General features: G+C 27.8%; 3 protein-coding genes across 9 annotated transcripts; 2 read left to right on the plus strand and 1 right to left on the minus strand.

Moving 5' to 3' along the window:
- The first annotated feature begins 11837 nt into the window (after nucleotides 1–11837).
- On the plus strand, nucleotides 11838–22582 carry LOC132930084 (uncharacterized). Its single transcript, XM_060995753.1, has 8 exons — nucleotides 11838–12094; nucleotides 12434–12520; nucleotides 12677–12790; nucleotides 19489–19570; nucleotides 19847–19972; nucleotides 21076–21185; nucleotides 21633–21733; nucleotides 21776–22582. The coding sequence occupies exons 1-8, from the start codon at nucleotides 11965–11967 to the stop codon at nucleotides 21860–21862; spliced, it is 837 nt and encodes a 278-aa protein (XP_060851736.1). The 5' UTR covers nucleotides 11838–11964; the 3' UTR covers nucleotides 21863–22582.
- A 5544-nt stretch (nucleotides 22583–28126) lies between these two features.
- On the plus strand, nucleotides 28127–117323 carry LOC132931033 (four and a half LIM domains protein 2). 7 transcript variants are annotated; one of them, XM_060997222.1, is made up of 10 exons: nucleotides 28127–28388; nucleotides 37954–38039; nucleotides 77740–77920; nucleotides 78048–78278; nucleotides 79012–79227; nucleotides 105391–105591; nucleotides 105687–105861; nucleotides 113344–113513; nucleotides 114548–114734; nucleotides 115379–117323. In XM_060997222.1, exons 1-10 carry the CDS (start codon nucleotides 28329–28331, stop codon nucleotides 115534–115536), a joined length of 1665 nt encoding a protein of 554 aa, XP_060853205.1. In that variant the 5' UTR covers nucleotides 28127–28328; the 3' UTR covers nucleotides 115537–117323. The 7 variants fall into 7 exon arrangements, with proteins under 7 accessions (XP_060853205.1, XP_060853206.1, XP_060853203.1 ...); XM_060997223.1 differs by lacking the exon at nucleotides 28127–28388 and adding an exon at nucleotides 30853–30879; XM_060997220.1 differs by lacking the exons at nucleotides 28127–28388; nucleotides 37954–38039 and adding exons at nucleotides 41908–42263; nucleotides 77064–77232.
- LOC132930524 (cuticle protein 19-like) lies at nucleotides 46140–49159 on the minus strand. Its single transcript, XM_060996449.1, has 3 exons — nucleotides 48962–49159; nucleotides 48190–48291; nucleotides 46140–46871 (listed from the first exon to the last, which is right to left on the minus strand). Exons 1-3 carry the CDS (start codon nucleotides 48974–48976, stop codon nucleotides 46626–46628), a joined length of 363 nt encoding a protein of 120 aa, XP_060852432.1. The 5' UTR covers nucleotides 48977–49159; the 3' UTR covers nucleotides 46140–46625.
- Nucleotides 117324–119518: the final 2195 nt, after the last annotated feature.

Consider the following 119518-nt stretch of genomic DNA (forward strand, 5'->3'; position numbering starts at 1 on the left):
TAACATATAAATTTATGTTTATTAATAGATTATGGATAGACAATTAAACAGTTTTAATCAGATATTATTAATTATTATAACAAAATATATATTATGTATTAATAATTATTTAAAATATAATCATTATAGTATATGCTATTTTGGCATATTTTGTATTATATTTTATGGTTATATTTTAAAATAACCAAGTTTAAAATTTAAAATTATATTATTCTTAAGAAATAGTGTTCGATATATTGTGAGATCGAATGGTTCAGAATCTAAATCGTTATTGCGAATACGAAAATAGAAACTCATTCTTATGATTTCTCTGTCGTGTACTGTATTTTATTGTATTGTAAATTAAATGTTCAAAACATCTCATACAAATTGAAAAAAAAAACATCTATACCTTAGGGATGAGAGTATATTCTTTCCTGCTTCCGAACATAATCTCCGTTGATAGTATATTATCTGTTCATATAACTATATCCATTATCCTTGCGTTCTTAATAAGATGTCAGATGATATCGGGAATATAAAGTTATAGTACCTATGTTACATCACTCTCATCATGACGTCGTGATTTGTGATTATGGTTTGTACAGAGCTGGATCTAAGCCATTTTAAAAAGCATTTTAAATTCAATTTTTATTGAAATAACTAAGATTTAACTAAAATATTTCATTCAAATACAACTCGTAGATACGGTTGAATGACGTAAAATGCATGTAAACGGCCAACAATAGGTCTTAGTGTCTTACTTCCATACTTTATTACTAACAATTATCTTTTTTGATATTTTTATATGTGTATATAAATATTATAAAACATGCTATTCCCGTGATCACGCAAACCTAATTTTGAAAATCTCACGATACTCCTATCCTACCAAATCAAAATTAGGTACATAAAGTAGAGGAATTATGACTATGTCTAATACAAAATTAAAAAGGTAGTACTACAGTAACAGTAAAAACACCACAAAATTACAGACACTTGTATATAACTTGTTCAAGTATAATAATAATCCGTGGACCCGCTACATACGTAATTAATTAATTAATTAAATAATTTATACAAGTGGTAGGTCAAGAGTAAAATATAGTCATATAGACAAAATTACTCGTATAAAATATGTATGAAAATACATATAATATTTGATAGGTAAAAAAAATAAGACAATCAACTAAATACTAAGCAACATTTAGAGTACATTAGTTTAATTTAGAGATACTATCAATAAATATATCAAAATAATAAACGTGTATCGAAATAATCTCGTTTAAAAATGTCCACAACTCGTTGAAAAATTAAAATATTGAAAAAATACGTATTCCTATAAAACACAGACAATTTGGTTACATTTAACTATTTAAATATGATTATAATGTTGATTTATTATAAAATTAATACTAACCAAACTAATTATAAATTACTGACTAAATTTGTTCTTGCACTGGTAAAATGAAGACAACAATGAACAACTGCAGATGTGACATTAAATATATAATAGGTATATTATTTATTATTATTTACTATGGACATTAATGTGTAATTTTACTAGTATTTAAATTATAATATAAATGCATAATAAATGATATTATATTATTATGCAGTAAAAATAAACACACGTACACACGTCTTGCTCATGTATAATTTGCTCATTATTGCAGATATGTATTCAAAATATAAGTACCTATTTGAAAATCATTATAAAACTAATAATAGATAATAATAAATAATAAAAATTTAATTTGAATGAAATTTTATGAAAAAAAAATAATAATAATATAGAACTAATAAATGAATGAATAAGACGTGCCCTAACATTTAAGAAAAATAAAACATATACCAACAAATATGTATTTTTAATTGTAACATGTGATAATATGAAATATTCAAGTATATGTAAATATATTAATTATTATTTAAAAAAAATAAATTATTAATTATTTATTTCAAAGCATGAAAATATTCTTATTTTAAATAATTGTGTGTAATATTCCTCTATTATCATCGATTTGGTTCTCCCGAATTTAATGGCGTATATTACAGTAATTGCTTTTTCAATTATTTTTACGATTATTATTCATTTTTACATAATTTAGTCTAAGAAAAAAATAATTTATGATTTTCTCTCGTGATTCAAAAATGTGTTTATGTATATATATATTTTTTTTGTATTTAATTTTCTTATCTCATCATTTTTTTTTTTATTCATGTATTCATTTATTTAATGTATACAAATCTAGTTAAGAAACTATAATTATTATTAAATTGTCGTTTTTAGTATTTGGTATAAACGTTTTTTGGCACTGATATAATTCACATTAATTAAGAAAATATTAGGGCATATATGAATTTTCTCAGAAACTTAGACAGTAGGCACAGGTGAACTTTTTCATATTTGAATTTCCTCCAAGTATTTTTGAGAGGTAATTATAGTACTCTTAAATATTATACTCAAATTGCCTCTCTAGATTATAAATTTATATATAAATAGTACGAAAACTATTGATTTCCTTAATGTTTTTCCCCACTTATCTTTATCCGGTACTGAGCTTATATATCATGATAGTACAGGCTTAATCCGTAACCAAACATGTAGACCATGTACATAGAAAATAAATAATAACTCACGAAGTCACGTATGTACTTGTAAAGACGAATGTCTATATTACCTATAATCAGTAATTATAGTAATCTCAAAATAATACCGTAGCGCAAGTCACAGAGGACAGGACATTGTTTATTATTTTATCGACAAATCACAGTATATATGTTGTTAATTGTTATTACCGCTCGTTTAATAGAATATATTCTTCGTTGTCTAATGCATGATCATTATTTTCTATATTTTCACGTCGTAATATAAATTCAAAGTTCCAATATGTCGTGCCAAAGCAAAACGATAGAACCAAAACACACACTTTGCATTCACTATTATTTCGGTCTAGATTTTTTTTTTTTAAATTGTATTTTATATATTGAGCATGTACGTAAAAATAATTACCTAAAAATAACAGATATTAATAAAATATATCACGATGCAGTACTATGAACTTCTCTGGTTTCACTCCGTAACAACTTTAACAATTTCTACAACCAAATGATAATATTTTACGTGCTATGAAAATGAACTAATTCCACGGCGTTAAACTGTCAAATTTCCACAATAATTATTAATGATTAATGATGATATGACAGCTACAGGTAGACTATATTGTTTTAATTGTTGCCTTATATATATATTAGGTTTAATAATATAAACAGTGCATTATGGTCATACAGGTAGTTATTACCATTGTACTGCTGCTGAAATATAAATAGACTTTATATGTGACTGTTGGATCCACATAAGAGCTTCAACTTTTCGATTTATTTTCACGCTCGTTGATACGAATAAAGAATGCCAATAATTCATCTCCAAAATAAAGTTACATCGAAAACAATGCAATTATTTATGTATAAAATATGTTTTATAATTTATAACATGTTTTTTATTTTGTATTTTTAATATGTTTTATTAAAGTTTGGTCCAAAATGTAATTCATTTTAACCTTTTGGTTTAATATTATTATTTATTATTTATCAGAAATTAACTTCAATGAAAAAAAAATATTGATTTGTAATTTTAATATAATATGAAAAATACTAAATAATATTAAATAAAAAGAGATTAAGGAGGCATAGATCATTCACTTAATTAGGTAATAAACATGTGACATTTTAATTATACAATTCATTGTATCGAGTTATTAACATTGCGTTCTACATATAAAAATACAATTTATGAGACATTGAAATTATTATAATATTATATTTTATATGTTGGTCACGGCGCCCGATATATGCAATTTTATTACAACTTATTTTGGAATTTTAAATATTAATTATTAATTTTATAGATTTTAGTGTTATAATAATAAATACTAAACTACCTGAATCTTACAAAAAAAAATGTGTTGTTAATTCCATGATAATATTATAATACCTAAATTGATAAATAATTATGAATAAATAATAAAGACAATTGTGACCATGTTTAATTTATTATAAAATTATAGCATGATACCATGTTAAAATGTAAATTCATTAAGAAGTTATATGTATACGTATACACACTTTTTAAATACTTTTAAAGGTAAATTGAATAATAGTCTTAGTATTATATTTATTAATTTTTTTCTTAGAATAAATATATTTTATGATTTTTTATGGACTAAAGATATTTATTTTTATACCATTGCCATTATATTGGAGCCGAAAGGTAAAATAATATTTTTTTTTTTATAAACGTTATAATATAAATAAATTAAACTAATAACCGTAAAATGTTATTTTTTGAAACAAATATTGTAATTTATGATCGATTTTTTTGTTTATTACAACATTACTAAGGTTATACTGTAATATAATGACATATATTTCACAGGGTTTGTTAAAATATTACACATTGACAAGGGTTGAAATGAAGAATATATATTTTATAATATGAAACCACAGCTATTTCCTGTAAACACTTTGAATCGATTGTAATATGTTTACGTCAAATTCGAAATTGGGATTAATAGTACGAAAACTCGGAAATGTAAGCTACACTCGAAAACTGATATTTTAAAATATATTATAGTATAAATATATGTACTGTTTAATTTTAATATACTACTTATACTCGTAAATCATAATACGTAATATACTACGTAATATTATATTTTGTACGATAAATGTTTGAGTCTAAACGACTAATACCTATAACTTATGCAAGTGTAATAAATAAATAATTTTAAAACGACAGCATAGTACACAAACTGAAGACATCAATTTTTAACTCTTTCATACTAACCATACTTTTATAATTTATTCTTTTTAATAATTATTAGACGTTCCCCGAATATAAAAAATGTATTATAAATTATACACGTCTTGTGACCAATTTAACATTAAGGAGTATCTAGAATTAAAAAAAAAAATATAAGTACAATTATTAAAAGTGTTTAATATGATTTCGTTGTTTTGTTCACTTATTTTAATGACACTTAATAAATATTTGAATTGCGTATTGCTTATTTTATTAATTAATTTATAATTAATAAATAAAATCGTTGTAGCAAAATTGTTTGTAGTAGTAGAGATTATCCACAGAGTCCTATTGAAGTGTATACATGATTAAAAAGTTATTAATTTAAAATAAACAATAAATACATTTTTATTTAATATGAAATACATTTAATTAATTGCCCCGTATAAATTATATTTAAAAATTGTCAACAATTTATACTATTCCCATCACTAACTTGCGATAATTATGATTAATTTAAATACCTTAATAAATTTAATTTATCTCTTGAACAGAATATACATTTTAGTTTTATTGGTAGTCATTACTTATTCTAATGATTATAGAAGCAAGCAATATTTTATACAGCTTTTTTGTTCCACTTATTCTAGTCAACTCTTTCTTTGCATAAATACTTAATAGTTGTTGTTGTAATGGAAGCATTTACATTTTACATCATTACGTCTTATCATAAATTAAAATTATTATTTGTGTAAGGATCACCAAAACTTTGAGGCTATTTTAAAGAGTAAGCAAATGTATTTTTAAAATTACAAATATACCTCAATTTAAAATATAATCAATAATTTATATAATTAATTAGTATGAATATTTGATTAAATAATAAAAAAAAAATTATGTACCTATTCTAAAAAGTTGTTGTATCCTCAGACATCAAAATGTATTAAATACCATTTTAATAAAAACACAAATTCATTATATCAAGTTCAATGATATATTTTTCAGATAACTATAAATTAAAACAAAAACTAACATTAAATACATACACAATAAAGTAGGACAGAATGTATATAATTTAATAATATGTGAATTATACCGTGTAAATATTATATTAATTCAATGTATAATTAATTAACGGTACATTTAAAAAGTTCTTATTTAAAATGGGAACATACTATAATTATGTTTGTTAATATGTTATATACATATTATATATATATATAATATATATATATATATGTGTATTACAAATAGATATTTATAATTTCAAAAACCAAAGACAAAGATGATAACCTGATTTTTCATTATTAATCAGTCAAGAATCAATAAAAAATTATTATATGATACATATAACTTATTTGAACAATTTATCATGTCTGTTATGGGTATAATGGACATATTCAATCTCATTAAAACGATGTCATAATGTCAATTAATCATAGTCATAAAAATATTTCATGATCTAATGGTAGCTGTTTGCGATTTACCGAACTCTATAACCATCGAAACTCTCTAATATCTCATACATAAAATTACGTTAGAAAACATAATGCTTCGTGATCTTATAGTGACCTTTTAGAAACCTTTTCCGTTAAAATCATTTTGTATATTAATACAAAATAATTATTAGAAATCAATCGTATCAAAAGTGTAGTGCCTAACACTTAAAAAAAAATATATATATATCTTTATTCTTTATGTACAAATACTTGGATTTTTAAACTGAATTTTAAGCTTGGATTTGATAAACGTATTTTGATATTTGTTTAAGTTGTATAATATACCTAGCATAAACTGACTGACAATATCCATAATGATTATTGTGCACTTAGTACCTTTACTGTTTGCATAATATTTACCTATATAATGTGTTTCTCGAACATGGAATTCATTAACTATGGTAGTTTTTATCTAAAAACAATTTTGGATGCTTTATGGAGAAAAATAAAAAAAATGTTATCATTCGTAGTTTTATTAACACATTTTAATGTTTGTAAAAAAATTATATCTTCAAAACTCTAGTATTTTCTTTGTATGAAAAAAAAAATCATAAATTATAATTTTAACCACGAATTTGTGCAATATTTTTGTCTATCGTATTCATACAAAATAATTTACCTACAGTCGTGGAATATATTACAAGGGAAAATCAATATTATTAGTCTGCGTTACATCTTACATATGACCTTGAAATATGTCTAACATGGTACACTTAAGGCTGATAAAGTGTCTATTTCTACCAATAAAACTTTATTTAATTTTTTATGTGCTCATAATATTACGTGTTAGAATATAACTTGGCCCCTGTATAAAGAAGGTGAGTAGTTTTGTAAATTAGGAAATTGTAAAATATATATTTATAAAAGAAAGTTTTAATAATGCCATTGATTATAAATACTAGTATTTATAATCAATGATAATACGAAAGTAATTTAAATGTTTTTTGTAAGTGTGCACTAATTAAAAAAAAGAAAAATATTCAAAATTTGTAATCTTATACCATTGTTTTATCCACCCAATAAATTGTAATCACATTATTTATTTTTATAAGCTTCGATTATAAAACTATTACAGTTTAACAATATTACGTCAAAAAATTAAATTATAAATTTGGCAATTACACGTTATTACATAATTAAAAAGTTGATTTTTTTAGTAAGTAAATAATATAGGTATCTAATATTTGTATGTCTATGCGGTTATTTTTTGGACGGTGATATTAATGGATTTGACTGGTGAGATAATTCTAAAATTAAATTTTAAGTAATGGGCTTTTGTTAAATAGTCGACAGCTTCAATATTTAGGACCGCACGCCAAAGAGCACTATTATTATTTTGTTTAAAAACCCAGTATTGTTTATCGTGTTACATTTGAGTTGATTTGGTAGCCTCATTATATTAACCTATTTAGCCCGATCAATGACTTTTAATACAAAGTTTTTTTATAAGCATCTAAAATTTTAAAAGTATTATAATGTGTTGTTGGTATAACTTTTTATATTTTTTTTAAATTTAAATATTATTCTAAAAGTTACTAAAAAAAAAAATGTGATTTAATTTTTTCCAAAAATAAAATGATATTCTATATTCTATCTTATAAAAATACTTAAAAATGGAAAAAATCTATCGTTAAAATTTAATTTATTACTAATATATGAAGTTAAAATTTAAAAATCTGCTCAATTGATACTCTCTCTGTTCTGAATTAAATTTACTTTTTATTTTTTACTCCATTATATAAAACACTGTCATTATGATGCGTGGAGCAATACAATTGATCATTAGGGTTGTGATGTTTAACTTTAAAATTATATTTAAAAAATGCCCAAAGAAATCAATGTATGGCTTTAAAATGATAAAAAATGACATTCAAAAATGTGTTAAGAATTGTATCATTAAATATTCATTCAAGATAACCATACATTTTTATACTCTTAATAGAAACTATACACGTTTTTATTGAGCGAGCGCGTGAATTGTGATACCAACAATAATACCTATCTAGTAAGTGCTATTGCTACTACAGTACTACGGAGTTATATCTGTAAAAACATCTCTATCTAACACGATTATAATAATAATTTAGTATAGTATACTGTACAGTATTATTGTGTGTGAGCCTTTACTTGGCAATTATAATAATAAAAAATATTCTTTGAAATGTAAATTCCAATACAGTTTACCTAAAATGTTTAAATATAGGTATAAAACATTTATTAGGACCTATAATAATTATAAAAACTTAAAAATAAAAAATATGTTGTTAATATAAAAATAAATGCATTTAAAGTTTAGACTACAAAAATATGCAAAATAAAATATAACAACTTATTCTAGATCATACCAAATGGATTTATAGTTCATTCTGCAATGTGTGCGACTAAAAAAAATATAATATAATATATTTATATATATAACTCATAAACCCACAGTGAACATAATATAGATTAAAATATAATTCTAAGAATATGAAATTTTATATCAATGAAAATGATTCGGTAGAATCCGATTGAGCACAGTCGAACGAATGCAACATTGTAAATTTTTGTGAATACTGAATATTGGTAGAATATTTTTTTTTTAGAACAACAAACACATTTGATAGTTTTTATAGACCTTACAATTCACAATAGTCAACATTAGACAATTATCACTCACGTACACATTTGATAATTCGATTTTTACAAGAAACTCGCAGGCTGAAACAATAACAAAAATTCAATCTAACCAAAGCTAACAGTTATAAAAATAAGATTTTTATTGTTAGGCGAAAAATTAATTTAACCATGATAGCTTACGTCGAATACAAAATTAATAAATATTCTAGTGATTTACTTAAATATTTATTAAAAATGGGAAATACGTATTTAGGGATAACACTTTAAAATGTGTAGTTTATTCATAATATATACAATTTACATAATACATATATTTGTTGTATGACATTAACAAATAATTCTATATAATTTTCAAGGACAAAAACGACAATATTAAATAAAATAATATATGAAAATCTAGAAACACGTATTTAGTACCCAAGTAAAATAATATATTGACACACGTCACACATTTATTTTATAAATTATAAAAACGACAATGTTGTACGTATTTCTGTACTAAATCGTATTGAATTTTGATATTTTTTGGATTCCTATTGTTTGATTGTATCAGTGGGCAACTGATTCGGGTCGTTAAAAAGGTTAACTGTGTTCAATCAAGTTGACACCAAATGATTATATACATATATCTATGTAAATTTAAAATTATATATGTTATTAATTTAAAATAAACTGAGCGGGTAGGTAGTTTCAAACAAAAATGTTTTTAAGATTTAGGGTAAATGATGAATGATTATAAAGAATAATTAATTCTACAAAGATTGATCGCCGAACGGAACTTAGACATTCATTATTATTATATACAGTATTAATAAATTTTTCATTAATAAAAAAATGCTATTACGTCGTATCCTTCGTCGGAAATAACTATGGCACAGTTCCTATAATATTTACAACATGAATACACTTTTTAATTTCTCGTCACTACTTTTATAATATTTATTTACGTAGTACAATACTATATATACTATTATGATAAATAAACGGAAGAACGTGGGTTAATAATAATTAAAATTCAAAACACAGTCCATCAAACAAAAAACGTTCATTAATATCTATTGTGATTTAATGTGATGTCGTTTATCGGCAATTAATATAATATAAGTTTACTTATACATTTATTATTAACGTTCTATCGACGTAAAATGCCAAGTACCTAATAATAATAATTTAAAGTGGTAATAATATAATAATATACGCATTATGCACATCTTTCGTGATTGGACTACAACAATTTATGGCTTAATGATATATTAGTAATATAATATTATTATGACACATACAACGCAATAGTATAATTTATTGTACACGATGAAATTGTTTTAACATTGAATCGATTTAAATTTTATGAAATAAACGCGTAACTTTAGTTTTCAATTATTTTCGTAGACATGATGAGTACAGCATGTGATGCAATGATTCATCTCTCTATAACTCCCTATTTTATTTATTTTAAAATAATTATAATGATGATTGTTAATTTTTATTTATTTTTTTATTTTTCACAAGTAAAACACAATCTATACAAATTAATGCACAATAAGCATTTAAGATAAAAGTCTATACATAACATGAATTACTTGAATAAGAAACCACTTATTGGTGACACTTAGCATGGTGAATATTTAAATTGTTGAGAGATATTTTTAATTTAAATGGTCACGACACCATTTCCTTTTGAGTCTGCGTTGTGGATTTTCTGGAAGTGTGAAGATATGTAACACTTTTATTAGTGGGTTGGGGTGATTTTCTAGTTTAGCAAAAAACCGTTTATAGAATAATTCCGCTTCAGCTATAACAGGTTGGATACCTAAATCTTGGTGGAGGGATAAATTAGAGACATAGAAAGGAGCATTATTGATATTTCTTAAAGTAATATTCTGGAAGACTTGAATTTTGTTTAAGTTTAATGTTTTTGCCGATCCCCAGAATTGTAACCAATATGTCCATATAGGTTTTAAAAGAGTTTTATAAATTAGTAATTTAGTTTGTAAGCTAGTAAATTTGTTTTTGGATAATAACATTTTTAGTGATCTGGATCGAGCGTTAAGGTCAATCTTTTAGTTTTTGTATGTTGGCACCAGGTTAATTTTTGGTCAAGAATTAAACCTAGATATTTAACAGCATTGAGGGGTGGGATAGGTATGTTTTTTTTAGAGACATTTGGACAGTAACCGTGTCTAAGGGTAAAAGTTGTATGAGCTGATTTACGCGCCATTTTTTATACCATTCCGATTGTAAATTTAAATGAGACTGTAAGTTGGCAGAGGCTATAATTGGGTCATTGTGAACTGAAAGAATTACTTTGACTGTTAATTTAAAAATGAATTCTTATAAGTTATACAATCGAAATTTTTACACTTAAAAAAAAATATTATATGTATATTATTCTTGAAAATTTGAAATGAATTATTTTGCCAGTACTTATTATATATGTATTGTACGGGAACCTATACTTCTAAGTCCTCCTGACTGTGGACAAAAATAAATTGTGTTGTTCCGCTCGGTGGCGGAAGACTATAAATTTCGCAAAGGGTGGTAATGGTTGAAGAGCTGATGATGGTGGTTGTTGTGGAGAGGAATGGCTAGGATTCGGTGAAGGAGAATATGTGGGTGGTATGAAATCGCAGTACCCCACGCGCGCGCGACAGGTGGCGGCCCGGGCGTTTTCTCGTGGGTGGATGAGTGTGAGGGGCCACCGGGACGCACACTCGGAAATATCGATCGGGCGGAAAACACCTACTCCCCATATCCTCGACGCCTGAAAAAAACTGCTCCTCTTCATCGTCCGCAATGTCCGTGGAAGCCGCGGATACCGTCGCCACCACCGTCTAGGAACGCGCCGCCACCACCGACGCCGCCAGCAGTAGCGTGTAGTAGTGTGTGTGTGTGTGTGTGTGTGTGTGTGTGTGTGTGTGTGTGTGTGTGTGTGTGTGTGTGTGTGTGTTTGTGTTGTCATCGCGCCGCCGAAACCACCGACAGAACGCGACTGTCTACACACCGAGAAGTAAGCACACTGCGTTATTGCACTGCAAACAAGCACGGTCGAACTTACGTCACGTCATGAAGTTGTTTACTTCGTTCGTGTTGTCGATCGCGGTGGCGGTTGCCGTCACGCATATGGCGTACGGGTCACCCGCCCCCGGTAAAGCGGACGCGGCCAAGATCCAAAAAAACATGGCCAAAAATAAAGGTGAGTTTTGACGACCACCAGCTGAACCGTCCCACACCCTCTCGCCCAGACCCAAACACGCACGCGACCACTTATGCGATTTTCATGTTGCGTGTTTTACCTGTAGTAAAATCGTAGGAGCCTTGTTGAGTTTCCGTTCCATATTATTATCTTATACCAACACATAATTAAATTATTTTTTTTGACATTTCAAAACCATAATAAATGTCAACCATCCAGTTCCCTTTTAAACAATTCCTAAACGTGTCACTACACGACGTGCGTACACAATGTGTATATTTTATGTGTGTGTGTTGGCGATAATAAACGAGCACACGCATTTGTTTTTGTTGTGTATAGCCAAGAAGACACAGGAAGTACTCCAGTTCGGTAACCAACAGAACAGGCAGGCGGACAACAGAAACTACGCCAGAGCCGAAAAGAGACGTGAGTCGAAACAAACAATAATATTACAATCATACGTATACCTACCCCAACAATCGTGCGTCCTACCGCCGGAAGTATCGATTGTTAACGTAGCTATGCAATATATAATATATATGTAAGTATATATGTATATGCATTGTTGCTTCCGTTTTACAGAGGCACCTGATGATCACCACGACCCAGAACCGGTGCCCGAAGTGAACAACGCCCTTGAACACTATCCCCAGGCAGCTAGACACGAAAAGATCGCCGACCTCTTTTACAACCCAGGTAATATACAATTCATTCATTTTTATTAATAATATTAATATTATTATAATCACCATCATTATCTCTGACGCAGTCGTTGATATTATATTAATATCGCATGTATCGTACACATAAAACGTAGTGCATCTAAAATATAACATCGCGTGTTTCAGTCGTAATAAATAGTACATTGTTGACCACTGACAGATGTAAAAACGAATAAAATATTTACTGTACTGGCCTTTCAAACGCAGATTAATCATAATATACTAGTGTTATTTCTTATAATAGTATTTAATATATTTTACTATAGTAAGTTGTTAAAATTATTTAAATCATCTATTGGTGTGAGAAAACTAGTTGAGTACAAATTTAATACTACGATATTGATGAAAATAGTAGAAAGCAGCAACACCTAAATATAATAAGATGGTGGCACAAACAAAACTAGTAAAATCATCAAATGTGTAGACAAATAAAATGGTTATTTGAAATACATCTATAGACTTAAATTTCCGTATACATATTATAATTTTCATTCAACAAAGTAAAACTTTTAATTATATTTTTACGAGTATATATTTATATTTACATAAAATAATAATAATATAAGCATATATTATTATACGTCATAATGCATACAAAGCGTATATTGATTTTTTTTATCAATTGGAGATGAATTTTCAATGAGAATTATTAACTATCATTTTTTTTCCATTTCAAATCGCATTAAATTTCATATTTTTTTACGTAAAAATAATTGAATTTTATTGTTATGCACTTCATTTACTTCTACAGTATTGCTTATCTACTACTAAAAAATTATTTTTTTTACATTAATTTTAATTAACAGGTGTAGGTATAGCCAAATAAGTCAGGTACTTGGTACAAAATATAGTATGTTAAAACTTAAAACCGTGTTTTATTAAATTAAAAACTATTCAGCTTTTAATTTAATATCTTCACAATATGAATAATTTAAGGAAACGGAAAATATTTTTCTTTGGATTTTATAATTTATCCTAGTAAAAATACAAAAATGTCCAATTATCACATTATTTTATGAAATTGTATGATCTTTCTTACGTAATAAATAAAAAATATGATAATTTATTATTTCGAATTTTATATTAGAAACTCGACATGTATTTTAAGGACAAAACAATTATGTTTAGCGAATAATTAAATTAAAAAACTAAATTGTATATTTATATTTTAGATGAATTTTTCATTAAATAATAAAAATAATAAGTGAATATTTAATTAATTTTTTTCAAGTATTTAATCACCACTTTGTAAAAGTGTTATAGTCATTCAAGCGTAAAAATTACACGGTAAATTAACTAAAGCCAATAATAATAATATTTTTCAGTTGTTTGTTGAGCATTACGAGCTATTTTATATAATCAAATTATAAAATGTATTTTTAAAAATATTAAAAATATAATCAATACTCAACCTTCTATTTATAATAGAGTCAAACAAAATATTCTTATAAGCATGTATACAAATTTAGCGCTGTCTAGGTTTGATGATGATTAAAAATTTCTAGATTTAATAAATAATATTGGTTAATAATTTTTATTCAAATAAAAAATAATTTGATACAATTTTACCACTAATATAGCTGCTGTGAAAATGCCAAATTAGACATTTTATAAGATTGTTAGTAAATCTTAATGACAAATAACGCATATTATATTAAAATGCCACGTAAACTAATGTGTCAAAATGTAATATCGATAAAGCACATTATTCATAAAATATGTTTATCGTAAACTTTAGTAGACCACAAGCTGAGCCAATGATGCTCATAAGGAAAACAGTTTTCATCACAATATTATATGCTATTTTTTTTAAACAAACTTTTTGACATTTTTATGACTATAATAAAAATGTTCAGATAATCGTGAATTCGTTGTTTACATCAGCAAACATAAATGAACAATACTTTTTATAAAATTATCGTTTAATTAAAATATATTGATTTAAAAAAGTGGAAATTTTATACTTATTTAATATTTAATAGTAAATTATAATGCATTTATTATTTTTTGAATTTTCTAAATTTCTATATTAAAGAGCTTACAACTCTAAATTGTTCGTATGCTAATATTATTAATTTATACTTAGTTGTACTAAACACGAATTTAATTAGTTTTTCTAGATAGTTCAAAAGTCATGTATTTAAAACTTAGTATAATAGGTCTCTAATTCATTATTTCGAAACTTTTTTGATTATAAGAAAAGTTATTCAAAAAAGCATTAAATATCATTGTAGGAATTGACCAATCCAATCTAGTTGATTAATATATGATTTTTATCACTTTTAAATTATTTTAGTACTTTTTTTTTGTAAAAAATAACCTATTGAATATATTTTAAAAGCATTTTAAAAAATATCGTGTATCATGGTTTTAACTTAGATTTATTCAAAATCGCTGAGTGGAGAATTTTGATTTAAGGAACAAAGGTCTTTAAATTCTGTTCACCTAATATGTTCTGTCATTAAAATGTACTGGTTAATTTGGTTACTCCGATGCAGGATAAACGGCGTTGTTAATACATTTTATCAACACCAAAACCTACTAAAACGAGTTTTTACAGATCTTTCATTTTTTTATTTCTTTAAATTTTTCCCCTAATATAAAGACCACGTACAGTTCTACTTCAGAGTTTTAACTATAAAATAATTATTTACTATAAAGTAGAACTTACGACTAATATATTAAACATTAATAATACGAAATTTACGTTTAATAATTTATATTTAGTTGTTAAAATATATTAGTTTCCAAATATATCAATACGTATGTCATAAGTTTAAGAGTTATAGAATAAAGTGATATTGTAGTCAGTTGACATGCGCACATAGCATAATCGATTCGAATGATGGGAAATAAAAAGATAAGGTCATCATAATATATTTGTTCAGCTGCAAACAAATAATTAAAAAAGTTTTTTTATATTTCAATGAAAATAATCTGCTCGAATTCAGTACCTAAATTCTATAAAGGGAACTTTATATTCAAAATGAAAAACAAACATTTGCGAAAACTTTTTTATAAACTATAATCTGTATTCATAATGATATTGTTGCTATTGTTTATCAATTATCATCGTATTTTATATTCTATATAGGTTTGTTTGATATTTTATTTTATTTTGAATATAAATCATAATTTTGATTGAATATTATAGAATTTAATTTGTTTATAAATAAATTTATATTTACAAAATATTGTGTATATATTTAAATCTTCCGATCGCAGTATTAAATTCTTTGATGAATAAATAAGTGTTTAATTTATTATGATTTGATTAATATAATATGGATATTCATATCTTTAATTATACGATTGTTATTTTATTCTATATTTAAACTCTACTAATAAATAGTTTACTAAATATTATTAAAATTAACTACCTGGTGAGTACGAAGTATAAAACAAACACATTTAAATTATAATCGTGTATTAAATAGCTAACAAGTCGTTTAATAAGAGATGAAAGTATTGAGTATGAAATGTTTCGTTGACATAACTTGAGAGTGGATACTATAATAATTACGCATATTGTAACCAGTAATAATTCAATTTATATTATAATACAGCATTGATTAAGCTTATGTTAAAATGTATTAAATGTTAATAATATTGCAATTAGGAATAATCCAATGTAAATGATCTATTTAATGTACCTTGGAATAAAAATCATTTAAAATCAGTTCAGTAATTTATAAATATTCAATTATCACTAATATTTTATATTTAAAAAAGATATCATATAGTTTTGACATAATATAATTCTTAACTGTTTAATCGTGTAACATATTATAAAAAAGAAATTTTCGACTAAAATGACTTATTTACATATAATTTTTCAGACGTGGAATTTAGACACTTATTATTATTATTATTTATCATAAGCCAATTAAACATAGTGATGTTATGAAATATAGTAAGTGATTAGCTGTAGGAATACGTTAAACCACACACTAATAATTTGGCATGTGAATAAGAAAATGATCCTTCAAATACAATAATTTACTGGTGTTTGTCATCAAATAAATGTCTTCTGTTTATTGTCGTTATATTCATATTTACACTCACTATACATTTTATTTAAATGATCTCAAAAGAATATTATATTTATAATATTTTATTTATTACAAGATGATAATAAATAATAAACTAACAAAGTTTTGGAATTATCTTAGGTAATTTTAGCTTAGCAGGTTCGTCGTATTAAAATTGCATACATAAGGCGCCGTGTTACAAAAAAAATATTATTGTCATTTTTGCTTTAGTCTAAAAATAAGTATCATATAGTATTATTATACCACTTAAAGAATATATGAAACATAATTGTTATGTTCTTAAGTTACTTTCTCAATAAACATAACAAATCACAATTAAAATAAATTTTATTACTGCCGTTTTTACTCGAGGACGTATATCCAAACAATCTTGATTCAAATATAAATTTATAGATATTTATGTTTGTCTTTAACGTGGCTTTATATATATAGAGCTTATTAGACACATCATATTATCGCAATCTGAAATTGCGACTGTATTATGATTATTGATTACCATGTCGTATAACTCCCTTGATGATATCGTATAAATTCAAAATATTTTAGTTGAACTTAAAGGTTTAAATTATAATGTTCGTATAAGCTTCGATTAAAGTTTTTATGTTTGAAAAAAATATTTAATTAATAATTAACTAAAACTACAACTTGACTTTCACCAATCGGCAAACACATTATGTTAATGATAAAAGTCACTTATTGGGGTATTAGTCTTCGAGTGTTAAAAACTGTGATACAATACAATTCAACAATATCGCGGTCATATTGTTACTAGTAAACATTTAATAAAAGTACTCATACAGCGCTTAACCTTATATTATAATTTAACCTATACACGCTCTTGCATGTTACGATATATGATGCAACGATGATGATTTAATAGTCTTGTGTTATGAATTTCATAGCTGTATATAAGGGAAGTGAACATTATAATAATTTTCCATTTTATAATTAAAATTCAAACAAAGATAATAAATTATTATTAATCCTACAAATTAACATCATATTATAATATGTTTACTATATTTGTTGTTTGGTTTAAATGTGAATATAGTATACACCCGATTATAATTCACACACAAATGAAACCAAATATCTATCACTTATTATCGCTCAATAAAAAATGCATAGCAAATAATATATAATATTCACTTAGAACTTAGAAGAAAATAAATATGAGACTAATTATCGCATTAAAAAAAATCATATAAGCGAAGATAAGTGAAGTTCATATTCAAAATTTTTTGTGTAAAACAAGTAGTGTTTGTAAATTTCATGAAATTTAAAATTGTGATATATTTCACGAAATATTTCAGTATTACAACTGAGCACTGGATAAACGTTGTTAAACTAATGACTAATAATAATTGATATTACAATTTGTGATAAATCAGTACCTAAATATTAAACTTGTATACGTACCATACTCTAAATTATAATAGTTATAATTTTATAATAATAAACCGTTTGTCCATGTGTATTTACTTGTTATAATTATAAACGTATACCTTTTTTTTTTTTTTTTATTAAAATATATATTTACAATTTGTATCATTTATACAATAAGCAAATGTGATAAGTAGCAAAGGCTAACATAATTTAAATATGACATTATTTACATGAGGAGGGAGACTATCCATTGACAGAACCCTTCAGAGCATGATTACTCAATTAATTCAGGAGATCTCTATACTATCGTATTTTGAGACGGCGTGGAGGGTTGTCGGGTAGCGTGTGTGACGATAGGTGTGAGATAAACGTATACCTAAATTACAACGTTTAGATTAGGATAATAAAGCATTGACCGTCAATAACAATATAATAAAAATATTATACTTATGTTTAATTCTTAAGAATAGTACCATCATACATGATACATTGTTTGTCAACGTCATCGACAATAAGTCATTTCCTAGAAAAAAAACCAAGTTTCGCTATAATACTATAAATAGTCGAAAATAAGACCCAATATAGTATAAATATATCAACCACGGTACTCATTTCAATGATTTTACCTAAAACTTTTAGGTTATATAATTAATAATTGATAAACAACCATCATTAATATTAATAGAAAAAATTTCAATGTTTCACGTTTTTATGAAATATTTCATAAGAAATATTTCATACTTCAAACACTAAAAACAAGTATAATGCATACACACTCATTGTGTAACCAATAAGTTTCCCCCTTCACAATATTAAGGTGTAATTCAAATAATTCAACTGATCTAATAATAAGTTACAACATAAAAGAAATGATTTCTGAGAAATAACTATATACATAAAGACTACATTTTTGGTTTGAGTAAAAGTAATGATTTGAATTCAATAAATGCCAATTTGAAAGGGTTCATTTCATCTGATATATTTTGTTTGGTTAATTTTTAATTAAAGTTATTCATTATTGTATAATTTGGAAGATATTATTCGAGTAAGTTTTCTATACGGTACACAATATATTAAATTTATATATTTTAATAATTTTATTATTTTTATGTTTTCTTGTTATTTCAATTCAAATACATAAATTAATGTTTTAAAATTTCAAAATATATTACATTTTAATGAAATGTACTATATAAAGCTTACTATATTTATGGGACAAATTGTATTGTTTAAGATTCCTATGGACTTCAATCGTTAGACGCTGATGACCGTTATAAAAGGAACGCTTACCATTTCGGCACCCCGGTTAAGAGAAGGTAAGAAGCAGAATATATAGCAATAGCTTAATAACACAGTTGAATTATGCATTGAACGTCGCCATCAAATATTTATGAGGCATTCAATATAACAGGAATGAGAGAGGATTCATGAAAATTGTATTAGACCCAATTGTTATACAACACATTATTTATACCAGAGAGTATAAGGATTTTCCTAAAAAACACGTACATTTTTTCAATTGAAATTTTTGATTTTATTAATGGTTTATAGTAATTTTGATGTAAGTACATATATAATATTTTGGTTAAAAGCGGTTCTAGAGCATACGGTTCATATTTGGACAGCGGACGTGCCAAACGCGACTTGCCTTTCGACCCTGAAGAATTGCTGGCGTTAATGTCCATCCTGGAAGCAAATAAGGCTCGAGACAAACCCAGGTATGTAATAAATAATTATTGATAACAATTTATTTAAATGTATTATCATGTGTATTTATTCGCATATGGTATGATTAATATTATTATTAATGAAAACGAATATAAATTTACAATATTATTTTAATTTTAATTTAATGTTATTTAAACTTAAACATTAACATTTCGATTGGATTTGAAAACAAAATACTTACTATAGTTTCAAGTTTTGCATGTATCTATTTTAATATTATTTTCATTAAGCATCATAGTTTTTTTCGTTATTGAAATTAATGTATTGTGTTTTTAAAAATTGTATAAAATTGATAAGCTGATGACACAATATATATATATATATAATAAATCATTATTTTGTTAATGTTAAATTAAACTTATCAGAATTTAACGTTTTAGTTCTGTACATCATAATCGTATAATTGTATTTTATCGATACAATATAAAGTATAGAACCTATATCTGTCGGTTTTATGAATTACCAAGGACAGACTCCGGGTGGTCATATTATTCAACTACAATAGAAAACTGAAACATTATTAAGGGACGTCCTTATTTGACAAAGTTACCCAGATATGTTTAAAAAGATTTACATTATAATAAATTATGTAGAAAATATAACACATTATATAGTTAACTGCACATGGTTATTGTGAATTGCGTGATACATACACTGCAAGTGTTTCATGGCCATATCCTGCAGAAATTCTCAATTTTTTTTTTCAACAACAATATATATTCCATAACGTTTTATGTTTACAGACCTTGTACAAGGCATCTATAGAACTCTACAGTGATATTATAAGTATAACAATGCCCAATAAAAGAATATAACGTGTTTTAATAATGAATAATAGAAAATTAAAATTAAATAAGTTACATTCTCCATTCTTTATAAATTACAAAAATGTTTATTAAAAAAAAAAGAAATTTATTTGTATGGAAGTCTATTAAACATTTTTAACAACATATATTATTATTTTTAAGCCAAAATCAGGGAACAAGATCGTGTAAATTATATTTTTTAATCGCTAAATATAATTTTTATAATATAACATTGGCTTATCAATAATAATCATCGATTTACTAATATATATAATGTATATTTTTAGACATGCCGTACCAAGTTATGTTCAAAATTATGGTCAAAATTATGGACACGAATCAATTCCATACGAAGAAAATGAAATACCAGAAGAAGATGACGAAGATGACATTCAAGGTGAGTGTGTTTAATCACTTAAAATATCACTACATTTTACAATGTTTTTATCCTGTAATGTAATGGACGTATTAAACGTTCGTTCAAAAAGTCATACATATTGTATAATTTGCACGTACTTTTACTTTCAATGCGTCATTACGATTTTCTCCTTAAATGGGATACCGAGGTTACACGTTACCAATGTTTTTGCTTGAATTATTATCAGCAACCATTAATTGTCCTATTTCTTTTTCTATAGATTAATATCTTGTCGCATAATTCGCCTGGTTCATTAATATTATCATAGTATGCATAATAATTTATTAATATAATAATAAAAATAATATGTTATTAATATTATAGTCCGTGTCATTTCTTAGGTTTCATACTACCCATTATTATAAATAATTTTCCATACTTACAACAATAATATTTTATACAATTTATTGTATTGTTATGCTATAGAAGTCTGGGAGGAGCGCCCTGTTGTACTTGCCCCGTCGCCGAAAGATTTCTACATAAATAACGAGTTTCAGCGCAAGCAGAGATCTCAACACGGATCCAAAGTATGATAAAAACAACAGAATAGAATCATCACATCTGTGTAGAATAATTATTTTCAGGGTCTAAACCACTATCAAGAGGAACCGCAGTACTATAGATTGTCAGATTTCTACCGCTATTACAACTACTAAACACAATAATATATATATATATATTATAACAATAATAATTATAATATACGAGTACGGCGATGCTGTTTCACTCATCTAGTGGCATTTATATACTTTACCATCATATTTAATTTATAATAAACTTAACGTTAATATAATATTATGTGTTGTACTACTGAATCTACGAAAATTAAGATATTATAATTATTATATTATACTATTTACCTATATTATATTCTATTTATTAAAATTAATATATTATATCAATGCATTAATATCAAGATATAATGATGCGGTTGTAAGTTATATAGAAAATGTTTAATTGTTTTGAATTTTAAATCTTTTAAAATTAAATTATACGATTTTAGAGTGTATTAGTATTAAATGTGCGCGTGTCACTATATATACATATTTGATATTATACAAATAATTATACATAAGACTTGAATTACGAACTGTGTCCACACATTTATACACATGATCCCTGCTTATGTGGTGGATAATCTCATTCAATGGATCCATATAATCGATTCTACTGAAATTATCAATTTCCTAGGAATTGTGTGTGCAAGGTGCATTACTTGAGATTCAACCACAGGTTGGCTGCAATAGCGTAATTAGGATTTGATTAAAGAAGAAATGGCAAAATAATATAACATGTGCATTTTAAAATTACATGCCACGAAAAAAAATGATAACTTGCTTGTATTATTATCTTTTAAAAATAAAAACTTAAAATAATTTGTCTCCTTATATCTTTTATACCTCTTTATAACCCCCTCCCTCCCTATTAATAATAATTAGCTTATCATATAATTAATTTGAATATAAATTTTTGTATTTCAATTAGAATTACTCTATAATTAACATTTTTAAGCATTTCATTTATTATTTAATTATATATGATGATACATAATTAAAACATAATTTAATAACATTATCAATCTATAATTATATATACTTAATAAAAATTACACTTTTTGTATAGTTTTAGCAACAAATGCTAATTCAAAATTACGTTTATGTACAACATAAAAAATAAACGATCATACACTCTCCTTCGTGATTGCTCTATCGTGTAATAAGATTAAATTTCCAGTGCAGGTTATAATATGTAAGAATTGAAAAACGAAAATAAAAATTAAGGATTTGCTGATTTTATTTTATTTATATAATTTTATTCAGATACAATATTATACATAAAAAAATAAAGTACTGAAATATTTACTTTTATTCTATGAAAGTACTATTTCTATGGCAGAAAAATAAAATAATAATACAAATATTCAGTTATGAGTGAAGTGGGGATTAGCAAACGGAGCCAGAAAGGAGTAGAGTCCTCTTGAATATAACATGTTTTTACTACTACTTGCAACGTTACTTTAATCTGAATAATAGACGTATACTATACTATGCTGTCTAACGAGTAAATGAACCGATTATGCAACATCATCCTACAATAATGAAATTTTCTTAATGGTTTGGTGTCCTGAAAAGATGCAAAGAAGAACCGATTTTCGTTGTCATTCGCAAAAATTTGCTAGTCTAGTTTTGAAAATTGTAAGACACTCCTTCCCTCATAAAAATCAAAAATAGATACACAGAGAGACCCAGCAACAGGTCTCATCAGCTCCCTAGATAATGAAAAAAACCTAAGTAAAAACCTAACCACTCAAAGGCTAAAATATATTATGGTTTTCTAAAATTGATTTTATAATCCACAGAACCACGGCCGGTAATGGTGATGATTAATGACCGTTGTGTTTAAATATACTCATAGATTCTTCTACTGCCTCCCGGCAATAACAACAACAACATTACTGCGCACAATGCGTCTCGATTTTTCAGCGGTAGTTATTTTATGTGGGTATTATATATGTATAGGATAATATTATACATTTAGCGAAATGAGTTAAATTTAGCATAGAGCATTTATATCAACTTACGACAACTGATGCATCGTTGCCGCCGTCGTCGTCATATGTATGTATATTGTACAATATATTATAGGGTGATTATTTTATTCTGAATTCGGTAATATATCAGGAAGCATAAAGAATTTTCAATTTAAAAATTGGATACTTATTATACAATAGACAAATTTTAAACATTAAATTCTTAAATATTTAGATATATATATATAAAAATATATATTTTTTTAAATATATTTTGAGATGATTATATTGCTTGGCTCACGGTAAAATAATCATTTTGTGTATAGTATATTATAATTATTATACATAAGCCAAGCGACTTGGTTGGTGTAAAAATAAACGTTTTTAATGCACCGTCACTAAAGCGATAAGCGACTAATGATTATAATTTTATAATACTGTATTATTAATACGTACAATATTATGTGCCGCTACTCGTACGAGTTATGCGAGGCTCGTCAGCGATTATTATCTTTCCGCTGTTGGATCACCAAGTGGCGTCTGTTGCCTACCATCGTATTTTGGAAACGTTTTTTGGACAGCATAGCGGTAATGAAGATGTTTGTTATGCCGTGATAAGATGTTTAGGCGACGCCACTGATGCATTAAAATATATCGTAGTAAATTTTTGAGTTTCGACGGTAATAAAATTAATATTATAATTATTATATCATTATGTTATCGCCTGCGATCAATCTCTCCGTAATTTTAGTAACGAGATTTTTTAACCCCACAACGATTAAGATCAGGACGATTAGGTGAATCCTGTCAATTATTGATCAATCATTTTTTCAGTCTTGATGTTGAGGATTATCGAGGTCATAACTTAATAACTTTAAAAATATATCGTTTAAATAATTTGTACAAAATATGTTTATTATAGTATAAGCATAGACGTCTAAAAAAATCTACTGCACCATGATAATAATAATATGACCTATGATTTTTTTGACCACCATATCTAAATCATGTATCTAATATAATAGTTAAATATTTGAAAATCAACAATATTAACATTTTATTTTGTATGTTGAATTTTTCATGTATAACATGGTTGTGGGAAGATACCCATTTAAAAAATATTAAGATATTAATAAAAGCCTATTATACCTGTAAGTTTGATAATAGGTAAATTGACTAATATTAAAGCTAACAGCATAAAATTGAATATTACATATTATAATATTAATAACTAATAAATATTATAATAATATAGAAATAATAATCCTATGACTTCTTTTCAAATTATGATTCACTTAGTTTATTTTGACAAAAATATCAACAATAACTTTAATTTAATACTATACTTTATTATTTTTTGGATTTACAATAAAAATAATAATTTTGAATGCAAATATTTCGTCATCATTATTATTTGAATATAATATACTAGGTAAATGTTTACTTATAAACTTATTTATTATAATTTTTTGTTATTGAACTGTTAATGTTTTTAAGTTATTATTATTTTTTTATTGTTGACATTATCGATGTTTGCGTGGAAAACCCATGACTTTGATAGACGACAATACACAACCATATTATTTCTGCTCATTGTTAAACAAACATAATAATATTTTTTCGACTTTCATTCGTCCAAAAAGCCCAGATGATAGGTTTACTAATATTATATATAGGTAAATGTATATTATTGATGATAAATACACATTTTCGCCAAAAATGTGAAACGCTCTGCTTTGTAATTTTACGTACAATTTTTTTCATTTTTATTTTGATTTTTCTCTCTTCAGATTCCTTCTAATTAATAAACCGTTATATACCCGGTCATATTGTTTAATAAGAGCTAATTAAATCTACATAAAAATATAAGTACATTTTGTAAATAAATCAAATTATTTCGTATATAAAATAAATTGTTTTCGTGTTTTAGTGTTTATAATAACATTTAAAAGTATAACATTTTGTGTAGTAAGAAATAACAATCTTGTTTTTGTATTAGTCATAAGTCTGACTCATAACAGTCATAACTTTTAGCGTACCTTTAACAGTATAACCTATATATTAATTTTATTTTATATTTTTAGGTTTATTACAGATGATTATTATTATTATTAGAATTATTTGGCATGCTATAGTTGGAAGTTTCAAATTTTAATTGTAAGAGCTAAGATGAACTGGAATAGTATAATATTTTGGCAGAAATATTGAACTTGCAACAAAATGTCCTCTCTTTATGTTGACTATACAAGAAATATAATTTCTTTATTTTGTCTGTTCTTTATACTCCCAAACAGTTTGAAGTTATAAATACTATTCTCAACTATTTTTGTTTTTGATAAAACATAGCATTTCTGTTTAATAACAGTATACCTACTAAGAATAGGAGTATACATATTAATTTCTAAATCAAATTTACAAAAAAGAATAATATGCACAATTATATAGAAAAACAACTAAAAACACAATATATTTTTAATTTTTTTTTTTAGTTCATAGCAAAAATACATTATAATATTCAATGTGCATTGCGTGAATCAGCGCGAGTGTAATGTTATACCTAATTAACGCGATTTTAATTGCCATAGAAAGAAGACGAAAAACAGTACACATCACGGGCGGTAGTTTTTAAATCGTTGAATACCAACTATATACGATGGTCGTGCGTTAGAAACACACCATGACGAAGGTCGGGAATATAATTATTAAAGGAACATTTTTTTTACTGTTGTGTCGAGAAAAAATGTAAAAAACAAAAAATATACTTTTGTCATTCGTCGCTGCTACTGTCGACTACGACGACGACAGCCGCATCGTAAATCACAATTAACTACTTGGCATAATAATATAATATGTTATTACTTATTACATATCATTATTATTGTTATTATTATTATTATTAAACGTGTGTTCAAGACGTTCAAGTTTTCGAATTTTATTTCCCTCTTTGGTAATTACTGCACAAGTTACGCCGAGGACATAACACCTGGACCATAGTCAGATGATAATATTATTAACACATTCATTTGATACCTATATAATAACCTAATAAAAATAATATGTGGAGTACTACTACAGGTGATATGTGTTATAGTGTTTTACTTATGCAATATCATATTAATTACTTTCAACTATTTACTATAATAACTCTGATGAACTAATATATTTTCGTTTTTCTGTTTTTTCATAATATTATGCTGCAGTATTAATAGTATAACTATAGTAAGTATATAATAATTAGTTCATTGATCGCTGTCTGTGTCCTTAGAACGTTTGTTTATTATAAATAAAAAAACTGTTTTATACTTTTATCATAGTTCGTTATATTTGTATGTAATGTTTTTTCGTAAACACAAGTTTTATTATTACTAAAATCAACAACATTAAAACGTCTGAAATAACTGTAAGCTATCGAGTTAGCTATTAATCACTAATCAGCAATATAATATGATTTCAAGGGCAATTTGAATTGTAAATGTATTATTTGCTGAATGATTGTATATTATTTTGTATCTACCAAAAATGTGTTTCATAATTTTCAATTTTTATGTTAAAATATTTTCCCGTATTTGCTTCTTATCATATTATATATTTTTAGTAATTTCTAATAAATGTTCAGTCATTTCATTGTCTTAAACGTTCTAATTTTTTTTTTTAAGTTCTGAATACCGGCATAAAATGTGTATATTATGGTCTGTTTAAAAATAAATTATGACTATTAACGTGAGGTTAGGTATAATATTATTATATATAATATATCTGTATTATGGCGGATAGTACACGGAATACGTGTTCGCTCGTATGATCAGTAAAAATATTGTATCATTCGTAAAAGTCAGATAATAAATACGCCGTACTAATGTGTAAAAATAAATAATTCTATGAAAAGAATGTCAATACAAAATTAAATTATTGTTAATTTACTATTATTGACTTCAGACATTATATATAATTATTTTAGTCGATTCCGCTAATAACGCGTTCATAGTTTTCTATCATTTATATTTTATGTATTCTTGTATAGTTATATAGTTTTTCAAGGTTTTAATTTTCAATTTTTTGACGATTTAGGAAAATTTTTAGCAATATTGTTCGTTATTTTGAGGTCACAAATACATTTTTTTTAAGACATTGTTATGTATATAATGTAAACTTTATTTTTATATTTTCAAATCCGCTCCCTAATGATAAGAATAAAAATATAGCGTGCGTCTAGTTTATTACTATTTAGTATTTACTATATCTAACTTTAGTATCACGGTGTAGTAGTTGCGGCTCGCAAACCAGACAAACCGGTGTAGTTACAGTGTGAGTGCAGTGTGCGTGCGTGCGCGCGCGATCGGCCGCGAAAGGTGCACACGGTGTGCGCGCGCGCGCGTCGAGTTCGGCCCGGCGCAAACAGTCGGCCGGTCGTCGTGGGACGGTGGTCGTCGCGTTGTGCAACCGGTTCGTGTCGTCGTCGCTCTTCGTTTTCTATCCATCATTTGTCGCCCGATTGTTATAAATATATACCATCGCCGTCGACGGACTTAACAGGTACCGTACTCGTCCATCCCGGGAGAAGTCTTTTCGGTCGAAACTTTTGTTCCTGCGATATGGACTACCACTACGACGTCATGAACTGCAGGACGCCCAAGGAACAGTTTGCCGAAGGGGTAAGTGTATCTTTAAAATGTATACACTGCCGACCGCGATGTACAACGTATATAGGATTAGCGGCTTACTGAAGCGATTAATTATTATTATAAATCTACCGCGGTAACTACGCTATACCGTAGTACGATAAACTCGACTAAAAATTGTATAGTTGATGACTCGATGTTCTCTATCTATTTATGTAGTAGTAAACACAGGTAGGTACTTATTATGATTGTTATTATCGTGACTACAGCGCACTTGTCTTGTCCTAGGTATTATAATTTTATTCTACTTATACTGTACACGCGATATTAATGAGAAGGGCCTTTCGAATTCAGGAATTCCCTACGCATATATTTTATAGATACTTACGACTATTATTATTATGTTACTAGCACAAACAATTTATAAAAGAAACTCGTTAAATAGATGTAGGTATATGGTCTATGGTCTATGGTATATGGTATATGGTCCTGCGATTTATTTTTGTTACGTTTAAGAACAAATAGTTTCTTTTTTAACGATCTTTCACGTGAGTCGACATTATTATATTGTACAATTTGTATAGTAGTTCTTCACGTCCGGTATTGAACTCTACTCGAGTGGTGGTCAGTGAACTGAACGACCGGTAACGCACGGAGTTCGTACGTATTATATATACATACATAACAATAATAATGTATAATCTGCTGGACACGCTGTCCGAATCACCGAACACATCGTCTCTCCTCGTCTTAATATACACCTTATAACAAAACCGACACGCATATGGTGCATCGTTGATACGTTTTGTCGGTTTCGCGGGCTCTTTCCTATGTATAATGTATATTTACGAAGGAAACCGTAAAATAAAATAGTAGTTTAACGACATCGTTAGATATATTATTATTGTTATTGTAATAGCGTTGCATCGGCGGTAAATGATTCGAGTGATGTAGTTATATTCATCACGACACCCGGCAATGGTCGGTAAGTGAAAAAAAAGTTTTTATCCATATAGTCTTAGCCGCTGTGGCGTGTTTACCCGCGTGATGTAAACACTTTCAGAGTTTCCGAGGATCCTCGTTCCCCCACACTGTCATATATATTTATACCTATATGTGGGGGTATAAATATGTACCTATATACGGCTATAACATAACCGTCGACCGAACGTGTTTATTATAATATTATTATAGTTATACAGCAGCCTGCGCACGTTAAAACGTGGTCCGTCCGTGTTGGGTGTAACGTGATGTTTTACAGCGCGTCTATAAAATAGTGCAGTCTTGGTCCACCGTGATTTCCTCATTTAACTAATATAGAAAAGCAATACGTATAACACGTTGAGTACATATGTATTCATGCGTCGAGGCTCATCTTCAATTATAATGTGTATAGATCTAATATAAGATAAATTTATAAAAAAAATAATTAAAAATTTTATTATAGAACCCTATAAACAGTTAAAAAAATCTAAAAAATCTTACAAAAATGTTCGTTTCATAAAAAAACCTGATATCTATAGTAATTTAGGCTGATCGCACTGCAGGCAACTATCAGTCGGGATTCTTTTAGAATTAGACGGGGGCACATGCCCACCTACTACCCCACCAAAAATTACGTCACTGAACCAAAGACACGTAAGCGTGTGTGCGATATAATAGTAGTTATAATAATAAAATATAACATTGTAAACGATACGATAATGACGACGATTCGTAGGGGTCCCCGGTTTATATAGCCACGCACGCCTTCGAAGTGGCGCGTGGGTACCGCTGACGTGTGTTTGATAATAGCATTTAATATATATTATTTTATATACCTACCTACAAGTTACAACTGTACAACAGCTGTTTATGATAAAAAAATAAATTAATATTACAACAACGTATGTTTGTATAAATTGTCGATACATTTACAAGGGCGAGCGGTGTAGCGTGCAATGTGTTCGACTTTTGTCGCTTTTATTTCTTCCGCGCAAAGTTCGCGTTAACGTGAGAAATATAACACTTGCGACGACACGCCCGTTTTACGATTTCGCCAAATTTGTTATCAAGTGCTATTTATTACACGTTTCTTTTTATAATAATATAATGAAATAAACGACGTTGACGCGCGCGATGTACCAGTGCGGAATATCGCACCTCGATAAGACCGACCTCGGCGCAAAGCGAAAATTCGCGAACACGAACGGGACATTAAAACTAAACGAAACAAGCGGCACCGTATCCGTCTCCACGAGAATTTTGTGTAACGGTGATATTATACTATCAGAAGGGTAACTATACGAATTATATGTGTATAAATAGTATATCCACCACCCCCGATTAGTGCCCTAACTGCAGCGGTAGGTTCCAGGTAGTGTTTGGATACCTTGATGAAAAAACAAGACGAAACGAACCACCTATAAATAGCGCGTGTCTTGAGCGATTTCCGTACTCTTTGCCGACGTCCGACTTTCGCGCGTGCCGTGTTACGTGTTCGCTGCTGCAGCTGTTGCGCTATCCCAAAAATATGACAGATGAGGTAAGAATTCTCTTATAGTTTATACCTACGCTTGTTTCCTTTATTTGCAGCGGCGTGGTGAATTTGACATTTTTCATAGATTAGACTATAATATAATATACCCATGCTCTGTAGCACCCAGACCCTATAAAGACATTCACAAATATCATATTTGCAACTACCTCTCGTAGTTATTACTAAATTACAGTAATTAACACTAAATTATCACCCATTGGCCAAAATCAACCTACCCTTTAAAAAATTTAATTGTCCTCTTCAGCCACTGTTAACTTGTAAATATACGTATATGCAGCGTTGCGGGTTCTTATCGTCGTCAGATTTCGTTCTGAAATGCAAGCATTACAAGCGCGACTGGACCTAAATGTTATCTGTCTGTAGACAACGATAATATTATAATTATATGTCAATATAATATGATATTATCGAATCATTTTCTGTTTTTAAATTAAGGTTTAGCAGGGGATGCTTGAATATAATATAGGTACCTATTTATAACGTATTTAGTTGTGCTTATGTCAGATAAATCTGTATCAGAAGTAAGTACGCGTGACCATTTCTACCTATGTACTATTTATTATGAAACACGTATGTACATGATATATAATGTAATGGGATTTTTCGGGTTAAGGCCGGACGCGCACTCATGTGTGTGTGTGTGTTGTGGTGGGAGGGGTGGACACGCGCGATCTCCTGACGCCGCTGCTGACCAGACCGTCTGTCGGACCGTATCGGCATTGCACCTCGCACATTATAATGTATAAAGTTATTATCAAAATACACGCGTCGTCAGTGTGGTGGGCGTCTGACCTTGAACGGATGAGTTGTACTTCATACCTGTGTGTGAGTGTGTGTACGCTGGGAAATCGAAACGAATTCATGAGTCGGTTGACGATCTCCTTGGTCGTTACGTGACGTGTTGCAAACATATACGTGTAAACGTATGTAGACGTATTATATACGGTGATACCTACGTGTTCAGCCGAGAAATCCGCATAATTTTTATGTGATGCTGTGTCGTTGGTAATTTTTTTTTAATCAACCACGTTCGCGCTACTACGAATAGTATAAATATACTGTTAACTTGTATACGTATATATAATGTGTACCCGGTGGATTTGACGGTATTGTTCATTTAAATTGTTGTTTTAATTGTAAAATCATAAATTTACAGCTTACCGTCTTTGTAGTTACCACGTGATCAGAGACGTAGCGTCATAATTTGGCGCCCGGAGCAAAATTAAAAATATTCGCCCTCTCCATTGTCTAGCCTAACTTTTTGGCGCCCCCTTAAAATTTGCGCCCGGGGTAAAGCCACCTTGGCATCCGTACGGCACGGCTCTGCACGTAATAACTGAATTTATAGGAAAATATTTATTAATATATTCTTATATTAAGTGCTTCATCAATCGTGTTCATCCCCAATTCAATCAAGTTCTTGGAATTTTAAAATATATCCAAACACCACATATTCAATTTTTTGAATCTTTACTACTTATAGGTAAGTATCTTTATAACTAGCGAGTTAAAGAGTGTCTTTTGCAGATGATACAAACATCTATTTTTAAATGATAATTCCCTTTTTTTATTATAAATTATTATTAATTACTTAATAAGTATATTTTAAAAATTCGAAAGATCAGATTTTTAATTACTCCCTACATTATTGAAGAAAAAAATGCTTTCTTTAATGAATTCCGCTCGGAAGTCCGCTATATATAATATATATATTATTATGTGTATATGCTGTCGCAGTGCTCACCGTCTGTGACGTCATATATTATGTATTAGGTATGTATACATAATTATAATGCATATGTTGTATTATATTATTTGCAAAGGAATGTCCAAAAAACTGGCATTCGATGTAACATAACTACTGTGTAAAATAATATGTTTCGTAGAGTTCGTTATTCAAGATGTGCGCATGATTGTTATGAGCGATCGTGGTGATCATTTATCTTTACACGTACTTAGTGTCTTTTACGCTCTTCTATATCAAGTGTTTACGTGCACTTAAAATATGATGGATGATATTATAAGGATTAATAAATTAAACCGAAAGTGGCTAACGAAATATATTTTTATTTATTGTCAGGTTGGATTTGGTACTTATTTTTTTAAAGTTTCATCGGGATATTGGATATATCTAAGCTACTTATATTTTCATATATACACTAAGTATTTGATCGTTATTACTGCATCTGATTGTCTAAGTACTATAATAGTACTTATTTTACAATACTTTTGTATTGTATTATTGTGTAATAACATTAAATCGTTTGACACCTATTTGACCTACCTAGGTGTAATATTGTAGTAATAATATTATACTTAAAATATGCAGCATGAATTTCCTTAGTGCTGATCCATCCATTAGGTTACTTGATTTAATTTAATAAATAAAATATTTTTATTTTATTTTATTTAAAAAAATAAAATTTACTATATTATATATACGTCATATATTTAAAAAATTATTTATACATCATATTTGTATATGACGTATTGAATTTCACAATGTTTTATTTTTTAATTAAAGTGTTGAGTAAATATACATTCTATTATCACACAAATTTAATTAGTAAATCATCACAGGATACTTCAACAAATAGTTACCAATAAAATATAATTTAAATATTTTATTATAGTACTTTATTAATAAAAGTAATTGGTTCAAAAAGTTTTTTTTTTATTATTAATCACTTACTGATTCCCTTGAAACGATTATTTGTTATAGTATTCTATATAATATAAGGTATCTGTAACAGAGTAGGTTCAGCCGTGTATATATTGTATAGGAACCCGTTTACACGATTATTATAGTATACTTGTACTAAAAATGTCTCCAATCGTTTACTACATACGCAAGTAGAAAATTAACTGATTATTTCTCTTTCATCTAATCTTATCGTTGGAATCAAAGAAACATCTAATGAGTATAATATAATAATATAATATATTGGTTTTACTTTAATTTTATATTTTATTTACAAGTCCACTTTTAAATTTTAGATTCTCGGGTTTAGTTTTAGGCCAGATTTTCGTTTTTGAATCCTTAAGAATTTAAAATGATTATTAGTGCCTATAGTAATATGTCGTGCAATTAAAATTTTTTATTACAAATAAATATACATTATTCTGACTTTTTTTGTTGGTATATAATTGTTATTTTTCATTAAATACTTATGTGTTCTACTATATTTTTGTTCTCATTAAGTCTTGATTTGCTATATACATAAACCCATAAAAATATGAGATAGTATTCGTATTTGTAGATTTGGTTTTTTAAGATTAAGTTTTAATTTTTTTCATTTCAAATTCATTACTCTCAAAAATATTAGTTAAAAAAGGATTTATATATTACCCAATTGTTTGATTATTTTTGCTTCAACTATTATAATATACCCTACATCAGTACCAAACATTTTGTTGATGTAATTTTTTTAGTTAAAATAAATTCAATTTTTTTAATATTCTGTTATATTTATTTCAAGTGGTATACTAAGGATTTTCCCGTGGGAGGAAGGAATCAGAATAAATTTCAGTACCAACGAATGCAGAGATAAATTTAATATACTGTGTATATTCGTATATTATACACCTACATTGATTTATATTGAATACAAAATAAAATCACAATAAATTTATTATAAACATATTACTTTACTTATTGACAAATTAAAATTATAACTTTTTGTGGTCCCATGTCCGTACCATTGTTATTTTTGTTAGGTGACTATGAGATAATATATAAAAATGGTTTCGCGGAAAAAAACCACTTAAGTTAAACAACCAAATTTATACACAATAAATAAGACAATATTTGCTATGTCGTAGTGTTTTTATTTTTTTTCATATCATCAATACAAAAAAAATTATTATTGTTTTAAAATCCATTATAGTGACCTACTCAATAACGAGGTATATCCAAAACCTTCTAATTATAAGAAAAAATGACCAAAGAAAAAAAATAAACTCACCCCGGAAATAAATGTCTGCAAGGTTCAAATAATTGTTCTGTTTAATATTTTGTTGATTAAAGGTACCTACTGTAATATTACAATAATATAGATAACGGATAATAATCATAGTCATAACAATAATAATCGTGATACCTAGGTACGTGACTTTGTCACTCGTCGGCCACTTTTCGTTAGTTCATAAAATAATCAATTATCATCTACAACAACTTCTAGTCTCATTTCAATAAACAAATAAGAACACAAATAAAATGTAAAGCCCATATAATTTAAATTTTTTTTTGGTGGATATTTTTTCGTAGGTTTTTTTCCTAGGTGAATTTTTCTGAGGGTGTTTTTTTCTAGGATTCTCCTTTAGCACAGTAAGGCAATTTTCCCGGTTTTTCGTATCAAGTAGTGTTTTAACACGTGTATTACAGATGATGTAAAGTTTATAAAGATATTTTACATTTTAAATAAGTATAGGTAGAATCCTTAAAGCTTATTAACTTGCAATATAATGTTGTAAATTATTTATATAATTTTATAATGTAGCCTGTAGAAATGAGGTAGGTTTATAAAACTATATTTCCTGATTAATCATCAGTCAAAACATTTGTTTTATAAGGCTTATTATAAAATATTATCTCCTTATAGACTGTGCATATTAATTACTTTCTTAAAGTCATACAACAGAGGACAAGTTAAAATATTTAAATACATAATATGAGTTATAACTTATTTCTAAATTACCACCAGTTGGATTCTCTGATAAGTGGGAACATAATATAAATACCTCTCTGAAAACAATGGACAATGAGTCATGTGTATTTGCGTAGACTCGCGTCTCAAGCGAACACAATCTAATGGGTGTGTGTATAGTATAAAATTTATAATATATTATATAGAGTTCACCGTTTTCTCCGAAAACCTTTATTGTTTTCACTCCTAATGCCTACAATATAATATATCTACTTTAGGTATAATAAATTATACATTTTTCCCTCTAGATAATGGTTTATTTCTCGCCAATGAACAAATGTATAATGTGTGCTAATGTGCAAGACTACAACGTCAAAACGGAAGTAGCTTGATTTAAATTTTAAACAAATTTCATTAATATGTAATTGCGCCAATATTGTTCCTTTATTATATTTCTGGAAGACTAAAGGCTAATTTTATACTTTTTCGTCGGTTCGAAAAAGAAAAGACAATTTTTTACGAGATAGTTTCTTTAATGTTTGCACTACTTGCAGGTTTTGTAAAGAATTACTTTTTACTTCATCAATGAAATAAAAATATTTTGTTTATTTTTTTTGTATTAAAAAATGTATATATACTATAGTATTGAAAAACCATATTTTTGTTTAAATTACTCACATGTATATATTATAATGAAAATATATAATAATTGTAATATAAATTAAATAGGAACGTCAAGCATTGATATTATACTAGTCAACTGTCCATTAATAATCATATAATATTAAAACCGTAAGCATATTATAATCGCTGACACAGTGAAAACACTACTCAGTAAAATTATAATTCTGCGAATTTTAAGCGTTGGACGATGACGTGCTTGAAATAAATTCCGTTTTCAAAATGAGGCGTATTTATAGAGACAACCAACTAGAGAGACGCTGCGTAATATCTGTAGTACCTCGACAGACCACCGGTGGACTGGACGTGTAGTTTCAATTATATAAAAAAAAAAATATATTGTGTATAAACATAATAATACGTTTATGTCAATGATATTCATGTTAATAATAATATATATTTTCATCTTTATTAACGATTATGGTTGTAACTCGAATTTCATGATATTTTCAAAATAATTTTCGAATAGCTGCATTTTTGTACAAATAACTCTTGAAAATTAAAAAAGAAATCTATTTTTCGTTAGAAAAATTGACTGAAATATTATAATAAATTATCTATATTATACGATAAACCAATTATAAAAAAGTATATTTCTACTGTAATATGAATTTTACGACACATTGTATACAAAAATCGATTTTGATCTTGGAGACTGCAATTAGTCTTTATTTTTAAAGATATTTTATCCATATTTCTATTAGTTATTTTTCAAAAAGTTCTATGATAGGTTGAACTAATTTTTGCCAAAAAAATGTATTTACTATATTTTTTCATACAAAATTATTAACTGTTAATAACTTTTAAATCAATACTTTATACCGACTTATTGTAGAACGTTATTTGATGAATAAGTAATAATAATATATATTATGGCAAAAAGTTTTAAGTCTTTACAAACCATTTTTATTTTAAGTACAAACAAATAAATAAAATCATTATGATAGATTATAAATCTAAATTTAAATGTATACTGCTTAACTAATATACGTTGAAAGAATTGTCCTATAATATCATTTGTATAAATATAATATTATTATATATTTCATATTCGTATTTTCACGGACGTGGTGGATCGCCATTAGAGTAAAAGGTTGTCCTTGCACCAAACCTGAACAAAAATTGTTCTCACTCTCTTTCTCTCCATCTATCTCTCTTTTTCATTTCTCTCGCGCGCTCATTCACTATATATACTACAAATATGTATACCTATATCCACCGAAGAGATCGAACCATGCCCATATACGGTCGTCGGTGTCCAACCGAATGCGGTGACGTCATTGCTGTATCACGTGCCAAAGTGTCACCGCTGGTACTTATTATACCATGATAGGATACTGCCGAAATCTTCAATTAGATCATTTTACATTTTCAAACTTGTATTTTGTTTTCTATTTGAGTGACCTGTGGCTATATAAAATTGTTCAACTGAGTCCTGCTCTTTTTTATTAAAATTGTTAAGTAAATGTCTTTTTAAGGATCTTAGTATTCTAAATAATTCGTACGAGTAGTTGTAATTAAATGTCTGTGATAATATATTTGGCATCTATCTTAAATTGTATTTAGGTATTAGGGAATACTATCTTTAGATATAAAATTAAATTTTAAATAAATGTTTCGGTCATAAATCATTTTCAATTCATAACGAATTAAATGGAGTGATTATACTTGATGATTCAATATATGCATAGTACCACGTTTTTTTACATGTTCTGTTTTGTTTCCGTTTCAGGGAGCTGTAGCTGAAGAGGTGTATGAAGGAAGACCATGTCTGGAATGCCATGACAACTGCGCAGGATTCGCGCCACACCCATGGAGGTAAAATATATATATATATATTACATAAATACGGCTAGGTCCGTGTGTAAAGTGCTACAATGTAGCATTGCTACATGCATGGTAGATGGTGTATATAAATGTTGGATACATATATTGGGTTCCACCGAATGGTAAATTAAATCAAAAGGACACGAAAGTGAGATACAGACATACATAGGTTAGGTATAGTATAGATAAGGGGCAGGTCGATTGGCGATTACCCTTATTGTTTTAAATTATTTAATCAACAATGTTGAATTCCCAAAAAAACTAGTCAGATTGAAACTGGGAGATGATAATTATTACTCATAATGTTCAAGAATATCAGGTTCACATATTGACTGGAAATTAAGAAAAAAAAACTGAATTATTACTATTAAAGTAAACTGTTAATGTGTATAACGTGTATTAAAAATTTAATTTATATTATACTGTTGTTAACATTCTTATTATTATAAGATTTTGAGGTTACTAATATCCAGCGACTATGTGAGTCTGACGGTTTAGTTCTATATTGTATCTACATATTGTATTTTATAATTTTATTTTAATGTTTGAATAAAGTTATATTGTTATAATTTAAAAATATACTACAATAACTATAATAGTAAATCTTATACTACTTAACTTTCTAATTTATTGTCTGTCATCTAAGTGGTTTTCTGAATAGAAAAAATCATCGAGAACTAAAAAAAAAAATAATTATATCAATAGTATATGTAGGTACAGATAATAGATTCCGTTTAATAGCTTTAGTTTTCCATAGTAGCTTCACACATTTTTACATTCGCAGTATACAATTATTAATAGATTGAAAGTGGCAATAGTGTTATCTTTTCATTGAAATTTTTTAATTTTATTATTATTGTTTTATCATTTAAAATTAATATAAATTAAACGAAAAATCACCGACAAACCTATTACAATGAATAATATTATCACCGTAAAAATCTACTGCATTAATTCCATGATAACATGCTATTATAAAAACACATACATAGATTATTATGTCAACATTAGAAGACAAGAAATTATATTTAGTTATTGTTTTAATCCATTTTGATAATATAGCAAATTTCACATTTTTATCGATATCTGGCCAATGACCATATGCCTGAATACACTTAGTGTAAATTTCTTTGAAGTTCATTAAAATAATTATTTTTTTATGTAATACTCTTTGATTGCAGAATGGTCGAATTATATAATATGTAGTTTAATTCACAATTTTAAATATTACAAAAAGTTTATAATTATATTGGATACCTATAGTAAATCTACACTTAGAGATTACCAACTTTTTGTTCTAAAAATAATTTAAAACTTTATCAGTCGTTTAGCTTTTTGAAAGTCATATATGAGTTACCCTGACTAAGTTTAGGCATTATGAGTGCTGACTGTTTGGTTTGTTTTGAATTAATGATTTATCACACATAATAATAAGCATAATATCATGTATGAAATATTATAATTAGTATGACGATGAAATAAACAATTTCGTTATTCGCATCTTGCACGTTTCGGTTATTTTGTTTATGAACTCTATAAAAGGATGTAAAATTAACTTCTATTTACGATAAATAATTTACCTATCATTCACGCAAACATTAGACAGCGGAACGTTTTGATTTTCTTGTTTAGTCAAGCCTTTTAATTACCATCAATATGAATCGTTTAAAATATTTTGTTGTATTCTATCAAATAAATAAGGCAAAGAATTAATTTACAAAATCACCATCAGTTTATAATCTATACAGCATTATTCGGTTATTAATATATTTGCTAATAATTATTAAAACTTTAACCGAACGGGCCTAATTGAACCACGACCACGGGTAATAGCAATGACGTTGAACGAGCGTCAATCAATGAACACGAGACTGAGTGTAAATCATGTTTTCGATCGTGTTTTCTTTCATAAAAAAAACTTCTATGGAGTATTATAGTGATAATAAATAATAATTACATGTTGCATCAAATTATATACTAAATTGTGATAGGGTGGGGGACACCTTGTCTGTGGAGTGTTTGAAGCACGGTAATGAGAAGGGGAATGATGATTGAAATATTACGATTTGTTACGGAGAGTTTCGTCTTGAAGTTTTAAATTAATTACTTTTTTGATATTTTTATTGGTAATATTCAATTTTTATTTTGTTTAATGTAAATTTGATAATTTTATTATTATATATATTTATATACAATTAAAAGTCAAGGTGGGTGGGTAGTGTAAAATAATGTTGCACGACTATGATACATTAATATATTATTATACATTTATACATTGTACAAACAAACCATAGAGATACCTATCTATTTAAGGTATCGTATACAATATAATTTATAAGCTATTACCTAAGTGATATTTTCCACGTCGTTATATTATTATACCGTTTAGTATATTATTACCATACAACACAAACATATTATAGCTGAAAATATTAAGAGGTTGTGAACTGCAGGGAGATTTTTATTTTAACGCCTCTTTTAAGTTTTAATACACCAGACTTGTATGTATAATAATCTCGACGCTATATGTCCACATTCTCGTTGTCTCTGTCTTAGTGTCTTATTAGGTACACATATCATTTTAAATTTACATTCAATATTTCCAATTCGGTTTTGTCGCTAATAATATAAGAGTAAAATAATAAATGAAGCATGTAACAATCTTAAAGACGATAATATTATCTGTGCAATCTGTTCAGTTCTTTTTCATATTTCAATTTTTAGAGTGAGTTATATATTTTTTTTATAATTTGAAAGTATTTAATACTGTTACAATTAGACAAAAATAATTTTATCTTTTACTTAACCCCTTTATTGAATTAACCAGTCATATTATTATAAATTATAATATACTATATAGTGTATACATTTGCTATATAATTATGGCCTAATTATTTCTGAAACGTCTCGAACGTTCCCGGGTTGTTCCCGCGATTTGACTGCAGTCACCTGGTACCGAGGCAGCATATCTTAGGCATATTTAATATAGCCATGAAAGAAGTTTTAACCTGACGTGTGGGTGTGGTGGGTGTAATCAACCAAAATCGACGTAGATGGTATAATAAAATTATGTAATGATTATGGCGTTTTAGTCAAACGCCTAACTAGCGAACCGACGACGTCTGTGTTTTGTCCAAGTACGCGTATAACTACATAATATAATAACTTCGAATAAAGTACTGTGGATTTTGCATGCATTCAAAAATAAAATTGCGTTGGCCTAAAAATATATCTTGCCCGAGTGTTTGTATTAAAATAAAATTTAAATATTACAGAAATTTCAGAAATAGTGACACGAATCGTTGGCAGGTACGCAGCGTCCCTCTGTTTATAATAATACAATAATATGTATAATTTAACGCTATACGATGTATTATTATTATTACTGTCGTGTGCGGTGTGACGTACCTACCTCTGGCAAAATATTGTTATTATTATTGCTACCATCGTTCAGTGTGTTGGCCATCGGCCACGTGGCGCGCAAACGGCCCGGAGCGAATTCGCGCGCGTGGATTGCACCGGAAGCGCACCGCCCCCACCCCGGTCTGACCGGCGGTATACGCGCACTTCCGGTCGCATCCGGTCTCGTAAATAACCGTTTACGGAACTGTTTTCGCCGCCCAGCGATTACCCGTATGGACACACGCATAGCCACACGGCACACACGCACAATATGCGCGTATATACCTAACAAGATGTAGAAAACCTGTGCCGACGACAACGACGGCGGCAACGCAAGCTGTTTTATTTTATATTCCATGTTGGTCGCGTTTGCAGTTGGCACTCGGCGTCGACGGCGAGCGCGTACAAAAATAAACGACGGTGGCCGGCCGAGCCGAGCTGACGCGGTAAATACTAAATAATATCATATTATAGTCCGGTGCCGCCGTTACACGTATGTCCGAAGTTATATATTATTATTATAAGTTAGGTATAACGTACATACTTACACAATAATATAAATCATGGGATTTTATGTTGTATTACTTGAGGTCGCGAAGTTCTAATAGTGCGCCGCGACGTGATTTTAACAACTCTACTGCAAGACTTGACTATATTGTGATATTGTTACAAAAACTTCGTCATCGCTGACGCCGCCGTGTATATAATTGTCGCATTTCGTTTTCATCGTCACCACTGTGTAATGTGACAATATGAGTTGTATACATCTTGGTGTGTCGGTTACATAATGTTATAATATTAGCCAGCCAACAGGTAAGACGACCGATCAGTATCCCTCCTTCCGGTTACGACCACCATAAATCTCTCATTCGTTCGTTTTCCACGAACGCAATTCGTCGAACGTTTTCAGACGATATTATTTCCATTCATAAAATTTAAATTAAGTTCATACCTTCTTACCTATTTGACCCTATATGTGACGTAATAGACTGCAGTTTGAGTGTTTTGACTGTTTTAATAAATAGGCGGTTATCAAAAAAATAATAAATGCATTTAAGATTTGTTCTATATTCAGTAATTAGTATTGGCTTTATTGTTGATTATTTTTTTAACTTCGAAACTTATCAGTTAGTAATTATGCTCAACATGCGAAACTATAACAGGTTTAATATACATTGATTTGCCATTAGTAGGTAAAATTATTGTAATACGATTTCGAGTGAAGTTTCTACTAGGTCAGTCCGAGACGATCACAAAAAGTTAAGTTCACAAGTTTTTATCATAGTTAATTTTTGTATATACGCACTTATCTACAAATTCAATAATATAGTTTCACACCAATATAAAATTACTTATAGCTGTTTTTCTGTTTCGTATTAATGTGACCAATCTAGGCAAAGATAATATAGTCGTAAAGATGCTTTTTTTTATAATCACATGAAGTATTGCATACCTATACCTAATACCAGATTTTTATTCATTGGTGCAATTAGATATGAAGTGAAGAGGCGGCTGAATTTGATGTGTAATTCCGTTTTTCAAATGTTAAAATTCTAATTTTTAACTGAGCTTAAATTTGCTATTTGTTTACTTATAACTTGTATATATGTTTTGATTACAATAAATAAATAAATTATTATTATTATTGTCTATGTAAAACTGAGATAATATTGATTATATATTTACAAATTTACAATAGTACTCGATGCGAGAGAGTATTAATATTATCTATATAAACACGGCGGACACTAGACAGATTGTACATAGTTATATAGATATCAATCGGTATAAGCTGCAGTAGGCATGTTCTTGTCATTCTACGGCCTCGACGAAACAAGTCGATGATACATTAATATCTCTATCATTTAACGGATAACTGCGAGACGGTATATGGCATACGCCATGCTTATGTGATGTGGATATATTGTAAGTTAAGACCTATGTACACTATATATTAATAATAATAGTAATATTATATAATTGGATCGGATATTGAACCAAGCCCTACATATTATGGCGTTTCGAATTTTTATGCGAAGTTTATGACCTGAGAATGGATGAAATGGCTATAAAATATTATACAACCTCGAGTTTATTATATATATAACATTATAATTATTTTATTATAATATAATATTACGATGAGAAAATAAAATGCGTCACGTATGGGCATTATACTATATAGTGTAGATACTCATGAATTATATAAATAAAAAAAACAGCGATGAACATTATATGCCTACTATAGTACATATCTACAATATTCTACATGTGAGTGGCGTAACTAAAAAAAACTACTTAATCCTCCTCCTTCCAATATTAAAATAATTAACCTAAATAGTTGATTAAAAGTCTATTAAAAATATTTTTTTGTTATTTTCATGTTACAGCTAATACATTTTAGTATTACTTATTAATGTTAAAATAAAACTTTAAAAATAATAATGATGGATGTATATAATTGCATTTTGGGTATACAATTTCTAGGATTAGCTATCTTCCAATACTTCCTGCTGCCCCAAACACAAAAATTAAACAGTTTCTTATAAAACTAATGCATTTTTCATATCGCCTTAAAATAAAATCTAAAATTTGTAATGGTATGTATAGGACTATAGGAGAGTAGTTGAACCCTAACATTTATTTTAAGATAACGCGGAACTAACCTTATACGAAATTTTAACCTTAGATAAGTTTATGGTTCTAACGTCTAGATGACATAAAAATATTGCAAGTATAAAAAATTTGAATAATAACTCATCAGCAGTTAGTGGCGTATCCAAAGTTCGATTGTGTGGTACCACTATTTATAGAATTGTATGAATTGTTCTAACACAACAAATTCGCTTGGATGAGAGTTCCTCCAACAAATCACATTAATAACCTTATTGAATTTTTTTTCTAAATAGTTCATAATATTCGTTAATATTCGTTTGTGTTTAATTAAATGCTCAAATTTGACAGATTTATTGTTATAGATATCTACATTTTTAAGTACATAAAAAAAATAATGCCTAACTTCTATCGTCGTCTCGTGATGCCACACAATTTAGTTTGTAATATTATAATGTGCGACTTTGTATACGGTTGGAATCGTAAACAACGATTTAAAAATTTAAATACGTTCTGGCGATATTGAGTTTACTAATTATATTAACCACATATACATACAATATAATATATATATACATATACATACATATAATATACAACAGATATTTCTTAATTTAGATTTGTGTTTCTGCTATTATTTTATTTCACGGTTTATTTTATATACGCGACGACGAGTGATGTAGGCCATAAATGTATGCGGTTCATACGATGTCGAATAAAGACAACGAAGACAAAACAAAGCGTGTGTCCGAGTGTTAAAATAATAATAAAAAATCATTGCGATCCGTCCTTCAGGAGTATAGCATTGATCGAATGTGGTTCATCGAGGTTTTGTATTATATACAGAGAAAACCGAGAAACCGAGAGAAACCGGTACATCGCGTTTTTAACGCACACAACCGAGTTATTTCAAGAAAATGTCGAAAGTTAAATGTAATTACAACGGTCGACCTTATACTGCATCATAATGTCTTTAACATTATGATATATTAATATGGCATATACTTACACAGAACTTATACAGTAGGTTTGGCGAGTGTAATCCGTACAATAATATTATACCTATTGTTTCGTTTCAAAGTGATCATCGAAAAAAGTCCTTAGGTATACCTATGTCTCCTATATATGTAGATATATAAACGTACATCAACTTTACAGTCGACTAATAATTGTATTTCACATTATAATTTCGGAAGTCATATCAACACGCTTAGTACCTAATAATACCATATAATATACGAATACTATATAGTTATAAATTTATAATATACACAAACGAGAGTCGCGAAACCGATTAAGTGTGATGTTCTAGAATGTTGAAATCAACTATATAATATTATAAATATTATAATATATCTACCTTCATTTTATATTGGATGATTCTATTATCACTGCACAGTCTCATTATTTCGATCTCTTTATGGTTTTGAAAATATTTATGTTTTTATTAACTAAGTTTGAAATACTTGTAAATTTGTGGACCTATATGGACATTTGATTTTTACTTCAAAATTTTCAAAAATATATTACCTACTAAGAATTCAGAATTTTAAATTAAAAATGTGCGATATGCTATAAAAAAGTAAAATATTAATAAAGAATAATATTAAAAATATGTATTTTTTAAAAATATTTTTAAATAAATATATCGTTTTTGTTTTTCAAAAACTATATATTTGAATGACTAACTAAAACAACAATTTTATCAAAAAATTATGTATTATAATATAGTGACAAAATAATCAGCCTGTACCATACTGTAAATCAATGATAATAAAAAAAGGATGGGACATCGCAGCTACATATTCTATAATTGCATTTAAAAAATTTGTGAAGTGCATCACGACATTTTACCACAGTAGCCTATAGCCATAAACCATATAGTGAAATTATATTAGTTTCTACAATTTCGGCCAAAAGCCTTACTTACATAATGCTCATTTATATTATGAAAATGTTCTATATACATTTCTTTATTATTTATATTATGGTAGTGCGACTATTGTATATTGTGAATTTTGCGTTTATACCTATAATATAACGGTTAACGTGTGAAAATACGAAAAACTGTTGGACTTTACATTTTTTTTAAATATGTATACTTTATTCATTATAAAAACAAACCGATATAAAATAATACTAATAACAATACAAATGATTAACAATGGAGGTGATTAAAAATGTACATACATATTATATGGGTATACACACCACGCGTAGTCCGAGTACACACGTCATGTACCTGCAGTATTTATTATATTATAATAAAGTATAAAAATATAATTATATGATTTTTTATTAAAATAAGAGTCTACGCGTGCTGTTGAGGAAGGAAAGGGAAATAACGTATATATATATAATATTAATAATTGTATTATATTATGTATTATGACCGGGCGACGACGACGGTGCACGGTGTAGCAATACGACAACATTATTATGATAATATAATATTAAATTTATAATAATATGTTATCATCGTCGTCGTTGTCGGTACCGCCGTGCACCGGAAATCGGATGCCCCAGCGGTGGTGTAGGGTCGCCGGCTTTGCGGACGCCGATTTAGAAGTCGAACGCATCGTTGCTGGGCTTCCTGTAGCCTGTGTTTCCGCTGTCGGACCGGCTAACCACTGCGTTGAAACCTGTTTCCGGGTCGGCGGTGTACTCGACCAGCCTCATGGCGCCATCGGGTTCCAGTACGCTGTACGCTCCCTTGACCACATCACCCTCACGTGCTTCCCATTGGCTCTTCACGTCGTACGTTTCCGGATCATGAACCGCGTAATCGAACTTGTACGCTTTGGGTGCCTGTCATACAAAACACACGAGTGTCGTTGTCTGTTATTTGAGTTATCTTCTCGATATTATAAAAAATGTCGTCATTCTTATAACTATTACAGCATATGTAATTATTTATCACATTTAACGAATATGGCGACGGATTAAATTGCGTTTATCGCTGAACTCGATCAAACGTTGGTAGACAAATCGAACGAAAACATTACGCTAAACTCGTACCGCTATCATAGTAAAGTAAAATAACAAGAATGGCCGATGGTGTGTGAGTGCTTACTGGACCGTTGAAGATAGTGATAACGGCGATAACAATGAAAGAAATGAGCGAGATCGCGCGTACAATATACCGTATTGTATTCAAGACGGTTACGGCCGGTATACGATTATAAAATATTATTATTCTCCGACCAGACAATATTATTATTACTGCCGCAATAGCTATTCGCTGGCGTGGGTTTATAATGTGACGACGGTGTTGCTTAACCATAGCACTTTACCAGCTGTTCCGGTCCGTTAGGAAAACTGCGTACTTATTTATACGTTATCGTGTATGACATTGTTGTTATATTTTGAGTTATTTACCCGACTGGGTGATCGTGTAATGTAATTTTTAGTCGATTTAACCGAAAACGAGCTGTCGTACAGGTCGTTGCCATGTGTAACCGATACAGGGCGGGGGTACCATAACAATACGATGGAATGTCGTGTGAAAAAATGATATTATGTCGTATTGAAATTGAACAAACAAAATTGGTTATCGCGAGTGAAAAATTGCAAACTTAGTTTAGCCGTTATTAGCAGAAAAAACATTTATATTAAATAAAACGTTTAGCGTGCTTACAGCCTTTGTCATGCATTACAAATCTTTAACTTTTGATCTTTATTAGTAGTTTTAGCGGTAAATACCGACAGAGCTCTAGGCCACCAAATTAGGATAACCGCCCCCATATGTAGATGTTTTGCGAAGAATAAAATAATAATACAACCTATTCACATCACAAATAGATGATAATAATATACTGTTATAGTTATTTAATTTAAGTGAGAAAGGAATATATGATTCAAGATTTTAAACTCTTAAAATAAGGCGTATACCTCAATCTCAAATAAAAAATTAAGTTTCACAGGTATTTAAAAATTATGATGTCCTTAAAAATGAGTTATGATAAGAAGTTATGACAATTTTTTGTGTGTATGAAGAAGTACGGATTCAAGTTCCATTTTCAAATTTGGTCACAACTACTTTAAACTAATTGACAATAATGATGTAACAAGTGGACGGGATCGCGTTTCAAATAATTAAAATAAATGTACAAGATCGTCTACTCACGTAATTTTCGGCAGATTCTGAGCTCTGGGATCGGGGTCCTCCTTCGACGAAAATTGGTATGGCCATGGTGCATGCTGTCATCACGCTCAGTGCAGCTAATATCTAAAAAACAAACACGCACGCCGCAGATATACGACGACGGTTTCAGTATATTAACACGACTTTGAAACAAACATCGGAAGATGACGAGATACCATAACAATATTATACATAATTATCAGAATTCAGGACTTGGTACTATAGGGGCCTTTAAAAAAAAATCATTTAAATATGTTTACAAAAAAAAGAGAAATACTCCATTGAATAATATTATTATAAATAGTATGAAATAATGAAAGCTGTAAAAATATGTAAAATATGATTTTTTTTGATTTTTTTCTTTTTAAAATAATAACATCAGAAAAAATAGAAAATATATTTCCTTATTGACATTCAAAGAAATATTTGTTTTTTTATGTAAACACTTAAAAAAAGTAGAAAATTTAGAAAATTTAAATATCATGCATCGAAAAAATATAAATATATGATGATTTTATACAAATATTTAATTTTTATGAACTATTTAGAATATTCTAAATAAAGGTTATAACATGTGCAACGAGGCAAACGAATTTCACAGAAAAAAAACACTTGAATCCGAAATCCAGACATCTTGAAATCACTAGTATAAAATCATACTTTTTTTGTATAGTAGTGACTACCAATAAAAATATTATCGAGTTTATTGAGTACCAAGCACTGATATAACAAATTACGATAAAAGTTTACTCACTTGACACGACCTCATGGTGTAGATGCGGTGATACTGTGATAGTGTATGACGATGAGTTTCACAGTTGTGCGCTGTAGTCGCAATGAAACGTATAGTAAAATACTTTGTTATAATATATGCGATATATTAATATTATTATATATTATTGTTTTGAATAATAGTTGTTGAGACCCGAACTATCGAACACTGATAACATACAAGTCCCGGCCTGGGATTTTATACATTTTTCAAACGTCCCCCACGTCGTGTAGGTCTCTACCACCACCTCCGCAGCTGGTCATTTCCCGAGACACGTTTTCCCGAATTGGACACGCGACACCGACGACGTAATACACTACCACTGGGGAAACGGGGAGACGGCGACAGGGCACTCGAATGCCAAGGTCGGCGTGTAAACGGTTTTCACATCGCCACAGTGTTTTCTCGGCGGAGATGTGGGTCAACGCGCCGTGGCAGTTACGCCAGAAAAAAAATACTTAATATTATACAGCTGAAGAGTTTGCATATTTGGATGCGCTAATCTCAGAAACTGCTATATCGATTTCAATACAATTTATATCAATTGATTTCTTGAAGATCGGGTAGGTAGTGTTTTAAGCTTATATTGTTTCTACGCCTAAGGGTTGGTATGAAGTGGCTCACACGTAATTTTAGTTTTTGTTCACGAAAATCGAATAATTTTTTGTTTAAATTGTGTGTATGGTTACAATGAGTTACAGAAATAAAATTGTAAAAAAAAAATGGTGTAGATTATTCCACTCACTATGCGTTGCTATAGGATTTTTTTAAATAAATTAAATATATTATTATTTAATAATATTGTTTATTATTCAAATGTAAAACAAAATGCAATCTTTGTATTTGTAGTTTTAATACTTAAAAATATTCATCCGATTTTGACAAAAGTTTCAAATATTATTCTTAGAAATATCAGAAAAGCCTAGAGAATAGTTTAAACCTCGTTTGAAAATATACCGAGTGCTTTATCTATTCTGTTACGAGTTAGGTTAGGTTAGGATTGCACATCTTAGTCGAATTAATTGACAAAGTGAGGTAGGTAAACCGGGACCGATTAGCCAGTGAATTGAGGAACATTAAAATCTAGACACATTGATATATTTACGAAATATTATATTATATTTGTTCATATTGGGTAAAATAATACTCAAATGTATAAATGTTAAAAAACTGAAAATCTGAACCAAAAACATTACATCTATAGGTACCTAGTCTGTTTAATATGTGTTGTACTTACATAGTATATGATCGATAATCATTATTTAATAAAAAAACACTACGTTATCATGAATACAATTTAAAATTTAGAAACTTAAATAAAATTAAACAATTTAATTTAAAAACATTGTTATGGTTTGTGCGTCTTTGGTGAACCAACAAAAACACGTCTATTAATATTTGCTGGGGTAATTTATTTTCAGATATTTGTTTACCTGCAGATTTTTTTTATCTATTATTCGTGTTTACCATATTTTATCTCTAGATATTTTTTCACGGATCTCGTGAATGATTTTTTTTTTTTATCGATTCAGATAGACGCTACACCTTCATCTGCAGTGCAAAGATATTTGTTCAGGTGCATGCATCCCATTTCCTACACAAATAAATACTGCGTAAATGGTTCGCAGACAACGTTATATTAAACATTACTCCATCCAATGAATGTATTTTTTAATGGATGAAGTAAAATTATATTTTCGAGTGTTAAAAATCATATATGTAGGTATATCGTTTAATGTAAAAAACAATTTTAGTGGAGTTTAGTTGATTTGATTTATTCAATTGTTTTATTTGTTTTATTCACAGCATGTTGTTGTTATCAATTATCTTTTCGAATGTTTTTATGAATTTTAGCTTTTTCTACGAAAAACATATATTAACCACAGTAAATTCAACAATACTTTTACAGTATTTTTTTATTCGTATTATCTAATTATTGTAAATTTGGTGTCAATAAAGACATTACAATCTGGACTTTTTATGAGTTTAAATGGTGTAAACACTAAATTTTATAAGGTTAGTTACTTAAATGTAAACAATGCTTACAATAATTTATTTTTATCATATATTATCATCGTTGATAAATTAATTAAAAACTTGCTTATAAGTTATAAGTAACATTTTTGCAAAATCTCTAAAAATTAATGCAAATCAAAAAATACAATATCGATAATAACCAACTGAACTGTTAACTTAGTGTATACATTCTTGAAAATATATTGTTAAAATATTTTACACCATGTATTTTAGATATAACACCATAGTTATGCAACTTTGACGGTTCTCAAACTATATGGATATTTAATATGATCGATCTTATAATTTTTCTCAACGACCGTTGTAAAAAAAGAAAGTAAATTGGTGACTTATTTGGTACCTATATTATTATATTTTGCCTACTGCTAATACTGTAACAATGGGGTGGGGGAGGCATTTCCTCATACTCGCCAGCTATAAATCTGATTCTGTGCGGCATCGATATAATATTCTCTATACGCAAGCGCGGATCCGTGTATAGTTTTCATTGTGGCGAGAAATTTGTTGCCGTCCGCTGTTGTTGTATTATATATGCGTACAGTCGATCGTTTGTTACGCGATTTAAATTTTTTTATTGTATTTATTAAATTTTTCTTTTCCGCGCTGAAAATTGTTTCACGCGATAATGTTGTAAAAAGACTCACATTCCATTGTATACGCGTCAGTACACCTTTATTATTCCGATAAAAGGTTTTTAATACACTTTACCAACGCATTCGTTTTTGGTTATTGTTGTAGATTCGGCGCCGATTATAATTCTATGTCCATAATTAAAATTCACTCCTCAATGATAATGCTCTGCACGTTTGATCATAGTACGACACACGTCATATACATAACTGAACGCGCAATCAACTTTATTTGTAGGCAATCGTTTTTTGAAAGTCATTATAATTACTGCTTTTAAATTAAACTGCCAACATTTCCATACCAAACAGTCACTACTTTTGATCTATTCTATTTGTGCCATTAGTAATAATACACGTTACACGTATATTCACACGTGAACACATGCGTGTAACTTTGATTCGAATGGATAGAAATATATTACTTTTAAAATATTTAATATACGCTTTATCCACGCTCATAGTTTATCATTGACGAGAATTATGTACAAAAACAATATTTTAAAAGACATTTTAATTTTTCTAAGTTTAATATCAGTTTATTCATAGTTTATACATTAGAAGTATAATATTATAACAATAAAATTAGAATAGGTATATAATGGTGAAAGTGCTTAAGGGGCAAGTCACACGGTTGTCTTGAATGAATGTTGTCCAGAACAAAGATAAAATTTTCAAAAGCGTCTTTCCCGTTTTAAAAAATAAATAAATAAGAATAAACTATTTTTCTATGATAGTTTGCTCCATTTTAGTTTAAACCGTTTTTCTGAGTTGTCCAGTAGTGATTGTGATGATAATGCATTGATGAGCTGTTTTGAAATTATAGAACTTTAATGATCAAAATCTTTTTGTCTTTTGACGATGATTAGTGAAGATGTGAATTAAATCTTATTCACGTGCATAAATGGAGTTTGATATATTATGTACTTAATTGAAAGGGCTCTACTGTTTCATGAGCTTTATTACTGACATAAATAAAATATCACTTAAATTTAAAAAACTTAGAATTAACTGACTTTAATATATTATTTCCACGTATAATATATATTTTAGGTTTCAATATTTACGTCTTTTTAAGTCCTACTGTATGTTAAGCGCCTGTTGTAAATATTTATACTAGAGTTTGAAGGAAGGTATCCAAAAATCAATCCATCGGATTAATGTATTATGCTCGTATTGAATACATTATTTATAATCCAAATAATAATATTTAGAGTATCCGGAGCGATAGTTGTTGAACTAAAATTGGTAATCAATTCAGGGACATATTATAATGATAATCTACAGCGTTACATAATCGTGAGTTTATTATGTATAAGTGCGCTACACCCGTATTATAATTTTTAAGGGAAACTTTAAAAACAAATTGCGATCGACATGTAAAATCAACAATGTAAGTGTATAGTGTATACGGTCTGATGCTTTCTATATAATTTTATTCGTTCTGGTGTGCGGAAAGGCCAAGAACTGACGTGACGAACAACGGCGAAAAATCGTACGAATAAAATATATTAAGCGTAGGATACTAGATAACACGGAGCACGATTGCCAGGCCGGCGGACCTGAACGTGCCAATTTTTCAAACTCTTGTATTAATATTATTTTTATATTATAGGCATATTATGTTTACCATAATATCGTGGAATATTAAATTAAATATTATTTATATTATTTTGAAAAGTATACGATAAGTCATAGCCAAAGATTCTTCTCTGTAGTACACGATTTAGTAATAAATATAATGTTTATAATGTGATATTTCAAACTTGAAGAGCGATTTGGGATGTATTCGATTTCAAACGTCTCGTAGATATACAGTTATTTTATTTTATATATTATATTATTATACCAATTTTAATATATAGCTTAATCAAGCTTTACCATAACACGTGTTAATTTTTTGCTTAGTGCATGTCTCATACAGTATTTATATACATACAGGATCTTTCAAATTATTGTGACAAGAATTATAAGAATTTTGTAAAATCGTATATGCTATTCCCATCATTTTTGTTAAACACAATTTAAAAGAATCTATTTAATATGTCTGCAAAACATTATTTGAAAACTTAACTTATTCTATATTATTTAATATATGCATGTACAACTAAGCTACCGTGAACATAAAAAATAAGTATTAATAAATTAGTTTACAATATAATTATTAACTATAGATAAGTAACCTAAGTAGGTACATATTTCATACTAGATAGGTATATTATTATTCTGTATAAACAACTAATATGGTATAATAATGTAGAAAATGATTTAACTAAACAAATAACAAATTATGAAAATAAAATCGAATCGCAACGGTGAAAATGTATTAATTATGCTTTAAAATGTTATAAATACTAACCTAACCTCTTTATTTGGAATTCTATAAATTCAATTTTAATATGTATAATTAGTGTTAATTCCTGCTAATTGGCTATTATATTATATTATAATTTAGATTCATATTTAAAAACAAAATTAATTTTACAAACCTGCATTACTCTCAATAAATAACCAAAAAAAAAAAAAATTAAATGCAAAATATAATTGTATTTTTTTTTTAATCTTATTATATATACTAAAATAAATGTTTATGCATGGTTTTATACTTAAATACATACATCATTAGTATAAAGTATTAATGTACATAAACTGCAGAAGTAAATTAATAATTTATTCAACTCCTAGCTGAAATGAAACTATTCAAATTTTCATTTGATTTCTTGCCGAATATTAAACATTACAGTTCTATACAATTCTATTCATTTTTTTTCTTTCACAAATTGAACAATTTTTTAAAAGTGTTATAATTTATAATGCTATAATAATGTAGTTATTCTATTTAACATTTTGTTGTCGCTATATTTTGACATGTGTGTTATATAAATCTTAATTTATACATCAGTAGTTATTATATTGTATACTTAATATATTTTTGTCGTCGTAAAAATTAAATTACCTACATACTTAAGTAATAGTGTTTTTCATCACGAATCAAAATGTCATATAATAATAATAATAATAATATATTTGTTGTTCGTTCCATGTTAATGACGTGTCGTTTCTCAATAACCAAAACGCTTGTAAGTTGTATTTCTATCCTAAAATATTTAACGGTTGACTGATTAATGCATGTATATAATAGTACGTTAACGCATATTATATTATATCATAATAACTTATACAAGAAGTCCAACAATTATGTTTAGGTATGCTGAACATCAAAAAGTTATTATTTTAGTATAATATATATAAGCCTACACTCAATTATTTCTTACTAGTATTACTATTATACATAGTTTGTATTTTTTTTCTTAGATTAAATATATATACTATATAGTTTAATGTACAAACTAAGATGTCATAAAAAAGGTCAATTATAAACAATTACAAATACTAATAACATTAGATATATTTACCTAGTTTCTTTTCCTTAATAATTCTACATAAATGATAATAAGCTAATATATAATTACATAATATTATAATCATTACACCTATTTTTTGATATAATAGAACAAAGAATTATCGTACCTATAGTATTCGTAGTATTTAAATATTATATAATAATATTAAAATTTTTCATAATTTTGTAACAATACTTTACAAACGAAATGTAAATTATTTATTAGAAGTTAGTATATTTTGATTAAAAATTAATTGTAGTGAAATAAAATTGTATTATTTTTCTTTTTAATAATTACTTCGTTATATTTTATATTAAATTATGCGCGTGTTTCTTCCATTTGGACGCGAATAAAATTTTAAAACAAACGCAAAAAAGTCATCAGTATAACTATATATTTTTGAAACACAATATAATTATGTATCTTTAAACTTCGTTAATAATGTTTTCAATTATTTTTATATAATCATATTTTTTTTACAGTTAAATTGTAAACATCCGCTACATTTTTAATTTATTTTTTAATTATTAGTATAGTTTGCCAATAATAAGGGTAAATTACAAGATGAAAATAATGTTTATCAACTAACCATGTTATTTTTTAAACAACGTTAACGTTGTTTACATTCTAATAAAGGAGGTTTGTAAGTTTCAAGGCGATATATTTTTTTTCAGTCCCAATTGATAGCTATGTTATTTCCTGAAATAAATATTTTGGTTCAGGTTTCTGGTAGGGACTTGAAATAATATCCTATTACTATTGATTATAAGCCATATTTTCTAAAATGTAAAAATCATATAGAGCCTAATTTGGCTTTAGGTACTTTACAAATTAATCTATAAAATATCACTAATTTTAATGATTTTTAAATCAATTTTTATTTTAATTATGATCGTTTTTCGTTCATTATCGTAGTATTAACATATGAACTTAGATTTATTTTGATTCAACGAAGTTTAGATTAATTGGAGCGGAAGTTCTACAATTTACTATACTTTATCTTAAACTATATCTTTTACTTATATAAACAATCGTAAGAACGATGTGTGATCACAACGAGTCCGTGTAATGTATTGAAAAGGTTGTAGAATTAAGAATACTAACAATTACAAAAAAAAGTCACTGCTAATAACAAATTGAATAGGGTATGGATTATATAGTCCAGTAATATATTGTTATATATGTTTATAAAATATAGGTCATAGTTAAATAGTTACAAATTATTGTTACAATATTACGTAATTAATTATAATAATATTTCGACAAATTCCGATGACATTGTAGTAACAGTCAACAGGTATATATTAGTTAATTAACCGACCAACTCGACGCTTATTTGTCTTCAACAAATATAAAAAAAAAAAAAACGCGCGTAACCTTTTGACTCTGACATTTTAACAGCAGTCAGTAATAATATAGTCCGGAGGGAATTTCAGCAAAAGGTCTTTTTTGACGTGAAAAATTAAATCACCGACGCCATTTTCTGAATAACCCGAAATGTCAAAAGGACTAAGAGTAATACTAAGGTATAAATATTGTATATGTATGCAAGACAAAAAGAAAGTCAGTGTTCGCGTATTTCTAATTAAATATTATTCAATCTGTTACACAGTCAATCAAAACTAATATAATACTATGGCATTTTATCGGTTTGATGATTGTATAGCAGCTTTTATACATATAGAACATTATTGGCCGTAATATTGTTTATATTACACGCAGTCTCGTGAAGTATATAATATATATTATATTAGGTATGCTTATGTATTGTTATTATCGTGATTATGCGCGGTGCTGTTTCGATAAATCACCGTCGTCTTTGAACTGACGAGCTCGCCGGGCGTTGATTAATCATAAAACTAGAATGGTCTTAGGGGTGAGTTAAAAAGAAAGCATATACTATACCGTTGACCTTTAACTTAATTAATTGGACTGCGCCAATCGGTCACGTTGTTTGCATTGGCAGGGTTGTAAAAATAGTCATTTCGATACCGAGCCGCTTGCCCGGGTGCTCGCGGCCGTGCATAGGGCGTGACGTCTTAGATCAACACAATATACATTTTTATGTGTATACCTATAATAATACCCTTCGCTTCGGATCGATTTTGGTTATATAGGTACACGTTAGTAAATTGACAAGCCACGGCCTGTTGAAATTAAAACCTTTCTATAGACGGTTTCTAAATTCTTAACAAGCCTTTGCGCACCAGCGTTTATATACCCATAATTTTATATTTCTATAACGCTGCATATATAGAACATTATACATAATGCACGCACATAAACGTGTTTACTCTATCAAACTACTTGTTTTTAATAAAGGTCCGTTTACCTTGTAATATTATAGTATGTAATATAATAATGTTATTATTAAATTTACAAAAGCACTAAAAAGTGGTTTTTTTTATACCAAAACTTTCCACGCATAACAAAAGTGCACGGTTATTTTTAAGGTAATAATAAAACATATGTATCTATAGGTCATACGGTCGTCTGTAAAAACAGTATATATATTGAACTATTATTGTTTAAAATAACCGTTCGGAGACGGAAATATTGCGAGTGTTGAAATTAAATCTCCGAAATATTTGTCGATTTCCTTCGAAACTACATGTAGTATTTAATAATGATGGTAGGTATTGGAGTAATCAGTAACACAATATAAATGCTAAAAACTTATAATAAAGTACAGAGAATAGTTATTTACTAATCAGCACCTCCAACGTATTTATATTTTATAATACTTATATCTTTGTAAAATATATATATTTATGATATTTTTAATTTAGTTAAAAACTTTAAAAGACTTTTGAATATCTCGATTTACATTAAAATGGTGGTTAATATCCTTTTTTATTTTTTTTTAAAACTAAAATATTTGATCACTGACGGAGTGCCACCAAAGTCGGTGGCAGAGCCTAGTCATATAAGTGGGATTTAATAATAAATGTTATAGGTGTATTTTTGCTTGAAGAATAATATTTTGTCAGTATTAACTAATAAATTGTCAAAGTGAAAAAACAAATTTAAAATTTTATTTCTCAAATTCTCAATATGTGGTATATCATTCATAATATCATTCATTTGAATATGATTTCGAAAATACATTCTATAGTTATAATCTTCAGCTGTTTATTAGTTTTTGTTTCTCCTGCAAGGACTTATTAAAAATGGTGCTATCATAAAAGAATATTTTATGACCATTGGGCCACTCAAATACCCATATTAATAGTAATAATAATTTTATTTCACCAATAATAACAATGATTAAACAGATATAAGTAAATATTATTATTATTTGTATTATCATTTTAGTAAAATATAACAATTACAAATCACCTAACACGCACATACACCCGTCCACGAGTGCGTTGTCGTTACAAGGGTGTTAAAATAAAGTATATTTCGATAAATTATGCCGTTTTGCATATCCGTGTCGTACGAGTTGTGTACTCAATATTATATTATACATAAAAAACACGGCGTCATAAAACGTGAACGTCCAGTGAAAACAAAAATATAAAAAAATTTGAAATTTGACCTTAACCGAAGGTCAGGTTACCTAACGCTCGCGAGTACACAGACAGGCGACTTCGAACGAATAATATAAATACATACACTCACACATACATACATACATACGACAGGTAATAGTACAGGTAATATATATTCAGGTATACGTATTATAATATTATGTACATTGTACTCGATGTATGTATAATAAAACTGTTTTCTTTAGAGGGCACGAAAACCCTGTGGCAGGGGAAATTCGGGCGAGTATAAATATCATTAAAACGTGGAAGGGGGAAAGGGTTGTGCAGACAAGTCCACGAGCGATTTAACGGCTTCTGACAGGCATGTAAAGCGTGCGTTTATGCGCGCGGGGTCCCGCACCGTCGAACTGTGATAAATTTGATCCGGCTGTTTTTCCGCCGCTTTTCTGGCGCAATGCTACGCAAATTGCGCCACGCAATTTTTAATAATGTATACTGCAGGCACTCGGTATCGCGCGGCGAGTCGTTCGGCCGGATTGAGCAAACCGGAACAAATTTGGCACTCGTGAGCAGAAAAAAAAATAACGCACACCTAATACCTACGGTCCGCTCTTTCACTCACTCTCTATCACCGCCCTCTTCCTCCCTCTCACTTTATTTCACTTACTCTGCCGTCTGTTCTCTCTCCGTCTATATAATTTTATCATTCCCGCCTAATTGCATGTGACTTATATATGGAATATTCTGTACACATATATATTTATAAAAATAATATATATTTGCGCGTAAATGCCTCATGTCTTTCTTTTCCGCCGGAGACCTGCAGCAACACACGCCCGAAGCTTTTCGCTATTATTATTTATTTCAGTCACGCGCAGTTGACCGTGCTTTTTGTGAGAAAACATTAGATATTATATTATGTATGATTTATAATTATTTTTTCTATGTTGCGCTGTCGTACGGTTATTTTTTTTATATCGTCATATACAATTTTCGTTTTCCAAAATAATATTTTCATGTTAAGCGTAATTATGTAGGTACTATTATAATATGTAATATTATAAAGCTCAAAATATTGTATACAAAGTATGAGACATATGAGATATCATATTATGACTGTAATTAATTTCTAATATTAAAGAATTTTCAAATTTTGATGACGATATATTACCAAGGTACCTATTATATTATATTTATATTATACAATGATGATGTTCTGTTTGTAATCCGCCAGTAAGAACTTTTAAAAAAAGCATTATAGCCGTATGTATATTATCTTCGTCTTACAAACTCATAGCAGCGAATTTTTGTTCAGCAGAATCCAATTCATGTGTTTTGTTTTGTTTTTCATGTGTTAAATATAAAGAAATCCTTATGTACAATTTAGACGTCTTAATATTAACTAAAGCTAGTAGGAAGGCTTTTATTAATGTTTTAACTCCAAAGCAAGTTGTAAAGATTTTTAAATTTTATAGTTTTACATAATTATACCTATAAATCACTATAATAATTAAATAGGTATTAATTAAATAGCATACCAAATTCCTTTTAGATGATATTTTAAACTTCAATTTTGATAAAAACCTAATTTATTATAATATTAAAATTAATTCGAATTATCAAATGGATATTCCTGAACTCAAATTTGGCATATTGTTTCTGTACAGTTTTAATACTGAAACAACACATTTGTGGGCGTGTTTGAAGTCATTTTAAGAAACACTGCATATTGAAGCATTTAACATTAAGATTGACCGTATAAGGTATTTGTATACAAATTGTGTAGGTAATTATTGCGTTTATAAGATTTTACTTATGGAAACTGATTACAAATAGTAAATATTTTTAACATACGGTTTGTGGATAATATTAAATTATTTTCGTAAATTTCATAATAATACGATAATAAGAAACAATAAACATTAAAAAAAAAAATTGTACACATTTTCATAATGTAGAACATACGAATCTAACATTTAAAACTTATAAAATATATGTCACTTATTGTGACAAAATATCATTATGGTAAAAAATTTTCAATTTCAATTACTTTCACTTATTCAACAAAATCGTTTTAAGTGTCAACTACCAACGATTTTGTATACCTAATATCTATACTATATATATATATACATATTTATTATATTATTATAAATTTTGTAGATATTTAAGTATGAAGGAGAAATTTATGTGTCAATTCATTGTAAATCTTATATATATTATCTTTATAGTATTATTACTGGTAAATTGAATTGATTAAATTCTGTCTATCAAAAAAAAAAAAATAATCAAATATGATGTTGTATTAAGGTCATACATATAGCATAATGTTAGTTGTGAATAATTATTATTTTGATGAAGTTCGTTTTTGAGTTACGTAGGTAAATATTATTGCCATTCATCATAAACTGATAAATGCTAAATATGATTCGGCTACTTGCTAAAATTAGTTAAAAGTTTTAGTGTGCAGATTTAGATTATTTTTTATCGTAGTCCGTAATTAAGCTAAATTGTAAACCCATGGCGTACCAAATAGCTATATTACTTGGCATTGGTCGTGTATATAGTTTTACCGATATGGCTGTATAGGTTTTAACATAAAAAAATGTTTTTAGCACCATTAATCGGACATGGTTTAATCTACCCTCTAAAAGACTAAACTTTCCTGGTATTTAATAATCTGTGAAATTTCAGTCAAAATCTGCTGAGTATAATGCTTGAGTTTATAAACCTTACAACCATATACATTGTCTTACATATATATTAAACAGATTATTAAAAATACTATAGTGTCGATGTACATGTCTTATCAATATAACAATTTATTATCTGCTGACGCGTATCGTCGTTCTTCGATTTAGAAGGGTTTGGTGTAGGAAATGAAGATCTAGATGTGACGAGTGCAGGCCAATTTTATTCAGATACAATAAACTTTTATAGTTTTATAGTTTTATGACTTTTTCTGACCACTTGTTTGATTCACTTGTTGAATTTTTGATTTCATAATAACTATTTTTAATTTTATGATTTTAAGTTCCTTTTGAAATTGCTCGTTTAATAATTCCTGGTAGATCGTGGTTTAATGTCCACCCCAGATTATACATTTTTGCTTTTGATGTTTTAAAATTATGCAACCACAAATATATCATTTTTGAAAATATTATTTACGATAGTACATTAGAAATGTTTAATAGGTGTTATTAAAAAAAAAAACATGTTAACATTAACACTTGGGTAATAAAAATGTCGTTCTTTTACCCAAATAGATATTTAATATTTGGCTTTCAACACACAGTAAAAGTTATACATAATTTAACAATCGTTAAAACTGAATGTATACAATATTTTATTGATTAATATTTTAAAATGTTATTCGTAAATTTTCGACTTTTTTATAAGTTATTGGAAAGTGAAATAATAAATAGTTTAAAGATAAAAAAATAAATAAATGGCAACGAAAAATTTAAAAAATATTTTATTGTATATCGTATTGAGGTTAGGTAAACATAACTATATTTTATTATAAATAAATTTTTTAAGTAGTTATTGAGAACATAAATTAAAGTATAATTATTTTCAATTATCTACTTTAAAACGATGCTTGAAATTAATTTTAAATTTAAGATACAGCGAGATTTTTTTGGATATAATTAAATTGTATTATTAGTTCATAGTTCAACTATAATTATTATAGTTACTATAACTTTCGTTGTATAATAGTAATTCAAAAACTTAACTTTAATTAGTGAGAAAGCTCTTGAAATATAATAACTTAGTTTTAATATATTTAAATGTGTATACTGATAGGCACGTATTAACATAAATAATATGCATTATACATTAACCAATTTATAATTAACCATAAAGGTAGGTAATTATTATATTTTACTAAGTATATTATTATAGTATTTAAAATTAAAATTGATTTTGTAACATTACAGTAACCAATAGATAATATTTATAATTATATATATAGATTTGAAATGATTAACTTATAAACTGTTCAGTAGAATTTTAATTTAGCGTCATTGAACCTATAATACATTTCAGAATAAATAAAAAACGATATAAAAATTATATTATTATTTATTTTATTACAGTCACAATTTTCAGACAATAATCATATTTTATATTAAAATAACAGTAGGTTTTTACCTACTGTTATCTATTGACTTATATCTACTACTACTATTGATGTATATTAGATAACACGATTTTATCATTTTTATTTAAAAATTGAGAATTATATTTTTAAACTTCCATGCTAATATATAATATATTATTATGTTTATACATTTTATACTAATAGTTGTGTAATTGTTGCGATATTGTTGATGACTAATTTCTCAAAAAAATAAAAACTAAAATGTTAAAATTATACTCGCTAATAAAAATTATAATGTTAAGATTTTTTAATTCAATGTCTTAACGTGCATTTTGATATATAATTACAATGAATGCAATTGAAAATTATTTCAAGTGCGTCATACAAGGAATATATACATATTTTAAATCTTATTGTGACATAAACGACTTGTTGTTGTTAATATCTATCTTATTATTATCGAACCGTGGGAAAAAAATATGAAAAATATTGAGAAACATGACACGAATTCAATAAAATGAAAAAAATGACATTCAGATTAAATGATCGATTTTTCAAAAAGAAAGGGTCGAGGTGTTGCAGAGTATATTACGCCGTATTATTATTATTATTATTATTTTTTTTTTTTATGGATCTCAGTTATATTGCGCCATTATTACAATAAATGATAGATTGACTGTAAAAAGGAAATGCATTAGTTTTCACTCCGGTGCAGGATGGGGAAATATTTGTTTTCAAAACGTTTTGCAAAGCGCCTCCGGTGGTTTTGACAGGGCGCTCCGCACTCTGCTGCTCCCACGTGACGGGGTATAAAAGCCGTCCGCGCATTTGATGCCCGACAACAGTCGCGACTTTTCTCAACTTTTACAGTGATACATTTATTCGTAAACCTTACCCCCCAAGTATAATTGTACACCTACGTGCACATTATATATACATGTGCATAGGACGCTATAAACCACAGAAGGTGACGACAAAATCTCGTTCGTGTAAAAAAAATTGAGTCAAATTGGCGGTCGGTATGTACTACACTTACAGTCGGCACAAGACCACTAAAATTGTATTTATTGTTAGGTTTTCGAATAATATGATTAATATGGTAATATTATTATTCTGTATTAAATGCATTTATTTATTATACTTATTGGAGGTATATCTAGGTGATTTATAATTAAAAGAATACATATAAAATATAACTAATGCGTCGCCCATTATAATAATATTGTGATTGCATTTATTAAGATATAATAATTATGATAACGAGATTATATTCCTTCAAAAATAAGGTAACATTTTCTTCCACTTTTTAATTTCCCTTCAAAAAATAAAAAATATTTTCTGTTTTTTTCCACATATTTTTTTCAACTAGAATTATGTCTATTTTGTTCTAAATGTTGAGATAATAACATACTTATTAACTTTTTAAATATTTAAATTATTTATTTAATTTGTTAGACATGACGCCAGTTAATTAATTTGTATTCATAGGTATCAGGGTTTATATTACTTTGAATATTAATAATTAATCGGTAATTAAAAAATTGCCAGTAATTTGTATAATTTTATTTTTTAAATTATAAAAAATAATATTTTATCGTAATAATTTTTAATTTTAATTAATTTTAGATTTTATGTTAAGCTATGCATAACAATAATATTTAATAATACTCTAGTCTAATAAATGATAGTTATCTTTTTAAATTAATAATAGAGTGATAATTTCTTATTTTGATAATGGAGGAAAATGGTCGAGAGTAATTAATTTATTTTTGATAATAAACAGTAGAGGAATATGGTATCTCATTTTATCGAAAAAAATGACTTGTCATGATTAACATTTTAATTTTGTACATAATATTATACTCGTAGGCAATTCGGGTAGTTGGTAGATTTGTTTTTGTCGTTTGATTTAAATAACAAGATATATAACAACAATAAACATTATAATAGTATATTATAATCACATAATGTCAAAGAGTGTAACACAAATAACTGACAAAATATGTAATTAACTGAGTATGTAATAATACTATTTTTATAATTAATATATCATTAGTATTATAATGATTAAAAATTATTCATTTTGTTTAAACATTAAACACACATATTATACAGTAGGTAATACTTTGGTAGGTGTTTATAATATTAAAATTTGTCTCAATAAAAAATAAAGGTCAGTTGAAAATCTTTGTGGAAAGTTCTTAAAAGTGGATAATCCAGTATTATATGTTTTATGTTGACCAATGATTTGTTCTTATAATTCTTGACAACGCGTGGAATGCTCTTGAGATGATTAACTCGCTACTAAATGTGTTTCGCGGGTCGAAAACACATAATAACATACATTATATAGTTCGTCGCTAAAACCTCATCAATCTTTTCGTTTTATAAACATTTTATAGATCAAAAACTCTCTCTGAACACTAATTCCTATTAAACGTAAGCATTATAATATAATATGATCATATGTAACCTTAGTATAAACGATTTAATTAAAACGCATCTTTGTATGTTGTTGTGATTTATGTTTAATTTAAAATTGGCACGAGACTTTTTTTACATATACATTTTAATAATATATTCCGACATATATTTACAGTTGCTTATGTATATACATCGCAATCTATGTATAGTGTATACATGCATTACATACAGTGTTGAGTGTATATCCGTATAGGTGTTCTAATATAAGTTTAAAAACACGAGTCAGAAAACTATTCTTAAGTTTAAGTAAATCTTAGAAAAATGATGCTAACATATTCTTTTACTCTCCGTGAATTTATTTTTAAACCGTCAAGTCCCGTTAAGATTATACTTTATAAACAAATTAATACTCACGCTAATTCGATTTTAGCCAAATTAAAAATGCAGTTTTCTCAATTCGCAACCATGATGGACGCAATAATATAAATTCTGTAAGTTGTTTGTACTAGATGAATTATAACTATAGATGAGTTTCGACATTAGTATAGGTAGAAATAAGTATATTATTGTTAAAAAAATATTTACCTATTCAGCTACACCATATTATATACTTTCTGTCGAGTTGATATTTCACATTATATTATATATATTTTTTTTTTGTGCACCTAGTACCTATCGTGTAAGTTCATTAAAATATAATATGTTCTACTTTCTTGAATTAAAAAATAAATAAAAATGCTACTGTAATCATTATACTCAAAACATAAAAAATAAATAAACTACTAAATATGCTTACTTTCACAGTCTTTACGAAATTGTATTTAACACCAATGATTATTAAATGATTATTATCTATTCTATTTTTATTCGTATTCGCACTGAAAAGATTACTTTGAACATTTCCTATACATTATTGCTGTACTTGATGCATCCAAAAACATATTTTTATATTTTATATTGTCGATTTAGTTTGAAATAAGTTTATATTCTATAAAGTTTTTTGATTCTTGCTCGATCTATTTTGGACAGAAATACTTGATGCTCAATATTATCATCATATTATCGACTAAAAAATCAATACCACAACACAATTTTTATGAAATCCAAGTGAGTCATCTATATAATTAAGTGTAGGTAATTAGGTAAACATAAATTTGTTCATAAAAGTATTTTAAAACTACTGGTTGTGCTGGTTTTATTTTATATAATTAATATAATACTATTTTCATAATCAAAACAATATTAAGGGAGGTCTTATTGCAATGACTAAAGACCCTAGAGATATCAAAGGCTTATTGTTGACTTCAACTATGGGTGATTGCGCTATTTTTATGAATTACATTTTTTTTAAATTAATTAAATTTACAAATGCTTTTAAAGAACCATATATACCTACATTTTTTACAATTACATGAACATGTACATTTTTTAGTGTAGGAAATTTAATGGTTTTAACAAAATAATAAATCTTTACTCTTACTAGTTTAGAAAGGGAAAGTATATATTAAAGATGTAAATTTATAATACTATAGTGTAGATATAATTTTTCCACAAGTATAAGCCGTATAAATAGTGTGTAGTACCTACCTATGTTACTAACTATACTATAAGTACTACGAATGGAGCCATTTTTATTTTTACTATTATTATTTGTTTTAATATTTTTTATTTATTTTTTTTTACTACTTTAGCCTATAACGATATTAAAGGCGGTGTCAGAGTAGTAGAGTACACGACGATAGCAAACAATTCCATTAGTTCGGTATGCCATTTGGGGATCAAGGCGGCTAGTTATTGGCGATAGGTAGTGATAAATAACCGCATAACTCACTACGTAGTCTTTAGTCAGTCGTTTCTCGCTTTCTATATAAATATTATACTGCTGTTGCGTAAAAAAACAAAATAAAACACCGTTTTAATTTCAATAAATTCGTGTGAACCGCAAACCAACCAATAAAACATTTCGCCAATTACTCATCCGGAAGATGAGTTCAGACGCATTTTTTCTAACTTTATCTTTTTGATTTTTAATATAATTATTATATATGTTTATAAACACCATTGTGTCACAATAATATCCGATCACAGTAAACGCGTTAACTAATAATATATTAATATCTAAACTCAAACTATCCTTTCATTGGTAAAATTACTATTTGCTTACTTATATATTACAACATGTATAGATAATTAAGTAAACCTAGGTGATTTTATATTATACTATATTGTTAATTTAATTAAACATTTTATTGTTTATATAAATTGTTGTCGCCTACTTATATATTATTTTTTAATACGTGCATTATTATATGCAAGTTTGTTCGCGTCAACCGTTATTCGTGTAGAAATTGTATTATCGTAATACTTTTTAATCTAGTATGTCGTATACACTTATATTTAAAAAAAGTGTAAACATTTATTTTTCTAATATGTTGAAAGCCATGGGTGCAGTCGTTATGATATTCATATTATGTATGGGTGGAGGGCGGATTTTTTGAATTCATCGCACTTTATTTTCATTAAACATGACGTAAACAAAACAGTTCGTTTTATTTTTTATCATATTAGCCATCCTCGCACAAAAAAAAAAATGTCATTCAGTTATGTATTGTATATTATTTATCTATATTATTTTATGGGTTTCATATATACCATTTCTCATAATATGATATAAAAAGGCCACGACTACAACTGTCGTGAGTAAAATTATATAGCCTGTAGTCAATCAAATATTGAAATATTGTAACTATTATATATAGTTTACGTCGTGCATTTAGATTTTAGGTTTTTTGAAATGAAGATATTTGAAAAATAAAATAATATACTTCCAAATTCCTCACTGAGATTAAAATATTTTATACAATCATGTTTATATTATATATTATACACAGGGCTTTTTGTAAACGTTGTATACCTACCCGTTTTATCAGTAGTAAATATTTTAACGATTTCATCACTTTTAATGGACAAAGACACTAATTATCTACATTACAATTCCATTATTCATTAAGATAATAATTTATTGGTGCCTTGATTGTATTGATTTATTTTTTTTTTAAGTATGGGTGGCATTATAATACTATATCGGTAATGTACTAATTTATTAATCACGTCATTGCGTCACGTTTTGTGTGGTAAATAAGCTCATACTGATCATACAACTATACTTGTGGTTAAGCGAATAGGAAGTTAGTCAAGGTGATTTGTAGTAATATTTACATAAGTTGTCGGAAAGTACTTTTCTAAACATCCTGTCAATACGTTTTTGCATCGAACGTTCTGTAAAATTTTTCATTTTATTAATATATCAGATAATATTATTACTAAAGAAAAGTTGAAACTATTAAATATTCAGAAAATCTAATCTACTAAATTAATATTCCTATATCCTCCTCAAACCGATGTATGTTGTACATATGAGTGATTGCTAGAAGTATAAGATATACATGACACTTATACAGGATGATTCACCAAACATAATGCTCATTCCTTTATTTCTTCAATAATGCAGCTATTCAAAATCCAATTTTTGGAATTTTTTAAATTCTTGAAATTTTTTTGTCTTACTTGAAGAGTATTCTGTGGGGATATTACTTTTGTTTTATTACGAAAAGTAATATTCTCTACTTTAAATTATTTAGCTAATACCTTTTCTGAACATTTTGACGCAAAATAATAAACAGTTAGATTAGGTTAGGAACCTAGGTTCTTGTTTGAAAAACAGAAATTTGTATGTTGTATCTCCAGGTCACTTCTTAAGTAGACTTAGTTAAGTAAGCTTAAGTAATTAAAAAAAATCTCAAAAATCAGAATTTAAACGAATTAATTATTAAAGGAAAAAATAAGGGCGAGTATGTTAGGTAAATCACTCTGTATATAGTGATACTTATCGATGTGTCTGCTTAACATAATATTATACGTTTCGCACGTCACACACATTCGCACATTTTCGTTTGAACACCTACTTTTTTTCTACAAATCGATAATCAATTATCTGATTTGACACACGATATACGGATACGACGATCTTAATATTATATTTATTTATGTGTTTACAAACTACGAGAATTGACCACACCCTTTAGTTTTTACCTCATGCGCCATTACGGTTACATAGATATTAGATTATTATTTAATATTTATATACCTAGTATATTCATTATTCATATCTGTATTTAAATGGCTTGGAAATGTCTTTTGTGTATTTTATATATATAGTAGCAAGTGATATATTACTCGGATTTTTAAATGATAACATTTAAATAAAATCAACAAAAAAGTAATTATTAATATAGTACTTAAGAATAATAGTAAACAAACTATACAATCATAATACATTATACGTCATCATCTATACAATATGGAAATCGTAAATAATGTAATGACAAGTTAACGAGAAATAATAATGCTATGGCCTGTGGAGTATATTTGTATACGAAATATCATAAGATAATTACAAAAATACAATAATGATTGTTGAAAATCTTGATATTGTGCCGAGTGCCCCGATTAGTCGATCGGGACTTAGGAGGACTCTACACCCGAATTCATTGTCTCCGCCTTACAATAGCGTAACATGGTAAATCTATGCTCAGCAATTCACGTTTAACTTCGTTAGCTTTAATATAAGAATAAATTGACCTATTGTGAAAATAAATTTTAAGAACTTCATCTGTGTTCGTATGTTGGTTTTTTGCAATAATTCAATTTTTCATTGACTAGCGCAAATAAAATGGCGCAGTTAAATAATCATAACTTGTTTAAAAATAGAACTATCGTAGAAAACCAACATACAAACACAGATAAAATTCTTACCAAAACAACTTTTATAATAATAGGTCAAATCACTTTACTATGAAAGCTAATGAAGCTAAACGTGAACTGCTGAGGGTGGATTTTCAATGTTACCCACTTGAAAGACGGAGACAACAAATACTGCAGGTTAGCGTCTTCTATAACAGAATATGATAATTTTAATATGAACGTAGTATAGAATTGTTTTAAAATTTAAATTTACGAGATTATAATATAAAATTGATATATTATATCAATATTATGTAAAATATATTAATATAACGTCATAACCTAATCTATTGAACGGGGAAGCGTTTGACTGCGAACTTTTCGAGGAAAAGCGCTCTTGTTTTCGTGGTCATTCGGGCAGTGGACAGCAATCTACCGTAAGCACTAAGCAGTGTACATATGGATTTTGATTTGTTTCCTAGAACTAAATTAAAAATAATTTCTAAAGGGCAGTATTAAAATATATTCCTTATGTTCGATCTATTATAGTATTTTTATATTATATATTTATCTGTTATAGAATAACCTATCGTCGACAACAACTTTATCGCAAACTACCGCGACATGTCGTTTATTGTAGTAGTCATTACTGTGGTTCAGTTCAAGCAATCGTCTATTAAAAATGTGTGTAATAATTATTTACAGACTGTTTGTATAGGTATGCTATAATATTATGAATCACGTTGTAGATTCCGTAAACATTTCTACTAATATTTTTATTTTTGATTATTTATTTATCTGTAAATTTTAACCCGGTAGTGTGATGAGTAAAATAGCATATTTGTACACAAATAATTACAATTGCAAGTGACAACTTTATTACTTAATTATAATATGTATAATATCATTTGGCGTGTGGGCATGAAAAGACCATCCAATGTTGATCCAGTGATAAGTACTCCAACGTTACATATTAATGAATAATTACTTATGAATTATAAGGTAACACAATAACAATTTTTTTAATTAAATATTGTATACAGCTATTATATGTATGGGATTTCTATGAAGTGTGCTAGAAGACATTTTAACTGAGAGAATATAATGGTTTTAGAGATGTATGACTCGTTTACTTTATTTTAGCGACTGGTCTTACCTTACACCCAGGTGTAAAGAAATGCGGAGAATGTTTGTAATTTTGTGTATTGGTTTTTGATAGTAGTTTTTAAAGTTCATATGATTAAAAGTATACATATTTTAATTTTAGTTAATGTTTTGGTATAAAAGTTTAAAAAAATAATTGTTTAAAAAAAATATTGAAAATAGTCATTTTGTAGTCTATTAACGTTTCTACAACGTAGTTTTATGTTCATTAATCTCATGATATATTAATACTTTTTCTAGTTTCGAGAAAAATTGTAAATTATTTAATCTAAATTAAGTACCAGTGTCCTCGTAAAATAATACAAAAATCTTCTCAAAATTAAAAAAAATATTAAAAATTACGATGCTAATAAAAATAAAATGTTGAAACGTCAAAATTTTCAGATGAATAAACTACAAAATGGCTATCTTCAATTTTTTTGAAAATAATTAATTTTTTTTTTAAACTTTTTTACCAAAACATTAAATTAAATTAAAACCTAACTGATGTCTCCAAGTCTCCATTATTTCAGGAAATATCACAATGAATAAATCCTCACGGTACACTTTGTATAAGTTATTAATATGTAGTGAGTCATTTAATGGATTTTGATTTTAAATTTAGTTTTGAGAATTTCCCGATATTTAACGGAAATACAATACCTATGTGATTAATTTCTATCATTAATAATATTTTGTACTGTGATATAATAATATTAAAGAAACGCGATAACGACGTTAGTGCCTAGAGGTGGTGTATTATAATTTATTTACCTAATCGCTAGTGACGGGTATAATAATATAATATTAATATACTACAGTTATTAAGTACCATTAATGTACTATTAAGTGTCTCGTTGAGATAGAGAGGGAAGTACAGTGAAAGAGTGTGTGAGAGAGATAGACACCCGAAGACGAAACGTTATCATCCGCGCGTAGTGTGTGTGTGTGTGTGTGTGTGTGTGTGTGTGTGTGTGTGTGTGTGTGTGTGTGTGTGTGTGTATGATGTGTACACAGTTTTACCATTATTATTACTATTATCGTAAATGATAAACGAACGATGTTCAGTGTGACGACAATAAGCGTTGCGCGTGTGTGTCGGAGACGTCTCGTGATGGCTATGCTGAGCAGTCAATTGCGGACGACTGCAGTATGTGTACGCGTGAAAACCTCTTGATTTTTCCATTTGCCACAATAATAACATTTCTGTACCAGTTTATTCTGTAGATATTTTTTTATTTTTTTTTTTATAACATAATGTAATGTAAACGCAATCGTTTGATATAATTCGTTGTTTTTCGTATAGTGTGTGACCATTGTTTAACGGTGTCAATATAGATACGACTGAAGCAGGAGAATCGACGACCGTGATTTCGAGAGTACGCGCGTATAGTAATTACTAATTAGTAATATCATTTTAATCGTGGTCGAGTTTTATCATTTCATCAATTTAAAAAACAAAAAAATTGTTCAATTTACCTTACCCTACTAGACACAGTTGTTTGACAATAATATCATTGTTGAGTAAGCAAATGTCTTTAATAATTTTAATTTTGTCATACTTGCTTTTTTTCAAACGAATAACCATTTAATTTTTTTATAGATCTGATGTGTATATTTGTGTTATATTCTTAAATATAGAAAAAAAGTAGATCCACTACCATAATATAACATTTTGTGCGGCCCGCGGGCCAATAAATTCCGCCGTCGCCGTGTTATATTTATATATATATATATATGTAAATGATATAATATTGCCTGTATGTATACGTCCTATACAATATAATTATTACAGTAAAAGTGTATAGTACCAATAACGTATGTCGTACTGTGTTGTTCAAATCTTATTTGGCGGCCACTTGCGACAGTTTTCGATTAGCGTGCGGAGCGCGGGCGCGTGATGTGTGGCGTTCAATCGCATTACGATTATTGTTATACGTCTTATTATTCAGTCGATTGGTCGAGTTTTTTTTTTGCCGTGAAAAACTGAAAACACTAAAAACCGTTCTATTGAGTCGCGCGCATATAGTGAGTGTGTTGCAACTCCACCGGTCGCGACGTGATAACTCGATAAACTGCTGTATTGCCTGTATACGTCGAGCGCCGACGATATTTCGAAATTTTTAATTTTTTTTTTTACTTTATACATTGTCATGGATCTCCTCTAAATCGTAGAAAATAATAACGTTTTCAATATGTTGCCACGACCGGTGGACTTATATTTTTACTCTGCAGGAGCCCATTTACTCATTTATATTATATGTCTGACACTGCAGGCCGTGTACTCCGGTGGTCGTTATGATTATAATTATAATAATAATAATTATTATTACTTCTATTATTCGACTGCGTGATACACGTCATGATGTGTCGTTGTATTAAAGCAATAATAACATTATTAGCGACAATACGATGTAGTTATATATTCATTTAATTTTGATAAAATAAAAATAATAATTTGCCAGGGTAAATAAACGCAGATTCGGACCTTGACCGGATTACACGCTTGTTTTTTTTGTACACAGTTGTGGCTCGAGAAAGGATTTTCATGTTTTTTTCCGAATATTGAGTAGGTATTTTCCAACCGGCACCATGTTTCTGTATATCGTTACGATCGTATATAATAATATTGTATATATATAAAAGGCGAATTCATTTCACATTTTCGCTCCCCCGTGGTAATAATAAGTCGCGTAAATCGAATAATTCCAGTTTTACTCGTCATTTCATCATTAAAAAAAAAAAAACATGTGATAGCTTTACTCGAAACTAGAACAAAACCACTGCAATGTTTAAAAGATACCCATTTTACATTGTAACTATAAGACTTTATTAGAATACATTACTATTTGAATACCTAATAAATAATAACGTATATTACTCCTTATACATATAAACGATATTATATACTTTATTTTGTTTTTTTAATACTATGTATGTCTTGGATTTCATACTAATATATTGCCTACACAATCTCGAGAAAGTCGAGACATTTTAGCTGCTTATAGACTATTTAACAATTGTATAAAATATAGCAAATTTGTATTCCAACTTTGTGTAATTATCTTTAATATTAATAATATTAAAGTGAATTGACCTATTATCAAACTCAAAGATAAGAATATTATTAGTATTTGTACGTTATTTCTTTTTACAATATTTTGATTTTTAAGCGAGTTATGATAATTTTCAAACTTAATATTTGACATACTCATAACTCATAAGCTAATAAGTTCTGAAAATAAATATGTGTTCTACTGAACGTAAATCAACACATGTTCTCTTAATAGCTTTATTTTCGTCGAAACTTTATTAGAGTATTATACCATAACCATACACTTTAGCATTTAGCACCACCCACCTGTTTAATGTTTAATCAATGACGTTTGGCATTATAAAACTAGGTTTTGACGCGGTGTAGGCTAAATGCTGATGTGTAGTATGATAATTATTACAAAATGTCCCGACTGAATATTTTCATAAACATAAATTAAATCGTGCACTATTATTACTCTTATATCGCTGTTATATCACTGAATCGTTTTTGAGTATTTGATGATTACCTACATTAAAAAAAAATAAATATTTGTTCTAATATAGCGTACGCCTGTGTATTAATTATATACTTATAAATAGTAAACAGTCGAGTCGCGATAACTCAAGTATCAATAATTCAAAAAACTTCAAAACGCGAATTTTTTTAGTACCTCGAAGTGTATACGTATAAGTTGTGTTTGATGTACCAATTTAAGGTCAAAAATTTAAGGTCAAAAAATACTTAAGTCGAAATTATTTTTATTCCCCTTGATATTCTAGCTGTTATAAACAACTATACAAGTTATTATCGAGTGCAATGTGTATATTATTGTTTTAACGATAAGCATATTATAATCATGGGTGGGTGTCACATATACTATTATTATATATTATTTGTATTTACGAAAGATTACAATGAGTATTTATTGGTTTCTAAAGTCTAAACTGTAACATGTATATACAACCGGTCAATATTATATTTGTCAATATGTCTGTATAGTAAATGGAAATTATTCGAATAACAATGTACTTACAACTAATGTCATCGTAAAACATGATTAAAAATGAATTTTTTCAACCGAAAAAAAATTGGGATAATCCGATAAGTTTTGAAATCGTATAAAATGAGTAAAAAAAAATGCATGTAATAGTATTTATATGCATATTAAAAATGATTCTGGTCGAATATTTCATTAATTTTTTATTTTTACACAAGAACACGTAAGCAATCTAAATAAGAATTGTGTTACTATTTTTACAAACGATGGTAGTGGTGAAAATAACGAATAAATTATTGGACATACCTATCATAAAAAAAAAAAACTAAACACTCAAGTCGCCGCCTTTTGCTCGAGAAGTCTAGTGCATCGTGTTTTACAGTAGCGATGATTCGGTTATTAATATTCGTCGTTTATCATTTCGTACGAGTGCGGGCGCAACTACATCAAATCGGACAAGTGTTTAGACTGTTTAGAGTATATGATACACAGTACACACACACATACATACACACGCGATAATTTAATGTCGTGTTTTGATGATTTGCGACAAGCAATCAATTAACAATCTGAGATGAGTCTGCCGCCGCCGAATGCAATAACGATAAATTTGTCTGTACAGTGACGTCGCCACCTCCGTTTAATAATATTATTATCATCATCGTCACCGCACCGTATAGTCATGATTATACAAGTATATCCTAATCGTGTCGGCGACGACGCATTCATAAAACAATAATAATATCATGAGATCGTGTCTCGCAAAAGAGCCGTCGATTTTTTTTTCGAAACTCCGCGGCGGAAACTGTCTGACTGCATTGAAAGACGGTCTACGCTTTTTCGACAATTTCCCGTACAACAGACAAATGTTATTTTGTTTATTCTCTTATATTCTATGTGTATAATAACAGGAAATCGTTTTATCGTTGTGTCTTTTTGTTGCGTTTCCACAATAATTATCGTCTTCACAGCGACGGCACGACGATACGCTAACTGGTTTGCAATTATTTGTCATTTTCAGTGTACAAGTACAATAATATAATAATGAATAATATTAGACATGTTTTTGTCTCACTACCGTATAGGTAAACAGTGTGATTTGTCAAGCATGATCACTCCCTTTTTCTTCTCCAATAGCGCAGTTACTTAAAATCTGATTTTAAAATATACTTAGGAGTGTCATGTGGAGATATTAACTTTGTTTTTCAAATATCATGCCCCCTCTTTTAACAATATATTATGTAGCTGATATTTATTCTGACAAAATCTAAACTCAAACAAGAGGTTTTTTAGTTATTTAACTTTGTGTAATAAAAATAATAGGTCCACGATAATGGATATGGTGGCTATGGACACTATGGTAATTTGAAAATTTTAGTAATTTTTATGATTCTATCTATGTCTGACATTAAATCTATTTTATATTTTTGTAAAACCATTTTTAAAGACTATTAAAGGTAATCCTTTAGTATAAACATTTTAATAACTGAAAAATACTCGTCCGAATTTTGAATTAGGCATATTATATACAATTTTTTTTAAATAATTATCCACTGAACTTAGAATATTTAGTGTTGTACCAATTCATATATAATGTCAAATGTGGTTCCTAAAAAATGCATAAATGTGTATTTTTTAAATTTATGACACATAAATGCGGCAATTAACCATTGATATATTGTATGTATAGCTTGGTTTTTAACACCAATTGTAGTTGTACTTTGTCATTTAGGCGTGTATTGAATTTAGTCCAGTACAACATGACAGTATAAAATTATAATATTTCATTTTTAAGTTAATTTTGAATTTTGTAAAATAGAAACCGAGAAGTCAGTACGCTCGTAAAATGTGCTTTCTTAAGTAATTCCTTCTTTAGGAAAATTTATTGTTTTTTTTATTTTATAAAAGTTCGTCTGAAAACGTTCGGAAACGCATAATTTGTATTGTTCATCCCAAATAATAACGATATGCCTATATATACGTTTGTCGAGTATTATCTCGATACATTGTGTTGCCGACACCTTGAGTAACGGCAGTGGTTGTACTGCGTTTTGAGTTAGATAATTTCCCGCAGGACCGGTGCCGAAGGATATGCTAGACCTAAAAGCTCACTGTTGTCCACTTTACAGTGGACTGGATTCGCCGCTAATCCCTTGGCCGGGGCTCAAGTTCGCGTGCGTCCGAATACTTGAACTTTACGGCAAAGTCTTTGGGCAGGAAGAGCTTTGCGAACTTATTATTAGGTAATTCGGCTGGAACCCATATTATACACACATAATGCATCATGTTTATGAGTATGCGGCTGATCCGTACTCATACACAGTATGTCGTAGGCCATCTGAAAAAATGGTATTTTTGCGTAAGAGCCGTGGCCTTTGTGACTAAGTTGACCGTTTTGAGTTCTAAGTATTTTATGTTTATTCTCAAAAAGCCTGTATAGATATATCATTTTAGGTCACCATATAAGTACATACAATATTATTAAGCTTTAAAATCGGCCGACCTTCGGGAGAAAAATATAAACAACTCAAAACGGTGTACTTGTCACAAAAGGTCTTGTTTTTTTACTCGCAAAAAATTAAATTTCTCAAACGGCCTACGATATAGTGTAATATACCATTATATATGAATCATTTGGTAAGAAAAAACAGCATGTACGTTTAGTGGACCGTTAACTCACACGAACGACGCACGCGGTTTACCGGCAATTTTTTATTTCCTAAATTTAAATGTTCTTAATCACGTTTTAGGAAGACATGTGGTAGCTGTAAATGCACAAAAGACTCGCACGATGTGCTGCACGAGGAGTGGGTTAACGTACGCGACCGGCTTGGTTTCAAGCCCGTGCAAGACCCGGACAAGAGAGTGTCGAAGGAGAGGTCTTACAGCCAAGGGTACTCATGGGTTCCTCCTGGGTTGCCTAGTCACAAGGTACATAATATTATATTACAATTTTGTTAGGGTTATTATTTTCTGTGTATGTGATTGTATATTAGAATATTATTATCTGTATTCATTCACTAACGGTTGTTAATTTAATTGTTATATTATATTACAGGTAGAGAAATACTTTAACAGTTTACCGTCTAACAAAGTTCCTAAACTGGGCACATCTGGCGAGAAGTACAGAGACAAGCAGGTAGTCGTACAACTACCGAAACAAGACTTAGCCCTGACTTATTGTAAACATGTGGAACAGAGGCATCATCAGAGCTACGAAGACTTCATAAATGCTAGAAACGAGATAGCGTTAGATATCGGATATGCTAGAGAATGTACTTATCACGTGGTTAGTTGTTTTATGATAAATGCATATTGAAAAAAAATGTTATCTACTTTGTAATAATGTATTAAATATTTAAATGTTTATATATTTTGAGTAGTCATAAGTCTTTGAATTGTATCTCTTGACTCTTGGGTGTGGCATTATCTAATATAGTTTTTATGAATTATAGTTTACTTAAATTGTATTTTTTTATATTTTATTCAAAGAATATTATTCAAAGAATACCAAATAAGCTCCAACGTTAAAATTGCAATTGCAGCCTTAAATATTATTGTAAACACTATTTTAATGATAAATTATGGAATAAAATACTGCAAGATTTATTTGCATTGCCTAGGGACCATTAACTGATTTTGTAGACGATTGCTACTCGTTCTTTAATATATTAATAGGTAACTAGGTATATTAAGTATTCATAGGATTTACTATAACTTGCATCTCCTTTTCCTAATCTATGTTTTAAAAATATTATTTTGAATTTTGAACAATTTATTTTTAAAATTATGATAGTCGTTTGCCATTCACAAAGTACATAAATCAAATAAGATATTTTAAATTATAGTATTAAGTCATATAATATTTATAATTTAGCAATAAAAACAATAATATTGTTTCAAAATTAAATTTGTTATAATATTATTATCTTCATATTAATTTAATCTAAAAATTGTAACTATTTATATTATATATTACAGAAATTAAATTGTGATTTATAAGAATACCGTATTATGTTTAGGAATGTCCGAAATGCAAGAAAAATGTTGAACCAGGTGAAATAGGAGTATTCGCGTCTAAATTTGGCGATACAGTTTTATGGCATCCGACATGTTTCACTTGTACCGAATGCCAAGAGCTACTTGTCGATTTAACTTACTGTCTATATGAAGATCATTTGTATTGCGAACGCCATTATGCACAACAATTCAAACCAAGGTGTTCGGCTTGCGATGAGGTAAGGATTATAATCTTATACCAGTAATAAATATTATATTATAGTGTAACAACAACAAAATTATATTTGTTAGCGTTAAAGTATGAAGTGGTGTGATTTTGTGAAATATCTACCTACGTTATACACTAATCAAATAAAGATAAACACTAGGCGATAACTATTCCTCGTGATTGTTCAGTTATTTTCTGTACATTGGAGGTAGGAAAAATAAGATTTCTGCTGCGTTTAAACTAGCTGGTGTAGTGGTGTCGTGTTCATTATCGATGATGATTAAATTGATAAATAATAACATCAATGATACGCAGTCAGATAGTTCTTCAATATTTTTGCACCGATACGCGTATATATTATATTGGTGTAATCACTGTAATCATAACTAACGTATACAAATCTCACCTCTATTCACGTCCAAAATACTATTATATTAAAGAACGGTGCATTTTGTAATTTAAAATGTTACCAATGACCATCTTGTAATAATAATTAGTAGATATTTCAAATTTCAAATTTAGGAAATTAATAAATAAATTTACTTAATTTTTAAATTTATTGTAAATAAAAATTGTTATACATTGTTTATTTGTTTATGTTTATTCATACTAAAATTATCAAAAAATTTTTTGAATTTGTTCAATTTATATTTTTCCCTAAATGTATGTAAAAATATTTCAAGTATAAAATATCAAAATAAAATTTTATGTTTAATCTTCAACTGATAACTAGTTAATGATTTATAAACTTTAATAATTCGCAATTGGGGATTGTTAAGAATTACTTATCATAGTATTAATTCAATTTTAATGTTAATACTTTAACTATTAACAGTTCATTAAATTATTAAATAATGGAGTTCGAGCTTTAACGATAATATATTTATTAGATAAATGAAAGTCTATAACGTTACCTTTCATATACAAAAGATGATCTAAATATAATCGGAAATTGTTTGTAAACTCCAAAAAATTAAAAATATTTATAAAAAAAAACTGATTAAAAATAAAATTAATTATAATTTATTAATAATATAAAATTTATAAAAAATTATGAATATCTGTGGCATAGGAAATAAGATGAAAAAGGCAGAAAATTATAAAAAAAGTACTTTTAACCCATTTTATTAATATAAAATGATTACAATATTATATATATATACAATAAACATGTGTGGTGTTGTAATCGTGCATACTGCATAATATACGTATACCTTCATAATTTGTATGTAATAATTTAATAAAAATTCGGTTTTGTGGAAAACCGTGGATTACTGAGTTTCTTGTAATTAGATAGTTTTTATAAGTAGGTAATAATAAAAATGTTGTACGTATACATACATATTATAATATAGTAAAATAATTTTACTTTGTTGAATGTTTATCTCAATATTTATTATACATACATACTAAGTAGTAAGTTATATTAATTTACAATAACTGTATAGGTAATTAAATATTTTTTCATTAATATATTTGAGCCTTTTTTTTATATATAAATCGATAAATATTAGACACAAAGTGTATCATAATATTTTAAAAGGAACTATAATAATAATAATTACTATAATAATAATTATCTACACATTCTACACCGATTATAACAATATAACAATATAATTTGAAAAATTACATTTTATTTTAAACAAATTTCGATGGTTTATAAAATTAAAGATGTATTTTACTTAGTCGGGGTTGGAGTTAACATGTTTTCAATCACTTGGGTTGAATCAACAATACATATAAAAAAAATAATTGAATGATGATTTATTAAAATGGGTAGTTATTCAAGGTAAAATAGTTAAACATTTAAGCCCCTAGTGTCCAGAAATTGTGTTGGATGTAATTTGGTAGTTTTTAATTTTAAGTTACGTGTCCAGTTGACCGTCAATGGTCCTTGGACTTGGGCCATCAGGTCAGCGGACCAGTCCAATAAGTTTATAACTGCATACCTATTGCAGTCAATTTGGGTTTGTACCCACGTTTAATACACAGCTTCCTCCTTTGAACCAACCATTAAGGATTAAGCTTGTGTGTAACATATTATTACTGATTGACAATTGTACTAATAATTGGTAAATCAAATAATCGAATATTAAATAAGAAAGGAAATAATATGTTCCTACGCGAACTTCGGCGCCATCTGCTGTTGATTTTTTTGCGGTCTGTTTCAACGTATGTTGCTCGCCAATAGGTTGTGCTCAATGATTCACGGCTTGCTAGCCACTTCTGTCCACTATATAATATTATATGTGTTATTTAATAATATTATTGCCTATGGTTAAGTTATTAAAATACTTAACAGTAAGTTAACATAACAATATTGGCAGAAGTCCAAAAATGTTATATATAGCCGTAATTGACTATTTCCCTTAAATCAACCTACGAAAATAATTTAATGTATATGTAAAAGGTACTTAAGGTGCTATACAGAGGAGTGTCCCATGAGGATTTACCAATTCCGATATCTCCTGAAATAATGGAGATATCATAATTCTGTTTTTTTAATAATCTTCACAGGGTTAAGAACTATAAATATTTCATATTAATATTTTGGTAAAAAAGTTAAAAAATATATGTTTTCATTTAATTATTTTCAAAAAAATCAAAAATATCCATTTTGTAGAGTTCATTAAAATATGTTCGTTAAATAATATTTATGTTTCAACATTTTAATTTCATTAATATCCTGATTTTTAATATTTTTTCTAGTTTCTAAAAAAGCTGCGAATTATTTTGTACGATATTATTGGTATCATTGTATCAAACATGTGGCCTGTGTGCTCGTACGGTCGGCGAACGCTTTTAGTGTTTTTCTCGAATCTAGAAAAATATTAAATATCAAGAGATTAATGAAATTAAAATGTCGAGATGTCAATATTTTACAGTAGAGTTCACTGTAATGACTATCTTTATTTTTTTTGAAATAATTAAATAAAAAAATATATATTTTAACTTTTTTACCAAATATTAAATTAAAACATGAAATATTTGTAGTTCTTGTCCTTGTGAATTTTATTAAAAACCCAGAGTTATGATAGGTATATCCATTATTGCAGGAGATATTGCAATGGGCAAATCCTTAAGAAACACTGGATATATATATATATATATATTTACCCGTAATGATTGTCAGGTGTCCTTAGAAATTTTCAATATTGGGGGTTCTATAGCCAAATTGAAAAATTTGTATTTAAATCACTTATGAGTTGTGACATGACTATTTTAAATTCTTTTTTAGTTTTTTTAAACTAATGATAGTCATTATTCGACACATTGTGTATATTTCAAATATGATTGTATACTTCCGTGCACACAATTTAAGTGTTAAAGTATTGTAAAAATAAATTAAAACTTTTGATAAGCCATCATCTGGATTCTACAAAAAAAAAAAATAATAATAATAACAAATAAACTATAAATTTATCTGTTTATTAAAGAAGATGTCATTAAATTAATAAACAACGATGAACGATGAGATTATTGATACCTATATTAGGATCGTTCTTCGATTAATTAAAAAAACTTATAATTTAACAATAACTTATAATTTAAAAATTTATTTAACTAAAATAATGTTTTTTTTCCATTTGATGTCGTATTATTAAAAAAATATTTTTTAAAAATTATTTTTTTTGTTAAACATAATAAATTATTATTGCAATTTATTAAAAGGCAGTTCAATTTTTTTTTTTTAATTTGTATCATCTGGCCTCAATAAAAATCTCTAAACCATATTCTCAATCATAAGCTTAACTAACATTGAAATCATGTCATTCATATACTTCGAGATTTACGCGAAATATGAACATATATTGATAACGATAAAAAAGTGTTTTTCTACTGGTGTTCCACGGAACCTAAGGTTCAGTGAGCCAAAGGCAAAGGTTCTGTGAAAAATTTAATAAAAAATAAATTAGTAAACAACATTTTCGATTTGAATTATGATTCGGATAATGAATGAAAGCTGTTCCTCTTTCGTTAGAACCGAATAAATTAAGGTTCCGCAAATTGTTCAAGTTCCTAAAAAGGTTCCATTACTAAAACATGTTGGGAAACACTGTGATAAAGTACATGTATAGATTTGTATTGGCCAACGAATCGCCGTCAATTGCAGCGACATATAGCCTGTAATAACTGTCTTATTAATACTCGCGTCGCGTTACTTTCGCCTGACATTTTGTAAACCCGATTCAAATTATCCGGAACGTATACGTTCTTGTTTCGTATTTGTGTGACGGACATAAGGTTGCGGTGACAAAAATTCGTAGTAAGTGAGAGGGCCAGAGAGAGAGAGAGAGAGAAAATTTACATCGATTGTGGATAAGCTTTGTATTAATTAAACGTATACAGTATGCTATTTGTCGACATTATTAAGATTTTTTCGAAAGCGTTAAAAAATAATTAATTTCAGACATTATAGAATTACCGTCATTCAATTGTTACTAAATAGTTTTAACCAATCATTTGGGATAAATTGTCATATCGTCAATGACGGCTAGATGTTTATAAATAAATATTGTATTCCAATAATTTAACACCATGACTGCTGAACTCGGTTTAGATAAATTTTGAAAATACCATTAAGGTATATTGAATGAGGTACCTAATTATATAATATTTCATTTTATATTATGTCAAAGTATCCGGTTAATCATCTCTATGCTAAATATTTTATTTTATAATTATTATAGCTATAGCTCACACGTATAATAATAATGTATTTCTATATTATATTGGATACAATAATTCTTATTTAATTATATACACATAGATATAATAAAAAATTGACATACCCACGTGGGTAGTCGCCGTTGGGTCACTGTTTATAAGAATATATGCTTAATATAATAAATACTTTTGTGCCGTATATATTACACAATATCATCATAATTTTAATTATTTTGGACTTGAAAAATTATTATTTATTATTTGATTAATAATTAAAAATTTGTTTTTTTTTTTACGTCCTCGGAAGTATATTCAATTACGATATTCTAATGAATGAATTGATTTTCAGGGTTTTACAAACTGGTTTATTGTTAATTTTATATATATATATATATATATATTATATATAAAACCAGACTTTGTTATAATTAATAGTTTATTTTATAGAATATATTCAAGCCTACAATAAGCTTAGGTTTTATACTTTTTTTTTATCTATTTATTAAATACATACATTGATTAATATATTGTTTGTTATAGCAATTTTTGGTAGTATCATTGATTATAGAATATAAATAATATTATTCTATTATTAATCAATAATAGTTAGTAGTTAGTATTATAATATGATCTCGAGTCATAAGCATGAGTTATACATTTTTTAAATAAAAATAATTTAGATTAATTAAAATCACATAATATGCTCTAAAATCTAATGTCTGGAAAGAACAACTTGTAAACGCCCGTCAATATTATTTTCAATATTGGAAAATAAATACATAATATAATATTATATTTTTATAGTTATAAATTTATATTTTTTCAAAATATACCTAATCCTTTTGGATTTCATATTAATTACGAGTAAGTATTGGTGAATGAGTTTGTTCTCGAGTACATTAGAGAGACGTATCAATTGATTCCCAGCGTCCACCACATATAATATAGTTCATTTCTAAATTTTAGCCTAAAAATGTTACAAAAGAAACAACGATGAGGCTGGCTAAAAAGTCTCTCAACATTTTTTTTTATTGTTATTGTTACATGTTGTTCCTCATAAATACTTAGTTTCCTCATTTTCCAATGTTAACTGGAACAAAAAAATAATTAATTCATACCTTAAATCTACATAGGTACTTTTTAATTTCCCCAAAATCAATTCACCGACTTAGATTTAGGTACGGGTACTTAGGAGTCAACTTGTAAGTGCACAGTAATTTCAGCTCTAAAATTGCACGCAAAAAGTCGGTAAAAGTCAATCTACGTAATTAAACTATAGTAGTAGTTTTTAAAACAACTTAACTATTATATTATACTTATATACTCGTAGTTGTATATTCATTATGCAACAATCATAATGAAAAGAGAATGACGTGGGACCACCGCCGTCACTAGTAAAATACTTTGAATCATTATTAATTAATAATAAAATATTAAAATCACTTATATATATGTATAATATATTAAAAAACCTTAATAAATATTAAACACCAATGAAACGTTCTCTTGAAAAAAACACATTGCACTACAGTATGGTAGTCGTCTTTTATCATAATAATATGTCAATAAGTAGACGAGTGCGTGATGTACTAACGAAATAAAACGAACCGTCATTGCACGAGATGTTTGTTTATTAATTAACACAATCGTGCATACACACACACACACACATACACACGATAATTGTCGTGCAGCCCATAGGTGTAATTAAGGGGGGGAGACTTAGCCACCAGTTTTTTAAACGTATTCTAGCATATTAAAATTAATTTCGAAAACAGTTTACCTACTTGTCTCTGTTTCATTTATAAAATTAGCCCCCCCCCCAGAATTAGAGCTCTATTTGCGCCTTTGGTGCAACCGAACTGCTGGACCCATTGCCAAGAAATAATACTGTACGTGTTACGTGACATTTGAACGCCGAGATGTACAGATTAGAGGTAATTCACGTCTCGGCACGGCAGTGTATAAATCACATTTTAATCCAAGTCACGGGGCGCCAGACAATCGGACGGGACCACAATGCGACTGCTGTGGCCCCAGCGGCGACGGCGTGGCGTTGGCCTTGGTCAGGCCGAGACACTGTAAATAAAACTTGCACACGGCGTAAACATATAATTGTAACGAAATTTTATCGTGTCCAAAAACCAAAATGTCATCACATAATTATAAATTGTTTTTCGGCCCTATAACAAAACATTTTTCTCGATTAATACCGCATATCTATACTACTAAGTTGCTCGCATAATAATATATAACATAATTATTCACTTTATTTTTTATAAATATATAAATATTTACTTTAATATGCGTACGATGTTTTACATGAAAATTTACTTACCTATAATAATTGTAATAATAAAATTTAAATCTTGGCTTCATACACAATTTACAACAGTAAATCTTAATAATTACAGAACATGATACAAGGGGTAATAAAACTTATGATTTTATTAGCCGATATAAAGTTTATAGAATTGTCATGAAAAATCTGATTACCATATTATGAATTATGGATTTATGTGGCGTATGAATTGGAATTTATAATTTGGTATTGACATTGTCAGGTTCAAAAAATTGTCCACAATAAATTGCACGGTTTACGGATATGAAGGATTATGTCAATTATTTTCCCTTTTCGATTATTTTAGAAGAAGAAACCACACTTATTTTATCATATGCCTATTAAAAAAAATATAAGTGGTTGTTGTATTATTTCTTGCATTTTAAAAAAGGATGTCAAATCCGCATCTATTATCCATCTTATAATCGCGCAACAGCAGAACAAATTTTGTGTTGTTAGCTTCAATATTGAGAGTAAAGAAATTTGTTAAATTAATAAACCCATTGGTTCTACTAAACACGATTTGCTATGCAATGAACTATGTTTGTAAAAAGGCGAAAACACATCCGCTGTGAGCCTGTGGCGTCCTCTTAAATTAGCTATTTAATAATAAATGAAAAGTCCATTACTGCTTATTATAATATTACATAAATAAGACGTTTCTATCCATGTTTTTAAAAAGTGGTGATTTTTAACTTATATGTTTTTACCCGCGCGCCGTCCAATTTATCCCGACCGCATGATAATACACAAATGGTCGATGTAATTTATTTACTTGGGATTTTTCTGTCTTAAGTATTTTATTCACGCAAGATCATTACTATCGTAATAAAATAATTGGTTATAATATGCGAATTGGCCATGTGCTCCAGACCGTTGCCAATCTCTGTTTCTGAATTTATACGCCAAGGGGAGATTTGCAAAGTCGAGCGTGTATACGTTATCATCGTCATCGAAATATAGTATAATAATAAATACGCGCAGGAATTTAATAGAACGAAATGCAAACGGATATTTAAAGACTCGCCGTTATACGTCTAGATCAATGCCTTTGGCACCCTTGATCATAGACCATTAATGTTCCAAGTGCACGCCTGCGCAATCATTTGTTGGATTCGTGACCACCACTGCAGAGATATGCTCCAATTAGCGGCGGGCTGCGAGTATTATTGCTTATTGTACAGTGTGCGGAGGATAAACAGTATAATAGGTACAATATGCCGAAATGCATACCGAAAGGCGCAAACGTGCATACATTTTTAAATAAATCTGTGTGTAATATACGTAGGTATTACATGAATACGAGAATACAGTACAAAATATATCGTTAAATATTATGGTATCTAATATATTAAGGGCCAAATCCCACTGTTCCACGTTAATGTGCATTAAATAATGCATACAATTTATGGTACCTTTTATTTTTTCGACTTTGAATTATTATATTACATGCAACTATTTTGATTAGTAGTTTAACATTAAGTACCTAGCTAGTAGCTACAATATTAAACATACAATTTTAATAATATGTAATACAATATAATATATTATAATAATAATATAGTAAAATAATTTATTTTGTATAATATTTGAATGACTAAGGGCTGGAATTGAGATATTTTATTAGTATAATTAGAGGATATTTTTTCCTCGACAAAATCAATATTTTAATCGTGGGTAGGTAAATATAAAGTCATCTAGAGGTGTGTTATTGGTTCTATAATGTCTGTAAATTACAGCTTTGATCATTAATATCTTATTTCTAAATCGCCTCTCGTTGATTTTGGGTAGATATACGTGTTTTGGGCGGTGCATATATTTTAGATTAAACCAACAAATCTGTTTTGAATACGATCGATTCATAATACTTCTTATAATTAAGAGATCCAGATTATCAATAGTAATATAGATTTTAACAATAAACGAATCAGTAGAATATATTACATGATTGTAAGTCCGTAACATTAAGTTTAATTATCATTGACTATATAGAGTACGTTTACGACATATTGCGTTTATGTGGTCTTTTCCAGTCGCGTTTAAGTTGACCATAGACGGTATTTTTATTTCGTTGCACAGTCATTTCGTTCCACGGGTCTGCAGATAATCAACGCTCTCTGTCTGTTGTACCATGAAAATTACATGGCATTGACAAATACTTATACACTCTTCCGATACCTATACGGACATATGGTGCATACGTCTTAAAATATTCAAATATCATTTTATAATAATTATAGGTATGTACTACTCAATATTATTTCCATATGATATTGCCATCGTTCATTGTTGTGACGTCTTAGCTACGGAAAATATTAAATAGTATATCTATGCAATATATTTTAAATTTATTACAGAGTAAAAAATAAGTATACTTAATATGGAACCATGTATACACAACGAACCACATGATATATATCTATTGTGTAAGTGACATACACGTACGTCGTACATAGCTCTACGGACTAGAATAACGAGTATTAGATATACGTTTGTTTTCACTATTATTTATCTATGATGTTTTTTTAAATTATTATTTTATGTTTGACTAAAATAAAGAAGTACGAATTCGTTTAATGCGTGTATCTATATATATTTCAACGATATTATATATTTTATAAGGTTACTTTAGTAGGTATCTAATATCTAATTGGAAAATACAAAATTTTTACTATTTGTTTATTAGTCCTTCACAACACGACATGGTTACATCGTTACGATATAATGATATTTCTTACACGGTGTCTACACATTATTGTGATAAGTTCGTAGTACACGCATCGTATAGTAATAAGTCGAATAATAGGTGACAGTATCATTAGACTTATTTGACTATTTTATGCAATTTAAATTATCACGCCTTGATAAAGTATATAATAATATGGTGTAATTTTAAGAGACCAACATTGAGTTTAAATCATACTCAAGGATAAAATAATAATATCCATTTGGACAGTAAAACGCTTAATATACAATTTAAAATTAATATTATGATAATACACACCATACATAAAGGTATTGTAACCTATAAACATTGCTAATAGAATTATTTTCTTAGTAATTAAGACATTATTATTGGGCTTAAAAATTATGAGTTCAATAGTACAATAATGTACTTTTTTTTGAAAATATTTGAATCATATATACTTGGTTTAAGTTTAACATAGGCTATTCGTTATAATAGGTATGTATATTGTTTTTATACGTTTAAGTAAAATTTAAAAAAAAAAGTAACGCCCATTATTGATACTAATATATTATTTTACTTAAATATTTGGATAAGTTTTACCTTTTTCATCGTTTAATTGACCAAGCGTTAAAATAGTGTAAATTACAAATTGCACAATATATGGACGTTAATATCGTTATCATCAGTGTACGTAATAAATTTTAAAAATAGAAAATTAAAATAATATGTTTTCTCGATGATCTATTCGCTGAATTTATGAAAGAAAAACAGTGAAAAATATCAACCATTTCGTCACCACAAGTGCACACGGCACCACGCTAAATATTCTGCCAAACATTGTCTCACCGACTCAATGTAGGGGGAGGAAGATCGGTTATTTTTAGTTTATGTTTCCAGTATCATTTGGTCCGACCGCATTAATAAAACTGTGTGTGCCAAAGAATGGGTCCAAAAATAAACCATAATAAACCGAAAAAAAAATTTGAATTTTACTATTATAACAAGACACAAAATAATTTATTATTTATTACGAAAATTGTTTAACAACAATAATTAGTTACGGTAAATACTTAATAATTTATAGAAGTGGTGTGTAGAGCATAATAATATAATGAAAATAAGAAAATGATTATATTAAAAATTGCTGACAACAAGTAAAATATATCGAAACGCACATAATGTCCGTTAACTATAAAAGATTTAATTTCGTTCCGCCGAATCAATCACAACTTAATATTATATACGGTATTTGTTTAATGTGTTACCGTAAAAAAAAAAACTTTTGCAACAAAACGTATTATTATTCAAATTGTTGTCAGAATGATACTTTCTGTCTATTCCATAAGCGCTCAATGTTGAATGAGTTGACATAAATAATATGTGTAAACTGTAAAGGTTTTCGTTAAAGACTGTCAAAACAACTACTTATAGTATTATATAATAGTTAAATAGCGATTCGATCATAAACAAGTATAATATAAAATTATGTAATATTTAAGCGCCGCGTAAACAAATAGTTTCATAGCTACAAGAATTGCTTTTTTAATGTTACATAAGAGATATAGGTACCTTTTATGGAGGCATATATAGGTAAAATATATAATATTAATATTATTCTCACGGGGAATTTTGTTTCGGGATCAAACCGGCCGTCTGTTATTGTTTACAAAACTACTTGTTCCGATAATGTTATTTTGATAAATCTTCGTGTCGTAAAACTTTTGAATCGAGTAAGTTTTTCAACCCGTCAAATTTTCATTTTATAACGAAAAATATGACGTCCGTGTGTTCATTGAAGAATGTGTTTATTTGCATCGCATTTATTATATTCGAAACTGCGTTGTAAATTCAAACTTTGACTAAAAAAAACCGCAGACTTTAAACGATAAGTATACAATATACCCATACGCAGATAAATACGTAAATTCAATGAAGTTTGCTTTTATAATAATTAGGTATTTGTAAATAAATATAATGTTATGACGTGGAGAACACTTTAAGTTCCTCGTATTTTAACACTCCGTGTAGTGCGCATTAAAAAAGTCCAAAGTTGATGTCTTTATTATAAACAATATATTTTCCGTTTGTTACGTATTATGTTACACAAACATAAACCTATATAAGTATAACCATTTTGATATGTTGTTGGCTCAACGAGATTAAAATTTGTGGAATTTATGCCTATAGCTAAAGCATTAACTCTCGTTTTTTATTATTCTTTAAATATAAGTGATATTTTTGGCCGATTCCCAAAATATGTCTAATACTCATATCCCCTTATTTTTAATGTAGGTATATATATATACACACACACACACACACACACATATTTTCGTATTTTGGGTATGTATCGATTGTGTTACACGAATTTTGGTTTATATTTTTAAACTTAATGAACGGTTGCTTTACATTTTTTAAAATTCCAAAATAATAAAAATACGTTTAGATCGTTTTTAATATAACGCAATATATTATACTGATACTAGTGAAGAACTATTGTTTATAATAATTATTGCAGTATTAGGTCAAAATATTAAAAATAATAAAACTATATTTTTGTAAAATTTAAAACGACTTAAATGTTTAATAAGTTTACTAGAATTATATAGATATTGGTATATATAATATTAACAGCGGTCAGCGAACCATACTATATTTCTGTTTACATGGTATTTTAAAAATAAAAACGTTGTATAAACACCTTATGAACTGGTGTTTAAATATTTAGATTAATCTCATAATATTATAGTTTACTAATATTTTACTTATAAATATAAATCATATAGATTATTTGTTTTTGTCTGTCGATATTTGTGGTTTTTATCGTTATAAATATAAATGGTATCTAGTGAATTTAATATTTATCGCGAGCTAATAATCATGTGTGCAAAATTGGTCATCTGTGAATTTATCAAAATAAAAATAATCTTATGATCTATTATTATATTACCTATAATGAATTTTTACTATTATTGACGCATTTTATTAGTGTAGCGTCTCTTTAGTGTTAAACGTCGATCATTGTTACCTCATAATAATCCTATCATTCGTTAAAAATTATTATAAATAGATATTCCCGTATAATGCAGCTTAAAATGAAATCGATGGGGTAGTAACATCGTTGCGTTTTACACGGCGTAAATCGCGACGGAAACAGAAAATAATAGTAAGCTCGAAGGTAATACCTGCCTATAATAGCCTACAACAGATAGGTACGCAAGAATGAAATGATCACTAATCTCGCACTGGATAAACGACCAAACGCGTGCAACTGACGTATTTTTTCTTGAAGGCTTTCATGCACGCTGCTTATACGATTTATACAGAGTGGTTGATTCATCAAACATGCTCACCCTCATTTTTTATTTAATAATTATTTTATTCAAATCACCAAGATTTTTGAAAGTTTTTATGTTCCTAATTCAAAATTCAATTGAATGGTTTCTCAGTTATTAAAATGTCTGTATTAAGGATAATTATATCCCGTCAATTGATCGAAACAAAAATCATCCTTCAATTGCAGAATAATAGCCCTTAAAATAGATTATAAAAAAATTATAATTTTCAAATTACCATAATCCCCATGTCTTCCAAATCCAAACCTTCAAAGTTAAATAACTCAACAATTACTCAACTTTGATTTTGATAAGTCAAAAATTTCAGAAAAAAAATATTCATTAAATAATTGTCTCCAAATAACACTCCTTATAAGTAATTTGAAAAGTTTCTGATATTTTAAAATATGGTAGGTATACTTAAAAATTCTATAAATCAAATTTTTAATTAATTTACTCGTATTATTCAATTAAAAATAGAGGTCAGTATCCACTTGATAAATCAAATTGTATATTATATTATAGTATTATACTTTTATATCTAGGCATAGGAACACTGAGACGTCAAATAAATTATATTGAAATATTAAGTCATTAGCAACAGCGTCATCGTAGTAAAATTAAAATAGAAAAACTTTACCGTAAAATAATTTCATGAGATACGTCTGATGGTGTATGCTGTATGGTATTGGTATATATAATATTTTAATGATAATATACTATGATATTGACTTAACAGCTGGTATCGTGTGCATACCAGGACGCGAGCGTGTGTACGGTTGATGTCGTGAATGTAAAAAAATTCACGTGGGTAAGCCGTAGTATTTAAAGCGACCATATTGCCCTGACTGGCACGTTTCCAAAGGGCTATATACTCGTACATAATTATCACGTATTGACAATTATTATTGTGCATAGTGTAGTTCGCAATGTATACTTGGTTGCTTTAGAACAATGCACTATTATATTATACAGTGTTGTTTTTTCCCTAACATGCCAGCAATATTCTAGGAAAATGGTATGATGTTTTTTTTTTAAATTTCACCAACTGATATTATAATTTGAAAAAATTGAATTAGGCATCATGTTCTTAAAAATACAACTATATTTTTATATTTACCAAGATTTTCCCATATGTACGATAAAATTATCATCGTGTACTATATACATGCTTTTATATATTATCTATATACACATTACATACTAATATAATAATATATTTTGATAATTGTTGAGCTTTATTATGATGTGCAAATAACACCTATCACAATTTACAACATAACATTGTACTTTTTTAATGAGTTTTTCAAAATATCAAATATGTATGGAGTTATGTTAACATGAATGTTTAACGATGATACAAATGATATAATACGATATTATAAACATGTATAATATAAAGATTATGGTAAACAGCAGTAGTACCGAAGTAGGCGAATAATAATAATACATTTATTATATTATTATCCTCGTTCATTCTTGTAAACAATATATTTTTTTATTATTATATTAATTATATTATTATTTTCTACCAACGCGGCACCCATTACAATTAGTTAGTAATTATTGATAATTATACCGTTGTCGCAATTGGTGCTTCTTGACGGCTCGTTAAAACACAATCGTCAATTCGACACATTAATATAACGACATGCACATTAGTTGCATATAATGTGTGTGTGCTAAAAGTAACGTTTGTAAAACGACATTATAATAATATCGTATAATATGATGTGCGTAATAATAATAGTAATACGATTATTACTCGGTCGCACCCACGTCAAATCACCTGTTGGCTGTTAGAGAGTTAAACCACTGCATGTATATCAATTTATTTCTTTTTCACTACACTTTATAATAAAATTACATTTCGTTATCTTGCGCATAATATGATATGCCTTTAAATTGGTATATAAATCGGATAAAGGCTAAATCGAATATTATAATAATGAATAACGCACTACGCAGTTGGTACTGTAGACAGCAAATGAAATTCTTGTACGATATGAATATGATTTTATAATAAATTATAATAATGCTTAAAACGTGCGATTTTCATTGACAGCGGCGATAAATTATAAAGAAATTGGTGTGTATAATATATACCCGCATTGTGAAAATGCGTGCTTTGTGGTGAGTAGTAGTTTTATTAAAAAGCATCAAATTATCATCTATATTATACGTTTCAAAGAATAGCAAAGACGAAATCCAAATGTGTGCGTACATATAATTGCTGTCGTTTTATTCATCATATGTTTAAAATTGCAAAATGGATACCTTAGCACTTATCTGTCTTAAAATTGATTATGTTTTGGATTGCGTTTACTGTGTAAGGTAAAAACACTCGATTTTGAAAAAAAAATATTTTTATCAACAGATATATAGACTCTTGCATTTCGATACACCTACGCGTTGAAATGAGCTACACATTGAAACTTATGAAAATATGAAAGCAATTTACATTTTAATTTCAAAGAATTTGTGACCGGTCAAAAATGATTTAATAATGGTTCGAAAAAAACATATAGACACATATTAGACATAAAAACCTATAACTAAATTCTGAACGTTTAACACTGATAAACACACACGCATAGATCGAAATAACCGACGCTTTTAAATTTAAATAGTCGTCGTCGACTGCGCTGTGGTCCAAAACCATTACCATCACAATCGATAATCTACAGGCGGTATATAATAATAATACTAATAATAATATCGTGTATTAGCAATCTGTCAAATAATTCAAGGTTGTGTTCAAGTTCACAAAAACTCTATATACTATACAGGGCGCTTCGCCAAGTAGCTCACCCTTATTATTATTATTTTTTTGAATAATGCAGTTATTCAAAATCTGATATTTGGAATTTTTAAATATACCTACTTAATACTATACATTTGAATCTTTGAAAATTGTTTGTACTACTTAAGGAGTGTTCTGTGGAAACACAAACTTCTATTTTTCAAATTACAATTTTCTTTGTCTACTGTGATTTATTTTACAGATAATTTGAATGGAAATTTTACGTATCAAAATCAAAATTTGAACGAATAGTTTTTTAGTATTATTTAAATTTGTATACTAAAATGTATAGGTCCATGATATAATGGGTTTGAAAGATTTGGTGGCTATGATAATTTAAATATTTTAATAATTTATAAAGATGTTTGTTTATAGAATAATAACTGTAGATTCAATACCTATTATTTATATCTATTTTATATTTTTTAAGACTATTTTTAAAAACTTGTATCTTATAATTTAAACATTTTAATAGATGAAAAACAACGCGTTCAATTTTAAATTAGATTCATACATTTTTTTTTCAAAGTAATCCACTAAATAATTTTTTGTAAAAAGTGGATTGTCATTTGAAAAACAGAAGTTTGTTTTGCCATAGGACACAAGAATAAATTAAATTAATTCATTATTAATTGAAAAACGGAGGCGATCATACTTGGTGAATCAGTCTGTATTATGTGGTTGTGATCTTCGGACAAAGTATAAATATTGTGTACACAGCGATTGCTGCGAATATCATCACATATTTTGTACCCAATCAACGTATATGTATATACATATATATATATTATTATTTATCAATCATTGTTTTCGATCGACAATCTCATATTTGGAGTCAATAATATGGCGTGTGTATCATTATATATTGTCTTATTATATACCTACTTGTACGTGTATAATCATCCAAATGGCATACATTACCTACATATTATCGTCATCTGTATATTTAATATCACAGTAACCATAACATTATAATCTCGTTAGCCCCGATGCGCTGATGTGTATATTCGCGTTTTAAGTGTAACGGGAAGTTGCGTTGTCCATTATATTGTATGGTAATTTTATTTCTACAGAAATCTATAATATGTTGAAAATATTTTTTTGGGAATGAATATTCAACGCGTGATTGCAGAAATAAAATTATTGCTTTATACTATACCAATGACGTAGTCTCTACAGCGTACATAATATTATTATAATACCTATCACCAATGACGTACCTGCAGCTCGACTAAGCCTAGGGAGAATAAATTATTTGCATATAAATATTTTTGATACGAAGGGTAGAAGGTCTTCAACTTTTTTAATTTGTTTTTAATATTAATATTAATTTTTTTTTTATTTTATAGTTTAGAGTAAGTTTGCTATACCCACATTTGTATGAGTTGATCAACTATGAGTTAGCTATAGTAATTTTAAAATTTAATATTTTACATACGCATAATTCACTTAAAAATGTATTTATTTATCGCAGTAAATATAATTTTAAAAACAAAAATGTAATCTATAAGTTAAATGATATATACAAATGTATTTTAATCTTTAAATTAAGAAAGCTAAATGTAAACTTCTGAGCGAACGCGTTCTTCCATATTAAACGCACTAAGCAAGACGGAAACAACAACTTTGGGGTGTGGCGTCCTTTTAATGCTAATTTGACAATTTTATTGTTTTAAATACAATAATTATAATTATATATAGCCATAATTATTATAGATACCAAAAAAAAATCAAGGTCCTACTTTCAATTGTGTTGCAGATCACCTATATATCAATCCCTACATCACCAATAAATACGCCAATGTGCATTAAACAGTATAAATATTATATAGTTCCTGTAGAATCTGCCATTGAGTATTGACTTTTAGGAATTGAAAATTTACTCGGTCAGAGCACAAAGATTCGTTGTTACGTATATATTTATTAGATAATATACATCTCAGTAATTTAAAATTTAATGTAAAAAGTATATGAATCGACCTTAAAGAATAATATATTATAAGTGTATATATTTAATTGTTATATTTAGATCGTGCTTACCTAACTTGATAATTATTTGTTTTAGCAAATAACAATATTTTGTTTAAACGTTTTACATCTATCTAGCTATACATTTTGTATTAGAAAATGTATTAAAATTTACATTAATATTTAAGATATATTTACCACACGTAAAATCATATAAGATATTATTACTGATACGTGGATGTTGTTCTGACACTCAAGTGATGATGGTTGCTATGTTCGGCCGTGAATAGGTTTTGAGGACGTGGGTGTCGACGGATGAAAATTGCATCCGCGGATATTTAAATACCCATAACTTTATATTTTATTTTAGGTCTTACGGTGGACGACAGACGGAATGTTGGCAAAAACATAAACGCTTTATTATATATTATAATAGTCTGCTGATGAACGATGTACATTTGGCACGTATTTTTTTTATTCCGCCGAGACGTAAATTTGTTTCTTAGAGGGGAAAATTTAGGTTAAAAGCTCACCGAATCCAAAATTAACCGTTAAGCGTATAACCATTTTACGGGTAATTATATTGTATCGTCGCAAACCGATTACCATTTCACATTCTCACAAGTTAGTGAAGTTCATCGCGCGATAGATCATTGTATAATAGTATATAATATAGCACTTGTTGTACCCATGTAGGTAATGTGTATATAAATGTATGGCTTTTCTAATATATTTTAAGCAACAGGTTGGCTCAGAAATAATATTTTATTTATACTCGCGAATCGCAACGATGTCATAAAGCAATTTAATCGATCATTTGTTATTAATTTATTATGTACAGACGCAGCGTCATCCTTCATATTATGTTTTCATAAATTAATAATATTAAATATAATGAATTTTATCAAACGTGTCTGGCATTTATAATAATAATCTATATGTATTTTTAAAACATGAGGCGATTTATTTGGACAGTACCTATTGTATCCAAAGTTCCCCGGACCGAACTGCATGATTTTTTTTTAGAAAATAGTACTCTATAGTCAGTGTGCAGAGGAGACATATAATGAGAAAAGTTCCGAAAATGTATTAATTAAATAGTTTTTGGAAATATTTAATTTCATGTGTAGTTACATAGCAATAAGCGTCATTTGCTGTGTGTAAATACACATATGTTCATAATATACTATGTCTACTGCTCTGAGGTTGTCAGATCTAACCTAACATGGGTTTTCTATTAACAATTTGGCATCCAAATTAATTTTAATTTTAATTTGTTAACAATTCAGGTGTAATATTTGCTGAGTTCCCGATATCAATAATTGTTATGAAAACTGTAGTTGCTCAATAACTTTTCATTTTATGTAATTCTAAACAAATAACAAAAATTATTGTTACTGTTCATTTGTATAATTATTTATATTATGTATACATTTTACAATTATTCAGCTATTTTTTGTATATAACAATAGTGATTGGTATAATTCAGCCAGTATTATATTAATATCTGCACCCGGACAATGATATTTAAGTATTTCCAATGTTATAATAACATTTAATTTATTTAATTTTTTTTTTTACTACTACATTAGGCATGATAAATTTGATAACATTTATGATATGTTAAAGTGAGACTGTTATAACTTTATACCCTCGTATAAACACGTAATTCGTTTCTCACAAATTTTCATAAGAATACCACTGTTTTTAGCATTATATATCATGATACATATCCGGTAGAAAAAAACTATTGAAATTGATATGCAGTGTATAGAAAACAAAATAGACTTAAACTATAATTACGACTTGAATTTAAGTTATATTAATTAATTCCTATTTTATTGTGTACTTTTATTTAATTTGTATTGTTTTTACATCCACAAATTCATCTAAACGTGACACAAAGTATGAATAGGAGGAAAGCGAATTCTTTGTATAGTTGAACTGAAAGCAATATGACTTTAATACAATTGCTCTTTTTGTGTTTTTAATATATTAATATCAAAATTAATTTACACCAAAATTCATTCGAATGGAATTTGCTAAGAAACAGTGTAAAAGGAACTAATGTAGTGTACAATTTACTATTCATTCTTTAATATTACGAATCTTATATTTGATAAAAATGCAAATTAGTACTTCGTCGTACTGTGGTAATAACATATACATTAATAATAATACATGTATATAGATAAAATATAAACATATTATTTATTCGTTAGTTGTTAATTGTTATGGTTGTGAGTTTGTGACTTGTGATTGTTGTCTTGTTATAGTATTAGATGAGTGTAATATTCTAAGTTGACTACAGACTCAATGTAAACAAGCATAAACATCCCTATACACATTTATAATACATTATTTTAACGACCATGTTTGTAAGGATTACAATAAAAATACAATAATAAGAACACACTTATCTTCTAATAATTATTATAAGTTTAAAAAAAAAATTGTGGGTATAGAATATAATATTATGTTGACCGCCGCCTCGATTTTTTGTAAACATACGATTTGAATGTTTGTTAACATATTTAAAAGAAAATTACGCATCGGACATTTATGGAATTAAATACTTTATGTATTTTCATAAATAATCTAAAATGTATTATCTTATTTAAAAGAATGATTGCACTGTTGAATATATCAAACGTTTTTGTATGATAATGAGAAATATAAATTCGAATTTAAATACTCGTGTCTTGTAATATATTAATATGAATATTAATCAAATACTAAAGTATCAGTAATCTGTATAGATAATTTCTGAATGAACAAACACAAGTTCTACTCTCGTCATGTAGTTTGGGTATATATTATACTTTATATTTTTTAAGTACATAATATTTTCTTAAAATTTTAGTTAGGCTCTGAAGTACCTGCCAATTCTAACTCCCTGCTTAGTATTATAGCGTCTATCATTAAAATTATGTTCATGTCAAAAGATTAATAATTCATTTTTATATAGATATAATAGTATTTTGTTCTATAATACTATTTACACATGTTAATAACGATAATTTTTTTGACGATTTTGACGATTTTATGATACATTAATTTCCATACTTCTTATCACAATGTCATCTTTCTAATTCATTTATGTTTTAACTATAAATGCTAAATAGACGAATTTCTGTGATATTCTACGAGGGATACACATCATCTAGTAAAATTAATGTCATAAACCACACTTCCTGTCCGAAGTTTTCATTCGGATTTTATTTAAAAATAGATTTTCGGGTGGAAACATTCTCCCACCGCAGAGGACAGTGCACTGCACACGCCGTCCCAACCGAAACGCTATATTCGCAGTCTGAACGTGTGATTGCTACAGCCTAGACGTATTGGGAAACTCGCATTTTCTTTTAATCTTAGTCTTTTTATTTATTTGCTAGTTCGTCTCATTTTAAACGTTTTCGTTTAATTGTTTACTTCAATTTAAAAATTATAATTCATTAACATGGCAGACGTAGAATATCAGTTCACAACCACCGAGAGAAAAGTCAGGAAAAGCAAAAAAACTACTTCGTCAAATAAGAGAAGAGAGAGCAATGATCAGGGCGAAGTTACCATCACAGAATTGGATAAAGAAAACGTGTATCCATCAGAAAATGGTCACGATGACAAGAGGTATTTTCCAATAGCACTTTAATTTAATGAAAAAAAAACAAACAATAATTTTAATTTATCTTATCAGTTAATTCACCTATTTCAAAAAATGTAACTCAGTAAATGTATGATTTTATTACATTTTCTGAAAAGTGTTTAATGATTATTTATTTTTTTCGTTGCATTTTAATATTATTCTTTTAAGTGTTAACGGAAAATACCTCTTGTCTCATAAATATGCTATTGGTAAGAAAATGTATTGATATATTATTGTTATTATAACATTATAATTCATTATTATACAAACGTATGATTTATAACAGTTGTTAATTATAATCTAATTAGGCTTAATAATATTATGATAAAGAAATTTATTTGTGGTTTTGAAAATTTTTATTTGTCTTACCGGTTATAATAATTATAATTACGGCTAAATGGTAATATTTATACAACAAAAATCTGAGCAAGAGTTGTCATGTATTTCGTAACAAAATATAATACATCGAGTGTAATTAATAATAATTAAGTTATGTGTTAGTGCTAACCATGTAACATAATAAATAATATTTGTAAGACAAATTAGTGATTATAATATAATTATACCAATAATATAAATTAATTAGTATTAATAATGAATAATACAACTATTTATTCCATTAATGTATGACTTATCCACCCTTTTTTGCTATAATCATTTTTTTCGAAACCAGTTTAGTTATATATAATAATAAAACATGCATGATATAATTAGTTTCTTATGCGTTTGATAAAAAAAAATAATGTTGCTACCTTATCGAGTTTTTTTCTTATTCAATTGATTTAAAAGCGTTAGTTGATTTATTTTTAAATAATTTATATTATTAATGTGGGGAATAGTATTATACTATTGTGTTATGAAAGTTTTTTATTTTAATTTGATAAATATCCACCCAAATGTCACGTCACAATATACTTAGTCTTTTTAAAATATCATAAATAACTATATGATGCCCAAGTATAAACCTGACTATTCAAATTAATTAGGCAATGTTTATAATAATAAAATTACAGTTTTCATTTTAAAATGAGTAATTCAAAATTGTCTTTTAGTAGTAGGAATTAATTATTTATAATATATTAATATACCTTATCAACAAACAAAAATAAAAATTTTTTTTATTATTTCAAATTGTTGCCATAAAACATAATTTTTGATTAATAAAAATGATATTATCATGTAACTGAAATTTGTTCTAAAATTGTTTTGACTATTACCATGCTATTGTATTTTTGTATATATACATACCTACAAGTATTTTAATGATATTTCATCAATAGCTTTAAAATGTTAATATTGTTAGACGTTCTTCTTTTGATTTATTTGATGTACTGGTACTGGTGTACCTACGCAAACTGATTTTTTTTATTTCTTTATTATTTGAATTATTACATTTATACGATTAGCACTTTTATAACAATATTACGCAACTTGATTAAAATATTAATTTTTCGTTTTACTGGTTTTTAAACATTTAATTACATACCAACAAAATATTATCTCTAATATAATAGTATTATTGTTTTATTAAAAAAGTCATTTATTTAACAGATATTTATTCAATTTTAAAAGTATGATTATTTATTTTCTAGGTTAGAAATTAGCATTTAGTACCTTAATAAGATTAATCTATTATAGGTCAGTACTATTTTCGTAATAAATTAAGATGTGACAACTATTTTAATTTTAATCATAGCACTCCAATTTTTAAAACGAGCAGTATATAATTAATATAATTATCGTTGGCTCGTAGTAGTCGTAATTTTTTTATGTTAAGTTGTAAACACGCTCAAGTTAGACAGATTTACAAATGACTTCAAATGACACAAACAATATTATAATTGGTTACTTTTTATGGGAACTTCTATTGCGGTTAATTATAATTACACGCATACCATTTACCTATCTAGTAATTAATAAAATTTCTTCTGTGTATAGTTATGAAAAGAATAACAATTAATCGATTTTTATATGATACAAGTAAATAATATAATGGAATAAAATGTTTAATCAATATTATTCTTATAAATTATTAATTAATTTTAGTGTAAAAAATAAAGCATTCAGAATTTAAATATATACTTTTGATACGAATAAAATATTGAGATTTTCACTAGTCACATTTTATGTCTATGAGTTCGATGTTTATATATTAAATTATTAAAGGGTTATTCACTCCTGTACAAGGCGGTAGAAAAGCCGGCGGAAAGTAGATATATTTTTCACATTTTTCTCTTCATTTATTATATACGCTCTCTTTTTAAATATAAAATGGTTTCGGTCCATGAATTTCATATTTGAAATAGACCGTGATGCATTAAACGGTGCATAGGAATTAGCTATTAATATTCCGCATGATCGTAAAAAATAAAGTATAAATGCATAACACAATACAACAGCATTTTTTGTTTAAAATAATTAAAATCAGAACAACGCCTGAGATATATAGAAAATATTCTATATTTGTTGCTATTCCTAATTATTTTTTAAAATATTTTTATACTAACCATATTATATTTAAAATTTTATTTCTGACATATTCCACTAAAGTTCGAATAATCGTGGTTAAGTACTGATTAGCAACATATTGCTCCTTTTTCAGTAATAACTTTGAAGCATTTACTCTTTCTTGCGGAAAATTCATTTAATAATTTAAAGTAATATTGTAATGCGTGGTGTATACTGTAAATATTATGCATTTACTCCTAGTGTTGCATTAAAATTATCATGAATAAAAATTAAATTGTTTTCATCCTGCGGATCGATGAGTCTATAGTAGGTAGAGTTTTTAGGTTCTGAATGTAACTCAGAATTAATATCTGTATGAGAATGTTTGATATTTATTGTTGAGAAAATAATTTGTGTGGTTGTAAAAAAAGTTAAAATGTTTTATGTGGTTCTTTTATAAAATAAAAATTGTATACAAATAAGATAGGTACGGGTAAAGTAATTTAAAAAAAAATTCAAGTGATTTTCAAGAAAAACGTTAAAAATATCGAATTTTTATATAAAATCTTGATTATTTGTAAATTAAAAGATATTCAGTATAGATATTTTAAATAAATTTAAATATTTATCAATTTAATAATTATGGCACTATTCCAAGGTTTATTATCTTTCTGAACTAAAAAAAAATAAACGCAATCAAAATGTAAATCAATTATTTTTGATTGTGCCTTATGATATTATTTTTGATATTGCAGATATAGAAATCTGTAGTTAATTAAATTTTCACAAAAATTGTTGTGCAACTAATATAAATTTTAAGCTATTGTACTTTGGACAGTCAAAGTAATACTACTGTGTGACTTAATTAACTTAATAATTCAACTATATTTATAGTTAAAATAGTAAAATAATCCGAGCGTTTAATTGATTTTATAGACGTCTTTTAAATTATGATGTTAGTTCATTAATTTATATGTAGTTGAAACAACATTTATTTTTAATAAAATTAAATAAAATAAGTTTTACATGTTGCATTTATAGTTTATACACGTTTTATTGTAAATCCAACACTAGATATATATTGTATATGTGTATGGAAACCTCATAACAAAAAAATAATGATACCTATATTCATTACATGGATTCTTTTTTAATGTGTAGTATACTAACTATCTAACCAATATTAATATCGGTGAAATATATCTTAACAACCATACTATAATGATGCTAAAGTGTTTTCATTAATATATTATTGATCAAACAAAATGTGGGAAAGTATGTTATCCATAACATCCAGTTTAATGATAAAGAACACTGGGGATAGAGTCATTGAGGTGGTCAGAATGTTTTTAGATTTAGGTTTATGTTATCTATCATATTTAGCTTACGACAACATAGGTTATTTTGAAAATTTATAAGAAAATAAGAATTGATTCTTTGAACTCCACGACCTCGATGATATTGTCACATTTGAATTTAAAGGTCATACGATACGACCAATGTACGAGTAATACTACGATCGCGTGAAAAGACAACATTTTATGCGGGCGTGGTGCCGCCTATACCTATTTGTTGGTTTGATTATTTTTTTTTTTAGCAAATTGTTCAACTCTTGACATTTTCTAAAAAGCTCTAAAAAAAGAATTGAAAGTGCGACGACTTCATTAACTTGAATTCAGAGTTAACGAAAGTATTGGGTGAAACTGACTATACCAATAAATGAAACAAACTAATACCCCTCGTGAGGGTTACACATTGCACTAAAAAGTCTAAAAGAGCCCAACCACAGTTTTTGTTAAAAATAAACGTGATGGATGTTCAGTAATTTAGTAAGGCTCGAACAATCATTCTTAAAATAATATTTTAAATGCTTCGACAAATTACATTACATTTAATCTCCAAAAAAGTATTGTTAATCATACACACATTTCTTAGGTCTACTAAACATTACTAATTCAATGAATAATAAACAGGCGATTAATATATATGTTAAGCATTGTGCTGATATATATATATTAGACTGTTGAATCATTGTGTGTTTGTTAAAATATATTTTACTATATTATTCTTTTTTTAAAAATTCTCTTTTGAAATCGATGGTTTTTATAACATATTATAATACGTTTGTATGATTATTGATCCATGTGGTATTTTTATTTTAATAAAAAAAATGTATGCGAATTTGCATAGTTGAATCAAATAATCGTTTAAAAATTCATAACTCGATAATACATTGTTTTTCGTAAATTATATAGTTTTTTTTTTTTTTTAGTTAATTTTCAGCGGAGAATACACCAAGGCTATGAACAAGGACTGGCATTCCGGTCATTTCTGTTGCTGGCAATGTGATGAATCGTTAACAGGGCAGAGATATGTGCTCAGAGACGATCATCCATATTGCATCAAATGCTACGAATCTGTATTCGCCAACCCGTGTGACGAATGCGACAAGACCATCGGGATCGACTCTAAAGTATGTCCGTCGACTGCTTTGATTCATAAGTCGAGCATTCAACTCTACATAACATACCTATGTAACAATATCATATATTATGGTTTTTTTCTCAGGATTTGTCGTACAAGGATAAACATTGGCATGAAGCTTGTTTCTTGTGCAGCAAATGTCGCGTCTCGTTGGTGGACAAACAATTTGGATCAAAAGTAGAAAAAATCTATTGCGGAAACTGCTACGACACTCAATTTGCTGCTAGATGCGATGGCTGTGGAGATATATTCCGTGCAGGTAATTTATGTTACTAAAATAAGGTTAATTCCATTAAAAATAATCGCGTTGGTACTGGGTTATTATATACGTAAAAATGGATCAATAAATTGTATTTAACATTTTAACCAGCGCATAATAATAAAATTAAAATTAATTTTAAAAAAAACAATGCACGGTCGCACGGGGTTAAGTAAATCTAGGGTTCAAAATTATTAGTAAATTATGTATAATATATTATTGTATGTTCCCAAAATTTTTTATATTAAATATTTAGTCAGCGTTTAAGATTTTTTGCACATAGGATGATTATGGTGTTAAGTTGTATTTTTGTATTAATTATAATTATCCACTATGATTTCTTGGCGTACAATGTGATAAAAGCGCATACCCTCAAGATATTTTCGTATAGTCGTGTTTCTCGAGGCATCCCTTATACTAGCTATATTATATATATGAGAAAGCCCTTTAATTTTTGAACAACACAAAATATATTGATTGGGTTGGTCAATAATCCATTAGTCTATTAAATATTTTCCAAAATATAGTTGACCATTTTTCGCAGAAATCGTGTAGTTCAAGCTTTCTTATACTACGTAACCTTATAGAACCTCATATTGCCCGTTGTGTTCGTCTATCGTGACTTTCGTTGTCATAGTTATAAATATCATAATATATGTTGCAGATTTTTATTATTTTTTTCTTATAAAAATATCAGCAGACGATGTATTTTACTATTATTACTATTCATTAGTAATCTCTTATGTTATACTATTATGTTGTTTCATTGATATCGATTCATATTTTTGTTTTTTCATTATTGCATACATAATACATATTCGTTCATAAGTGCCTATGGTTTTAGTCATTTTAGAAACATATTCACTTAGACATGTGTCTTATTCGATTTGATGATAAATGCAAATTTGTAAATATATTATACTTATAGATCAATATTGTGCTTTCGATTATTATGTTGTTATACTCTTATTAAAGTCTTAAACCGCAGAATGTTGAAATTTAACATGTTTTACAGTGTACATGTTTTTCATAGACCGCTTCTTTTTTTTATTTTAGATGTAAAGTGACATTTGTCACTGTACTTTTACACGTTTTAAAAATTAAAATATTGTTCAGAAGAAAACTTTCTCTACGCAAGTGCATCAAATTTGTAACTATGTTGTACTACTATCAGGACTTCATACAATACCCCCTTAGACTGAATTAAATTAAAAGTTATTATATGCTCTCTTTTTTGACATCCTACACGACGGTGATGCGCCAACATACATTCGTAAATCTATCAGCTGTAAATCGTTAGAAAAAAGAAAAAAAACATGCACGTGGGAGCTGCGCTTGTCAACGTTCTTCGATCCGCGTGTGTTGCGAGAGTGAAAAAATACACGTCGACGCACGGCACTGTGCGTTGATTAAAAAAAAAAATACACCATTCTTATATTGTATATGCACTGTAATGGTTCAGGTGACATCATCGTCCAATATTGCTGCATCATTAACGTTTTATGTATTTTCTTCTCGATAAGTCGCGTGTGTCCAAGGTCGAAATGATAAGTCCACGCGGTTTGACGTCCGTCGTAGGTACATAATATTTATTATACGTATGTCGTTGTTGTGATCACGGGTAACATTCCGGCCCACCGTACTTAAGACCACTTGATTATTCCAGTGTAATGTACTGTTTCCGTTAATCCAACGGGTTAGATTTCTAATATAGTAAAATTCCACAACATAAGCATAATTTAAAGATAGTGACTTATATAGGAACATGATATGTTATAACATATGTATAAGTTATTATTAAAAACACATAAAATATCAGATATATAGGATAATAAGATTCTATTATTTTGTATCAATTCAAAAATATTGATCAGGTATATTATTTCTCATTAGTTTATCATACAGATAATTATATTCAATTATAAAAACTATTTTATTATCGTAACACTTAAAAGTTTATTATATAAACATACATCTTAAAAGAATATTCAATTTTGGTGAACCGAAACAAAGTTCATGCATGAGCTACCCTATAGCGATCTACAAGGGTTGAAAAACGAAATTAAACACCCTCCCCCGAATGGCCGAGTCTTAAAAAATATATTTTGTAATTGAAAACTTATTGTTTTTGAGTCTATAAAGTATAAATAAATAAAAAAAGAAACATTAATTTTTATAAATATATAGGTTATATTACCCATATGGTCGCATATATTAAACTATTGTAAATTATTTGTTAGTTCAATATTTTACAAGCTGGACATGACATTACCTCAAAAATGTCCTCATTTGCATGTTTGGTGGTGGGCATTTAACTTCTAAATATTAACCTATAGGTACCACAATGATAATTTTGCGTATTGGAATTTTGTTATAATATTCGTTGGATAGAATGAGGCAGTACAATATACGGGTATCACGTCCTACGGGTTGACGTATTGTTATAATATACCATGATGGATGGTAACTAATTTCTGGTCATATTATAGATAGAACCGCCTCTAATAATTTCGACCACGGTTCCTGGTTCCAACGTATACGAATTTTTATCCTTTATGGGTTTTTGATCGCTGCCTCTCTCCACCCCGCAACCGAAAACGATATCTGATGATGGCAATACCGATATTATAATAACACAATAATAATAATATCATTATCTTCATGCGACGGTTGGAGGTGTACCTGTATCAATATAATATTATACTTACACCGTGGGCAGGTCGGAAAGGTCACCCGGTGTCCCGGCGGCGGTGGGGGGGGCGCGCTCGAGGGGGGAGAGATAGGTACATCAAGTATATTATTACGTCCGGACTAGGTTCCCGTCGTCGTTTGTCACGCGCTTTTGGTTCAGTACCAGTGCAAACATGTCCGTGGACGTAATGACTAGCAAGTTCGGTAACATCACGCTGAAGACCAGTACGCCCAAAAAGGATCCGGGCGACGACGATGTTGCTATTCTGTCGTCATTTTTACCGGAATACCTGATGAGTCCCGCGTCCATAACGAAAAACAAGGCGTTCGAATGTTCGTTGAAACGAGACTGCAGACTGGGAGATCCCAAAGCCACCCCTCCAGGTAGAACCACTATATAAATACCTACTCGCTATTAAACCGCAAACAGCCGCCACTCCATCATATAATTTATAGTCGGACGAAAACTGATATTGACGACCTTTGATGTCACGACTTGTAGCTTTTTGATCTTTCTTTTAAATACAATTATTATTATTCTCATTGATTTAAATTCTTTTTTCGCTAAATCAGAATGCAGCTTGAGAAATCTGCAGTGTTACACAATTTATAACAGGATTTATTGAGATGCGATTCTTAATCTCTGTTACGAATTTTTTAATTATTTTTTTTTTGGCCATCAATTTCGTGCTACCTATATAATGCATGATTAATCAGTGTACTCTTTACTATGACTAATTGTACACTCTAAAATGAAATTTATTTTTGTATCTTATTATAATATGACGTATGAAAATCGCCATATATGGTGGTTATAATAGTCTTAACCATCTGTTTGCCGTACATGATTGGGCACCTAATAAGTTATATTAGCAATAACATTTCACAATATATGTATATAATCAAATTTATATTAATAAGTACATTTTTGCTTTAAATTTACGATTCTCTTCACTAAAATAAATACTATTACGTTCATTGATACTTTTTGAAAGATATCCAAACTTAAATATGTATTTTTTCAAATGCACAAGACAATATATACATTTTGTAGTGCCTATGTCTTAATTTTATACATATTTTCTTTTTGTACTAAAAAATACTGAGAGATGGTGTAGTAATATACTACAGCTTTTATAGAGTACTAAAGGGTCAAAGGTAACTCATAATTTGTAATGCACTAAGTTCACTTCTCAAACTTTAATTTCTTAAAAATGCAAATTATTTTTTTGATAATAAAGATTTTAGAAATAAAATTTTGCGTTGGACTATAAAATTAATATTATTGGTTTCTATTTCAAACTGTATTGCATTGCATTCTGGAAAACCTTAGTTGTTGCTGTAACTATTTTTTTTACAATTTTGTTCAAAATTGTATCATGTTCAGTATCGTTAGGTACTAACTTAAAATTAAGTTTTTATAGCCATGTTTATGTATAGATAGTTTCATAATCTACCATAAAATTACCGTTAAGAAATTATATTTTTATGACTAAAAAAATATCAAATGGCTGAAATCTTTAATGTGCCATTAAATATTTGAAACTTATGATGTTATTAGTATAGGTATATTTTTGTTGTTTGTATTCAATAGGTAGTATTTCTAATAATTATTAAATTAAAAACCAGCTGAAAAAAATCGTTTTACTTTTTCACTATAAATATGTATTTCTAAACAATATTAATATTTCGTGTATAAACAAAATTACACTATTGACAATTGTCATGTATTTATTTACCAAAGTACTTTTATTGTTATTTTACTACCTATTTTTGAATCTATAATGGTTTATATTTTGCTATTAGATACTTAGAATGTATATTACATTTTGTATTATCAAAAAACACTTTCTTTGAAAACGAAATGCGGTTAAAACCGCTCCAACTGTGAATCCGATCGTTTTTTGGAGATAACATTTCTTTCAAATTAATTTTAGGACATTAATCGCCCATATAGGAGTGGCGATTTTCAGCTGTAATCAACTGAATTTCCTTTTAGACGCCGATCGTAAAACCTTGGTGTGCAGATTTTCAATATCTCGAATCAACGGCGAGTCTATGGTCCCGTGGGCGTAATTTGCGTCCTTACCATTGTCTCCGTTCGTATACCTACGTTACATATTATATCCGTTGAAAAACGTAACAATCGCAGCGACCATCATTATCGTACATAATATCCGGGGTACAATAAATACACTTAACCGATCATTCTGTTTGTTTATACTTCGTTAAGCTTGCCAGACCGTATAGGATATATATTTTTTCAATGGCCTTGATCCGCATTTTAACATAAGTCTAAGGTCGAGTCTGCGAAATTAGATCCCGTGGATGTTGCTAAAAGGAAATAACTGGTACTAAATGGCGACGATAACTGCAGATATAGATATTAACTATATATTAATCATTTTATACTGAATGTTGTTATTGTTATTATTATTACGGTTTTATCACTCTCATCGAAAAGACTCGAAAATTAATAAGAAAAAAAAACACTAGCCCATATATGCACACCGTTGTGACCTTCCGTGAATCGCAACAATTATTATTATGATTGTATATGCCCCGACGCGACACTCAGTCGTTTTGGACTGCGAATAACCGACATCGGAATTATAGTCTCGGCCAAGATGGTAAAATATTGAAGAAGAGTGCAACGTTCTTGCAACTGTTTATTGCTGTTGAGATGAGTAACATCTACGATTGTGATTTAATTGATTCACCCGTTCGTGGGTTTGAATATTATTTAGTTGACAATAGCGGTCTGTAGGCGAATATGGAAATTGAGAGCGAAAGAGAAAGAAAGATTAAAGGTGATGTGGATGTTTTAACAATTTTATTCGATGGGAAAATCAACTATAAATTATGCATTATGCGTATTGTTACGTGTAGTGTGGAATCCAGAGAATTTTTAAGGGGGGATTATTTTTATTGGTCATACATTTTAGTAATTTTAAATATATTATTATTATTTATTAAAATTCTGTACATTTCAATTTTACAAATTGCTTTTATTTGATACAAAAAGCATTTGTAAAAATCAAATAAAAGCATAAAAGAATTTTATATTTTTACATTATATTAAATAATTTAAAAATATAATTTGTTTTTACAAACTAGAAAATACACATTATTTTTTTTTTTAAATATTTATTAAATCAATCTATACATGAAGATTTTTTTTTTTGTACATAAATCGATTACTCTTCAATGAACTACTAATTTAGATTTAGGTTTAAAGGGGCGCCAAAAAAATTGAAATGCATAATGATAAATAAAATAGGGGACGAATATTTTTAATTTTGCCCTGGGCGCCAAATCTTGAAGGCACGGCTCTGGTTTTAGGTATTATAAATATGTGAGCATTAGGTTGATAATAATAATAAAATCTTAACGATTATTGTACATTTGATAAATATATGTCTTGTTAACTAATGTATTTATCGGTTTTCGGGGGAGGGAGGGTGAATTAAATTATTACTAGACGGATATTTACTCCCCGAATTTAACATTGTATATACGTGTGCGGGTTTGAGACAGCGTACAGAATAATAAGACGTGTTAATCGGAAAAGTATAACTGATGAAAAAATATATACTTATATCTGACCGTGGGACGACAATCGTTTATACACGCTCTGTACATTTCACTCCGCGGCACCGTGGGAGCGAAGGACCCGCGGAAGGAAAAATTTCGACAGCCGAATCGGAATTGTTTCCACGTCCTATCGGTTTAAGCGTCATCGCTGCGTGGGCATTCGCGAACAGCGGTGCTGCAAATACGATTAAAAGTAATGTAGTGGGCGATTCTTGTTAAACACTATCATAAGGATTGATTTTTTTCGCTAGTTGTCGAATATTTCATACAATATACAAATTAAGTAGCTATAATAAACATTATCTATCCATGTGGAGGGGGAGGAAAGATCAATGATATTTTATAATAACCTAGACAATAGTTATATATACCAAAGATGAAGTAGAGCATAATATAGACGGTGACTATTTTTTTTTTTAACAAACGAATAACATTGATTAAAAATTTGTTTCGTGATAAATAATAAAATCATTTTTTTTAGGATTCGAGTATTTTTAATAACAAGATAAATACCTAATTAATCAGACTTTTTTAAATCAAGCATCAATTTTATTGTACAATCTAAAATATCTAAAAAAAAAAATAAACATTTTTTTATTAGCGTATTACTAAGACTGTTGTACTAACCTAACCTAACCTTATAGTAAAGTTGTTGTTTTAATATAAATATTATGGTCATTGTTTCTGAAAGCTAACTTTTCCAGATTTTGAATACTGCAAACTATAAAAGTTCTCATTAAAAACTGCTTCATGTAATTTTTAAAGATTAAGCTAACCAATGTCCACTTATTAATTTAAACTTATGGGGTAAATATTTACCTATATACCTATCATAATTTTTAATGCTTTGAAAACTTAATTTTTAAATCAAATTATTATAGCATACTTTCTGTATTTAATTTGAATTGATTTTTCATATAATTTTACAACTAAAATAATGAAACGCAGTCAAGAAACGGATTTACATGCATTTGCAACACACATAGAATTCCATTGAAATTTTGTCGGTACAATGAGACCAAAGTTATACTAAAAACGAGTTAATGTTCTGATTTTAAAAATGAGACGTACATAATTAAATATTATTACAATACATACCTAGTACCAATATTATGTTATATGAGTTTTAATAATATACCATCGACATCTTGTGATATTTCATTTTTATTCATATGTATTTATTTTTTCTATCCTCAGGAACAAAAAAGATGGAGTACAAGACCAGACAGTGGCACGAGAAATGTTTCAGCTGCGTTGTATGCAAGTCGGCCATCGGCACCAAGAGCTTTATACCCAGGGACCAGGAAGTTTACTGCGCCACTTGCTACGAGGAAAAGTTTTCGACTCGATGCGTTAAGTGTGACAAGGTACTGTGTGATACAATAATATGTAATTATATTGAAACAAAGACATCTTTGCACTACAAAAACACTCCCTAAAATTCATTTTTTCCAGTCGCTCATAGATATTATACTAAAATATTATATCATAATGTAAAATCTATTTACTCATACGTTCATCAAGATAATATTACCAGACCATAATTTATTTCGGTTATATATCACAAAAACCATTACACAATAATGCATTATATTCTAACATTTTTTTAATACGTATAAATTAAATGTAAAAGTATATTTTTTCTTTTCAACATTCAGAAAAAAAAATATATAACTACGTACGGAGGCGATGACTTGGTGTGGTATACGTTCGACGTTCCGCGAATAAAGCGTGGAAATTTACTGGTCTTGCATTATGACTTAATGAATTCTTGCGTTTTCAACTTTTATTTTTATTTTTTTTCCCTTTTGTATCCCAGCAGGTACCAAACCACTGAATTTTATTGGTAAAATATGATTGACTATATTTAGCTATATATAAGTAGGTGTATATTTTTACCTTTAAAAATCAACGATTGTGAACAAAAAGAAAGATACGTTATTAAATTAATATTAACTCGATTGACTTATTTTATTTCATAAATAAAAAATAAAACTAAAATAATTAGATTTACTTTTATATTTTTGTTTAAAAAAAACATTTAAGGCCACCACACGATCTATTTATATGTTGAAAAACCAGCATGCAAGTGAATTTAATTCATTTTCATTTTCCTCTGTCATCGGTTTAGTAGTTCTTTCTGAAACATAAACTGATTCGGTAATTATTACTGTATTAGTTTCTAATGTTTCTATTGAAATAATACATACACAGTTTATTATATTATAATAATAAAGTTGGTGGATGAACGTGGAATCTTAAAATTAAATTAAAATTGCTTTTCTTAAAACATTTTAAAATAGTGTGTTGTAGTGCTCACAGTAATAATTAATAACGCAATATATACTCACATATTATTATTATTATAATTACCTACTCCGATGTTATTTATGTGTTACAGATTATTACTAGCGGTGGCGTGACATATAAAAACGAACCTTGGCACAGGGAATGCTTCACGTGTAGCCACTGTAGCACATCGTTGGCTGGACAGCGTTTCACGTCCAGAGACGAAAAACCATACTGTGGAGATTGTTTCGGAGAGTTGTTCGCCAAAAGATGCACTTCATGTGTAAAACCAATTACAGGTACATACTTATTGAAACTCGTGTCACGTATTTTGGTATGGTCCTAAGAAATGTAGGAGAAAATTATATAAATATTTTTGACTCAGGAATCCTCTCTTTTTTCTCACAAGAAATTATTTTAATAAAATGAATAATTAATTAATAACTAATGATATTCTTGTACCTCAAAAGAGTAGAAATAATACCAAAACAGTATATGTACAAGCAAAGATAGATAAAACACTTCTATAGAATATTAAGTGGATGATAATACATTTTCTGCAGCCATGCAAAGATTTAAAACGAAGATAAGGTCCACTTTGTTTGTAAAAACAATTTAATGTAGGTTAAGATATAAAGAAATTATGTTAAAATAAAATAAAAATATTATCAATCAATAATAAATTACACGAAGGTATTTTTAAACCTTCTGGGTAGTCATTGTTGATGGGAAAGAGAGGCAAAGCTAATTGTTAAAAAAAAAATTGTTTAAGCTCCCGTTGACGGCATAATTGCCTATTTGTGCCTATAATTTACACTTATCATAGTAATATAATATTGTATTACACCTGTTTACTAGACCGCAGCCTGCAATACTTTACACGATATAATATTTTATAAAAACATAACATTATTATGTGTCTCATGCGTGTTTTGCCCCACAGGAATCGGTGGCACTAGATTCATCTCGTTCGAAGACCGTCACTGGCACAACGATTGCTTTATCTGCGCCTCCTGTAAGACCTCGCTGGTTGGCAGGGGCTTTATCACCGATGCCGAAGACATAATTTGCCCGGAATGCGCCAAGCAGAAGCTCATGTAAACACGGCCGCACCTAATCAACACGACCACCGCCACCCCCGCACTCCATCATCGTTTGACTATACGTTATGTTTACCAACGCCGTCTTAACGTTACTATATATTATAATATAATGATGCAACACACATAAGAAAGAAATAAATCGTTAAAAAAGAAATCTATCGTCTTTACGGCTTACGCGAGGCACCCATATAACCCATCACCACACTTTTCGATGACGACACAGAGACGGAAATATTCGTTTGTTCGTTTAATATTTTTATATCCGACTTCCGGCACCGGATCCGTGTTATTTATTTATTTGTTTATTTATTCATACGTTTTTAATGTATTGACACGTGTGCCTTAACGTTTCTAAAGTATATCGTATCACTATATAGAAATGTATTAGATATTGATAAATATATATATATATATATTGATGTAAGCGTAAACCCACATAATATTAATAGATAGATTCATATTTATTTATACATACAACTAACAAAACAATTATTATGCGTAAATAACGTAAATACTTAAAATTGTTAAAAAAAAAAAAATAATAATAATAATAATAAAAAAAATTATGTAGTTCACTAACCCCCCAGCGTTTGAATATTATAACTATAACTACATATTTATTTAAATTATATATTTATTTAAATGTAATTTTGATTAAGTTATACCAGCATTTAAGTTACATAACCACCTTTGTTAATTTATTACTCAAAAGTATTATTATGGTTTTTTTGTGATTAACTAGTCAGGTCTTGTTAAAATGTTAATATAAATATTATAGATATATATTATACTATAATAACCTTATATTTTTCTCCCTTTAGGTACATACTGTAAATTTATAACCTTATCTATACCGTCCCTATCCCTAAAGTCCTTCAATAGATACAATATTACCTATTTTATCTTAGAAGTTAGAGTACAAGGCACTTGCAGTGAATTATCCCTTAATGTACGTTTTTATTTTCAATATAAAAATCAAGCACAGTGCTGTGAAACGTCTTACCTTATAAATTTTAATCATTAATAAAAATAAGGTGGGCTAGTAAGTTTATACCTTACACGTATACACTATACATATATATATATATATATATATAGTATTATATTATACAACGTGTAATCAACTTAATTAACCAAAACTCGGCTAACCGAATTCTCGAAATCTGTTTCGACACATACTCTTAATTTACATAATATTTACTACCTATTTTAATACTATACAATAATTATTATTTGTACACGATATTATTTCTGTTAAATATATCGTTTTGTAGTCTATTTATTTTAGTAGTTAAAATTGTATTGGTGTTATATTGTCGAATATTTTTACCGTAGTAATTTTTATAATAATGCAAACACTATAACTATAGAAGTTATTACAGTTGAATCATTTGGTGCTATGATAATAATAATAATAACAGTAATTATAATATTATTGCTATATGCACACTAATCACATTGTTTTTTAAAACAATTTAGTGTAGAATTAAGATATATATATATTTTTGAAAATGTATACATTTAAAAATTTTTAAAATCACATTTTATGAAAATATATTACTTATGTTATTTATTGTTGACTCACACAAATCTATCTTTTTTCTTACGCGATATTTTCAAGTCATCGTTTCATTTATAAAGATTGTACTTTTTGTTTGAATCAATAATTATGTATACTATATTTATTTTGACATGGGCACAAAAAACATTTAACATTTTCAAATTATAAATTGTTTAAAACATTTTGTCTGAAATAAAATGCTCTGGTTTTCTGATTGGAATAAACATTTTTTTTGGTTTAAAAATCACTTTAAACATAAATAATATTGAATTAATATTATATTTTATATAACTGTATTATTAAAAATTATTTTATGTTTGGACATTTGAATAATCTGAGTAACTTTAAAATTAATTATTGTATTTAATTTATACTATCAATACATATTACTAGTTATAGTAATAATAAATAAATAACAGTAATATTTGTCCAGATGTATCAGTACTAGTGTGTATAATAATATTATATTAAATATTGAAATATGTTTTGATAAATTTAACTTTGCTAAAATAATAAATAACTATTCTGGAATAATGAATTTAAAATAACTGACGAGTGATCAACATTATGATAAAGTTTAACAGTAATATTTTACATGTAATGACTTACATGAATTATAAATGAAATAAAAATTCATATTTTTAAAGATATTTTAATTTCCAACACGCTTTTCATTATCACGAATTTTGCAACCAAAGATTAATTAACTTTTAATGTCTTCTATAATATTTTTGCCGACAAAAAAAAAAATCGAAATTGTTAAATGTGTACAATATTATTAACAGGTTGAAAATGTCATTGAAAAAGCCCAAAATATGATTTACTATAATACATTTTAAAATATAAGTATTTATTGTAATAAACAAATTTTACAAATCTCGTACGTAACCATTGTAATATACTACAATATGGTATATAAAGGACATAAACACGTTTTGTTGGTGGTAAAATTTAACTATCTCTAAAACTTTTAAATATATCCTTTATTAACACGACAGAAACATTTTTGAATGCGACGAATAATAACACATAATTTCAGACACTGAAATGAAATGTATGTTTTGGAGATAACTGAATTAAAAACATAAATGTATGAATAGTACAACTTCATGATAAATCATTCTTTTTGGTTAGGTTAATTTTAGTTATAAATAAACTAAATATTTTGTTATTAAATATAAAACACATAAATGTCAACTAATAAAATTACCTACGACCTACCTTAGCACTAACACTTGACAAATATACTGAAAGAAAATTATCTCAATATTTTAGTGTAGGTTCATAAATAAAAAACTACAAACTTGTAGTATCATAAATAATAATAAATAAATAATCAACGACAAATTTTCATAAGAGACAATGAAAACATTTTTACTAATTAGTAATTATAATAAAAAATAATAATTTCGTTTTATTATATTTAAAAAAAAAAAATATTTTTTTAATAAATTTTAATTTTATAATATGTATATTTGTCATTTTTTTTTTGTTATAATCATGCTTAGTAGTTAGTATCGATTATACTATTATAGTTAAAACTATAGTATATTTGAGCTGGCGATGACTGTCCAAATACGATTTAAAAATAAATATGAAACGATGTTGAATTTGTCTCATTCTGTTAGGCATAGTGTAAATGAAAAACGGTTTTGAGTAATCGTTGAGCTTTGTGACATTTTTCACCGTTCATATTTTTGTTTTCTTTTTTTAAATAATCGTTATTAACCACTAACTTCATCAGCCGCCGCAAACTCGTTAGCGTGGTTAATTTGTAATTATTTACTGTTTGTTTAATCTGCTGTGATATTTTTTAATTATAAGTATCAATAATATTGCTTGTGCCTAGTGCCTATGCCTGATTTATTTATTTTTCATGTACTCCCAAAACTCGTGTATTTTCACACTAATAATAATATTATTACTTTGAATACCCGAATTCGTTGTCTTCATTTTACAAGTAGGTAGCATACCACATTTACACTTAGGAGTTCATGTTTAGTTTCGTTAGTTTTAAAATTAGAATGAATTGGTCTATTATAAAATTTAATAGTAAAAATATCATGTGTATTTGTACATATATATTTTACAATTTTTAATTTCCGACCATAACTTGCATGAACATTAAAATATTTTATAAAAATAAAACCAAATACAATAATATTAAATATAAATCGTAGTATTCACTGACAATGTTTTTACCATTAAGTTTTAATAACAGATCAATTTGCCCTGATATTAAAATTAGCGAAGCTAAACTTTATCATATAAGTGTTAAGATATAATGTAACGCACTTATAAGGCGAAGAAGACAAAACAAATTTAATTTAATTATCTTTTAATTATTGTATTTTAACTTGAGTATTCAAATAAATACTCTTTTTACTTTTAAAATTTAGGTTTATTTAAAAAAAAAACA

This window comes from Rhopalosiphum padi, chromosome 4 (genome assembly GCF_020882245.1).
Source record: "Rhopalosiphum padi isolate XX-2018 chromosome 4, ASM2088224v1, whole genome shotgun sequence".
Taxonomy (NCBI): Eukaryota; Metazoa; Arthropoda; class Insecta; order Hemiptera; family Aphididae; genus Rhopalosiphum; species Rhopalosiphum padi.

Coding starts and splice junctions, on each gene's coding strand:
- LOC132930524 (XM_060996449.1), bottom strand. Junction 46,872..48,189: donor CAGAATCTGCCGAAAATTAC/GTGAGTAGACGA, acceptor TTTGTATGACAG/GCACCCAAAGCGTACAAGTT.
- LOC132931033 (XM_060997219.1), top strand. CDS start 70,437: ATGTCGTTTATTGTAGTAGTCATTACTGTGGTTCAGTTCAAGCAATCG. Junction 78,279..79,011: donor GAGAATGTACTTATCACGTG/GTTAGTTGTTTT, acceptor TATTATGTTTAG/GAATGTCCGAAATGCAAGAA. Junction 113,514..114,547: donor GATGCGTTAAGTGTGACAAG/GTACTGTGTGAT, acceptor TATGTGTTACAG/ATTATTACTAGCGGTGGCGT.
- LOC132930084 (XM_060995753.1), top strand. CDS start 11,965: ATGAAGTTGTTTACTTCGTTCGTGTTGTCGATCGCGGTGGCGGTTGCC. Junction 12,791..19,488: donor CGACCTCTTTTACAACCCAG/GTAATATACAAT, acceptor GTATTGTTTAAG/ATTCCTATGGACTTCAATCG. Junction 19,571..19,846: donor GGCACCCCGGTTAAGAGAAG/GTAAGAAGCAGA, acceptor TTTGGTTAAAAG/CGGTTCTAGAGCATACGGTT.